General features: G+C 40.8%; 2 protein-coding genes and 1 long non-coding RNA gene across 10 annotated transcripts; 1 reads left to right on the top strand and 2 right to left on the bottom strand.

The window, feature by feature from the left end:
- Positions 1–30618: 30618 nt before the first annotated feature.
- Positions 30619–68883, bottom strand: HEMK1 (HemK methyltransferase 1, mitochondrial release factors N(5)-glutamine). Of its 7 annotated transcripts, none has more exons than XR_012484907.1 (12): positions 68741–68883; positions 67450–67698; positions 58807–58898; positions 58326–58419; positions 57655–57708; positions 42457–42615; positions 41500–41564; positions 35433–35482; positions 33676–33857; positions 33259–33354; positions 32328–32441; positions 30619–31789 (listed from the first exon to the last, which is right to left on the bottom strand). XR_012484907.1 is itself a non-coding variant. In XM_074283342.1 (12 exons), exons 2-12 carry the CDS (start codon positions 67648–67650, stop codon positions 31717–31719), a joined length of 1107 nt encoding a protein of 368 aa, XP_074139443.1. In that variant the 5' UTR covers positions 67651–67698; positions 68741–68881; the 3' UTR covers positions 30619–31716. The 7 variants fall into 7 exon arrangements, 6 of the variants coding, with proteins under 6 accessions (XP_074139443.1, XP_074139444.1, XP_074139445.1 ...); XM_074283342.1 differs by having other exon boundaries at positions 33676–33784; positions 68741–68881; XM_074283343.1 differs by having other exon boundaries at positions 33676–33784; positions 67450–67692; positions 68741–68880.
- A 1010-nt stretch (positions 68884–69893) lies between these two features.
- C1H3orf18 (chromosome 1 C3orf18 homolog) lies at positions 69894–101050 on the top strand. 2 transcript variants are annotated; one of them, XM_074283348.1, is made up of 6 exons: positions 69894–70446; positions 74651–76632; positions 84256–84694; positions 89365–89390; positions 92205–92334; positions 94575–101050. In XM_074283348.1, the coding sequence occupies exons 3-6, from the start codon at positions 84464–84466 to the stop codon at positions 94653–94655; spliced, it is 468 nt and encodes a 155-aa protein (XP_074139449.1). In that variant the 5' UTR covers positions 69894–70446; positions 74651–76632; positions 84256–84463; the 3' UTR covers positions 94656–101050. The 2 variants fall into 2 exon arrangements, with proteins under 2 accessions (XP_074139449.1, XP_074139450.1); XM_074283349.1 differs by lacking the exon at positions 69894–70446 and having other exon boundaries at positions 74180–76632.
- A 4463-nt stretch (positions 101051–105513) lies between these two features.
- On the bottom strand, positions 105514–113896 carry LOC141551584 (uncharacterized). The gene is made up of 5 exons (XR_012484908.1): positions 113818–113896; positions 112638–112895; positions 110953–111108; positions 109976–110023; positions 105514–105658 (listed from the first exon to the last, which is right to left on the bottom strand). It is a non-coding gene; the product is annotated as an uncharacterized LOC141551584 (long non-coding RNA).
- Between the last annotated feature and the right edge of the window lie 30283 nt (positions 113897–144179).

The raw sequence follows: 144179 nt of genomic DNA, 5'->3' as shown, positions 1-144179 counted from the left end.
GGCTAGGCATAGGAGTACCTCAGACCAGCGTCTATCTACACTCCAGAGCTGAGAGTTAAGAATCAGCTTTACCAAGAACTAGAGAAGTAGGTGACCTGTGTTGGATATGACACGCCTACCTCTAGCTGGTGGTGATGGAAATACCATGGCCAGCTCCTCTCTGGACCTCAAACTGGTCCATGCCCAGAAGTTTAAACCCCTATTGGAAAAACCAGGGTCTTGGTTCTTGACTCTCTCCATCCTCCTGGAGGGAACCATTATACATATTTTTGTACATTTGGGCCTTTTTTCTCTTTATTTAATCTCTGTAGTGACCTTACTAGGTCAGAGTGAATGTACAATTTAACAGTTATTTTTTTAAAGTACGTTGCTTGTTATGTATGTATCATGTGTCAGACATTATACAAGGTGCTGAAGATGCAAAGATAACAGTGAAATAGTCTCAGCTCTCAAGGAGCTTACAGAAATAGGAGTTACCATGACTCTCCTTGACTCTGACTTCTCTCAATTTTGTATCTCCTGCATGTCTGTACTTAGGATTAGCAATTTAATAAAGGCTTGTTGAATAGGTAAGCCTAGACAATGAGAGGCTTGGTGTAGATTATCTTTAAAGTCCCTGGCAGCTCTAAAGCAAGGATCTTATGTTTTGATTCTCCCTTTGTATCTTAGTTATTTTATGGCATCATACAATTTAAAACTAGGATAAATTTGAGATTCTTCGGTCCAACCTACACATATTACAATTGGGGAAACTGAGGCTCAGAAAGGGATAGTGATTTGCTCATATCACACAGTCAAGTATGGAGTCAAAATTATGATAGCCACTTCATCCCCAGGCTGTCAGTTTGAGAGTTACTGATGAGTCTCAAACTCATCAGTGAGTTAGGGGAATAGCTACCCCAGGCATGTGAAGTCTTCCCTTGGTGGAAGGACCAGATGAGAACCTGAAGCAGGTGCTATGGATACTTAGAGCTTGGTCAGTCATCCTGACTTTTGTCTTGCCACTGGACTTTGATGATTCAGGAAGAAAAGACTGATAACTTTTTGCGCAGCTCTCAGATCCCAAACTCAAATCCAAATCATGCTCAAGTCAAGGTATCATCCCATGGATGTCATTGATCTCTTTGAAAAATGAAGGATGAACAACAATTGAAATATATATGAATATGTATATATGAATGATGTATATGTATATGTGTATATGTGTATAAATAAATGTGTGTATATAGGAACTGTGTGTATGTATTATATATACATGAATATGCATGTGTGTTTGTCTATCTAATCTAAATTATTCATGTGATGTTTTTCTTTCTCCTCACACAGTAAGTGATCAACTCAGTAATTTGACTTTCTGTATCCCCTGAGCTCCTTTGAATGATCTATACCATAGTGCACATGCATCCCTGAATCAGATCCTCTCCTCTTCGCTTTAGAGCTCAGATACATTCTCCTCCCAACCCTTGGGTTGCCTGATAGTGGGGGTGGGGAAGGAAAGCAGGACAGAGAGAGACTTGGGATTGCAGAATACTAGTTTCTGCCTAATGATATGACTCAGCCTCCACCTTCTTTATCTTCTTCCTCATCCCCCACTGCCCACAGGTGGGAGGGGAAAGAGCTGTGTGAGTTACTTTGGGTACCTGCTCCCTTTTTTCTGTATTTCAGATATTTATACAATCATTTATACAGTGCCCAGAAGTGGAAATACCCTGAGGAGAAACCTCAAGGTTTTGCTTCCATGGAAGTACAGTTCCCACAACACCCTCTTCTACAAACTTTTGCCAGCCATCACGGGAGAAACCTAAGGATACGTTCCTGGCAGACCTAGCCATTGTCCCTTGGCTTTCCCCTTGACCTTACTGTCATGGAACAGATAGACCATGTCCATTTTCTCCTTAGCCAATGGGAGCAATCTTTTCCTGAATAATTTGCCTGGTTGGTGGGAACAAGGGGTCAGAGGAAAAATAAATCCAGCATCTTCCCTCAGGAAGCTGACAGAGTGTGGGATGAACATGTGTTTTGATTGCAGAATACTAGAGGGAAGGTGTACAAATTATATATATATATATATATATATATATATATATATATATATATATATATATATATATATATATATATATATATATATATATATATATATATATATATACATACAGATAGATATGTGCTACAGTGATTCAAATGTGCTGTAAGAGCTCAGTGAAGGGAGAGATCCCTGTGATCTAGAGCAGTCAAAGGCTTCTTGGAGGGTAGGTACATATGTAGTCCAAATTGTTTTTCTTGGCTTTCTGTTCTTCTGATCATCAAGAAATCAGGGAAATCATGTGAGTGGTGGCCAGAGCTGTGGAATTTGGAAGTAGAGGCAAGGATGCAAAGATACTGCTAGAATTGGAAAGAACTTTAGAAAATATTGTAAATGAAGGTGTATTTAAAATGTAGAATGTAGTAACAGGAAGGGACCATTGATCACCTAAACCATTCCCCTCATTTTAGAGCTGAGGAAATTAAAATCCAAGAGGAGGAAGGGATTTGTCCCAAGTCACATGGTAAAACGTGGCAGTCATAATGTGAATCCAGGATTTTAAACTCCAAATCCAGGGATCTTTGAATCTCAGCCTCAGTCCTTGCTGAAAAAGTCAAGGGAGCTGGGGCAGTCCCCAGCCTGCCTACTTTGGGGGCTCCGTCTCATTTTAAAAGACCCTTGCTCCTTAGCTGGTCTTTAAGACTTCTTTATCTTAGCGTGTCAGATACAACTTTTCCTTCCTCTACAGCCAGGTCTGGCTCAGTTCTGGATTCTCTAAAGGACCTTCTGCCCCATTACTCACTGTATGGGAGCTGACCACTTGGCCTGAGGGCTGGACTGAGACCTTACCTTCTTAATCTCTGTTTAATTCGCAATTTTTCCCTGAGTGGGAGTGAAATCTAGGTTAGAGGTTCAGTAAATCTGGATTTTTTTTTCTCAAAACAAGTATAGAGTCCAGAAGGACCCAGAAGATACTCAGTAAAACCAGTTTAACCAGAGAAGTATCAATGGCTGGGCCTGATATTATATATATCAAATTGCCCACATGGTCCAAAGAGATAATGACTTAGAAAGAAAGCCCAGGGTCCAGGATATAGCTTAGAAATGTCATTTCTTAATAGAATAGTTGTTATTTAAGGGAAGGCATTGTCTTGATTTTTTATTGATTTTCCTAGTGCCTGGCACATTGCATAATAGGTGCTTAATAAGTGCTTATGGTTTATTTGATTGAATCTCAGAGGAGGAACTCACTTTGGAGAAAGAGGATCTGGGTTCAATATCTGAATCATGCTGAGTCCCAGGGATATGACTGTCTCAGATTCAAGATATCCTGTCTTTTTGCCTTCTTGGCAGAATCCACGTGAGCCCCCAACACATGAGCTTTTTAATTGTCAGCCAGAGAGCACAATTAATTCACAGCAAAGTCATTATAATAATAATTTTAAAAAGAGTAGCAACAAAACATCTCCCCCATCAACCTTGGGTTCACTTTCACAAATAAATCTACCATCAATGTGTATCGTGGATAAATATAGAAGTCACAAGTACAGCATTGCTATATGAGAATTTATGTGATTAAGGGATACATAACAAAGGATAAAGCCTTCATAAGTCTTATGCTTCAGAGCTTCAGGGCCACTGATACCTTCAGATTGCTCTCATTGACCCTCATCTCACAATTTCTGCTGTTTCAATGAGCTTTAATAGACATTACTTGACTGTAGTCTTCATAAAATTCAATTTCTGGTTCAGTTGAAATCTTCAGTGGTTTTGTACTCCAAGTACAGAAACCATAGAGACTGCCTTCTTTCTTTTCCAAGGAGCAGGATGTGTTAGAAAGTCTTTCTATAGGGGATCCAAATGTCCAGAACTCTTCAACTCAGGAATTTTTGAACCAGTAATTTTAAAAACTAAAAACTGGGACTGTTTTAGTAATCTTTTTTCTTTCCTAGCTAGATTCTGGAATCCTAATTTCTGGGGAATTTATAATTCCCTCTTTTCTATATAGAAGTTTGGGGTCCACGAAGCAGTGTTCTTGAATTCCCTTTTTAGAACATTTCCAATGAGCATACGCTTCTGCTACAGAATACTATTGCACAGAAGGAGGAAGAGGAAAAGGGAGTGGAGTCTTCTTTCCCAGCTTCCTACACTCTACATGAGGCACAAGGAGAAGAAAAGTGAAAAGTAAATCTTCAAAATCTCAGACATTCCTCCAGAGCCAAAAACCTGGCTGATCATCCGTTGACCGATTATAAGAAATTTTTTGTATTTCATCTGTTGTCTTCAATAGTCAACACTTCATAATCCCATCTACGGGGGAACTTGTTCAATCTGATCAGCAATAAAAATGGACCACATATAGAAAACCCTTTTAGATTGTTTAGGAATACTCCATAAAATTATGGAGTATATCAAATGATCAGAAATTTCCCTCCTTCCATTCCCTTTATAGCTGCCTGAGCTTAGGAATCATATTTCCCTCAGCCTCCTCTGTTTCTGTTTTTCTTTTGGAGGGAGGGTTGGATTAGAGAGCCTTAAGACTTCTCTAAGTGCTATGATTTATCCTCTATAAATTCTGTTCCTTCTCTGGGCTTTCATTTGTTTGTATATCAAGCCTGGATATGATAGTAAGTGACCTAGAGGTATTCTTTCCAGATCAAAATCATATATACTTATAATCTTAGATGGCAGCATGGCCAGCCTTTCTTCCTGTATTTTAAGGGCTCATTTAGGCTCTGCCTGAATACCTCCATGAAAGTAGCTCTTTCCATTGGTGAACATCTTTAACATTTAGAAAACATTTTCCTTAAGTTGAGCTCCCTGCAAATTCTATACATTCATTCCCAGAAATTACAGTCTACCCTAAATATTCTACTGTAATAAAGGGGACCTATGGTCTGCAATTGGATCATCCCTTTTACAGCTGGTTCAGGGAATTGTACAATAATAGCAATTCATATTTATAAAGCACTTTAAGTTTTATAAATTGCATTCCTCACAACATCCATCTGAGATTCACAGTGCAAGTGTTCCTATTTTCATACATGAAAAAACCCCTGAAGCTCAGAGGGAAGGGAAAGGAAGAAGCATTTCTATAGTGCCTACTGAGAGAAATGATTATTTCTCTCTCATATTAATAGTCATTTTAAAAAATTGATACCTAGAGTTTTTCCCCCTGTCCTGCATTCTTGTCCTGAAGCCCAGTCTCTCAAGGATAGGAGATAAGGTTAACCTTCTTCTCTTTCTGGGCATGGTTACTCCACCCAGCTCTATCAAACTTTTAATCTAAAATGAATTACTGCCTACTCTGTTCCACTCTAGTAAATGAGGTAGCTGCTCAGTCTAGGTTGCCCAAGGCTTCTTTGGGTGATCTGGGTGTAAGGTAATCCTTTTGTTCCAGAGTGACAAAACATCACTCTCTCAGTCCTTCATTAGAATATTCTATCATTATGTAAAATATTAGCACTACTGTCTATCTACCCAAGTTACTTATACCTTCGGAATCCAATACTTATTGTGCAACAAGAAAATGGTATTTACACACATATATTGTATCTAGGTTATACTGTAACACATGTAAAATGTATGGGATTGCCTGTCATCTAGGGGAGGGAGTAGAGGGAGGGAGGGGAAAATTTGGAAAAATGAATACAAGGGATAATGTTATAAAAAAATTACTCATGCATATATACTGTCAAAAAATTAATAAATAAAAATAAATAAAAATAAAAATGTTAGCATATAAAAAAAAGAATATTCTATCATTAATTGTTAATCAATCAGAATTGATTGCCACCCTCTGGAACATCTGCTTTTTCAGCACATAGAGGGACTTGATTATAGCCCCCTCTCCCAAATGTCAAGCACTGGTCCCTGAAGAGGATATAAAGGATATAAACTCAGTCCTAATTGGGATCCCCAAGGAGACCAGATATTTCAGAGACATGGACTGGGAGGAAGAAGAGTAGGTTCTCATCTCTAACCAGTAGAAATTAATTTGACTATATATAAGTCCATTCTACTTTCTGAGACTCAGTTTTCCCATCTGTAAAATGAATTGGTGGGATTAGAGCCCTTCTGCAACTAGCATTATTCATTCATTCATTTCATAGACTCCCAACCTGCTCCTTTTATCTCTGTTTCCTTCCCCTTCTACCAGCTCAACCACTGCTCAGACTTTCAATGACTTCCTAGAATAGCAGTTAAACTTGGCTATCTTTCCCAGAATGAGTTATGGGGTGGCTTGTGGGGATAGAAGGAGGAACTGAACTGTTCTTGGAAAGCTAGGAGGGGGAAGGGGGAAAGAACAAGGAGGAAGGAAAAGAACCCCAGTGGAGGTAAAGGGAAGGATGTAGGAAGATTACATATTGTAGCTAGTGGAACCCTTATAAGGCTCTGCCTGTGATTTTGAGTCCCCTGGGGATTTTTCTGTTCATCTCAAAGTTCTCTTTGGGGTTTTTAAGAAAGAAGAGAAGGGGCATGTATTCCTAGGAGTGGAAGAAGAGGGGAAGAGACCTTTAGCCTTAGGGCTTTCTCTAGAAGATTCAGGACTCAATTCCAGGAGTAAAAAACTCTAACCAAATAGTTGGGTGTGAGGAAAAGAACATGGCAGGAAGATTGAGTTCATTTTTTAGCTAAACGTGAGACTTTGGCTGATTCCTTTCCCCATCTTTGGGTCTCAGGTTTCCAAGATGAAAAAGAAGAGAGTTGTAATCTCTGAAGTCTCTTCCTGCTCTAAATCTAGGATCCCACAAGTGTCTGAGTACATATCTCAGGTCCCTAACAACTATGATAACCTTCCCTGCCTCCCTCCCTCCCTTCCTTCCTTTCTTCTTTCTTTCCTTCCTTCCTTTCTTCATCTTTCTCTCCCTCCCTTCCTCCCTGCCTTCTTCCCTTCCTTTTTTCCTTCTTTTCTTCCTTCCTTCCTGCCTTTCTTCTTTCTTTCCTTCCTTCCTGCCTTCATTCCTACCTTTCTTTTCTCCTGGCCCTCCTGTCAAGTATGCAAAGAAGAGTAATATAAGTCTGGAAAAGTATGTTGGAGCCAAATACAAAGGGGCTTGAATACCAGACTTCAATACTGCAATATTCTAAGTGATCTGGGATCTCACCAATGATGCATATACTAATCCATCTAAGCCTGCCTAGCCTTTGTGACTAGTTCATATCCTCCTATGAATCTGTCACAATTTTCTAGATTTTCTTGAGCTTTTGATGTTGCATACCCCCTATATGTTGCCCATTGGTAATTCCTGGCATGGCAGAGGAGCCCTTTTTGCTCCCATTTCACTTTCTCACAGCTTAGACTAGTGAGGAAACGATGAGAATCAATCTTTTTTACCTCCTAATAGAATTTACAGACATGGAGTCCCAAGTTGGTTGGATACAAAAAAAGAAGCACATGGGAGCCACCTGATCATTGAGACTACAGGTCCCCCAATATACACATATAAATCCCATTCTTAGTGCTGCTTTGTTCCTGAAATAGAAAGGTCACTCAGAAGAAAAGATTTCTCTTGCTAAATAATCACTTCTTGAAAATGGGCCATTGCCCCACAGATCCAAAAATAATAGGATGGGGTAAAGGCCCCTTTACTTTCGTATGAAGAAAAGAGCAAAAACCTGATCACTCACAATATAGGGGCAAAGAACTTGATGAATAATGTCATTCTTTCAGTGACTAAGTAAAATACAGTTCTAGACACACAGCATTTATTCAATAAATAGGCAACTGGACACTCTGCCAAGTCTGGATTGACCACATCTGATGTGTTACGTCTAGTTCTGATAAGAATATATCTGGCTTGTTATTATCCAGTTTTAGGTGGGTCACGTCTGGAATTCTGGGTCTACTTTTGATTGGATTTCAGCTAGAATGCCGTGTCTAATCTTAACTGGAATATATTTGGAGAGTGCTGTATCCATTTCTACCATCTACAAAGCTAGAATTTATTTCACAAGTAGAGTGATGGACTATATTTACCTCTGAATAGACCTTTCTAAGGTATTGAATTCATTTCTTATTGAACCATATCTGGTGTGCATTATACGGTTTTGCTCAAACCACATTCAGAATACTCCCCCTCCCCATTCTGGTTGACTAAATCTAGAGTGTTACATCAGTTTTGGTCAAACCACAAATTCAGAAGGCAAGCAGATTCCAGTCACAGGGTCTAGGTTCGAGATCTGGATTTTAGGGGCTACATGACTCAGAAAAATTACTTCCTCTATCTGAGATTCTGTTTTATCATTCAGAAAATTAGGTTGATAATTCTGGTATTTCCAACCTCACAAAGTTGGTTTTGATGGGATGTCAACAGCATGAGATATGGTGTTGAGATATCGTAAGATGCTTTGGAAACTATCAAGTGCAATAGATATATGTGCTATTATCATTATTGCTGATATAATTGTTATCATTTGGTTCTTAGAGCTAAATTTTAGGAAGTACAATGACAGGGTGAAGCAAATTCAGATAACCTGACCAGCATGGGGAAGGGACGAGAAATCATGTCTCCTAAGGGACAGTTAAAACATCTTGGGTCGTTTAATCACTAGAAGAGATGGGGGGCAGCTAGGTGGCGCAATGGATAGAGCATCAGCCCTGAACTCAGGAGGACCCGAGTTCAAATCTGCTCTCAGACACTTAACACTTCCTAGCTGTGTGACCCTGGGCAAGTCACTTAACCCCAGCCTGGGGGGGGGGGGAGAAGAGGAGATAGACTTTGTTTTCAAATATTTGGGGGATTATCACAGAGAATTAGGACTGTTAGAATTATTCTGCTTGGTTCTAGAGGGCAGAACTAGGACAAATGAGTGGATGTTATGGAGTCAGGTTTTAGATCAGCATAAGGAAGATTTATTAATTAACGAAATGGGCTATTCCAAAAGTAGTAAGTCACCAGTCACCAGAGGTATTGAAGCAGAGGCTAATAGATTCTTGGGGCACATAGTGGGAATCCTTCTTGAATTAGATGGCTTAAGCTATCCAATCAAGCTCTAACATTCTACTATCCTCTGGTTCACTGACTGTGGGATGTCTTCAACTACTCAGAGCCATATAGTCTCTGGGAATTGAACCATCTGAAGAAAGGAACAATTCTTGGGGATAGGAGACCCAAGGATCTAGGAAAGCAGTTTCCAATTGTTTTATTCTTGGCCAGCCACAGTGATCCTGGGCCTCAGTGAGAAATTTGGAAACCAGGCTTGGGAGATATGGCCTCTGCCTGGGACTGATACAGAAACAGAGACTCAAGGGAGCCTTCAACCACATCTCCCCAATATCTAAGAGATTCCCAAGTGGACCTTGTGTGACAGCCCCATCTATGTAATTCATTAGCTATGTGACCAGAGACAAACTATATCTCACAAAACCTGTTTCCTTATCTGTAAAATAGTTAATTCTATCTATACCACAGGGGTGCTTGCTGAGAAGAAAGCACTTTGTAAATTCAAAAGTGTTCTAGAATTGGTAGCAATGATCACAATTAGCACTATTTTAAATATTTTATTGGTATCTGTTATTTTTGTATTTCATTTCCAAGCATGTCCCAGTTGAACTTTTCCTTGGGAAAAAAAAAAAAAAAAGAATAAGCAAAAAACACCCTGTGCAATGACTACTTCTGACAGTGTATATAATCTAGTAGTTCCCCTCAGCAGAGGAGAGGAGGAAGTGTGTTTCATTATCTTTCCTCCAGAAAGATAGTTTTAGTATTACTTAGAATTTGACTTCTTAGAGAGAGCATTTCATTTACATTGTTAAAGTCATAAGGTATATCGTTCCCCGAGTTCTGCTCATTTCCTTCCATATAAATTTACATAAATCTGTCTACATTTCTCTGAATTTTTTTGGTAGATATAATTTCTTTCTTTCTTTTGACAGATCTATGATATCACCGGCATAGGGAACTTCTTATGAGCAGGAAACTCCCTCTTGGAGTACAGTCACAGAATTGCAAGATTTCTAACCTATACAAGAAAAAAGAATCTTTTTATGATATCCCCAGCAAAAGGCATCCAGTTTTGACTGGAAGACTTCCAAGGATAGGTGAGGAGCCCATTATATCTCAAGACAGCCCATTCCACTTTTGGGTAGCTTAAATTGTTTTTTTCTTTGCTATTTTTACCTACTCTGTGGTTCTTCCCTCTGGGACCAAATAGAATAAATCTGATCCTTCTTCTACCCAAGAACCCCTCAAAAACTTGGAAAAGCTGTCAGGTATCTCCTCTAACTCCTAAATCTTCTTCTCTCGGCTAAAAATACTCAATTCCTTCAGCCTATCTTGCAATGACATGATCAAAGGCTTTTTAGTATCCTGGCTGCCATCTCCTGCACATTTATCAATACCCTTCTTAAATCATGGTGCTCAGAACCGAACACAATAATACCAGTTGAGGTCTTAAGAGGGCACAGTACAGCATACTGGTCACCTCCCTATTCCTGGAAGCTCTAACTCCCATAATGCAACCCAAGATTGCATTAGCTTTCTTGGCTGCTGCCATCACATTGCTGACTCACATTAAGTCTGCACTCCACTAAAATACATAGACATTTTTTCCAGAATAACTACTGTCTGACCATTCTTCCCCTGACTATATTTGTGGGTTTTTTTTATTATTTTATAATTATGACATTTTTTGACAGTACATATGCATAGATCATTTTTTTATTTACATTATCCCTTGTACTCCCTTCTGTTCCGAGTTTTTTCCCTCCTTCCCTCCACCCCCTCCCCTAGATGGCAGGCATTCCCATACATATTAAATATCTTATAGTATATCCTAGGTACAATATATATGTGCAGAACCGAATTTTGTTGTTGTTGTTGCAAAGGAAGAATTGTATTCGGAAGGTAAAAATAATCTGGGAAGAAAAACAAAAAAAAAAAATGCTCACAGTTTACACTCATTTCCCAGTGTTCCTTTTCTGGATGTAGCTGATTCTGTCCATCATTGATCAATTGGAATTGGATTAGCTCTTCTCTATGTTGAAGATATCCACTTCCATCAGAATATATCCTCGTACAGTATCATTGTTGAAGTGTATAATGATCTTCTGGTTCTATTCATTTCACTCAGCATCAGTTGATGTAAGTCTCTCCAAGCCTCTCTGTATTTCTCCTGTTGGTCATTTCTTATAGAACAATAATATTCCATAACATTCATATACCATAGTTTACCCAACCATTCTCCAATTGATGGACATCCATTCATTTTCCAGCTTCTAGCCACTATGAAAAGGGCTGCCACAAACATTTTGGCACATACAGGTCCCTTTCCCTTCTTTAGTAGTTCCTTGGGGTATAAGCCCAGTAGTAGCACTGCTGGGTCAAAGGGTATGCACAGTTTGATAACTTTTTGGGCATAATTCCAGATTACTCTCCAGAATGGCTGGATTCTTTCACAACTCCACCAACAATGTATCAGTGTCCCAGTTTTCCCACAGCCCCTCCAACATTCATCATTATTTGTTCCTGTCATCTTAGCCAATCTGACAGGTGTGTAGTGGTATCTCAGAGTGGTCTTAATTTGCATTTCTCTGATCAATAGTGATTTGGAACAGTCTTTCATATGAGTATAAATAGTTTCAATTTCATCATCTGAAAATTGTCTGTTCATATCCTTTGACCATTTTTCAATTGGAGGATGGCTTGATTTCTTATAAATTAAAGTCAATTCTCTGTATATTTTGGAGATGAGGCCTTTATCAGAACCTTTAACTGTAAAAATGTTTTCCCAATTTGTTACTTCCCTTCTAATCTTGTTTGCATTAGTTTTGTTTGTACAAAAGCTTTTTAATTTGATGTAATCAAAATTTTCTATTTTGTGATCAATAATGATCTCTAGTTCTCCTTTGGACACAAACTTCTTCCTCCTCCATAAGTCTGAGAGGTAAATTATCCTCTAATTTATTTATGATTTCGTTCTTTATGCCTAAATCTTGGACCCATTTTGATCTAATCTTAGTATGTGGTGTTAAATGTGGGTCCATACCTAGTTTCTGCCATACTAATTTCCAGTTTTCCAAGCAGTTTTTGTCAAATAATGAATTCTTATCCCAAAAGTTGGGATCTTTGGGTTTGTCAAACACTAGATTGCTATGTTTATTCACTATCTTGCCCTGTGAACCTAACCTATTCCACTGATCAACTAGTCTATTTCTTAGCCAATACCAAATGGTTTTGGTGACTGCTGCTTTATAATACAGTTCTAGATCAGGTACAGCTAGACCACCTTCATTAATTTTTTTTTCATTACTTCCCTTGAAATTCTCGACCTTTTGTTGTTCCATATGAATTCTGTTGTTATTTTTCCTAGGTCATTAAAATAGTTTCTTGGGAGTCTGATTGGTATAGCACTAAATAAATAGATTAGTTTAGGGAGCATTGTCATCTTAATTATATTCCCTCGGCCTATCCAAGGCACTTAATATTTTTCCAATTATTTAAATCTGACTTTATTTTTGTGGCAAGTGTTTCCCCCTCTCCCCCCAACTATATTTGTGATACTAATTCATTGTAACCACGACTTTATATGCATCTCCACTGAATTTTATCTTATTCAATTCTTCACAGAGCTGACTGAGTCTGATAAAATCTTGGAACCTGATTCTGTTGCCCAGGATGTTAGTTTCCTCCCTGTTTTGTGTCATCTGTAAATTTGACAAGCACAAAATCTATGTCTTTATTCAAGTCATTGATAAAAAACAAGACAAAACAAACAAAAAACACTTTTGTTGTTGTTCAGTCACACTAGATTAGTTTGCCACTTCTTTATCCAGTCATTTTACAGACAAGGAAACCCAGGCAAGCAGTGACTTGCTCAGGGTCACGTGGCTAGCGTCAGCATTTTGAATTTAGGTATTCCTGTCTCCAGGTCCAGTGTTCTATTTGCTGCACCCTAGCTGCTCAAAATGCCCAAAGACAAAGCAATTAGTAAGGGAAGGTACTTAATAGCTGAGAGGATCAGGAAATGCTTCCTGCAGAAACATTAATTTACAGTATTGCAAGTGTACATCAGAGAGATGCAAAGGATTAGGGAAGATCAGAGAGGAAACTCATCACCATTGGAGGATGGAGGAGGGATTGAAGAAAGACTTCCTGGTAGAGGAGATATTTGAGCTGGGCTTTAAAGGATGGATGCTGGGCCATGGCAAGTCATCCTGACTTTTGTCTTGCCCCTAAACTCTGATGACCCTGGAGGAGAGAATGAGGCTGATGACTTTGCACAGCCTTGCCTAACTCAAATCCAATTCACTTGCAAGTCATGGCATCCCTTCCCTGATGTCATAGTCCTCTTTGAGAATAAAGGGCAAACAACAATCTTTGTGAATACTGTCCCACTGGGGACCCAACTGGAACTTGCTAATTGGACAACTCTCCTCTCTCCTTTTCCCTCCTTTCCCCTCTCCTCCTCTTATCTCTTTTCTTCTCCTTCCCTTCCCTCCCTCTTCCCCTCCTCTTCCTTCCCTTCCCCTCTCTCCCCTCCTCTCGTCTCCTTTTCTCTTCTCATTCTCCTTTCCTCTTTCCCTTCCCTCTATCCACAGAGGGAATCACACCTTACCTACTGGGGCTCTGCCCAAAGTAATATACAGTTTGATCAGTGAAATCTCCCAAGATATCTTGGAGTTTACAGCCTAGGACCATGCCTTAAACCTAAATCAGCCTGGCTCTCATTGACTAATAATAGGTCCCAGGACAAGCCCTATTTGATCATTGTTTAAGTCCTGATTGACTTAGTGAATATAAATAGCAATTGTTTCTATTTTGGCCAGAAACCCTGAGAGTCTTCCCCTCTCAAGCTGATATGTGTACATATAACATGTACACACGTGTTACTTATGTATGCATATATGTACATACGTGTATGTATGTACACACTAGGTAGAGAAAGCCATTCTTTACCTCATTTCTTACCTAACCTTAATCACTGAATGGGAAGATCACCACCAACAACAAAGGACGGATAAGTAAAAACAAAAAGAGAAGCCGTTTTAAACATAAGAACAGTGAATAGTCAATAAACATTTTTTTCAGTACCTACTACGTGTCAGGCACTGTGTTAAGCAATGTGAGCAAGTTCACAGAAAGAGAAAAGCCCCGGATCAAGTTCAAGTGGAAGAATGTTGTACAATTTGCAAGTGGAGAAATATAAGCTAAAACTGGCACCAGGTTTTTGAGAGCCTTGAATGTCAGAGAGGAAGGTTTGAGCTAGAGTCAGGAAATAGAAAGAAGCCATTGATGCTGTTTGAATTGTGGAGGGATAAGAGAAGATCTAAGAGTAAAAAGATATTACTTTGGGTGTGTAAAGGATGAATGAAGAGATAAGAAGGGGAAGGAAGTCTGAAGACTTTTTATAATGCTCTGCTGGAGTGTACTAAGGGTCTGTCCATGGGGCCTGGCAGTGGCAACATGAGATGAAGGGCCAGTGCTGGCAGACACCGCAGAGATGTAATTAGTCATTCTCCAGTACTTCTAGAAATTTTCAGGACTCATTGTTCCCTCTCTCCACTCTGGGCCTTAAAGGAGCCTCCACTCCTGCCCCCCACCCCCCTAACATCTTTGCCTTTTGAAATCCTGCTCTTACCTCAGGACTCTGTTTAGGTACTACTTCTTCCCTGATTCCTTGTTTTAGGAATTTAATTATTTTTAATTCATTAAATAGATTTTATTTCACCTCCTTGTAGACAGAGACTGTGTCTTATTCTCCACTTTCGTTGACATATAATCCAAAGGCTCTGGGCTTAAAGTGATTGGATCTGCTCCTGGGGGCTGACACCATAGAAGGGCCTTTATTTTTTCCTTCTGCCTTTGGCTCATTGCCTCCACCTGGAATTACTCCAGGAAAATTTCTAAATATAGATTAGGTATATTCTCCATATGTGGGTAAAAGGGAACTCCAGCTCTCATACAAGCTCTCAAAGCACTATCCTAGTTTCATATGGAGTATGAGATGGCCTTTATTTCACCTTATAGAAAATGCACCTTATAAATGGATACTGAAACATATAAAGGGCTCTAATAAACTCATAGTTCCTTGCTCAATAAGGAAACTGAATTTGGGTTTTTCACCAGGTCACTACTTTGACATTTCAGTGACTGTCTCCTTCCCATGAATTTTACACAGTTCACTTTAGACTCATAATTGTACCACACCCTGAGAAATAAACATACTCTAGGGACAGCTGAACAAGCAATCTTCATATTGGATTTGAGTGTCAAGATTTCAAGTCCCTTGTTCCTCCAAGTCACAGCTCCCCTTTTCTGTTCCTCCAGTCTCCACAGATGTACATGTGATCTTCTTTCTCTTAGGGGTTAATCATTCTCTGAAATCCTCTTCCTTCTCTACATAGTCTAATGCTTAAATTCTCCAATTTATACTCTTAAACTAGGTCTTGGTCCAAGAGGCAACCCCCAAGAGTAGCAATGTCTAGAAAATCGATTTTGATTAGAAGGCAGAAATCTGGAATCACACTATGTTGGAACCCAAAACCTCCCCTCCTCTATATAGATTAGGGTCCCCTCTTGGGGAGTAGCTAGTTGCATACTTGTTTCTGCCACATATCTCTGTATCTATGGCAAGCTAGTAGTGCCCTGGCTACTGCCATTTCTTACCCAAGAAAGTCTCCTCTTAGCATCTCTCCTTTTGGACTGAAGACAAGTACATTCATCTCCCATATCTTTGCTCCAAGATTTTGGGGGAGAGGTAGTGTTCAGGCTCAGGCTTCCTTCCCTCAAGAATCAGGCCTGCCCTAACGTGCAATGATCTGTCTTTTCAAAAGGAGTAAGTCGAACAACATTAAAAGGAAAAGAAACCCTCTCCTTTATCGGAGGCTCCTCAGACAAGAGCCAGTTTATTGACAACCAATCAGGAATCCTCTATGTCTTCTCAGCGGGATGTCAGCCGGAGTGCTCACACTCTCCATGAGAAAGTGCTTCTTAGGTGCCCCTAAAATTGCCTCCTGCTTTATAAAATCAGTGGAGGAAGTCAGGAAGCTAATCAGGGACTTCACTGATTGTCCCCCCTCCATGCTAGTTGCTAGGAGTATCGTAGGTCATTCATTGCTCAGTGTTTGGGGGGAAGGGGAAGCAATGGAGGCAAATGATGTTACCGAGAAGGAAGTGGTGAGAGGACATTGCCAGTCTGCAGAGTCAGATGGAGCTGGCAGGCTGACAGGCCAGGGCTCAGAGGTCTTGGGAGCCGCAGCACCCGCTCGTGGGGTAGAGGAGACAGACTTTGGTCAGCTCCTCTCAGGACTAAAGGAAACCTACGTTTGCCTCCTTCAGCCTGCCAAGTACAGCTTGTCCTTTGCCTGCCTTCAAATTACATAGATCAGGTGCATTTATAGCTGCCCTCAGCTGAGCTTCTCAGAAACAGCTGCTGGGCCCCAGCCTTCAGGATACAGCCCTGAAGGGGGAAGGGGAAGGGTTTCAAGAGGAGCTCCCTTTGCCCAACTACTACAGAGAATCCTACCCCCAGATCTTAGGGCCTCAAAGTGCGTACTCTTGTGGGAGGATGGGACTTTGAAGGAGATATTATCTGAACCAGTCTGGGGAAGGTTCGAATTCTGGGCAGTCCACAAGCCAAAACAACCAGAGAAGATCTTTTTGTGTGGGGGCAAAATAAGCAGTGTCTAACAGCAGAGAAGGGTACCTGTAATACAGGGAGGCACTTGTGTCAGAAATAGCTGGAAGGTAGGGAGGATGGGGTAGGGCAAGATGAAGTTTCTTTATTGCCTGTTCCATGTTGGGTCTTGAAGGTTTAAGGGTGAATACATGCTAATCGTGTGTGTGTATGTGTGTGTGTGTGTGTGTGTGTGTGTGTGTGTGTGTGTGTTTTAGGAAAGAGGTTAGCCAGAAATGTAGTGCTAGAAAGTCGAGGTTCCTGGGGTTCTAGGCTTAGTTGGACCCTAGATGGATGTATCACCTTGAAAACTTGTTTTCTGTGCCTCAGTTTCCCATCTATACAATGAGGGGAGTGGACTAGATGGTCTTTAAGGTCCTTTTCATTTATGGTATTATTTTATATATTTTAAGGCATGAATTTTTAATATTATAAATAGCTAATGCAATGTGCACAAGCATACCAACACATAGAACACTCTACATGAGCCCTTAGAATTCTCTTAGAGCATTTCCATTGCCTTTAAGTTTAACGTAGTAATTACTAGCACTGGCGTTATTTTAAAGCACTTTTTTGGGCTCTGGCATTCTGTGTACTGTGCTAAGGACCCTGTCAGACAATCTGGTTCTGGACAGGGGCAAGGCCGGGCTGAGCTGAGCAGGGTGTTGAGGGGGTGGGAGTGGGAGTGAATGAACTGTTCCCTGGATTAAATTTTTCCTGGTGTGGACATGAGGAACAGCAATGACTGACCCAATACCAGACATTGTTGGGCAGCAGGCTTCCTGAGAACGGATCACTACAATTCAGGCTTAGGCAGCTTCTTGGACTCCAGAGTTTTTGAGCACCAGCAGAATTCTGCGATTTCTTCTGATCTATCCTGGTCTGTGTGGGGCGTGCCCAGCTGGCTGGATCTTTCAGCACCAGATGATTTGAGGGTCCCTCAATTCTCCCTCTGGCAATGAGCTCTGCCGTTTGATCTTGATCCCAGTTCAATGTGCAGATTAGCAGCAGGAGCTGTCCCTGGGAATCAAGGCTGTTCTCACCCTTATTCCTATTTCTATCTGTTGAAATATATTTAGTACAGGTGCCACCTACTCCAGGATACGTGCCCAACATATACTCTCCCTAGAGCTGATCTGAGAGGAGTCAACAAGCATTAATTGATCTCTATGTTCCAGGCCCTATGCGCTGGAAATACAAAGACAAAAGCAATTCCTTCTCTCAAGGACTTGACATTCTAATGGTCAAGATAGCCTACAAACAAACAAAAAATCAAATTAAATTCAAGAATACATATGAGAAATGTAGATAAGAAAGGGAAAAGCACTAGCAACTGTGAGGACCCAGAAAGATCTAAAGAATGTGAATTGAACTGAAAGAAGCCAGGAAAACCAGGAAGTGGAGAATGAGAGAGACTTATTTGTTAATGGTCTGGTCTATTCTGATCTAGAAAAGCTTAGAAGGTGAAGATATATTAAAAATAATTTGCAGAAAACACCAGGATTAGCCAAAAGTAGAGGACTAAAGATCCCTCCCATTCTAGATCTAGTTACATAACTATTCACCTTGAAAACGGTTCTTCAGGGCCTCAGTTTCCCCATCTGTAAAATGAAAAGATTGCATTAGATCAAGGGTTCTTAATTTTTTTTTTCATCATGGATTCCTTTGACAATTTACTGAAACCATCAAAATATTGTTTTAATTCTGCTTATTTAAAACAGAATATTGTTTTTAAATGTACAAAATAAAACATAGGATTACAAAGAAATTATATTGAAATATAATTTAAAAAAATTTAATCCATGAGAAAGAGGTTAAAAATTACTGTTTTTTATATAGTCTTTAAGGTCTCCCCTCAGCCTTTGACATTTCAGACCAGGGTGGTGGTGAAATAGGCATGGGAATGAAGTATTGAATGCAAAGGCAATCAGAAGACCATTGCCAGTCACTGGAGCATTATGGGTATAGTGGACAGTGTGCCAGATTTGTCATCTGAAAGACCCACATTCAAATCTTGCTTCTGATACTAAGTAGCTTTGTGGCCACATAACTGCTCTGTGTCTCAGTTTCCTAATTTGTAAAATGGGGACAGTGGAGTGTGCCTTGAAGGGTTGTTGTTACGTTACATTTGCAAAATACCTTCCAAAATTAAAAATGCTACAACAAATAGGGATTGGGATTGGGATTACATTGCTTTTTAGAGTTCTCCTTTTGTCAGTTCAGATTCACATCCTTTCTATAATTTAGAATTATAAAACAATTGTCCAGTCTTGCAGAGCTATTATGTACCAGAGCTGAGACTTAAATTCAAGTTTTCCTGGCTCTCAGGCCAGATCTATACCATGCTGCCTCTTGGTGAATATATGTATATGCATGTTTGTGTACAAGTATATTATATATGTATATGTATGTATATTAATCCATTATTATTATTTTCTCATTTGTAAAATTAAGTAATTGAATTATAACAAGGCTCCCTTTCAACTTCAAAATCCCCAAATTTTCTTTATGTACTTGATGAGAATCCTGGCTGAGTATTATGGAAGTAAATGATCCTGGGAAACAAGGTGCTACTGTTATAGGATGTGTAAAGTACATTAAATTCTTGTACAGTCGAAGGTATTTTGCTAATAATTATACTTTACAAAGACAAATGGCCCTGTCCCAGCTGAAGGTTCATCCTCAGGGCCAAAGCTCCTTCCTCTCCCTTCCCTCCCCCCCCCCCTTTCAGTGATATTCAGTCCTTTGGGATTTCATGATAAAATAGAAAGAGCCTTGAGTCACAATCAGAAGATCTCGGTTTAAATCCTAACTCTAATATTTTATGAGCAAGACTCTTCCTTTCCCTCTCAGTTTCCCATCTATAAAATAAGGAGTTGGGCTGTTTCAGGAGTTTCTGATCTGGAGTCCAAGGACCACTGCCTCCTAGCAACAAAGGTGTCTATGGATAGATTTCAAGGAATTCATGAACTTAAATGTGAAAAGAAAAAGGACATTTTTTCATTAACTATTGATTTCTTTGGTAATCCATGTGTTTTATTTTGTACCTTTAAAAAACCTGATTATTGAGAAGGGGTCCATAGGCTCCACCCTGACCGCTCCTGCTGTCTACAACACAAAAAAGATAAAGAACCCCTGGATGCACAGTCTCTAAGATTTGGTTCCGTCCTAGATCTATGACCCCATGATTATTCAGAGACCTCCCTGTGCCCTAACCCCCTCCTTCTCTGAAATTTTCCCTTGTTTTCATAGAAAAGTGATACTTCCTGTTGGTGCAGCTGCTAGAGAGAAACAGCACCACCCCAGTAGGCAGCTGCAGTTCAATCGGGGATATTCTGGTTCTGAAGCTCCTTTCCCCCAGGCTCTAGGAGAGAGTTCAGATCAGGTGAGTCCAGGAATGCAGCTCCTTTCCAGAAGGTGTTGGGACAGCCCACACAGAGGAATCTGCAAGTACTCATATTATGGGAATGAGACAGACATCCAAAGGCCTAGCTCTACTAGGGAGTCCTTGCAGGTGGGGGATTGGGGGAGTAGGGGGGATGGGAGGGAGCTCAGAGTGAGGGTGGATGAACTGCTGAAGGTGAGCAGCTCTTGAGGTATTGAATTTTATTTATTTTCTGGCTGATTGAATGAAAAAGTATTGAATGAGTGCTTGCTATGAACCAAGCACTAGTGATACAAATTAAAAAAAAAAAAAATCCAACCAAGGAAGATAACACATAAAGAAATGCAGTATCCAAGAAGGAGGATTTTGGTCAGTCATAGTTGTAGAAGAGATACTTGACGTGTCTTTTCCAGGAGTATCGGTAGGGTTGGTTTGATTACCAGTACCCTAGGAAGAGGTAGAATAGGGATAAGGTGTGCTAGTGTCCAGATGTTGCAGCTGCAGGGAAGATGGCAAGATGATGGCTAGGATGGAATGTGGACTGGAGAAGAATGAGAACACGGTGGATAAATGGGTCTGGCAGAGCCAGATTCAGTGGGTTCAAAGTCACCTTTGTGAGAGTACTGTCTGGACAAGTTTCTCAGCTCTCACTACTTCCAGGCAACTCTCAATCATAAATCACAGAGCACTTGTCGATTTGCTTAAGTAGGAGTTTCTTCACTTGGAGTTCCTTATACCTATGAGATTACAGATCTTGGCCAAAGGGGAAAAAAGGATTAAGAAAGGAAACTATATAGGACGGTGAAATGAAACCTGAACACCACAAGGGGAGACCTGGATTCAAACACCAGTTTTAGGCAAATTGACTTCTCTAGAACATGGTTTCCTCATCTGTTAAATGGAATAATCTTGATTAGTATGAGGAAAATCTTCAAAAATTTAAAAGCTGATTTGAACGGGTGTGAATTTTCATCAGACATCCTTTGTAGGGCTCCCCCAGACTCAGAGGAGAGGATGCAGGCCACATTCCACGCAAGCCATCATCTTGCCATCTACCCTGCAGCTGCACCATCCAGACATTAATACACCCTATCCCTATTCTACTTCTTCCTCTGGGTACTGGTAATCAAACCAACACGGCCAATATTATAGAAAGAACATACCAAATAACTCTAATATACATACATGTCTACACACACACACAAATCGGTGTATATGTATATATGTGTGCAAAAATGTGTGTGTATCCATATCTATCTCTGTCAATCTCACTCTGATAAAGGCACTAATCACCTCTCGGCCATACTATTGCAATTACCTTCCCCACTTTGTCTATCCAATTCATCCTCCATTTAACTTCACTCTCCCTCAATAATCTCCAGCGGCTTCCTATTTTCACTAAAATCAAATATAAAACGGCCACTGGTATTCAAAGTTCCTCATAACCTGGCCCCTTCCTAACTTTCCAGTCTTAGAACCATTTAAAAAAAATATTCTGAACTTCAGTATCTCCCAAAAAGAATATTTTCATGCACACAGCAGATATAAGAAAAAGGATTTTATATGAAATCATAAATGTTCATTTTATAACACTTCTTTTTAAGTATATAATACATTTTATCTATTACATTCAAAATTGTCCTATTTATCTGTATTTTTCTGAACTTTCTTCTGTTCTCTTTTATAAATTTAAAAAAATATTTACCTGGTCCTCTTTTTTGGTCATTACGAATACCTCCCTTTCTCATTTTTATTCCTCAATTAAAATCTGAAAGGGGAGAAAAGCCCTGTTCCTTGTTACCAATAATCATAGTCAAACAAAATGAATCTATTCAGTGGTCACATCCAAATCTGTCTCCTCATATGGTGTCCATCACCTCTCTGTTAGGATGTGCCTAACAGGCTTCAGGCTTCATCATAGGTCCTCAGGAGACATTGCTTTGAAAAGATGTCTTAAGTCTCTCAAAATTGGTTTTTTAAAAAAAATGTTTTGTTTATATTGTTCTCTTAGCTCTCCCTTCTCTATGCATTAGTTCATAGTATCCAGGATATTCTGAAGTTGTCTCTTTTGTCATTTCTTACAGCAAAATAATATTTGCTTACATTTTTATCCCATTCCTCAGTTAAGAGACTGTTGAGGGCATCTCCTTTATTTTTTCTTTTCTTTTGCATTTTTCATATGCTTTACTTCCCTTCATTCACTCTATACTCCAGTTATTCTGACCTACCTGTTGCTCCTCATGACCCATGACACTTCCAGCTGTATTTTTGCTCTGGTTATCCCCCAAGTTTAAAATACCTTGCTCACTCCTCTCTATAGGATAGATTTTTTTTTTCTTGACTTCCTTTAAGATTTAGCTTAAATTCCATGTCTTTGGCATCCTTTTCCTAGATCTTACAGCTACTAGTGCCTTCCCTATGAGACTACCTTCCATTTACTCTGTATGTATTTTGTATGTGCTTATTATTTCCCCATTAGGATATTAGCTCCTTAGGGGCAGGGACCATATTTTTGCCTTTCTTTGTGTCCCTTAACGTTAGCATGATTCCTGATGCTTAATGACCTACTGAATTATAGATGAACGAACAAAATGATCCCATGTGAAATTATCAAATAACAAAGGGTTTATCCAAATTCTAAGTTTGTGGTTATTAATGTCAATAATATAGCCAAGGAATGCTTCCTTCAAGAGACAGCAATTAAATTGGGTCTTGAAGAATAGTAGGATTGAAGAGCTGGGAAGTGCTTTCCAGCAATGAAAATGACCTGAATCTGGGTCTAGATCAGGGACTAGAAGTAGTCTGTTATATGTGAGAACAATAAACAACCTGGACTGAGAGAGACAAAAGAAACTTTGGAGGGGTAGTGTGGAAGACTACTAGGAAGATAGATTGAGAGAAGATAGTGGAAGGCCTTGAATATCAAGCTAGAGATTTTGGCTTTTATTTCTGTGGGTGGTGAGGAGCCACTCTATATCCCTGAGTGCCAGTGTAGCTTGTTAGATGTTGTTTTTAGGAAAATAGTGTGTGCACAATGGAAAAGGATCTAGCATTTGGAGTCAGAGGATATGGGTTCAAATTCCGTCTCTTTCAGTTAATTCCTACATGACTTTGAATAAGTCATATCTCTCAATACTCCAGTTTCCCCACGTGTTAAATAAGGGAATCGAATGAGAATCTGAGGTTCTTTCCAGCCTTCAAAACTGTGGTGCCTTCAAGTTTACCTTGCCTTAGCATGTTGATGGATCATAGAATTTAGAGCTGGAAGAATTTTTAGAAATTGTTGTAAAAAGGAGGAAACTGAGGCCCAGAGAGAACTGAGATTTACAGCATGGTTCTGGTTCCAAGGTGAATGTTCTCTTTCTACTATATCACCATAAGGGTAGAAACTGGAGGCAGTTAGGAAACAACAAGGAAGAAGGTAAAGGCAAAATGGTGAAGACATTAGGCTGGAGATGGGTTTGGTCCAGAAGCTTTCCATATATGAGGGGAAGGGCCATTGATTGGGACAAGAATTCTTTTCTAAATAAACATTAGTGGCCTAGTCAGAGTTGAGACTTGTTTTGATGTGCTTGTCTATTGGACTCTATTAAGATTCAGACTATATCTCTTCAGGCATGAGGTGATTTGTGATGATTCACAATCAAAAGGTACAAATCTTAGCAAATACTGGGACCCTTCCAAATGTGTCACAATTCAGAGAAGGGATCTCAATAGAAAATGCGAGTTTGAAAAATGCTTAGAGATCATCCAGCCCGACCTCCTTCCTCATGCGGGAATCCCTTCTTCAGCACCCCATACCAGGAGGTGGTTGGTTAGATATCTCGTGGCAGAGAAATCACCACCAAATTTTGCTTTGGGATAGTTCTAGTTGTTAGGGTGGGGAGGAGTTGGGGACAGACCAGTAATAGGAGGAACTGGTCAATGAGGGTTCAATCCCTAGGATAGATTAGGCATCCAGGGAGAGGCTCAGTGAGCCTGTTTGAGGAAATGACAGTTGGAGGTGACACTTTCCTGTAGGTTTATTACAAGGTGACAAAAGCTTCTTTGAATGGATGAATTCTCTCTTTCTCTTTTCTCTAGTGATTTGTGAGCCAAGAAGTATTTTATGACAAAATTTCTTAACTGTGGGTTGTGATCCCATAACTAATGTGGGGGGTCTTAAAAATTTAGTAACAGTAAAAGGCTTGATTTGAAAACAAAATGAAGCATTTGTAGGTTATCTCAGAGTTAACAAAAGGAGGCTAACTTAAGCATAGCACAGAAAGGACAATCAACAGTCAATAACAGAGGTTACCAAGAAACTTTAGCAAAGGAGGCCCAGAATGAACCTTAGCCAGATGGGAAAGTCAAGACTTGGGGACACCTTCATTCTCATTCAGGGAAAAACTAGCTTAATTTATGTGGGAGAAGGGTTTAGAATATTGCTTCTGCCACACCATAGTCCTTGGTGGTAAAATTCTTACCATCTTCTTGAAGACCTTCTATACTACTTAAGTAGCTTTAAAGTTGTTATTGAATAACGTTAATCTCAAGTATTCCAGGAATCTGGCACAGGTAGCACTAGGAAGAAAAAGGAAAAAAGAAAAAAAGAAAAAAAAAAAACAACCCAGAAAAGATTTTTTAAAAAATGCAAAATAAGATATACAACAAAAAAATAATTGACAGCTCTTTGAAGGAGTGGTCAAAAACTATGGACAAAAAGAACGAAAACCAGAAATCCTAAGATTTTCCCTCTCCTTTTGGAAGGACCTAATCTCATATCTCACTGATCTGGCGGATCTTTGAAGTACACAGTTGTTCTCCTAATTAAGGCAGTGGCAGTGAGTGGGAACAGCTCCAGGAATATCAGAACTACATCATAGGTGATGACACCTTTGTCACCATCACCTACTCTTCCCTGAACATAAAGGTCATCTGTATTAAAGTAGCTAAGATATCTTAAGCCTCTGGGATACAACTTGTTCCATGATTTAAGCTGATGATAAGACTCTGCCATGAACTCAGAATTCCCTGACTCACCCACCCAAGCCCCGCCTCTTCCCATAGGGGAACCATATCAAATCCCCTTAAAAATTTCTGCAGAGGGATTTCCCCTTCTTCCACAGAGACTAGAGAAGGATTCTCTCACCTTCATACAGGGACTCAGCATTACTATCAAGTCTACGAAGGAATTTTTTTCCCCAAGTAAATACATATTCACCATAGCAAGGCAATGATAATTTCCTCCCTCCATGCTTTTAGGAAGCAAGGTACCTCTTAACAATATTATCCTTTGGGCCTCTCAAGCCCTTTCTGTATATTGTCCAAACTATCTCAAAAAGAGAGGAAGCTTGTCAAATCCTGGTCTATAAAATCCTCTGAGGGAGACAAGGACTTTTAGGCACAGGTGATTCTGTGCTGGGAAAGGAATAAGAAAGACTAAAAGATCTCAGCTAGAACTATATTCAATCATTAGTCCATTTTTCTCAGGTGAGTCTTCTGAAGGTTCTATCTAAGAGATCACTGGATTGTAGAATGTGTCCGCTCCTGAAAGTACTGTTGATTCAGCATGGTTTCAGGGAGGTCAGATATCTGACCTGGGCTGTTAGGAGCATGAGGATATAGCTGTTGATTAATAAGGGCAAATTCTTACTATTTGCTCTTATTAATGGCAATTAATGAGGGCAAGAGAGTCATTTTGCCAATTAGGGAATGTCCAAGGACCATTTGAGTTAGGTAAACATTCTTATTGGCCCAAAGAATCTAGCTGGGCAGGAATAACTGCTTTTTCCTTAGGAGGATCACATGGTCCTGTACCCAGCACAATATGGCACCATGGTCTCTATTTCCAGTGAACTCTCTCCAAGCTTTAATGATCCAACCTTGCTGTTTAATTTAGTGGAGAGTATATTACAGGGAGGGAGGGAGGGAGGAAGGAAGGGAGGGAGGGAGGAAACATTTATTAAACACCTACTATGTAGTAGGCACTGAGTTAAGCACTTTACAAATATTATTTCCATTCTCACAACAACCTTGGAAGATAGGTGTTATTATTACACACATTTTGCACTTGAGAAAAAGGAGGTCAAAAGAGGTTAAATGACCTGCCCAGAGTGACATAAGTCAGGCAGTATCTGAGACCAGATTTGAACTCAGTTATTCCTGACTCCAGGTCTAGCACTCTATGCATTGCCCCACCTAGCTTTCCCATGGGTGCTAACATCCTCCACAAACAACTGCATGCAGAGGGAGGCATTGGTAAAATTTCTCCATTGATACTGACTCAAAGAGGAGTTTTTGATTGGACAAGCCAGTTCCTTCCACTTAGCCAGCCCCAGAGCTACCTTGCAGGACTCTCTGCTCCGTGCCTTCAGGCTACCTCACATACCAACTAGGCTCCCCGAGGCTCATCCTACCGGGAGCATTTGCCAGCTCCCCTATTCCCTAGGGAGTAGTGGCTGCCAAAGTACAGCTCCCTATGCCTCTCGAAGCAGATATAATCTCTGCTAAATTAGACAAAACAATGGTTTCCAGGAGCCAAGTCCTGATAGCCCAATGAGGAAGTCTGGACCAGAGGCTTCAACGTCTGGCATAGTCACAACTACTTTATGAAGAGTACTAATATCTAAGAGACCCAGGGAAGCAAGATTTAGATCTTCCAGATCACTGTGATCTCATTCAGCTCAATCAACATTATGTTATCAGTTAATGATTGATGTATATCTGTTTCCTCCAGGGGAGGAAGACACTTTCATTTCTTTGCCCACCAGGATGTAACAGAATGAGGGAAGAGTTCAAGTACCCTCAGGGAAAGACATTGGATATATATTTGCTTTTCTCTCAGGCAAAAGTGACTAATCTCAACTATGAGCAAAGAGGGGGAAAAAGTATTGATGTCTACAATCTCCTACCACTCACTCTGGGTCGTGGCTACCTAGTGTACAATATTATTGGGGAAAAGATGGTCAGGAACCGTTGGAGTAATATGATAATCATGTTTAACTCTCTATAAAGCTGCAAGGTGCCATTTATCTTCCTCATGAGCCACATAGGTTTGTTGTAATGAGAGTTGGTATAATGAACTACTCCAATTTCCATCATTTCTATCATTAGAAAAGGAATATTTTTCACCTTCAGGCAACTCAAAGGGTTTTCATTTGGTCCTACCTATAATGAGGCTGCCAAAAGACCCTCAAAGATCTTGACTCCCAGGAGCTCATGAACACCCTTTCTTCCCTTGACCTGCTTTCTGAAACTCCCAATGGGGGAAGGGTTTATTTAGGGGATAGGGATTCTTAGATGGGCTAGAGAATCCTTACTGCCTTGGTGTTGAATATCAGTACAATTTTACTAGCATCCACATAAGTTGGCCATTGATTGCTTTCTTATCAACCCATTTTTTGGGGAAGTCACATTTCAGAAAAGGGGGGTCATCTTGCTCTATCTACTATTGTAGGGAAGAGTTCAATATCTCTCCCCCTGTTCCCAGAGTGCCTATTGAACTGACAACAGTATTTGGGCAGGGTATAGATGCCTCAATCACCTGTATAGCTATGAGAGGGGTAATGGAAAGTAGAGAAAGTCATAGCATGAGTCTGAAGTCAGGAATATCTGAGTTCAAATCTGGCCTCAGACATTTGCTGGCTGTGTGACCTGTTTGCCTCGGTTTCCTACTGTGTTAAATGAGCTGGAGAAGGAAATGGCAACCCACTTCAGTTTTTGCCAAGAAAACCCCAGTGGGGTTACAAAGAGTCAGATGTGACTGAACAGCAAGAGGTTTAAAAAATGGAGTTGAGGAGGTGTTGAGGATGAAGGGATGTTCAACCTGACATGTAATGGCATCTCTTTGCCAGTCTCTTGTAGATCACTTCCCCTCACCTCTTGAGAAGCAATTAGTGCTTCAGGCTTAATCAGACAGAGCCCAAAGTGAAGGGCATCCGTACCTCTGGACCCTACCAGACTAATGAGAGTATCACACAAAGAGTGTTGCTTCTTAGTACTTGTGATCTCTGCCTTTCCTGGGGAAGGACAGGTAGCTGATAATACAACTTGCAGATGATCCTGGGCTCCTGGGTGGAGCAAAGGCCTTTGCCAAGTCCAGAAGTGGGGACTTTTTTTTAGAGATTCCTACTCCCCATTGTGGTCAGTACTCAGAGCTGCCTTCAGAATCCCAGCCTTCCAAGGCCTAGGATGAAGCTACAGCATCCTCTGCTGGTGGCTTGGCAGGGTTGGCTCAACAAATGCTTCCCAAGCTTGGAATTGTTGAATAAAAACCAAAGATTTTTAGATTTAATTATGTAGTCGAGGGAGTCAGAAAATATAGGTTCAAATCCTAACTGCAACTTCCAATTCTCTGACCCTCCCACTATCCAATGAGAAGGGGACGCTGCTGGGAAGGGAGATGTCCTTGGAAGATGTCATGGCCTGCCAGACTTACTGTTCCTTTCCCCATTTGCCCGGGGCCTTGGTCTTCCCAGAACAGAGAAAGCTTTTTATAGTGCAAAGTGACGAAGTCCCTAAATGTGAAGGAAAAATGGAGGCGCTCAGAAGGGGCCTGCTGGCTCAGAGTCTTGGTCACGCTGGGATCAATTTCAGCTTGGTATACAAGGAAACCCAACTCTCACAAAAGGGATTATCGTGGCATCTCTGGCTGACAAGAGCCCTGTCCATTCATCTCCCTTTTTGGGCCCTGCTTTTGGCCCATTTCTGAACCATACCCCTGTTAGCATCTATCCTCCCAAAACTATGTGAAGCAGACTGAAGCTCCCTCCGGTGGCTGTTGCCTAATGCCCTGTTTGGGCATTTCTGCTAAGGGTCCAGAATTCTTCCCTTCCTGTAATCCACCCAGACTGGATTCCGCTCCCTTCGCCAGTGTTATCCAGTCTTTTCCTATCTCTGTTCCTTCCTCATAAAAGAAGAAAGCAATGAATGAAAGAATGAATAAATAAAATGAACAAATGAATGAACACTAAAAATAGTTATTGTGTGTCAAACACTGTACTAGGAATAGAAATACAGTGCTTACTGTAGAGAAACTTACAGTCTAATAATGACTTACCCATATCCCTCTGTTGAATTTTTTCCTTTCCTTTGACGATCAGTTCAGGAGCTATTTCTTTCATGACCCAGCAGATGAAATAATAATAGTAATAGTTTTTAATACAGATTTGCAAAACATTTTACAAACATTATCTCATTTGAAGCTGACAGCAAGCCCTTCGAGTTAGATGTTATTTGCCCAGGGTTAAACAGCTCATAAGCATCTGAGGTAGGATCTGAATTCAGGTTTGTTTGCTTAGTACCAACATAAGGCCTTGAGCACAGTATGCTCCTGAATAAAATGTGTTTTCTGAATTGAATTGCAAAGGACCAATTTTTTTCATTGTGTGAAAAAAAAGTTCCCACAGATAGAACAAAAGAGACTAGCTCCTTGGTCCCTGGACCTTTGCAGGTTAAAGTTACCCAGTATACTCTGAGCTCACCAAGAGCTACCATTCTGCTATGAGCAAGCTCTCCAAAGTGCCACACCAAAAAACATGTCTGAGCTACTGAAAGTATCTGGGCCAAGGGTGAGAGCTCTGGCCTCCTGATAATCAAGCTCTGCACTGACTGTCCATGAAAGCAAGTCATTTGTTACTTCACCTGTAAAATGGAGATATTAATCACTAACCCCATTCCTCTCCCTAGACTGTTGTTCAGGAAAATGCTTTGTCAAATGGAAAGGCCTCCTTTTTCTTTTTTAAGGGGACTTTTTTCTTAGATCAAAAATGAGATATTTATAAAGTACTTTAAAAATCTCAAAATACCCTATAAATGTTTGCTGTTATTATGTCATATATCTCTCATTTCATCCATGTAGTAAACTCCCTCCAATACTACAAATGGTATCTTGTCCATAATTTAAGTCTCAGTGTGGTCTACAACACTAAGAGTACTTGTCTGAGACGGCATTTGAATTCAGGTTTTCCTGACTCCAGGCCCAGCACTCTATCCATTGGAATTCCCACTGAACACAGACAGCAGAACCAAAATTACTGCTCTACACACTCTCAAAATACAATTAGTAAGTGTTTGAGGCTGGATTTAAATTCAGATCTTTCTAAGTCTAGTGCTCTAACCACTGCATCACCTAGCTTCTGGAATGGAGGGAAGCTGCCAACTCAGTCTTTATGTGAGTTTTGCCCAAAACATGAAACGTCTGCCCCTTTAGAGAGGGAGAATCTACAGGATTATTCTGAGTCAACAAGGGTTTTGATGGCTAACAGCCTTCAAATTCAGATTCACTTCTAGTTTCTAACTTGACCAAAATCCCCAGTAGTAACAAATTAATGATAGGTAAAAAACAAGGTACAGTTAAGCCAAAACTTGCAAAAGCCAACAACTGGCTTTGGGGGAACAAGGGAATAAAGGCAGTCTGCCATTTGGCCCAGCCCACCTATTTAGTTAAATAAATACAAGTTTCAATTGAAAACAGAAACTTTGGAGAAGCTTGACTTATTAGTCACCGGTGCTTACTTAGCATAAAGTAAGGGCTTAGTAAATGCAAGACTGACTAATCCTCCCACACCATCCCTTCACCAGACATACTCACAAGGAATATATCAACTTTTCAAGAGACATAGAAATAATAACAGTTCACATTTATTTAACATTACTTAAATTCTTGATTTTATAAAGTATGCTATATACATTATTTTTATTTGATTCCAATAACCTTGTGAAAGGGATCAAATATCATTATTCCCATTTCAACAGGAAAGGAAGAGACTCCTTACTGCACAGCTAGTAGTGACAAAGTTGCTCACTATTCATGAATCTAGGCTCTCCCCCATGCCTCAGCTCCAAATCCAGTACTCTTTCCATAAGACAGAAAGAACCAATGGAGGTTATTTTTGTTTATCCATGTTTTTGGTCAGGACACCAGTTTTTCTCTACATTGACTGATGAGTAGTTGTTGATCAATGAGGTGATTCAGGGAAATTCCAATAGAATTGTGAAGGAGAAAGTCATCTGCATACAGAGAAAGAGCTATAGGGACCTAATGTAGATCACAACACAGTATTTTCCCCTTTTGTTGTTGTTGTTTGTTAGCTTGTTTTCTTCTTTCTTCTTTTTCCCCCTTTTGATCTGATTTTTCTTGTGTAGTATGATAAATGTGGAAATATATTTAGAAGAAGTGCACATGTTTAACCTAATTGGATTACTTGCTATCTAGAGATGGGGAAGGAGGGAGAAAAATATAGAACACAAGTTTTTTCAAGGGTGAATGTTGAAAACTATCTTTGTCTGTCTTTTGAAAATTAAAAAACTATTATTATAAAAGTAAAGGAATAGTTGTTGATGAAGAATTGTTGAAGGGAGCAAGAGAAGGTAGTTAGACTCCTTTGGGGCTATAAGGAATATTTCTGCACATAAGAATAAACATCACTACCACAACCAGTGAATGGGCTCAGGATGGGGGTTTTGGTTGCTTTCACAAAAGAGCCCCAAATCCATATCCAGATACTCCCTCCAGAGTCTACCCCATACCTGAGCATCTTGATAGCAAGAGATTGGATGGAAAAAAAAAGTCACCTCCCCCACCCTCACTCCTCCACCATGGAGTGTTCTTGGAGCCTGGGCCCCCAATCCTGGGAGAACAATCTTGCTTCTTGATGTGTTATCAATGTCCCAGAAAGGTAGATTTTCTGGATGCTCCCATAATCTAAGGGTTTGGCAAGTTCTGGGTACCCTTGCTGCCAGTATCTTTTGACTTGTGAATATGTAGAAACCGAGGCCTAAAAGAGATGAGAAGAAATAAGGAAGTCATCAGGAAAAGCAAAAAAACCTTGAAAGATCTCTGCCTGAGCTCACAGACACTGGGGCTCCCAGGAGAGGCGGATTGGCCAGACAGACAAAGGGGAAGCAAAGAGAGAATCAGAGTTCAGAGCAATCCTGGGTTGCCAAGAAAATCTAGGTTAACAGGAAGCAAACAGTTGGGGAATTGTTCCTCAGAGGGCTCAGTTACCTCTAAATAGGACCCAGAATGACCTCTGATTCTGGCTCCAGGACTGAGCCTCCATGATGGTCATTTTTAGACTCACAGATGTCTTTCTTTAGCTTCAAGATGGACTGGTTGAGAGGGGGAATAACTCACTGCAGTCCATCCCCATTGCTGGAGACATAGCTTAGAGTAAAAGGCCCAGTGGCAAGGTCAGAAGCATGGGGACCTTACAGGGACAATCAAGGTGATATTTACTGAGGATATTCATAGGTCCTGCCTAGGGAAGACCAAAAGGAATGGAGAGAAGGAGCCTTGGAGATGAAAAGCCTTACTTGCCACAGAAGTCAACATGTGTAGCCAATATGGAGAGATCCAGGTCCGGTTGGCTCTGTAACCAATTGCCAACAAGTTCTGGGTGACGAGGGTCAACCTCTAGGAAGATGCTTCTGTAGAGAGGGAAAGATACAAAAAGATGTCTGGTTGGAAGGTAATGGAATATATTGGCAGAGGCTCTGAGTCCCCAGAGCAGGTGAAAATCTGTGACCACACCCTCTGGGGTCTATCCCAAACTTGAGCATCTTGGTAGCAAGAGGCTGGATGGGAAAAACTACCTCCCCGACCTCTACTCTTCTACCATGGAGAGCTCCATGCTCCTGGAGTCTGGGCCTCCATTCTTGGGAAGACAATCTTGCCTCTTGCTGGATTATTAATGCCCTAGAAAGATGGAATTTGCTGAGCCAATATAGAAATGTTTTGCATGTATAATTGATATCATACTGCTTGCTTTCTCCATGAGTAGCAAGAAGGATGGAAGGGAGAGAATTTGGCACTCAAAGTTTTAAAAATATTGATGTTAATAAAAGTTTTTTTTTTTAGTTTTTTTTTTTTTAAGTCTTATAGATCATTTTATCTAATTCCCTCATTTCACAGACTGGAAAACTGAGACTTGAGGAAGTTCTCATGACTCTCCATGCTTTAAAATTCTATGCCCCTAAAGGAATTATGTTAATGAAGATCATATAGGGATGTCAGTGACAGAACTCAGGTCTCCTGACCACTCGCTCTGGCTTGTTCCCTTCTATGTTTTCTTACCTTGGATCATGTTTAGGGGATGCATTAGAGAAAAGCCATCATCACAGGTAGTCCTGATCAGCTTTAGGCTTGGATGGAAATCTCCCCAAACGGGAGATCATCCATGAGGTAAGGGATCAGTGGGGATCTTACACCAGAAAACTCCCACCCTGCTCCTCCCTCTCCTCATACCCAGAGTCTTTCAGCAGCTTGGGTGCCTGGGACAGGATCTCTTTTATCACCCTCATGCCATCCTCTCCTCCATCCAAACTGTCAGTATCTTCATAGCTGTAAAGAACAACGAAAAGGTGGCTTTCTGTGGCCTGAATTTGAAGGGCCAGAGCCAGGTCACACCCCTATCCACTCTCAGTTAGGCTTAATGACTATAATATGCTAAAGCAGATCTTAAATAATTATGTAGCCCCGGATTAAAGGATGGACTTAGAAGAATCTCCAAGAACATTAGTCTCCTCAAAGATCCCTCAGGTCCATCAAACAACACCCCTTACCCCCACAACTATGGAAAATTATCCCCACTGTCCCTACTTGTTTCTCATTCTGTCTCCTGTTATGCAAGCCCCTTCTTCAAGGATGGGAGGGTACAGGTACCTGAGGATCTCTGGGGCCAGCTGCTCCATGTCACGATGGAAGATGTAGGGGGGATTGCTGACCACAAAGTCCACTGGTCCCCACGGAAGCAGCTGCTCTCTGTTCACTCCTACAACAAGAAGATGACTTCTTTGTCCCAGTCTGGTCAGCGCCCAACCTCTGACCCTCAGGACCAGAAGGAGCTGCAGATGGGCAGACAAGACAGAGGAAAAAGATCACTGGACTTGGAATCTGAACAGGGGCATTCAAATCCTAGCTCAGCTACTCCCTTTCTATGTTTTTCTAAATGGTTTAGACTAAATGGTTGCTAAAGACTTCATTCTTTAAATCTACAATCCTGTAACAGCTGACATTGATAGGGTGTCTTCATGTTTACTTTCCATGTACAATCTCTCTTGGTCCTCACAACAAAGCTATTAGATGCAATTATCCCCATTTTTAAATAGGGAAACTGAGAATAAGAATGGGTACTTTAGCCAGAGTCACACAGCTAGTAAGTTTCTTAGAGAGGTTTCATACACAGATCAGGGTTCTTTTTATTATGGCACACTGCTCTAATCCTATAAATTTTGGAGGAGATGGCTCCACCCTGGATCATTAACTTCTTCCTACCCCCACTGGAAACCATACTGGTGTCTTGATCAGATTTTTATTGTTAGGTGCAAGACTCAGGAGGGCAGATCCCATCTCACAGCATACCTAAATAGTGTAGCATGGAGCATAAGACTGCAGTAACATAGGGCTGAGAATTAGAAGATCATTTAGTCCATCGCTGGAAGATGAGGTCCAGAGATCCCAAAGTCACACAAGTAGTTGGCTGTGGAACCAAAATTTGAATCCATGCTATGGGACTTCATAAGTCAGCCTTGCAAATAAGTAGCCAAGATTTACCAGCTCACATAATACTGTTTTCTCAGATTGCCAACTCCCAAGAACTATACAGAGATTAGAGACTTTTTTTCTAATGTCTTAAAGAGCTAGAATCAACTCTTGAGTTTTCATGCTAGTGAAGGGAAAGGTAGCATTGTGTATAATCCAAAAATTATGTGTAGGAAAGGGATTTCAGTATTAAGATTCAAAAAATTTTTGCATCTAACATTTACAATAATGAAATCATACTATGAACACTGAGCCAGGGAGAAGTTCCAGCAGTCATTACATTTATCCTTTCAATTCAACTCTTCTTTGCTTCTTTGTTTTACACTGGGCATTAGTAATATGACTCCTCTGGCAAAAGCAAAGGGGCCAAAACATAGCTGAGCTGGCTACAAGGTTCTAGTATGTGACATAGATGGTAGAAGTGGGAGGAAAACCACTTACTGGCTGATAAACAAAAATCTTATTTTAACAAATGTGCTAAACCCCTACTATGTGTACAAGCCTTGTGCTAGGTGCTGGGAGATACAAGAACACAAATAAAATGATGCCTACCCTCAAGGAGTTTACAACCTCCTGGAAGACTATAATCTGTACATGGAGAAGGATAAGACTGGATAATTTGAGGCTGGAGAGAGTGCTAGTAACTGGGGAGCAATGAAAGACCGGAAAGGCTTCACCTAAGCTGAGCTTTGAGGCTATGTGACCATAAATGAGTTGATTAAAAGAAGTCATCAATACAATTAAAAATCTGAAAGCCAAGAGTCCCAGTAGTTAGTTATAAACTGGGGAGAGGTCCCAGTGGAGAGAACCAAGAGTTGACAGATTGCTGAGGATAAAGAAAGGAAGGGAAGAAGGAGGAAAGGTCCAGAGGAACATACCAGAGGTGATATCATGTCGGACAATGTGGATCCTATTTTCCAAGTGGAGTCTGTGAGGAAGAGGGAAATGATAGGGTGAGGTACACTGCTTGTGCTTGTGGACTGAAAGCAGAGAACAAAACATCTCCAATACACAAAACATCCATAGACAATACATGTATGTACATATATGTATATGTACTGTGTATACATACACGTGCATGTAAGTAGGTGATGTGTCCATTTAGAGGTAAAAATGCTAGGTGACATTTGCAAAGTACTTTCACTGTTATCTCATTTGAATTTCAGTGACCCTGGCAAAGGGAGGTATTATTCCCCTAATTTTACAGATGAGAAAGCTGAGCCTAAGAGATTAAGTGATTTTTGTCTCATCAGCATTTGACACTAGATCTACCTGACCTTTGATATTCTATCCACTATACCACCTGCCCTAGTGCCCTAGTGCCTACAGCTTTCCGGAGCTTGTATGTCATATGACAGTTTTATTGACACCTGGATGGCAGTATCAACTTAAGACCAGCTTAATCCACCTCCAAAGTCTCCGGATGTATTAGAGAGGACAAGAAGAATGCACTTCCCATGCCTCAAGTCCATTGAGGCACACATTGTATGCCCAAACAATGCCTAAATCCTGGAATATAGATGAGAATCATAAAATATTAATTCTGGGAGGCATCTTGAAGATCATCGAGTCCAATTTCATTTTACAAAAAAAGAAACTGAGAAATTGAAGTCCAAGATCACACAATGAGCCAGTAGCAGAAACAGGGCAAGGATCCAGGTGTTTTGAATTCTAGGCCACGGATCTTCCCATGATACCAGGCCCTCCGAAGCACAGTTACCCTGCCCTATTTAATCAAGAGACCACATACCCTCTAAGAGGAAGGGAAAAAATGCTGGGCATGAGTAGACAGAGATAGGTTTTATCCACAGCACCAGTGGGCAGAGCCACAAGCCAAAACAGTCTGAAATCAATCAAAGTCAAGGGTCACACATCAGCAAACAAAGATGGAAGTGGCTTAGACTGAGTCAGTTAAGGTGATAAGTAACAGTTCAACAAAGAGGTACAAACCACAGAACTTTCAGGTCATCTTGTCCCTCTTGTACCTGAACAGGAACTGCTTCAATAACATATCTGACCAGTAGATTGTCAGATACTGCTTAAAGTCTTCCAGGGAGGGAGAATTTACTCCCTTAAGAGGAAGAGCATTCCACTAATGATAGCTGATTGTGGGGAAGTTTTTTCCTTATTGCTGATTATTAAGAAGTTTTTTTTCCTTCTGTCTTTGAGCTGAAACTTTGATCATCTAAAATTTTAATTCAAGGAATGTTTCACCATGATTCAAAATCATATAGTATCCCTAGAAAAATATAAGTCTTTAAAAATATGGATTTTGATAGCAGAGAAAAGCTTGAGAGTAGAAAGGTATGTACAACTTTCCAAATGCAATTCACAAATTTGCTTCTGGGTCTGAAATATTACACATTTAAAATGTTTTCCCAAATATATACATTGGCGGATTAATTCAATGGTCCATCCAGCTGCATGTCATGATCTTGACAAGGTTCATTCTTCATCCATTTGTTTTCTTTGCTGTGGACTGTTGGGCTAATGTCTATTTAGAGGTTGTAGATTTCACTGAGGAGACGCTGAAGTGCTCTGGGGCTTGATGCAACTTATTCTGTAAACAGCAAAAAGGGAATCAACAGAACATCTTCATCAATACAAAATCCATCCTCATTTTGGACTTTGTACAGAACATTCCCCCAAAGATCAGCTGACAACTCTGATGAGTTGTCATAAAATTTAGAAAAACACTGAACAAATTATTCTGGAATAGTATTTGTCAACCAAACAAGTAAATAGATACTTAAATAAGTTCTACTGCTGTTTTTTGTTGTTTTGCAATGCCAAGATTTCCCACTAGTATCTTTTCTCTTTCCTCTCTCAGCAAACAAGGCCATATAAAAAAATAATATGGGACAGACAAAAATGCAAAAAAAAAAAAAAAAAAAAAAAAAAAAAAAAAGGAAAAAAATCAGCATAACTTATTAATATATCAAAAAAGTCTGAAGACATGTGTAATGTACCACACTAGTGGACTTCTCTGTCAGAGGCTTAGGGTAAGGGTGTCTTTTCATATCTCTCTTTTGGAATAATGCTTGTTCTTTGTAAGTTTACAATAACCATTTCTGTTTGTTTTTGTTCGTTCTTTTCATTTACGTTGTTATAGTCATCATGCATATTGTTTTCTTCTCTGCTTACTTCATTTTTCTATCAGTTCATGTATTCATATTTGTCATTTCTTAGAGCACAACAATATTCTATTACATTCATGTTCCTCAATTTGTTTAGCCATTTTCCAATCAGTGGATATCTTTTTTGTTTTCAATTCTTTGCTTTCAGAAAAAGTAATGATTTTATATGCATATACATACATGCATACATACGTGTATATATGTATTTATCAATGATTTCCTTGGGGTATAAAGCTAGTAGTCAAATTTGCTTCCTTAGGGAATGCCCAATTCTTTCCTGTCTACTGGGTTAAAAGATACGGATATTTTAGTCACTTTATTTGCATAATTTCAAATTGCTTTCCATAATGGCTATCCAGATTTATAGTTCCCTCAACAGTACTCTAGCATGCCTATCAACTCCACAACCACTCTAATACTAATTATTCCCATCTTTTGTCATCTTTGTTAATGGTTCCAGAAGATAAGGTGAAAATTCAGGGTTATTTTGATTTGTATTTCTTTTATTAGTATTTTGAAATATTCTTTCCTATGAATGCTAATAGTTTGCAATACTTTTTTTTGAGAACTGTTCATATGCTTTGATTAATTATCAATTATAAAATGGCTTTTAGACTCTTATTTCTCTAGATATCTGCCTACCTACCCATTTGCTAATTACTTATATAGCTTGAATACCAAACTCTAATCAGGGAAATTTGATAGCGATTTTTTCCTCATTTAACCATTTCCTTTCTCATCCTGGTTGCATTAATTTTATTTGTTCAAAAGTTTTTCAATTTCCTAAGTCAACGCTATCCACTTTGTCTTTGTAAATATCTTTATACTTTGTTTGGTTAAGAAAATATCTCCTATCTATAGTTGTGAAAAGTATATGATCTACTTCTCTTCTAATTGTGCTTTTTTTTTTTTTTTTTTTTTTTAAATAACATGATTTCTTTTTCTTTTTTGTTTGCTGAGGCAGTTGGGGTTAAATGACTTGCCCAGGGTCACACAGCTAGGAAGTGTTGTGTCTGAGACCACATTTGAACTCAAGTCCTCCTGACTTCAGGGGTGATGTGCTTTCCACTGCACCATCTGGCTGCCCCAATAACTTGATCTTTAATATTAAGGTTACATATCCATTTGGAATGTATTGTGGAATATGGTGTAAAGTGTTGGACTAAAACTAATTTGATTGGTCTAGTATTAAAACTACAAAATAATTTTGATAGTACTGTGATTTTAATTACATTGACATGGCCCAGTCACAAACACTGAAAATGCCTCTAGTTAATTAAGTTGCTTTTTATTTCTTTAAGAAACATGTAACAGAATTTGTATAAGTCTTTTATATGTTCTGATGGCTATTTTTATCTTAAAATCTTTTCGAATTCCCTTTCTACTGTTCTGTCCTATATTTTGTTTAAAAATGCTGTTGATTTTTGAGAGTTTATTTTGTAGCTTGAAATTCTTCTGAAGCTGTTGTCTCAATTAGTATCTCTAACTAAACCATATTGTTGTCAACAATTAAAGATAGTTTTATATCTTCCTTAACTATTTTTATATTTTTTAAAAATTTCTTTCTATTGGGGCAGTTAGATGGTACAGAACACCAGCCCTGAAGTTAGGAGGACCTGAGTTCAAATCTGACCTCAGACATTTAATACTTCCTAGTTGTGTGACCCTGGGCAAGTCACTTAACCCCAATTGCCTCAGGGGCAAAATTTTTCTTTCTATTGTCTTATTAATATTGCTAATATTTCCAGAAATACATCAAATAAAAATGGAGAGACTGGCCATTCCCTAAGGAAGTAAATATTAAGCTCTTACTATGTACTAAGCACTATACTAAGTTCTGACAAAAGCAAAAAAAGAATTATGACTATTATGGAATTCTTCATGCCATAAGCGGGAAAGCGGGAAACTTTGTCTGGGAGCTTTGAAGATTGCCTTTTGCTCATTCAAATGATTTGTGATCTACAAACAGCAGGCACCATTGTGCTTCCATGTTCTCTACAAGTCTCAGCAGTGTGACTCTGCAAATAGTGGTTGGCAAAAGACTTCCTCCTTGACTCTTCTATTTTCATCAAGGGCACCTTCAATGTAAGTCTCGCAAAGATATTTTAAAGATGAAAAAGCAAAAGCTTGGTTTTGTATTTTTTTATTTTTTTCCCTCTCTCATTTGCCTCCTTGATCATGCTTTGTGACCTTTTCTGTTCTTTTGGCTTCTTTTCCATTTTGATATGTCTTTAAAATTATTCTCAGAAAACCTTCAAACTCATGGTACCTCCAACAGAAACTTTTTTATATATACATTTGCCCAGATCCAGTATTCCAAACTTCCTATTACCACTTTTACCACTACTTTTTTCTCCTAGTATTACTGGGTCACAAGGTGATAATTTCCAAATGCCAGAGCTTCATTATTGTAATTGAGGAGAAAAATGGCTACAGAAATAGAGGCAGAATTCATTTATAGTAAAGATTCTTACCTTTTTTTGTCATGAATTTTTTGAGCAGTCTGGTGATACTTCACAGAATGTTAGGCACATAAAATAAATACATAGCATTACAAAGAAAATCAATTTTTTTGAAGTATCAATTATTTGGAAATTATCAAAATTCATATATATATATATATATATATATATATATATATATATATATATATATATATATATATTTTTTTTTTTTTTTTTAAAGTTTATGGACCCCAACTTAAAATCATTAATTTTTAGGATTTAGCACTGGAACCACATCATAGGGAACCTTAAAGATCATCTCGTCTACCTTCCTTTTAAGGAAACTGAAACATAGAGGAGAAATAATTTGATTAAGATAAATGCAGTTAGCAAGCAGCCAAATCTAGATCTCCTGCTTTTAAGACCAGTGGCCCTTTTTGCTCCACCAACCTGTTCTACTTCACAGTCAGTCTGTTGACCTTTTTTCATTTACATCACAATGCCCTTGTGAAGATCTAGCTTTGCTGGGTCACATGCTAAGTTACTTGCAAACTTGTTTTCCTCCTCTCCCTTTTACCTGCTTTGTGACATGATAATGCTTATAATCTTGTGGCAACTTCCTTCCTGTTTTGCAAAGTCTATACTCTAAGCCAGACTTGCTCCTGACTGCTAGTCTTTCTGCCTGGCAAGCAGAGCAAACATTGCTGACCCAGGAAGTTTCTGGGTTCTTCTGGCCACATTATTATGGTTAACTATTTTGATTTGATCAAATTTCTCCAAGAAACAAATGCTTTGCTTATAACATAGTACTCAAGATTATTATCCAGAGCCCGATACAAATGTGAAAAATGTCTTTTCTTTTGTTCATTTCCTGTATATCAGAGTTGTTGACTTATTTACATTTGTAGAGATTTCTGTACTTTCTAAACTGAGGTGCCCCAAATTAGAAATAGTCAGGGTGAAGGACTGAAGGTTGAGGGTTATTACCAAGATTAGCAGGTAGTTTTCACAAAGATGACAACAATAAACACATGAGTATATAAAGGCATCTGTGATTTCATTAGGATGGGGGAACTTCTAAGTAGAAAAAGATCAGAGACATAGATTGCAACCCTTCAGTTTGGTTAAGTTGCCTGAGACTCAGGGAAATTAATTTGACCAGTTTATCCACTTAATAGTGGAGGCAAGATTTGAATCCAAAACTTCAGACTCCAAGCCCAGCACTTTGTCTTTTATGCTATGTTACTGCTACAATAATATAAATATCTCTTCACTATTTACAGATCCCTGAAAGCTTTCTCTAGTGTCTAATGTCTCTAGGCCTCTGCCCTTGGTCCCCAGCTCATGTATCTTGCCCCCAGCACCTCTGAGCATTCTCTCTGGTGAGCTTTACGGCCTCTTCCCCTTTGTCCACTGCAACCACTCGGCTCTGCAAACACAAGGACAGAAATAAGGAGATTAGACTTGTCCTGCTCAGTTCTAGAAGGCAGAGCTAGGAATGACAGGAGCAAGGAGTAAGGAGAATTACAGAGAGGCAGATTTCTGGCTCAACATATGCAAAAATGACCCAATAATTACATGGCTTAACAAAAGTTGCCAGTCCCACAGTAAAAAGCACTGCTCTGAAAGTAACGAGTAGGGACTGAACTAGGTGATCTCCAGTCTTTTGCAACTCTGAGGTTTTATTAGTTTTGTTTTTTAAGAATTATCTAGAGATCAATGAATAGTGACAACTTCAGTGGACTGATGTCAAAGCATCTACAGGTGCAGAATGGGGCATACACTTTTAGACTTGAACAAATCATTTGTGTTCATTTGTTTTGTATTGATTTGAATGTACTTATTTGTTGCAAGGGAGGGATTTGTTAGGGCAGGGGATAGAGATGGGTAGAAAATGACCACTTTCATTGGGAAGATAGTGATATAAACAAAGGAAAGAGCATCTATTTACATATGTAATGATATATAACCCATATAGCATATGGGTGCATATGTGTGTTTAGGTACTATATTAGACAACATGTATTTATATGTACACATGCATGTACACATATACATATTCTGGAAACATAGGCGTCTTGATCAGTTTGGCTAATTTTTTTGGGAGAAAAAGCTCATTTTTCCCTATTTCACAAATCAAAATCTTGAGATCTTGGGGCTTCTGAAGGAAGAGTCAGAATGAAGAAGGAAGTGACCTGATGAGAGATAGTAACAGCTACTTATAGAAAACCTCAGGCTGTCCTGGGGATGTTTCCTCCATGAGCTAAAGACAGACAAGGTAAAGTCTATGGATTAGGTGACTCTGGGTGAGAGAGGCTCACCTGAGTCAGTTTGCTCAGGAGACTGAGAGCAATAGCCCCAGACCCACAGCACAGGTCCAGGATGAGAGGACCAGAATGGAGCTGATTGCTTATAGTGCCCTTCGCTCTGGATTCTTGGCACCTCTGGGTTTCCTCATGAAGTACCAAGTTGACCAGTTCCTGCAAAGAGAACAGGAAAGGTAAATTAATTCCTCAAACAAAGACATTGGGCAAGGGGATAGGATACTGGATAAAACCCTTTCTAGAAGAGATCTGAATAGAGCAGTATATAACCGACCCAGATATCTTAATATGATTTAACAATCCATTAGCTTTCTTTTATGAAAATTTTAATCTAACTTTTAATTTAGGGATTAAAACAAGCATTTCCATAACAGAATAATTTAAAAATGATGATTGTACAGGAAACCACAAATCTATTATGTATAACTTGCTATTCCTTTTAAATACATAATATTAAACTAAATTATAATTGAGCACTTAACTAATTTAATTATAATACTTAAATATATAATAAAGTTATATATTTTTCCCTTTCCTTCCACATCCCACCCTAATGATGGCTACCATTAAACACAAATATATATAATTCTATATATCTATTAGTTCTTTCTCTGGATGCAGATAGGGTCTTTTTTCATACATCCTTTGTCAATTTTTTGGATACTTATAATAGTCAAAATAATATATTTGCTCAAAGTTGTTCTTAAAATAACATTGTTGTTGCCGAATAGAACATGCTTTTGGTTCTGTTCATTTTGCTCTTCACTATTTCATACGAGTTTACTAATGCTTTTTTAAGATCCTGGAGCTCATCATTTTTTCTAGCATAATAGTATTCTATCACAGTCATATACCACAACATTAGTTTTCTTGGCAGTCAGATCATACAAGATTCATATTGAGCTTGTAGTCTACTAAAACCACCAGATCTTTTTCAGATTCCCTACTGACTAGCCATGCTTCTTTCCCCAGTAATAACACTTCTTGACTTCTCGGTTTCTCTTTCATCAAGTGTCCAATCAGTAACTGAATCTCCTTATTTCTCCCCTATATTTGACTCTTTTTTTCTTTCTGCACTCACATAACTTCCCCTCACTTCAGGACTTACATCCTCTTCTGAAGGCCTTCCTGTTTCAAGCCTCTTCCCTTTCCATCTACCTTCCACAAAGCTGCTAAAGTGCTTTTCCTGAAGCACAGTCCTGAACATGTCACTTCCCACTTCACTGACTCTGGATAAAATAGAAACTCTTCTGTTTGCCATCTGAAGCCCTCCCAGCCTGGATCCTAATCTTGCCAGGCTTTCTATACACACCTCCCCTTCCTGCATTCTCCATGCTAGCTAAAGCCACTATTTGTTGCTCCTCCATCTCAGCTCAAGCACCATGAAGCCCTTCCCGCTGCATTCCAGCTCCTAGAGCCTGCCCCTTCCCAAATTACCTCTTGTCTTGTATGTAATATGTGTGTATATTACCTTCCCCCCAGAAAATGCTAGCCTCATGAAAGTAAGGACTTTACCCTGGCTTTGTATCCCTAGGATTTAGTATTATTTGTTTCATAGATAAAGAAACCGAGGCTCAAAGCAATCAGTGTCTATGATCAGAAAATAAAGCTTCTAAGATCCAGATTCAAATCCAGAACTCCTGATGCCAAGGGAAGCATTTTCTCCACTTTACTATACTAGTTCACATTTCTGTGGTACTCTGAAGTTTAGAACTCTGGGGAAGGATATATAAAGATTTCTGTCCCCATTTTCCAAGTGGGAAAACAGAAGTTCATAGACATTAAGCAACTTGCTTAAGATCAAACACCTTGCAAATATAGGAGCCAGGAAGTGAACCTAGGACCCTTTCCTTTCTATCATCCTGCTGCTCCCTAGATACCCACATGCCCACTCTCCACTCTCCTGCTCTCCACCTGCCCATCTTTATCTGTAGAGTTTTCTAGCTGATGAGAGGGAAAAAGGCACAGTAGTGACATCAGAGGGTGACATGGTACAGCACAGTAGTGACATCAGAGGGTGACATGGTACCAGTGTGCTGGGCAAAACCAGGATGCTCTGAGCAGGTGGTACAGTTGGAGTAAGGGCAACTGCCCCATGGGCAGTGGCACCCATCCAGTACTCTGTGCAATCACCTATAGCCGCCAAATTACTTTCATTTGGGATGCTGGAGTCAACCTTTGTGTCAACCAGGGACACAGCCTTAAACCACATTTCCTAGGGAGGCCCGCAGAGCCTATTAGGAATGGCACCAAAGCCAGGTCACAGTCTTCTGCCATGAGTGAGAGCCTAGAAAGGCTTAGATTGCCAGATGCTGATGACTAGGGACTAAATAGACCCTCCCACTATCTCCTAATCAGCCTCTACTGTCTCCTAAACCCCTGAAACTGCTTTGTTTCCTAACAGTTTGAAACCTTACTATCTTAGAGAATCACAAGACTTCAAAACCTGAACTTTGGGACAGAAAATGTCAGATCTTTTGGGCCACCCTTGTTATGTTATAGATAGAAATACGAAGGTCCATGGAGGTAAAAGGAATGTTTAGTGTTACACTGCTCATAACTGGCAGGGCCAAAGTTTGAACCTTAAGCTTTCTCTCTTGATATTTAATGCTATCCAAGGTCCAAGGTGAAGTACTCCCCAAAGTGCCCAGCAAAGAAATTTCTATTACGCTCAAGAAGGTAGGCGCAGAGGGGCCTTTACCCTGTACTTTTCCATGATACAGAAGATACAGTACCAGTCTTGGAATCAGCAGACCTGAGTTCAAATATGACCCTGAACACCTGCTAGCTGAGCTATCCTCGGCAAGTCACTTAACCCTGATTGCCCCTGCCTCAAAACAAAGATTTTAAGGAAAGAGAATAGACTATTGTTATTGATGGCCAACTGGGAGGACGGGAAATGTGGTGATGGAGAAAGCTCACAGGATTTACAGTTAGAAGATGGGGGTACAAGTCCTGGATTTGCTACTCATTAACTGGATGATGTTCAGTAAAATTCTTCCCTAATCTGGGACCTTGAATTAAGGGGGATGGATGATATGGCTTCTAAAGGCTTTAAAGCCTGTGGGAATATTATTAAAGCTAAGGGGTGAAGAAATAAAAAGGGGAAGGTACGCAGAGAGCAAAATCTGCTTTTCTGTCTCTATTCTCGAGGAAGTAGGGAGCTGGAGGAGGCAGGAGCTGGAGTGCACACTCAGAGGAGAAGTGGGAATTTGGTGAGCCAGCAGCATTGTGGTCTGAGCCCACTCACTTCTGAGAATTGTCACTTCCGGGGAAGCCCCCGGAATCCAGTGTGGTCGTGTACACAAATTTCTCCCTACCCCCAAAACACCTCCTCTTCCCTGACCTAGTCTGGATTTCAATCTTGCAGCTTCAGAAATGCAGAGAGACCACAGGTGAGGAAGTCAAGGGGGAAAGGGGAAAGGGTTACTGATGACAATGAAAATCTCATTTAGAAGAATGTTTACCAAGTCAGGGAAGGTGATTGTATTAGAAAGCCAGGCTGTTAAGAGAGAATATAAGCTATGAGAAGGTTACAGGACAGAAATAATAGCTCAGGTAACTCCTCAGCCTCCAAAGGCCTGGGCTTTCCTTCTTCAAGTTTCTATGGCCCAAGACTTTCTCTTTCCACTGTAGAACATACAAGAGTGCTGGACTTGGAATCAGGAAGACTTGAGCTCAAAGCTCTTCTCAATAACTAACTGGGTGAGAGCCTCAGTTTGCCCTAATGTGTGCATGTCCAGGAATGTTCACACATTTCTTTGTGCACTCCAACTCTTGTTTTGCTCCTGCTCCCATCTCCTGACCTCCTGCACAGATCTCATCACACTAATCTATTACTCAATGATTTTCAAAATTTTGCTATTAAGCTTTATGGAATGGAATTCAATTTTTTTTCTGGTTCTCCAAATCTGACCCCTTAATTTTCTGGCCTCATCTGGTATAACTCAATATCCCACACAAATTGGATTACTCTGTCATCTAACTTTACCCTGTACTTTTCCATCTCCATGTTCTCTTTGTTCAATTCCCTCTTTTCACTAATTCTTTTTTTAATGATACAAATAGAAATTTTAATATTTATCTGAAAGATTACAAATACCACATCATCTCTCCCTTACTACTAATGAGTTTTAGGATGAAAAATGTTGCTACTAATAATACTTCTTTTGAATCCAACAGGACCTTTTCTTCTTTTTTAATTACTACAGTTAGTCTTTTTAAAAAAAAATTTTTTTTATTGAAGTTTTTTATTTTCCAAACATATACAAAGAAAATTCTTCAACACTGACCCTTGAAAAACCTTGTATTCCAATTTCCCCCCTTTCCCCTCCCTCTCCCCTAGATGGCATGTAATCCAATTTATATTAAAGATAGTAAAAATATATGTTAATCCAATATAGGCATACACATACAATTATCTTTCTGCACAAGAAAAATCAGATCAAAAAGTAAAAAAAAAAAAAAAAAAAAAAAGAGAGAGAGAGAGAGAGAGAGAGAGAGAGAGAGAGAGAGAGAGAGAGAAAGAAAACAAAATTCAAGCAAACCACAACAAAAAGAGTGAAAATGCTATCTTGTGATTCACCCTCAATTCTCATAGTCTTCTGGGTGTATATGGCTCTTATCACAAGATCATTAAAACTGGCATCAATCATCTCATTGTTGAAAAGAGCCATGTCCATCAGAATTGATCATCTTATTGTTGCCATATACAGTGATCTCCTGGTCCTGCTCATTTCACTCAGCATCAGTCCATTTAAGTCTCTCCAGGTCTTTCTGAAATCATCCTGCTGGTCATTTCTAACAGAACAATAATATTCCATAACATTCACATGACTTATTCAGCCATTCTCCAGCTGAGAGGCATCCACTCAGTTTCCAGTTCCTTGCCACTACAAAAAGAGCTGCCACAAATAAATTTTTGCACTTGTGGGTTCCTTTTCCTCCTTTAAGCTCTTCCTGGGATATAAGCTTCATTAATTCCTTAAAGCCCAAATAATCAAACAGTATTTCCTCTAAGCTGGCTTCCATGTTCTCCCTTTAGACCTGATATGGAATCCTGTTTAGCACATCTATAGTGTACTTATCATAGGATGGTAAATTTACAGCCGGAAGGTACTTCAGAGACAATTAAGTCCAACCCTTTCATATTCTAGAGGAAATCAATGAAGTATTGAAGGATCATACAAGTATCTGGCAGGGACAGATTTGAACTCAGATCTTATTGACTCTTAAGCTTAGTGTTCTGAAAACTGAAATGTCTCCAAATCTGACACTTTAATTTTCTGCCTCATTTGGTGTAACTCAATATTCCAGACAAATTGGATTACTCTATCATCTAATGTCACCCTGAACTTTTTCATGTCCATGTCTTTGTTCAATTCCCTTCCTCATCCCTGAGACTCATGGGACACTGGAGAAGAAATCACCCATTACCTGAAAGAGACCCCAATTCAAGGTAGAAACTGGCTGTGCCCACCTAAGATTCTTCATTTTTGTTTTCCGCCACTCAGTGACCCAAGAGGTGTACCCCCTTCTGCTTGATCACCTTATTGGCAGTTTAAATCACAGATTTATGCCTGTTTTAGACAATCTTTGGTGTCCTAAGGAAAAACCTATCCTATTGGAGGTCCACCTTCTCTTCCTTTAGTTTGACATCACCAAGGACAAGCTCATTAGCTAGATCCTAATGCCAAGGGCACACGTCATAACCATAACACTTTATGGTAAACCTGGTTTTCCTTCAGGAAAACCATCTTGGGAACTTGGGAACATTTTTTTATGGAGGGAGATCTCTGAGACATGACAATAGTGCTCCAGGATTCCAACAGATTCAATTCATTTTCATCCAAGCTTCCATTCAACTAATTGTGAATGGAGAAAACCAATAACCTAAAGAAAAGGGGCCTAGAGTCCAGTGAGAGAGGCACATATACACTTTATGACACAGGAGATGATGATAAGAGCCTAGGAAAGTGCGACAGGCCTTTGAAGGAGAAAGAGATTAAGCATCTAGATGGAAGAGACTGAGCATCAGGGTAGAAGGCTTGGGAGAAAAGAGAAAAGATCATCAAGGTTGTTAAACAAGAGTCAAGAAATAGAGAAAGATCCTATCTGGCTCTAAACATGAAAAGACCTTGGACAGGACAGAGGAGAGGCTGTCTCCTCATTTTTGGAGAAAATAGAAGTGCTACATGTTAAGTGTCCAAGGTCCTATAGAGATTGAAAAGTGAGGCTGGCATTCAAGCACACATCTGTTGACAAATCCAGAACTTGGAGGCCAGTATTTAGAGCTAGGAGAAACTTTAAAATCCCAGTCCCCCACCCCTTCGTTTTATAGATTTTATAGATAGATTTAAGGATTGAGATTTTATAGATTATAGATTGAGGTCAAGGGAGATGAAGTGATTTGTGACTGTAATCACACAGACGTGGCAGATGGCATCTGAAACTTGACCTCTGACTTTAAATACTGTGTTCTCTATACTGCACCACCCTACCTTGATGGCAAACAGAGGAAAAAAGGGTGAGCAAAAGCATGGAGATGGAGGAAAGTATTTGTCACTTGGCTCCTCAAGGCCAAGGCCTGCATATTTTGATTTTATTGCATTTTCTCAGACTGTTTAGCACTGAGCTGACACCTCCACCCCCATCCCCAGAAGCAGTGGGGGGGTAAGAGACAGGACACTGTACTGAAACTCAGACACCATCTCCCACACTTGCTAACTGTATGACTCGGGGGGGAAATCCCTTTATAAAATTATAAATTAGAATTCTAAAGGACCTTGGAGGATTCTGAGTCCAAACTCCAGAGCTAAGTAAGTGACAGAGCCAGGATTCAAATTGAACTATTTTGCCACTACTTTACTTCCCCCCCCCCCCCACTACTTTATTTTTGAGACTATTTCATCATCTGTAGAATGGGTATAATAAATAACACTTGTCCATTATCTCTGTCTCAAGTTTGCCAATGGGGAAAGAACTTTACAAGCTTTAAAGGGATGGAGAAATGGGGACATTGTTATTATCTATTTTTAGAATATGATTATTCTATTACAATTCTGCTTGCAATATTACAAATCATATATTTATTATTATTATACACTGCAATTGTGAACCAGAGTGCTTTCAGGCCATGATATTTGCTGATTCTCCTCCTGCCTGGCAGACAGGGAAGCATGCACATCTCTGGAGGGGCGGCTGCAAAGAGCTGCCTATCTGTAATATCAGTACACGTGTGGTTAGGAGCTCCAGGGTGCAGGGGGAAGCATTGGTCTCCGTCCCAGGGTGGGGGGTGCGGCTTGAGTACAGACAGCTATCAAAGCCTGGGCTGCTGTACTTTCCCCCTTCTCAAGGGTCTGAAGGCAACCCACACTGTGGAAAACTTTCACCAACTTTCACTTCAGAAACAAGTGTGGCAGGATAGGGGGGCTGCACCCCATCCTTTATCTCTTTGTCAGGGGATGCAGCACAGAGCCCTGTATGCAAAAACAGGATATTTGCTCTTCTGGGGCAGCTGCCTCTTCTCCATCTGTCTGCCACACCGAGTTTCCATGGCAACCAGCTATTATAGTGAAAACAAAAGCCTGTGACCTTGGAGAGGGGAGAGGGAAGTTGTTGTGGAGGGAGCCATCATCTCCCCTTCCCCTTTGTCTCAATTTTCCCTCTGAGAACTCTGGGCTGAGCCCACCAGCCTATGGCTGGGGCAGGGGTGTCTCTGAACCAAGAATAGGAACCTTCTAGGTGGCAGCAGTCCCAGAGTGCCCAAAGCATGACTCTCAGATTCCCCCAAAGCCTACAAACCTGTTTCCCCCATGTAAACATTTCATCACTGCTCCTAAAACAAGTGACTTCTCCCCTCTGAATTTCAATTCCTTGAAACAAGATAACTTTTTTATAATTTCCCCCCATTTTTGGGATGAGCTAATAAGGGTTAAATGACTTGTCCAAGGTCATACAGCTCGTAAGTGTTAAGTATCTGAAGCTGGATTTGAACTCAGATCCTTCTAAGTTCACTCTCAGGGCTCTATTTCATTATCAATTGCTTCTAAGATGACCTTTAAGGTACCTTCCAGCTCTAAAGAGATGGCCTAGGTTGGATTCAGCTCTAAATCTATTAAGGTATAACTTTAGTTCTGTTATTATTAAGTCACTTCCTTTGGACCTTAAACACTAATATTATTTCTCTAGGAACATAAGGAAAGAAGAAAGAGTTTTGATAAGGACAAGATCTGACGAAAAAACCTTCTGTGGCACTCTACAGGGGGTGAGAGATGTCAAGCATTTGAAGGGGATATTGTGTAATAGATGGATACAACTCATTCTGCTTGGCTCTGGAGTTCAGAACGAGAAGTATGGGTGCAAGTTGTGGGGAAGCAGGTTTAAGCTTAATACAAAGGAACAACTTTCTAGCAATTATGTAATTGTTTTCTTTTTCTTTTTTTTTTTTTGTGAGCTAATTGGGGTCTTGCCCAGGGTCACACAGTAAGTGTTATATGGCTGAAGCCAAATTTGAACTCAGGACTTCAAACTTAGGGCTCTATCCACTTCACTATCAATTACTTCCAAGATGACCTTTAAGGTACCTTCCAGCTATAAACAATGAAGAGGTTGGATTCAGCTCCAAATCAGTGCCCAGAAAAGATACTGAGATCCCTATCACTAGGGTTTTCAGAGACTGGATGCCCGCTATTTTGGGGTACAGTCAGGAAAATTGAGCTCAGGTACAGATTCCCATCTCATTCTGATGTTGTGAGAGAACATTCATGAAGTTACTAGGTAAAGATAAAAATAAAAATAAAAATACTGCCTTATCTTCATTATTACTGGCTAGAATTGTCTGAGCTGAGGAGAATCACAGCCCCTTACAAACCTCAGGTGAGAGTTCCTGTGGTCAAAAAACTCACCCTCTGGTGGCTGACCCTCTGGGGATGAGATACTGAGGGCCACATCACGTGCAAGGCAGTAGGGGCACCAAGATTGAAACGAGCCAGTCCTGCAGTAACAAGCAGGACTTCAGGGAAGACCTGTATTAATCTGGTAGAATGGAAACTCTAGGAGGGCAGGCCCTAGTTACTTTTTGTCTGTAAATACCCAGTGTTTAACACCCAGGGGGAACGTAGCAAATGCTTACTGAATGAATGACGCCCAATATTAACATGAGCTATGATCATATCTTTTTTTGTTCAGTGGTTTCCAATACTTTGTGCCCCATTTAGTTTTCTTCACAATGATATCGGAGTGGCTCATCATTTCTTCTCCAGCTCATTTTACAGATTAGAAAACTGAGGTGGACAGAGGTAAGTGACTTGCCCAGGATCACATAGCAAATAAGTGTCTGGGGCTAAATTTGAACTCAGAAAAAGGAGTCTTCCTGACTCCAGGCCAGGGACTCTATCTGCTGTGTCACCAGTATTGTCATATCAATATTTTTAAAACTGGGAGTGCTCTTAGAGATCTATCCTAAGTACCTCACTTTACACATGGGGAAACTGAGGCCCAAAGAATGGAAGGGCTTGCCCTTCAGTGACAGACAGAGATGAGGCTCCCTATGAAGTGGAAAGAATCCCAGACTTGGGGTCAGAAGGGTCCAGTACAAACGCTGGCTCTGGGACTACCTGTCTGTGGGAGCTGAACTGGACGATCTGTGGGGTCCCTTCCAGTCCCAAATCTCCCAACTCTCATCCCATCTAGATTCTCAGTGACAGACAAATTGTTTCTCCAGTGAGAGCCTCCCACAAGAACCCCATCTGAGAACAGCTTGGTAGGGAAACAGCATGGCATAGGGTCATTCTTGAGAGTCTTCTTGCTTCCTTCTAGGTGGTTTGGCCAGAAAAATGCTCCAGCTAGGACACAAAGCAGACACACATTCATACTCACACATAGATACATCTTCACACTCCCACACACACTCACACTCATACACTCATCTACACACTCACAACTCACACACTCATACATTCATTTACACACTCACACAGACAAAGCCTTCTTTTTTTGCACTGTGCAAGATGAGCCTGAGTGCTGCTTTCCCCACCAGGGTAAAAGGGCCATGTGTACAAGCATCCGCCCCCCAAAGCTCTCCACCACAGCCCACGTCCTCCTGGGTTCTCGGTATCTGCTCTGGGCTCACCCCCTGCTGGGGCTCCGTTCTCCCTCCCCACCCCCAGCAGCTTCTCACGCCGGGTCTCTCCATTTCTCAGAACTGTGGTTGGGAGTGAAAGCCAGCACCCCGCCTCCCAGCACCCCAACCACAGCCTCCTCTGCCCCCACCCTAACCTGCTACTCCCCAGCCGCTGCGCGCACACATGGCTCTTTCTGGCCAGCCCAGAAATGGCTGGTGGGCAGCGGCCTTGGGCGTGGGAAAGCTCGTCCTGACCCAGCTCCCTTGCTTAGGAAAAAGAGACTCGGGAGTCACTGGTCTACCTCTGTCATTTTTACAGAGGAAGAAACTGAGATCTGCAGAGGGGAAGGGAGCTGGTTACAGTTTGACTGGGGCAGTAAGAGGCAGAGATGGGTTTTGAACCTAATTCCAAATCTATTGTTCTTTGCACCAGCCTTCTTGGGGCTAGGATCCAGGTCCCATGATCCAGAGAAATTCAGTTCCTCAGATCCCAATAAGGATGGGGGATAGGAGGAGCAACTGAGACAGGAAAAGTCCATCATGGTGTAGAGAAACATCCCTCCCTCTGCTCACTCATTATCAATCAATCCTTGAAGATCCCAAACCATCCCTGCTCTTACAAGCTGGCTCCTAGTCCCTTTTCTGTCACCACCTTGTTATCTTGTCACAGCATCTCTGAACAACTAAGGAAGCTTGGACAGGCTGCCTCCTTTCTCTGAGTCTCAGTTTCCCCATCTGTCAAATCTCCCCACTCCCCAACCCCATTTGGTTTTAGGTTTTTTCCCCCTTAGCCTTCATTTTCCTATTTGTAAAATAAGAAAGGCGAGATTAAATGACCTTTAAAGGCCCCTGCAGTTAATTTTCTATAATCCTTAAGGAGGAAGAAGTGGAGGTAAAGATTAGGAAAGGATGGGAGCAACCTGAATTTTGTCATTCTACACTTCTCCGTACCTCACCCAGCTCTTCCAGGGAATGTTTGTCCGAGAGGCTTTTCCCAGAAACACACATTCCTAGAAGCTAATGCTCTGGGGACTGCCCTGCCTGGCCCCAGTCCAGCCCTGCCCAGTCCTGGTCTCTTGTTCCTCTGCTATTTGCCAGTCAAGAAGAAAGGCTGAGATACCAAGGGACTTCAAAGGAGCTAGATTCTTCCCCAATTAGATTATGGAGTTCAAAGGATCACAGGTTTTTCAGATGAAGACATTGACGTTCAGGGGGAAAATGATCTGCTTGTGGTCTCACAAAGAGGCAAGACTCAAAACAGAACTCATTTTGCCATGCTGATATCTTTTGTCAATAGTCTTCTGGGCTTATCAATGGGGGCCCAGCCTAAGCTCAAGAGAGACGAGTGTCACAGAGTTCCACAGTGTCAGAAAACAAAGCAAAATAGTCTACGCACAATTCCCCAGGAGGCCTGAAAAGTAGGGAAGTATGTGAAGGGGGCATGACTCTTACGGTCATGAAACAGGGACCTCAAAAAGTCCAATGGCCTCATTTTATAGATGAGGAAATAAACTCATATTAGTCAGATGACCTGTTCAAGGTCACACAGGGAGCAAGCAGCCAACTTGGGACCCAAAGCCCAGCACTCTTTCCATGACATCATGTTCCCATCCCCAGAAGTTGTTTCTCAACACCCCTTCCTCTGCCATGGGGGCCTGGGGCCACGTCTATGCGTCAGACTTCCTGGCCAGGTTAGGATAACCAGGGTTGCCTCACCCCACTTGGTCAATCTGTGACTGGGGATGGCTTCAGTAGAAGGAGGGTGGCTTGGTGTCCTTATGTATAATCTACCCATAGGGAAAGTGGGACCTGAGAAGAGGAGCCTTAATTCAGCTCTGGTGCCTTCTTGGTTTGGGGGAAAGTCCCAGAGCATCAGCTTCCTCCTCTGAAAAATGAGGATCTGTTTCATCTTCCTAGAGTTATTATGGGATGCACTTATGAAACTTTCAATTGCTACATTCTTCAGAAGACTGTCCTGAAGATCACAGGGAAGTATTTTAATGAATTATGTCTATGTGGCTTGAAGTAAAATGACTACTATCGCTATCACAGTCCTTAAGGGTCATTTTTCCCCCTCTCACAATCTACACCTCTCCTGCTGTTCTTAGTTCCTCCCCTTTTATTAAGGGTTTAATAAGTAAACCAAAGAAAAATATTTCCTAGAAGTTGAAACATCCATCCCTCACAGAAAAATTGACGGCTGAATAGATAGGACCAGAGAGCCCTCTGCTGGTTGCACACTGTTATTATCAACCCAGATTTCCCAGATTATTTCAGGTCTCATAAAAATCACTTCACTGTCCACTGTAGATACTGAGAAAGCAGCCCTACATCACAGAATTTTAGAGCTCAGAGGTGTCTGTTAAGAACGTTGGCCCAGATGTTCAAAACCCTGTCATCATCTTCCTGCCCTTTCTTTCTCAAATCAGTCATCATTTCCACCTTAATTCTCCAATCCTTCCTCTTTTTTCAATTAGATCCCAACTTTGATACTTGCACCCTATGTAATTACTTAACTTTCTTAGGACTCAATTTTTCCAATTATAAAATGAAGAAGATGGTCTCTAAGGCAGCTGGTAGCTTATTTATAAAACTATGATCACTTCAACAACGATACTGTATGAAGATGTATTCTGATGGAAGTGGATATCTTCGACAAAGAGAAGATCTAATTCAGTTTAAATTGATCAATGATGGACAGAATCAGCTACACCCAGAGAAGGAACACTGGGAAATGAATGTGGACTGCTTGCATTTTTGTTTTTCTTCCCAGGTTATTTTTACCTTCTGAACATTCTTCTAGTGCAACAAGAGAACTGTTCGGTTCTGCACACATATATTGTATCTAGGATATACTAAAACGCATTTAACATGTATGGGACTGCCTGCCATCTAGGGGAGGGGGTGGAAGGAGGGAAGGGAAAAGTCAAACAGAAGTGAGTGAAAACAATAATGTTGTAAAAAATTACCCAGGCATATGTTCTGTCAATAAAAAGTTATAATAATAATAATAAAAAAAAAATCTTCCCTATTCACTCACTAAATTCCAACCCATTTTTAAAGCCCATCACTTCTAGGATTTAGGTTTACCACCACTCTTGGAATTCTTTGACTGATGACCTTTCTGTCCCTAACTGACTTCCCTTCCTCCAGTTTATCCCCTCTCCAATCTTTTTTCACACAGATCCCTAAGCTGATATTCCTATAACACAGACCTGACCAAGTCACTTCAGAATTTTCAGTGGCTTCCAATCACCAATAGGATAAACTACTTGACTTCTCTGACTGGTTTGTAAAGTCACAAGGTAGATCTCAGCTTAGTCTTATTTCCTATCATTTCTTTCAAGTACTCTCTGTTCCAGTCTAGTTACTACTGCTACTTCTTATTACCCTGCTAGTTACTACTCAAAATATTCCATCTCTGGCCTCCAGGTCTTTGTATGGATGATACAGCATGTCTGGCAAATTCCAGTTGACTCTCAACTTCTTGCTGGTTTGTTCACTGCTCTTAAAATTATTTTCTATGTAATTTTGTTTACATTGAATCATTGAACCCTTCTCCCATACCAGCAAATTACAGGGTCTTAGAGGGCAGGGTCTCTTTACCTTTTTTTGTTGCGTTCCTTATACACAGTAGGAAATTAATAAACATTTGTCGAACTGAATTAAATCATTGTGATCTTATCATCATTGTTCTTTTGGTCGACAAATATTTGCTGAGCACCTCCTATATGTAGGACTCTAAGCCAGGCACTGAGTACACAAAGAAGGAAGAGGAGGGGAAAGGAATAAGCATTTATTGAGCACCTATGTGCCAGGCACTTTTGATCCTCATAGTGACCCTTTGCAGTAGGTGCCATTATTAATCCCATTTTATAGCTAAGGAAACTAAGGCAGGTAGAAGTTAAGCAACTTGCCTGGGGTTACACAGATACTAAATATTTGAGGACAGAGCTGAACCCAGCTCCTGCCTTCTCCAGGGGCAGAATTCTGTAACTATGGCACCACCCACTTGCTTCTGGTATAAGACAAAAGCCTGTGCTGGCCTTAACAGGGAGACATGAATGAAGGAGGTAAAATCTCTGCCAGCAAGGAACTCAGAGTCCAGTAGACATGGACACTATATGGATATAACTATGAGCTATATAATATATAAGATACAACAAAGAGTACAGAACATGATGAGGATAAGCAGAAAAGTGCAAATGATGTAATAGGAATTCACAGGAAGGAAACACTTCTAGCTTGGGCGGGGGGAGAACTGACCTGGAAAATTAGGAAATATTTCTTAGAAGAGGTGGCTGGGTAGGATTTAATGAGCTGAGAATGGTATAAAAGACAGGAACAATGCTAAGTACCATGGGCTGGTGACAAGTGCTGGTTCTCTGCCAGGTATGGTCTATTAAAGGCTGTTGATCTAAAGGAACTAAAATTACCTTTGGGGCATTAAGTCAGTCATTCTAATTTTCTGAACTTCAGTTTCTTCATCCATAAAATGGACACAAGTCCTTCACACATACTTACATTACCTACCTCATAGGGTTATTATGAGGAAAATGCTTTATCAACCTGAAAGCCCCAAAGATACGGGAACTGCTACTTCTAGCTCCTGGCTCTTACCCAGGTATTTGCCACAAGTTGGTGGGTGGGAAAAATCACCACTGATTTCCTCTCTTCTTTGCAGAGGTAGGACACTATGGATGCCAAATACTGAATGTTCTGTGTTTTGTACACTTTCTCTTTCCTTATTTTTTTATAGGATATGATTCACTGGAGATAGGATACAGGAGGGTATTTGGGGAAATGAAAGTAATGTTTAAAACAAAACACAGAATTTAAAAAAAAAAAAAAAAAGAAAGAAAAGGAAAATCATTGCTGAGGAGAGTTAGTTTTATCAGGAAGTGGGGACAGAGCATGCTCCAAAAGGATATAGGCAAAGATGTTGTTCCAGAATCTGGGTCATATAAAGATTAGTTAAAGGAACTTGCTGAAGCTTGAGTGTACCATAGTAGTGCACAGAGCTTGAAGGAAGATTCATCCTCATGAGTTTAAAAACCACTTCGGATACTTACTAGTTGTGTGACCCTGGATAGGTCACTTGACTCTGTCTGCCTCAGTTTCCTTATCTGTAAAATGGAAATGGCAAACCGATATGGTATCTTTGCCAAGAAAACCCCAAAAGGGCTCATGAAGAATCAAACACAACTGAAAACAATTGAAGTCAAAAGACCTGGATTGGAATCCCAGCTTTGACTTCCTAGCTATGTGACTATGGGGGGAACTGCTTGACCTCTGTGCCTCAGTTTACTGGATAGTCCTTATAGACCTCATCTCACATGTCATTAGCATGTACTTAGTCAATTTTCTGGGTGTCCCATTGTACAACACTTAGCATAGTGTCTAGCATAAAGCAGGTGCTCAATAAATGCTTATTTCTCCCTCTAAATTGAAGCTATAACCTATCATTATTTGGCACAGATTCCTAGAGACTATACATTACATGGGCAGTTTGTCTCTCCTGCTGGGTTGTGGGCATCCTGAAGGCAAAAACCATGCCTTGTTCATCTTTATCTAACATCCTGTCCAACTCTTGCTTTTGCACATAGACAATGAATGCATATTCACCAAATGAGTACATGAATGAACAAGTGTATTCTCCAATGCAAACATTAATCTGGTCATTCACAACAACCCTTGCCCCACCAAGAAAAGCTGGTTTTAGGGCCATATATAGCTTTCCTACCTCAGTTTCAGGACGTGGGATAAAGACTGGAGATTCCATCTTGAGGGTGAGACCCTGGAAATCCCATTCACCAATGACATACTGAACCGGCATCCTGTACAAGAAAAACACCTATAAGATCTGGCCTGGCCCAACCCAACCCAAACTACAGATCTCTGGAAATCAATGACCTGGCAGTTATGGCTGAAACATACCAACTCCACAGGTGAGACAGTACCAGGGGAGTAATGTTCTGGTGGAGGTTAGAGGCAAATTTACAATTCCCTTCCAAAGCAGTTCCCCAGTTCAAACAAAGGACTTCCTCATGTCTCCAGTAACAGAGAGACTGCCCAGGGACTTGCTCTACCAACTCTCCTGGCTCTCTTAACCAAGCTAAGAGAGGAGAAGTACAGGTGGAGAAACTGGGAGAGATAAAGGGGGAAGGAAAGATCAGGAAGAAGGAAGGCAGGTGATGATGAGCCTGGCTCTGGCTGCAACCCACCTCTGAAGCCTCCGAGTGCACAGCTCTGCAATCTGCTCCCGTTGAAGGTCAGTGATGGAGGCGAATCTCTGGCTGACTGGCAGGCTCTGAAACTAACCACCAAACAACTCTGAGCTGAATTGAGTTTTAATTTCTATGCCTTTGACCCATATGTTCACCTACATTTAGGATCTATGTGATCCTCAGCAAGTCTTTTAATATTTACAGAATTAACAATTCTGTAAAATGAGGGGTTGGACTAGATGGCTTTTAGCTCCCAATCCATAATCCTAAATCAAACTCAACCCTCTCAGAGCCTTTCAGGATGGAGAAACACTTCTGAGCAGAGGAGGGACTGGCTCCTGAGAACAGGTTTTGTCAATGGGACAAAAATAGGGAAGAAAGAAGGGGAACAAAAGGCCACAGAGTAAGGCTGAGTGACTCTCAATTCTTATGGCTCCTAGTTTCCAGCTACTTAAGTGAAGAATTCAGACCCTCTTCTTTTTCTTCAGCAGCAAACTGAGCTGCAGAAAGACCAGATTGCTCCATTAACAACACTCCCCTTCTCCCTACTTCACACATACATCTAAGCCCTCCTAAGGGATGAAACCCATACTAGTTAGTACATGGGTATTCCTTTCCTTCAACGTGATCCAGCCCTAGTATTCCAAATACTCCAAAATAAGTTTCATCTGCACTGGGCAGAGAAGGATAGAGAAAAGATCACTAGATATTTGGGATCAAAGGTTATGATTTTCAAACTCTGAATGTGACATTGATTACAAAAGGTCTTTTTTGGGGGAGAAAAATGAGATAATCTTGAAGATACTTTCTGGCTCTAATTCTATGAGTCCCAGAGACTCATACTCAACAGAGAAGGGGTCTGTTCTAAGTTACACAGTCAATTAGTCACTAGCTCCTGAGCTCCTGGTATTGTGAGATATGTAAGTCAGAGTCCCTCATTTTAAAGAGCTTATAGTCTAGGACATACACATAGAGATGACTGTACTAAAAGGCAGGCTGTGGCTATTTCTGTAAGAAGTCACAAAGGAAATGCTTTTGGGGAAGAAGAGATTAACTCATGGGAAGAGGGAAGCAGAAAAAGCTTCCTGGAAGAAGCAGCAAATGATTTAGATCTGAAAAGGAAGACAATGCTGATAGGCAAAACTGAAAAAGCGAGAGGGAAAAGTATGCTTAACTTTATTAAGTTGTAATAAATATGGAAATATGTTTTGCATTTCACATGTGTAACTGATATCATATTGCTTTCTCAATGAATGAAGGAGAGGTGAGGAGAGAATTCAGAACTTAATGCTAAAACCAAATAAATAAATAATGAATTTCCTTTCTTTTTTAAAAGTTCTTATAAAACAGTCATCCATGAATTATCTAAACTCTAAACCCTTCTTGGACACATTTCAGATTTAACCTATTACCTCAACACTGCCCTAATGAAAAATCTGGAACTCATCTGGGTTCCATGAACTTGGAAAAAAAAAAAAAGAATAAATGTTTCAATAAAATTGGTTACCTTTGAAATTCTGTGTCTTTTAGGTTTTTAAATACATCATTCTCAGAAGGGATTCACAGGTTTCACCAGCCTGCCCAAGGGGGGGAGGGGAGCAATTTTTATATTTGCATTTCCAGTGCTTAGCATAATAATTGGTACCAAACAATAATGCATAATAAATTCTTGTTGACATTAAAAAAAAAAAAAAAGCCTCATGCCCCTGTTAGGACCCATCTCAGGTGTCTCTGGCCACTGTAATTAGTACCTGAGGATGACTTTTGAATGCAGAGGTTTGCCTGACAGTGGCTGGACTATGATTATCAAGCCTGGCACTGGTTGGGTGATCCTGCTTCTTATTGGGAGATCAAAATCCTTTGAGGGAGGGATGGAGGAAGTAAGGATCACTAGCCACCTTTTAAGGATGAAGGATTCAAGTCGCCCATCCAAGGTCACCCACCACAGTGATAGACCAGCTGCATCTCCCAAGCTCTGGGGACTTAGGAGAGTCAGCATGGCTTCAATAAAGAACAAGGAAGTCATTCCCAATTAACTTCATTTGCCTTTCTGACAAGATTACTAAACTGGTAGATAAGAGGAGAGCTCTAGACCCCAGTAAGTGAGATTTCAGCTCAGCATCTGGCAAAGTCTTTCATGCTTCCTTCAGCAACAGGATGGAAAGATGCAGACTAGATGTGAGTATGATTAGATGGATCTGGAAATGGTTGAATGGCCAACCATGAAGAGAAGCCATTAAAGTTTAGAAAGGGTCAAATCAACTTCACCTTGATAGGAGGACTTTAATGGAAATCCCAGAGATTTGTGCTTGGTTTTTTGTTGTTTTTTTTTTTTTTTCCAATGGTTAGGGGAAAAACATGTTTATCAGCCAGTTCTGAGGCTCTGTAATTCTTCAGTGTCTCAGACCCTACAGTGCCTTTCTGTGCCTAAGAATCTATAGCCAGCCATCAATCCAGCTCCTTGGGGCTGATATTTTGGGATTCTTTTCCTCCCCTCTCTTAGTCAATTAACAGTGAGGGGGAGGTAAGTGTCTGAGGATGGATTTGAATTCAGGAAGATGCATCTTTTTAACTCCAGGTCTAGAATTCTATCCACTGCCCCACCTAGCTGCTGCTGCTCCTACCCAATCTAGTTCCCCTGTTAGGGACTTACCAAATCCAGCCTTATTGGCTAAACTAATATAATGGCCTCCTAACTGCTTTCCCTACTTTGTGACCTCTGTCACATCTGTGTACACATGTGTACATTTATATCTGTAAAATGGGGGTAAGAACAGCACCTGCCTCCCAGGGGATGTGAGGATCAAATGAGATAATTGTAAAGCACTTAGCAGAGCAAAGTGTTGGGCACACAGTTATTGTTTTTATTACCTCTGGTTTTACCCCATCTTCAATCCAATCTTCACATAACTGACCAAGTTACCTTCATAACTTTGGCACAGAAGCTCAATCTCATCACTCCCTACCTCATATTCTACACTTAAGCCAAAACAGACCATTTGATATCCCTACATCTCTTCATTACCTTTCCCACTTCCACTCTCTTTATACCATAGTCCACATGAACTAGTTCCTCTCTTACACACACACACACACACACACATCCACCTATTGAGCTCTGTCTCTTCTATCAAGGAGCAGCTCTTCCAAAGCTTTCTCTTCTTCCCCCACCCCTGAAGCGCCCTTATTTCCATCTCCTCTAATATACAATAAATAAAAATAAATTTTAAAAAATATAATAAATAAAAACAGCTCAGGCTCATAGGGGGCTTTAAGGTTTGCAATGTACTTTACAGCTAATATTCACAATTACACTATGAAGTTGGTCCCTATCAGTATTATCATCCCCATTACAGAGATGAAGGAATTAAGGACTAGAGTTTGAGTGTATTTAAGTTGCATATGGTAGCAGGCTAAGTAACATGGACAGTGCAGTAACTCTGGGATTTGAAGTCCTGGGTTCAATGGTGTTTACTTCCAGTGTGACTTCAGGAAAGTGAAAGAAGTTAGACTGATATTATCTGAGGTCCCTTCTAGGTCTGGCTCTTTGATTCTATGACCTAAAATCATATTTCTCTTGATTCCAAGTCTATTATATCAAGTATTCTATTACATGAGGAGTTCTTAATCTGGAGTTTATAGGTTGCTATTAGGAGATCTGTGAATTTAGATGAAAAAAAAAATTACATCTTTATTTTCACTGATCTCTAAATGATTTATAGCTTTTTTTTTTTCAATTATGAATGTAGGCAACAAATATATTCCAGAAAGTGGTCCTTAAGCTTCCTCAGACTGCCAAAAGAATTTGGCACACATACAAAAAATTAGTTACAAACCCCTCTCTTGCACAAAGTATGCTCTATTATAATGCAGATTATAGTTATCTGGTACTAGATTCAAAGATCTGAGTTCAGATTTTACTTTTGCCACTTACTAACTTTTGGTAACTTTTTTAGTAACTTTTGGGTTTGGTTTTTTGTAAGCAATCAGGTTAAGTGACTTGTCCAGAATCACAAGACTAGTGTTTAAGGTCAATATGAACTCAAGTCCTCCTGGCTCTGGGACCAGTGCTCTGGCCACTGAACCATCTCACTGTTAGTAACCTTGAACAATAATCATAATAATAGCTAGCATTTATGTGGTGCTTTAAGATTTGCAAAGCATTTTATAAATATCTCATTTTATCCTCACAAAAGGGGAGGTATTGGGGGAAGCTAGGTGGCGCAGTGAATAGAACACCAGCCTTGAATTCAGGAGGACCCAAGTTCAAATCTGGTCAACACTTCCTAGCTGTGTGACCCTGGGCAAGTAACTTAACCCCAACCTCAGGAAAAAAAAATATAAAAAAAAGAGGAGGTATAAGATCCACATCATTATGTCCATATTATTATTATCCCCATTTAAAAGTTGAAGAAACTGAAGCAGAAAGAGTTAAGTGAATTGCCATTTAGTAAGTCTCTTAGACAGGATTCAGACTCAAGTGGAATTGAGTCTAGATTCTCCACTCTTATCACCAGTGTCCTCTAGTTCCATAAATCCCTTAATCTCTTTCCAGGTTCCAGTTTCTTCTCAGTAAAAGGGAGTGGTAGGATTGAGCTAAGTAGCCTTTGAGGTCCCTCCAAGGTTTAGATCCACTATCCTCTGAAAACTGGATTATCTGGATAATTGTCTTATTTCCCCAATGATGAATGACAAAGTGTTTGTTTAATGTCTATATGCCAATCAACAGAGGTGCAAATACAATTGGAAAAGTGAGACCCTTCTTACTCATTGTAATTGGGGAAGCAAGGGGAGGGAGGATAATAAAAGTGAGAGTGGATTAAGGGAAGCAATGGTCAGAAGCAAAACAGACTTTAGAGAAGGATAGCATAAAAAGAGAGAAGGATAAATAGACAATAGGATGAAGAAAAAAACACAATTAGCAATCATAAATGTGAATGTGAAGAGGATGAATTCACCTATAAAACAAAAGCAGATATGTTGTTTATAAGAAACATACTTGAAACACAAATACACACACAGAGTGAAGATAAAAGGCTAGAGCAGAAGTTAATGCTTCAGCTAATTAATTGAAGGAGTAAACAGAGAAGGGAAGTTTCAGCTCCAGAGCAGATGGCAAGACTCAGTGGTCTTTAGATGCACTGACAAGTCAGATAGAAGGCTTATGGGTCAGCTGAGCTAATAGTATAGTCCAATGGGCTCTCCATTTTATGGGAAGGAATGTGGCTAGTGATTCCTTGCTGATCCAAGTAGTATGAGAAGCTATGAGGCAAGAAAGAACTGGAAGTTAGGCTGTAAAGGCTCCAAGCTCTGGCTGGGCAGAGCCCACCCCAGCTCGGCTCTACCTGTAACTGCCTGAGGGAACTAATACAGGGCATTAGATTGTGTCTTTTCTCAGTATCCCCAGAAGACAGGCAAAGCATACTGAACAGATTAGGTGCTTAAATTCGATCTTTTTTAGAGTTACCAGGATGATTAGTTGCTAATGAACTGAGGGAACTATTTTAAACCAAATGATTTAAACACCTTCTAATAGGAGGGGTTTTGTCAGAAAGTATTGCATGGCTTAGAGAGGCAGCAGAGCTGGGGAAGGCTGAGAGAAGAGCAACAAAAGCTAACGAGGGGCAGTGGGGGGGAGGAAGAAAGCAACAGAGACAGACAGAAGAGAGAGACAGAGATAGAAACAAGAGAGAAATAGAGACACAGAGATAAAGAGACAGAAACAGAGACGGAGAGGCAGAGGTGTACCCTAGAAGAACACACTGAAAAGAAAGATATTTTGATTTAGACAGACAGGCCAAGAAGAGAGTTAAAGATCCATGCATCTTCCTAGGGATGAGAATGCAGGAGCAAGAGCTCCCCCTTTACTCAAGTAATGAAAAAGTGGTATAATGCCATAAAACTTCAAAAAGATCAATGAAAAACCAGAGAAGAGAAGGCTAATTTTATAATGTGGACTGTAAAGTTATGGACATCATTCAACTTATTTGGGAGAATCTAATTATGAAATTTCTACTTAGTGCAAAACATGGGGGATAAGAAGACCATATAAAAAAAGCCTCTGCCCCCAAAGGAACTCTCTATTGAGGGATGTGGTGTTTAAAGGAACTGCGATGGGGACTGTAGAGGACTTGGGCAGGCCGTGACCACTGCCTTTATCAAATACCTCTATAATATAGGGCCACTCTTCCTTTACGTCCTTATGTCCTAGCTCCAGCTTACTTCCTCTTACATAGCTTGTATTTTCCTGCTTCCTTATATTGCCCACGCTGTTCCCTAGCTTGAGCTATCACCTTTCTGCTCTATCCAATGTTTACCCTTCTGTTAAGGCTCAACTCCACCTACAGAAAGCCTGATCCCCCAGATGATCACTCCTCCTCCCCCCACGTCAGCCCATCACGCAGTTCCTGTCACGTTGTGTACTGCTATTATTTATATTGGTGTATCATCCCTGTGTAACACTGTGACACTGTCAGAGTAGGGATTGTCCTTTATCTAAACTTAGCTTCTCCTCTACCACCTAACACAGTGCTCTAAATACAGCATGTACCTAACAGGGATGGGAATTACGTCCCTAATCTAAACTTAGCATCTCCTCTGCTGCCTAACACAGTAAGTACTCTAAGTGCAATGTGTACCCAATGGGGGATGGGAATAAGCATTTATTCGGCACCCAGTGTGTGTCAGGCACAAATATCACCTCACTAGATCCTCACGACAACCCAAGAAGTAGAAGCGTTTATTATCCTCATTTTGGCTCTATTGTGCCATCAGCTGCCTAACCTAATAAATGTTGCTTGAATTTAACTGAATAGAAGAACAGATTTATTTTATGTGACCCTGCTAGACGCGGCTGGTAGCGCTCACAAGCAAACAGATGTCAGGGAAGGATAGGGAAGACTTTTTTACTAGGCAGAGGACGGGTGATACGGATAGAATTCCGGTTTGGGTAAGACTCAGACTAAATAACCACTGGAGTCTCCACCAGCTCGGAGGGGCTAAAACTTGAAGCAATAAACTATTAATAACATCAGGGAAAGAAAAAATAAAACATTTATTGAATTAAATTCCTGGCCAGTTCACAGCACTATGAGTAAGGAGATGGGGGAGTCTGAGACTTATTTCTAAACCACTGAGGAAATTGATCACAGCTTTTTCCAACTGAAGGTTTTTATCCTGGGATCTGTTAACTTTGATTACATTTGAACACAATTGGTTTTTTGGTCATCTTACGAATTTTATTTTATAAACATGATCCATCGGGTCCATTGGTTTCACTAGACTAGCTAAGGGGCCATGACTCCAGAAAGGTCAAGAACTGAACCATTCCTAGCGGAGCCAGAATTCTGGCTAGAGGGACGGTGGGGTTTACCCCGATTGGGGATTCATATACTTCGTTAGGGGTCACAATGTGAAGAACGCTGGAATCTCCTCTGCCGACTGCTGCTTTGGGGAGAATCAACAATTCTCTTTTCTCTCTGGGCCTCATTTTACTCTTCTGTAAAACTGGAGAGGGGGCTGGATAGGGATTAAAAGGCAGGACAGCCAAAGGAAAGGGGGGGGGGCCGGATAGCAAAGTGGACAGAGGGCTGGACTTGGAGTCAGGTGATCCGGCCTTAAATCTTGTCTCAGACACTAGTTGTGTAATCCTGGGCAAGTCCTTTCATTTCTCATTGCCTCAGTTTTCCCATCTTGCTATTGTTTCGTTAAGTATTACCATGTCCTTATACTGTAACACATGTAATATGTATGATTGCCTGTCATCTAGGGGAGGGAGTATTAGGAAGGGGGGGAAATTTGGAAAAATGAATACAAGGGATAATGTTATAGAAAAAATTACCCATGCATATGCACTATCAAAAAAGTTATAATTATAAAATTAAAAAAAAAGAATGATCAAAATAAAAGGAAAAGGAAAATATGAAAAAATAAAGTATTATCATGTCCAACCCTTTGTGTCTATTTTGGGGGATTTTCTTGGTAAAAATACTGGTCTAGCTTGTCATTTTACAGATGAGGAAACTGAGGCAATCGGGTTAAGCAGCCAGGAAGTGTCTGAAGCTGGGTGTGTACTCAAGAATGCCAGTCTTGCTGACTTTAGGCCAGGCCCGCTAACCACTGCACCGGCTGGCTGCCTTTCCCCATCTACAAAACCTAATGTAATCTTCGCGCACAAAATGAAATTCAGCCAGCCGGTCCCAGAGACTCGTGGGTCACAGAGCTGACGTCAGACACACAAGTTATCCCGAAGCTGTTTCGGCTTCAAATCCATGACTGTAAGACCCTGAAGGCCCTTCTTGCTCTAAGAGTCTGTGGCCCTCCCCATTAGCATTAGTAGTTTTCCTCAGAGTAAGCCCCTGCCGGAGCGAGCCCCGCGCACGCGTTTTATACGGTTCAGACTCGGGTCAGACCCCGGATTAACTGAGGGATCACTTTCCACTAAACTCCCGCTACTCTAGAAGCTCTTAGTGGTCAAGGACACGTCATCGGTTCTTCTCCCATCTCACCTCGGGGCGGGCGCCGCCACACTGTGGCCCCGGAGACAAGTCCTGCTCGGGCACAGCTCCCCCTCCTCCCTTCCGCTCTGTCTGGGGGCAGGGAATTATCTGACCACTGCCTGCTGCTCGCAAGCAAACTTACTGTTTTGGCTCCGAGCACGTGGGCCACGATGCACGCGCTGGACTCCCGGGCTTCGGGAACGCCTCTCTTCTCAAACAGCTGGGCCCAGTGGTTGACCAAGGCCGCGGCCGTCCCCAGTGGGGCCCCGCGGCCGCCGGGCCCGCCCTTCTGTCTCACCGGTGCAGGCCCCGGGCCCCGCAGCTTCATCCGCCGAAGGAGCATGTCTCGGCCGGAGTGCGGGCCCAGCCGGTGATTCTCTGCGGACTGGGGCTGGGAGAGAGAGAGACAGAGACCCCAGGAGTTTCTAGAACAGCGCCCCCCACCTCATCTCCACCTGGTCCAGGTCTCACCCGGACTGCGGACCCCTCCGCACAGCCGGAGGATTCTCTCTCCCCCGCCCGCGGGCCGCGGGCCTCTTCCGTAACAGAAGCTGCGCTGGAGGAGGGGCAGAGCCGGTGGGTGCCGGGGTGCGCTCTGAAATAAACCAGCTTTGTACCTCCCCCCCCTCAGGTGAACCCAGAGGCATCTGGTAAAGGTGAAAACCGGAATCATCCAAATATGAGTAAATGCTGAAAACTAATAATTTTTAAAAAGAAAAAACCTAAAGACTTAAAAAAAATACTTTGCCTGTAATAACCCCATAAGGTGGAGAAAATAAATTAGTCCCATTTTACAGAAAAGGAAAAATGAGACTTCCAGTGAGTGAATGGAGTCCGTTTTTCAAGAGGCCTCAATTAATGCGAATCATATTAAGCTTGTTTCCACATTAGTCACATTGTGAAAGAACCACAACAACAGAGAGAAAAGCAACAAACAAGTGGAAACGCCGCTTGGCGCGAGCTCCAGAGTTCGCAGGGCATTTTCCACTGGGAGTCTCAGAACTGTGAGAGTGGTGTTATTGAGAGGGGAGCCATGGAAGCTGCTGTGGGCTGGTGCACACTGCTGTGCACCTTGTTCTGGCTCCAGCAAAGTATCTTCTAAAACTTAGGAGACCTGCACAGGGGAAGTTGTTCTGATAGAAGATTCTGGAGTCAAGAGTCCTGGGTTCAAGTCTCCCTCTGAGCTTTCTACCTGATTGGGAGATCTCTTTATCTCCCTGGATGTCACGTGCTCCGCCATAACATGAAGCCTGGGGGATCCCTGTCCAGTCAGACGCGGGTTCTATGGATCAGCGTCCACAACGTGCGATCGAGGCGGACCTGGGGGCAGCCAGGCCTTGAAGGCCGGACACTGCCAGGGGCCGCCACGGAGAGGAGGGCACCCCAAAAATCTTGCTACCGACCCATCCCCCGGGGTCCCGGGCTGCCCTTACCTGGGCCTGGAGGCTGAAGTTACGGGGTTCCCAGCAAGCACCGCGCTATCCCAGGGCCAGCCCAAACCCAAGAGCGCATCGCTTTTTCCTTCCGGGAAGAGCAGCGGCCTCGGCGCGTGGCTCCACCCCCTGAAGCATCCGCTTCCCTCCGCTCTACGGCCCGCGCCGCTGGGAGCCCGGAGCCCCACCCTCTTTCCTTCTCCCCTCCAATCCCCTCCCTTACTTTCTCCTTAAGGAGGCGGGGTCTCCCGCCTGGCTCCGCCCTCTGATGTGAAAACCACGTGGTCTGTGCTAAAGCGGGAGCTTGACCCGCTGTGATTATGCCGGGAGCTCTGTGACCTGGGTTCTCCGAGTCCCACCGTGCCGCCGGAGGACGCAGACGCAGAGCGCGGCTCCGGGTGTATCTGGAATGGCTGCATCCCGTACGGACGCGCTGGAAACGCCCGCGGCAAGCCCCTGGGGTTCGCGCGTCCCCTGCGGACAAAGGGAAATGGGAACCCGGTGTAGCAGATTCCGAGGCTTCCCGGAAGGGCGACTGCGTTACTAAAGGCATTTATAGTAAGCGCCTAGCACGTGGCGGACGCTGTGCTAAGTGCTCCACAAATAGTATCGCATCTGGCCTTAGAACAACCTAGAAGGCTGTTACTAATTATTCTCTCCATTTTACAGTCGGAGAAACTGAGGCAGCTGTTAAATGACTTGCCCAGGGTCACTCAGCCAGTGTCTTTTTTTTTTTTAACCTTTTTTTTGTTTTCAATATTTATTTTTATAGGATTTAGGTTTCCATTCCCCCCCTTCATTCCATTCCCTCCTCTCCTCAAGACAGCAAACACTCTGACATGGGTGATACATGTATAATAATGCTGGATATATTTCCACATTAGTCTGGTACGCAGCTAATAGTGTAAGATTGAATTTGAACTCAGCTCTTCCAAACTCTCAGTGTTCTATTCACTGTACCACCTACTTTTTTTTTTTTTTTTTTTTTTTTTTTTTTCTGAGGCAGTTGGGGTCACGAAGATAGAAAGTGTTAAATGTCTGAGGTCAAATTTGAACTCGGGTCCTCCTGACTTCAGGGCTGCTGCTCTATCCACTGCGCCCCCTAGCGGCCCCCTTTAATGTTCTTTTAGGACTGTGGGACAGGTGGGCAAATAGGGTTAGGGTAATAACCCAGCTTCAAATAGGACAGTGGGAATGATCCCGCCTCCTCCTGGGCCCACATGGTCTGATGTTTTTTCATTTGGGTCCCTGGATTTTAAAAGCTTTTTGTTCCTTCATGCCTTGGAGAGGATGCCTTTTAAAATTTTTTCTTATATTGTATTTGTTGAAATCTTACTGAAGGGGAAGCAAGCAAGCGTTTATTTAGCACCTATTAATTTTTAAAAATTGTATTACTTTTTGACATTTATGATTTTTATGATTTATGATTTTTATTTCCATTTTTCCTCCCTCCCTCCCCTCACCCATTCCCAAAGAAAAAAAAACAAGAAACAAAAGCCGAACATAGTATGCTTTACTCTGCATTCAGACTCCGTGCTCCTTTCTCTGGATGTGGAGGGAGCATTTTCCATCACGAGCCTTTTGAAATTGTCTTAGATCATGCATTCCCCAAGAGCAAAGTATCAAAACTGCTCGTTGGCACAACGTTGCTGCTACTGTGCACAGCGTCTTCCTGGCTCTGCTCACTTCACTCAGCATCAGTTCATGTAAGTCTCTCCAGGTTTTTTCTGAAATTCACCTGCTCACCATTTCTTATCGAACAATAGTATTCCTTTACATTCATATACCACAATGTGTTCAGCCATTTCCCAATGGATGGCTACACCCCTGATTTCCAATTTTTTGCCACCACAAATAGAGTTAGCTCCTAGCACCTTTTGTTTGGTAGACACTGTGCAAATATTATCTCATGTAATCTTCACAACAGCCCTTAGAGGTAGATGCTATTCTTTTTTTTTTTTTTTTTCCTTCCATATGTGTGTGTGTGTGTGTGTGTGTGTGTGTGTTTTCTCGGGGCAATTGGGGTTAAGTGACTTGCCCAAGTCCTCCTGACTCCAGGGCAGTGCTCTATCCCTTGGGCCGTCCAGCTCCCCAGGTAGATGCTATTCTTGTTCTTGTTTTGCTCTTGGGAAAATTGAGGCAGACTCAGAGAGAAAGTGGCCTGGCCAAGGTCACACAGCCGGGCAGTGTCTAGGGCTGAATCTGAACTGGGATGTTCCTGACCAGCACTGTCTCCACTTTGACCCAGCCGCTGCTGGTCTTACTATCAGGAGATGGAGACTAGACTTGTGATTTCATTGGGACACGTGCCCCTAGCAGTGTGGGTCAGCGCCCTCTTTACAACCTAGAGCCTCAGAGAATGGAAGATCGCACGGCCCGCACAGGTTACACGCAGGGCTTGTGTAACGGGCTGTCGTCTCCAGAAGCTGCCGGATCACTCTCTGGGAAGAGATCTGCTGTGTCTACTCAAATCTCTCAGACAGATTCTTCTTCCTGTAACGAACCGTTGTCTCCAGGCAGTTGCTGTTAACTCTTGTCCTTAGAAGTGACTTCCCTTCCTGCAGAGAGCCCCGTCAAGCCTGATGCAATTCAGAGTCTTCCTCTTGAATCCTTGCTCTGAATCTCCTCCAGCTCTTATCCTTCTCCAGGCCGATCTGCTCTCTGCGCCCAGTGCTGTCTCTTTTTATCCTCCCAGAGAATGGGCGTGGGATAATGCAAGGGCTTCTGGGAAGAACCACCCCAGCCAATGAGCTTGCCCCCTCTATCAAGTCAACCTGAGTTCTCACCTTGTAATTGTCCAGAAAACCTGAATTCTCACCTTGTCACTGTCCAGACAACCTCAGTTCTCACTTAGTAATCCTAACATCTCCCCCTTTCTTTTGATTTAGAACATAGGACAGTCATGACCTTGAAACATAAATCCATCAATATGGGAAGTATTACAGATAATTACATAAATGACCTTGAAACATAAATCCATCAATATGGGAAGTATTACAGATAATTACATAAATTACATAAGCATATAGTAACATAGTAACATAACGCATGCTAGAAGTATATAACATAATCATAAATTGAAAATTTATAAATGTCCATAAGTCCATTGTCCATTAGTCTCATCTTGTGTGAGGAAGTCCAATGATTCCTGCTGGTTTTAAAGTTCTTTAACAGTCTTTTTATTAGCCATGCTCTTTCAGTGTCAGATGTTTCTTAGATCTTCTTCTTTATTTTGAGATCTTTCTCTTTTTCTGTCTCTCTCTGATGGACAAGGCGAATATGACTCGTTGGCACCCATCTGATTCCTTCTCCTGCTGAAGAAATACAAGCAAACCCTCTCTCCCAGGCAGTTAACCTATCTAATTACCTTCTATTTACCACTTTCTAAATCTCTTCTCATCATCTGGCAATTACATTGGAATTGTTTGCACTGGGCACAGCCCTGTTGGTTTAAAAGGCCTGTATTCTCCCCAAGTGTAATCCATTTTTGCAATCTGATTGCCTTTTGACTGACTTATCAGGTAATCCCTTTCTGCCATGCGATTGCTTCTCTGCTGATTGATTAAATCAGAGTCCTGGCCTTCTAAAGGCTCTTTAGGTGTAACATCAGCTGCCATCATGCCCCAAGTCTTTTTTGCCTGGGGCCCTGGACCTGGGCCCCTCATCCCATTTCCCTGAATTATTCTACACTCAGATGCCCAATGGAGTCCTCTGTTGCATTTTGGACATGGGGTTTTAGGTCTTCTTTCACCCTGTCTTCTCACTGTATCTCCATATCTACACTGAGCTCTTAGATGCCCAATTTTTCCACATTGAAAACATCTCCGAGTTTCTCTAGAAGTCCCTTGCCAGGAGGGACCCTGTCTTTCCACATTCATCATTGTCCAGGTGTAAAAAGCATTTGTTTCCACTGTAGCACAGCGTCTTATGATCTCCTCTAAAGGAGCATCTTTGTCTAATCCCCATATAATTCTTTTGCAAATCTCATTGGCATTTTCCTTAGCCAGATGTCTGGTCATTATTTCTGTAGCTGAATTTTCTCCAATAGTTCTTTTGACAGCAGTTTGCAAACGTCCCACAAAATCTGCAAAAGGTTCATTGGGACCTTGCTGTATTTTAGTGAAAGCCTCTCCCCGATCTTTCTGTCCAGGGAGGACACCCCAAGCTTTTATTGCAGCCTTAGCAATTTGTTCATATATTGTCATGGTATAATGAATCTGTTCTGAATTCTCTCCATACTGACCTTCACCAGCTAAGTGCTCAAAAGTGAATTGTGTGTTAACTCCTATTTCCAAATTGCATCTGACTTGAATTTTACATAATTCATGAAATTCCGCAAGCCATAATAAATTTTCTCCAGGCTCCAGACATGTCCTTGCTATGGATTTCCAATCATTCGGGGTTAGGACTTCATAAGACAAACCATCTAGTAACATTTTGACATAAGCTGATGTAGTCCCATAAAGGGTACAACCTTTTTTCAAATCCTTAATTTTATTCAAATCTAAAGGTGCATATCTTCTCATTTTATGACCTACAGAATCAATATTTTCAATCACAGGATATGCATGTATAAAATCACTTATATCCTGTCCTTCTTTCTTAGCTTTAACCAATGCTTTTTCTAATCTTGTCATAGGCTTAGGCTGCTTCACAGGCAATTCTGTTTGTGTTTCTGCCTCTTCCTCTCCTCCTCCTTGCTCCACCCATGAAGGGTTAATTGAGGGAGGAGATGGGAGGTGCTCCTGTTGCTGTTGCTCAGAATTGTACTTAACTTCATTGTTATCTGATTCATCCTTTTCACCTAGTTTAGTTGACACTTCCCCATTTTGCTCCTTCATCTCTTCCTTTAGAATAACATTTTTTAAAGCCATTTGGATTAAATTGTAGGTATGAATTGTGTCTTTGGAAACTGAGTTTGGTCTGGAACCAAAGGGCAAAATGTCACAAAGGCAATTGTAGTGTTCACCTAATTGCTCTCCTACTAATTTCCACTCATCTGGATCCAATTCTTTTTCCAGAGAAAAAGAAGGACATATGACCTTCACAGTTCTTAAAAGTTCAGTAATCTCCTCTAAAATTATAATCAATCCTTGGCTTTTCATAACCTTGATGATGCTCTCTAAACATTTTCCTTGAACAGAAGGTGTTTGCCCCATTTCACTATAAGAGATTGCTGGTTTAGCCGTTAACAAGTTAAGTTCCTTATTTATCTATTAGTACTCTCACTTAATCTTTAACAAAGTTTCCTTGTTACTCACGGTTCTGGGTCAGAGTGACTGAGATCTGGATGGGAGGCTTTTCCACTGGAATCAGGACCGTGTCTGTCCCTGTTCGGGTGCCAAATTGCGAAGGTCTGGTCTAGCTCCTCTTGTCAGAATAAGCAAAAGTCCTTGCCCCACGTTGGGCGCCAAATGTAACGAGCTGTCGTCTCCAGAAGCTGCCGGATCACTCTCTGGGAAGAGATCTGCTGTGTCTACTCAAATCTCTCAGACAGATTCTTCTTCCTGTAACGAACCGTTGTCTCCAGGCAGTTGCTGTTAACTCTTGTCCTTAGAAGTGACTTCCCTTCCTGCAGAGAGCCCCGTCAAGCCTGATGCAATTCAGAGTCTTCCTCTTGAATCCTTGCTCTGAATCTCCTCCAGCTCTTATCCTTCTCCAGGCCGATCTGCTCTCTGCGCCCAGTGCTGTCTCTTTTTATCCTCCCAGAGAATGGGCGTGGGATAATGCAAGGGCTTCTGGGAAGAACCACCCCAGCCAATGAGCTTGCCCCCTCTATCAAGTCAACCTGAGTTCTCACCTTGTAATTGTCCAGAAAACCTGAATTCTCACCTTGTCACTGTCCAGACAACCTCAGTTCTCACTTAGTAATCCTAACAGGCTTGAGTCTCCATCTTCTTTGCTTTGCAGGCCAGCTGACTACGCACTGTTAAGGACCAGGCCTAAGTGTGAAGGGGCTGGTCGGTTCTCCAAAAGCCCCCACAGCTATGAATCAGAATAACCATCAGCCTTTACTGACTTAAATGTTGCTTGTGAATTGGGAAGGAAATAAATGGGAGGCAAGAGAGAAGAGGAGATGCACCTGCCTCTCAGTGTCCTTGTATCTTTATCATCCTCTCGAAGGACGGGATCCATTCTGCTGGTCAGATCCCCAGCAGCCCCTTGCAGGTGGCCTCTGTAACAATGCACCGCTGTGACGGTGGTGACTGCAGTTGTTGGACAGGGCAACAGGAGAAGTAACTTTACAGATGCTGCATCCTTTTGAGGTTTGAATGCTCTCTACAGATATTTTTGTTCAGTCATTTTCAGTCATGTCCAACTCTTCATGACCCCATTTATTAGGGGTTTTTGGCGGAGATATTGGGATGATTCGTTATTTCCTTCTCCAGCTCATTTTTCAGATGAGGAAACTGAGGCAAACAGGGTGAAGTGGTTACACAACTAAGAAATGTTTGAGGCCGTTTTGAGCTCAGGAAGATGAGTTCTACTGAAGTCCTAGCTGGGACATCTCTCTAGATAATGAATTGTAAACTCCTTGAGGGTAGGGGCTGCTTTTGCTTTTGTTTTTCCTCCCTAGTTCTATTAAGTCCTGAACAAGCAGTGACTCAGTAAGACCAGATCAGCTGCTCACATTTCACTTTCCGAGAACTTAGACCTCGCCCTATCCCGGTAAGGCTGACCTGCCCTTCGGAGGAAGAAGGGGCGCTCGGGCTGTAAGAGCAGCGGCCCGTCAGAGGTTCCCAATGGCTGACTGAGCTTGGCCAGGCCCCTTCCCTTCTCAGAATTGCATTTTCCTTCTCTGTAAAACGAGGACTGAACCAGCGAGCCCTGCGAGACGGGCTTAGAATGCCAACTCCGGCATTGTGGTGTGGCGGGGACGCGTATTAGCGATTAGTGGGATTACTGTTCCTAAGGGCATAAAGGGATTTTGCCCGCCTCCTTTCTGGCGTCCCTTTTTACCCGGTGAAGTGTGTGGCGGCTGCAGGCTTAGATTAAAGAGGCACTGTCACTGAATCAGAGGTTTGCATCCCTGCTCTGTCTCGTTATTGGTACGGAAGCTGATCTGGGGTAGGGCCTCAGTCTCCCCATCTGTAAGACGAGGGGGCTGGATAAAATGATCTCCAGGGCCCCTCGGCCCTCACAAGCTAGGATTCTAAGATCAGCCCGACCCTCAGGCCTGGAGCCCTGGGGTTCGGTGGGTGCCAGCGTTCCCTGCCGGCTCCCCACCAGCATTTCACAAGGGAATGCCAGCTCCTCCTGCTACACAAATCCAGGGCTGATTCTGCCTGGCGTGCACGGCACCGGGCTGAAACAGAGGAAGAGTGCCAGGCCAAAGAGCCAATCGTGAGCCCTAGCCCGGTCCGGCCACCAATCCCCAGGCAGGGCAAGAGGAGAGGGGGAGGGCCCAGGTCTGCGAGCTGGGGAGGCGGGACCAGGTACTTCAGGCATTTCGGAAAATATAATGCAAACAAACGCGTTGACAGCTGCGCCTGCTCCCCGGGCCTCGCTAGAGCCTGCTCAGGCCCTGGCATCGGCGCTGCCAAGCCCATCAGGCCGGGGCATGATGCCAGGCTGCCCTCTGCAGAGCCAGCGCCTCCCGGACTGCTGAGGTCACTCGCCTCGCCGGTGCCCGCTGACAGCAAGGCAGCAGCCTTCACCCTCGCCTACCCTGCCGTCCCCTCGCTGCCCCTTGCCCTGAGGAGCCTCCGGCGGCAGCCAAGACTCCTCTGCACCTGGCAGCCAGGGAAGCCGGGCGGACAGGTGGGCAGGCAGACGGTCGGGGAAGGAGGCGGGAGGACGGGCGGGGGCTCTCACATCCCCCCATCTCTTGGACCAGTCCCGGGCTCTGCTGACCAAAGCCAACAGCTGGAACCCCGCAAGAGAGTGACCAAGTAAGTGCTGATCCCATCATTTTTATTCAAGCCCTTAAAACGGGAGAGGAGGTTGGGTGGGCAGGGGGCGGGAACACAGAGGAGAATAGCAGAGGCTGCGAGCTCTGAGGGGCGGACCCAGGGGAAGGGGACAAGCTGGGAAGTTGGCAGGGCTGTGGGTGGCACAGGAGGGGTGACAAGAAGGGAGGGTGGCAGGGCTGGTGATGGGTTCGGGGAGGAGGCAGGAAGGAAAAGGGACTAGCCCAGGGGAAGAAGATCGGAAAAACTAGGAGGATAGAGAGAGGCTTGAAAAAGGTCTGGGGTGAATGGGATGGATACAGGGGAGGGGAGCACAGTAATATCACGTATTGATATATATCATCTTAGATTGGCACAGGGATGTATATAACTTACAGACCACTTTCACATGCATTGTGGCAACTTGGACCTTCACAAGGCAAGGCAGATAATGTCACCCCCGCCCCCATTTTATGGATGAAATAGTCAGGTCAGATGACTTGATTTGCCCCTGATCCCACTGAGTTTATGTCCAACTCACCTGTTCTTAGTTTTTTTAATATAAGCTACTTGAAATGGAGAATTTGTTTTCTCTAAATTATGTATTTCCCCTTCATCTAATATAGTGCTCTAAATCTTGGGCACTAAACATTTGTTATAATGGATTGTACAGAAGCATCAGATTTTAGAATTAGGAAGGACCTTTGAGATTGCCTATCTGGGCCCACCCATTCACTTTGGAAGCCTCAGCTTCCCAAATGGGAAACCACAGCAATAACTCGCTATCATCATCATAACCCTTGAGAGGTAGGTAGACGCCTAATCATGTTTTACAGATGAGGGAAATGACTCCCAGAGAGGTAAAGCAATTTGGGTAAGTTTGCACAGCAGGCAAGAACCCAGACCTCCTGACACCCTAATCCTAGAACTATTTCTATTTTATTGTGAATATTAGAACAGAGTGAGTTTGGAGAGTTTGGAAGAAGAGGAAGTGAGACAACATGGGGGATAGAATGGCAAGAACCAGTCTGGAGGTGGAGTGAAGAGGTGGGACCAGAGAAGGAAGGAAAAGAATGGGATAGGAGAGAATAATGTAGTGTAATCAACAAGAACTGGATTAGGAATCGGAAATCTTGGGTTCATATCCCATCACTGCCACTTAGCTGGAGTAGTCACTGGGATTCATCATCTGAAAAATGAGTGGGCTGGGTAAGGTGATCCAAAATCCTCCAATCCCTTGTCCTAGTGAGTGCACCTATCAAAGCAGGTGTTCCCTGGCATCCCCACTTTCCCCTCACAACTCTTCCCCACTAGTCCCTGAGTTACAGTGGTATGGGGTTAGGGCAGCTAGTGGCACAGTGCGAGTACGGGGCCAGGAGGTGGGAAGATTCATCTTCCAGAGTTAAAATCTGGCCTCAGGCATTTACCAGCTGTGTGATTCTGGGCAAATTTATATCCTGGACAAATCACTTCACTCTGTTTGCCTCAGTTTCCTCATCTGGAAAATAAGCTGAAGAAGGAAATGGGAAACCACACCAATATCTTTGCCAAGAAAAACTCCATGGAGTCATCAAGAGTCAGATATAAGTGAATGGCAGAAAAGGTATAGAGGGAAGCAATTAAAGGCTCTGAAGAGTTGGCCTTGACCCAAGGCTGAATCAGTTTTCTGCCTAAAGGCAGGGCAAGTAAAAGGTGGAGGAAGAAGCTATAGAAAGACTGGAAGGGAATCCTACTGGGTTAGAGTTTGGGGAGAGGAAGCAGTGAGCTAGCTTTATGTGATTGATGGAGAAGATGGTAAAATAGAGGACTGGGGAGGGGAAAAAAGACGCTTCCATAAAATCGTAGAATATCAGACTTGAAAGGGGCTTCCTTGGAAGGAGAACATCTAGTTCACCTTCTAATTGGGCAGTTTGTGTTTGACAAGTGGTCATCCAGCCTCAGTTTGAAGACTTCCAGTGATCTGAATCTCCTGGGGCTACCCAATCATCCAAATTTTGGACAACTCTAATTGAGAAGATATTTTTCTTTCCATAGAACTGAAATTAGCTGGTGCGCAACAAGATCCTGTAGTCTCTAGTCCTGCCCTTCAGAGCCAAGAAGGGCCAGGAACACAGTGGGGAAGAGAATAATCCCCTAGTCTGAAATCTCAACCCATCACTAGTGAACTGGCTTGGCCATGGGAACCCTCAGGTCCCTGATTTAGAATGATTGGGGAAATCATGAAGTGAAGGAGTCAGCAACTACTGAAATATCTTCATCTATGCTAGGACTGAGGACCACAGATAACTGGGCATGACAGATGGCAGGTCAGAACCCATGCTGCAGGAAGGACTGTAAGGAACATTTTGTTCTGAGTGACCCAAAACCATGTTTGTGGAATCTCTCTCTCTCTCTCTTTCTCTCTCTCTCTCTCTCTCTCTCTCTCTCTCTCTCTCTCTCTCTCTCTCTCTCTCTCTCTCTCTCTCTCTCTCTCTCATACACACACACACACACACACACACACACACACACACACACACACACACTCCCTCCCTCCCTCACCTTTACATTGTTATTTATTACATCCTTACACTATGAAATTTCATTCACTGAATGGGTATATGTACACACATTCACAGCTTATATAATTGCAACCCTGAGTAGGAGTAATAAACTCTCATAAATCTATGAGCCCATAGATATTCAAAGAATATGCATTTAGAATCAGAGGAGTTGGCTTCAAGTCCTATCTCTGTGATTTACTATATTGTTATTTCTCTTCTAGAGTTAGTCAGTTTTCCCATCTATAAAAGAGGTATAGGACTATTATGATCTCTAGCACCTAAGAAGAGGCTATATGACATACAGAGTACATTCACACTTGGATCTCCCCTAGCCAAGGTGGGTGATATCATATCCAATTAACAGATAAATGGGGGCAGCTGGATGGTGCAGTGGATAGGGCACCACCCCTGAAGTCAGAACAACTTGAGTACAAATCCTGTTTCAGACACTTAACACTTCCTACCAGTGTGACTCTAGGCAAGTCCCTTAACCCCAGTTGCCTCAGAAAAACAAACAAAACAGATAAAAGACATTGAAAGTTAGTAAGGTGAGACTTGTGGGTACCTGGTGCCTTTTCATATACTTCACTCTCACATACTCCATAACTTGTCATTCTCACTCAAACTTTCACAAATACATACAGTTTTACTTTTCAGTCCAAAACCCAAACTAAATAAAAATCCAAAACCAAACCAACCAAACAGCAACAAAAAAAAAAAAAAAAAAAAAAAAAAAAAAAAAAAAAAACAGGAAAAAAAAGAACATTTACTAAGTACCTACTATCCACCAGTCATTACGCTAGGTGTTAGGGATACAAAAACCAAAACCAGCCTGTCCTCTAGATTATATTCTACCAGGAATATAAATAAATACAAAGCAATTTGAGAAGAAAGATAGTATTAAAACTAAGTGGGGAGGTGGAAGGGGGAAGATTCACCTAAGAAGTGATTGCTGAGTTTAGCCATGAAGGAAGCTGAAGATTGTAGGAGGCAGTGAGTAAAAGGGACAGCATTCTATAGTTGAGGAATAGCCCATTGGGCTAATAGCCCTTTGAAGATGGAAGACTACATCCAGAAAATAGGTAGGAAAGATAGCTAGAGCACAGGGGTGGGTAAAAAGGAGTAATAGACCCTAAGTCTGGAAAGATAGATTGGTTCCAGATTATGGAGACTAATAAATGCTTCCTACTCTATATCTTCCCAACTTTAGTCAAGTCCCTCCCTGTCTCTGAGTCTCAGTTTCTTCACCTGTAAAGTGGATATAATCATATTTACGTTTGCCAGCCTCACAAAGCTGTTGTGAACAAAATGACCTATAAAATGTAAAGGACACAAGAACCAGGATTCCAGTCACTTGATACTAGAAAATAGTTACTATTACTATTGTTATTCCTGTTTGGCCCAGATTGGGCCTGAGTAGGTAGATCAGTGTGAGCTATGTGGGTTCAAGGCAGAGTTTGCTTGGCCATCTTCACATGGTGGATACTTAGAGGATGGAACAAGGAGGTAAGAAAAATTGACAGGAAGAAGTCAGATCTCAGCCTCCTGAAACCATTGGTCAGAAGGTTTGTCAATCAGGACTCCAGAAAGGGACCTCTAAGTCATATTATCTCTGAGCTGGGAAGTGGTACCTCAACAACTATCTAATCCCACCCATGCCCATCTCTTCTACAAGATACCTCTTAAGGAATCAGACAAACATCCCCTTGGAGACCTCTAATGAAAGACAAGTCACCACCTCTGGAGACAACCCAGCCTATGGCTCTAAAGTGAGGAAACACTTTCCTAATATAGAATCTAAACGTGGTCTCTGCCATTTCTACGCCTTGCTTCTAGTTTAGACTCTAGGATCAAGGAGAGCAAATGTAATAGTCTTTAAATAGCTGAAGATAGCAAACAAGTCTCTTGTAATTCTACTCTTCTCCATATTTTGGGGTTGTCTTATTGACCCTGAATAAATAAGTTGATGGTTTTTCTCCCTTAGTCATTTAGTTCCTTTTTTACTTTGCAGACCTTTTCTGACATACTCATTTGATCAGATTTCATCCTCTGAATCCAAGATCTTCCTTCTTTATGGAATATGTCAATATTTCCCAATCTTTTGCAGTGTGATGACTCCATTTTTAGGGTAACAAAAATAGAGGCATGTTATAAGAATTGTATTCAATGAAAGAAGAAGGCTTTATTATATTCTTACTCTGTGTTAGGCAGTATATCAGGTGCTAGGGATACCAAAACAAAAATGGAAGTAATCCCACTCTCAAGGGATCACTGAAACTAATAGTCCTTCCAGTCTCACTTCTCTCTAATCCATTTCCTTTCCTCTGTAGCCATTTTAGACAATCTATAAATGCTGCAAAGACAGCCCAATATAGGGGGAAAGTCATTGCAGAGCAAGAGGTGAGGGTTTTGGTAAGAGTCTGGGAACTAGGAGACCTGGGTTTGACTGCACTTTTAACTCATTGCATAATCTTGGGCAGTGACTTCTCATCTTAATTACTTTTCTCTCTCTGGACTTAAAGTTTTCTAAATATAAAGTGAGGCGGCTGGACTAGTTGAGTGCTAAAGCTCAAAGCAACTGTGACTAATTCTGGTACTATGTGGCTCATCCTGGATGTATCTTAGGCCAGATTGTGAGGTATCTAGCACATCATTTCTTATGAGAAATCAAACAAAGAAATGAAGAAAGGAGATGGTTTTGTCCATAGACTTATATTGTACCCTAATGGGAGTGGGATGGTTAACTTCCACTAAAAGCAGTGGTTTGTCCACCTTCCCTCAATTCTTCCCATTAGTTTTCAACATGAAGAAATATCTTTTAATAAGTTTTTTGGTTATCTTTTGTTTTTACATTGCCTAGATTTCCCCTATGTCCACCCTTTCCTTCTTCTTTTCAGAGATCTGTCCCTTTAAAAAAATCAAAAATTTAATTTAAATAATTTAAATTTTAAAATTATTTTAAATTTAGTTTTTTAAAGAAATGAAAAAAGAAAAATCAGCAATTATGATTATTGTATCCAAAAAAAAAATCTGACATTATATGCAATGTTCCATATGTGTGGACCCCCATCTCTGCAAAGGAAGGAGAAAGTCTTCTTATATCTCTTCTTTGTAGCCAAGATTGTTATTTTTAATTTTGCAATATTCAGTTTCAATTGTTTTGTGATTATTGAGTGAAGGCATTTAAAACTTCCTCTCATCTGTAGCTAGTTAGACAGCAAAATCCACAGAATTTTGTCTGTTGAGCTAGAGGCAGAAAATTGGGCAGCTGAATCTAGGCAAGCAGTTTCTTGCCTGATATTATTTTTGAAAACACAGTTTATTATATTTTGATTATTCCCTTCAGTTTTGTCACCTTCATTTTTTATTATCCTTCCCCCTTTCCTATGCATTGAGTCATTCCTTGTAACAAAGCTTAAAAAAAAAAAAAAAAGAAAGAGGCCTTTGTTACAAGGAATGAATGGCTCTCTGCAGAAAGAGATATACTCAGAAATGAATATGATATAAAAACAAAAGACATCCATTAAAAATAAAACCCACATACTTATTATTCTTCATTAAATCAATTTCTCTCAAGCAAAAAAAAAAAAGAAAAAGCAATTCAGTAGAGTTAATCAACATAGTCTTTATAACAGTCTTGGAGGAAAAAACAGAGAGGGGAGGGAAATAATTTCTCTCCAAATTCTTCTGTTGTCTTTCAGTTGTGTCCAATGCTTTGTAATCATATTTAGGTTTTTCTTGGCAAAGATACTGGAGTAGTTTACCGTTTCTTTCCCCAGCTCATTTTCAGATGAGGAAACTTAGGTAAACAAGGTGAAGTGACTTGCCCAGGGTCACACAGCTCACACGTGTCTGAGGCCAGATTTGAACTCAGGGAGATAAGCCTTCCAGGCACATTGTCCAGTGTCACCTAGCTATCCCCAAATTCTTCAAAGTTCTAAAATTTCATTGGTATGGATAATTCCTTCACTGATGCATATTGCAGTTCAATTCATACCTTAAGAGATGATTTTCATGAGTTGCCTTTGGTCAAAAAACTTCCTCATTTGGTAGCCAGCCTTCTGGAGACAAATTCAATCCCTATTAGGTAGGTTGGTCCTAAGAAAAAATTGAGCAGTCTTTTTTTGAGCTTAACTTCCAACTACTTCAAATCAATAAACATTGATTTAGCCCCAATTATGTGTTAAGGGCCTGTGCTGGGCCCTGGGGATACAAGATACAGCCCAGTCCTACTCTTAAAGAATTTGTATTTTAAAGTGAGGTGGAGGAGGAGAAAAGGAAACAAATAACTATAATACAGGGGGGAAATAAAGGTAAGGGATATGTCCCTATTAGAATGCAAGCTCTACAGAGAAAGGATTGTCTTGTTTTGCTATCTGTATCCCTGGGACTTAGATTAGTGTTTAGCACAATGTAAGAATTTTTTTTTCCATTTATTCCATTCAGTATGCTCTGAGAAATTTGAGGAAGAAACGATTATTTTCATCAGGGAGAGTCTGAGGAAGGTTTCTTGAAAAAGGAGGCCCCCAAAACAGGAAGTCTTGTCCAAGAATAAGGCAATAGCTTGAGCAAAAAGAAGGCTTTGGGAGTGACTATAATGAGAAGAGTGGGCAGAGTCCACTTTAGCTACATTTTAAACTGTATGCAGGAAAGCTGGGAAAATAGACCAGATGCTTTTCAAAGGCTGGAAAGGTTATTTGGAGCAGGGGCTTGAATGCAAAAATCATTTGTACCTTGATTCAAATCGCCATAGCTTGTGTTTCTCTGACAGATATTTCTCTGAGAGATTTGAAAAGTCCCTGCCCTGCCCCGATGAAGATGACGGTTATATAGGATTTTTCCTCATATTGAGAAAAAAACAAAAGACAAAATAGGCTTTTACATTCTCAACTATACAAAATACAGTTCTTTTATTGCAAATTCAGTTCAATCTAGTTAATGTTATTAAATGAACAGAGTGATCTCAGATCCCGTAAAGAATGTTCTAAAAATAAGGATTTCATAGATTTTTTTCACTTGTCTTCAAATTTCAGCTTTCTCCATCCCCACCCCACCCCTATTTGTTTTTTTTCCATAACTTCAGCGTTTTTGGACATTTGGCACCTCTGGACCCAGAAGCCAAGGCTCCTTCTTCAGTGGGATACATAGTAGCAAGCCTGTGCATATGATGGTAGAGACAGACCCTCCCAGGGAAGCCCTGGGGAAATCCCAATCTGCTTAAAACCTTTGGAAGATTGTCCTGCTTGGGACAGTTGCTGGAGGACTGGACCTGGTGTGGCCAGACTCTTGGGATGACTTACAGCCCAGCTTCCCCTCGGGACTTGTATCGAAGCAGCCCCTCTAGCCCAGAGCCTGACCTGGGGACCACAGATGGGGCTGCTTCAGAGAGCGCTACTCTCAGTCCTGAAACTACCAGTTTTAACAGCACCAAGATTCCAGATGTGGCCAGCAGTGGAACCAACATGGGGACAATGTTACTATCCTTTGGAATCATCACTGTGATTGGCTTGGCCATGGCAATGGTAAGAGATCAAAGGATGAAAAAAGATTATAAAGAAACCCACAAATGGAGGCAAGGGAGGGAAGTAATAAATTTGTTTTTTGGTATCTGTCCTGGAAGATCTAAGATTTTAACCCAGATTTTTTAACTCCAAAGAGGCGCTTTTGCCAGAAGTGAGCCATGACAGGCAGTAGGTAGGAGCTTCTCATCTTCCAAATCACTGAATCAAAGACCTTAGCAATCAAATTGTGAGATCATAGAATATTCAAGCTGGAAGGGTCCTTTGTGATTACTAGTCTAACTTCTCCCCTTTTACAGGAGAGGGAACTGAGGCCCAGAGAGGGAAGGGACTGGCTCAGGGTCACCCATCCATTAGTGGCAGAGCTAGGACTCCTTCTCCCTTATTTAAATTTACATTTGATACACCATGGTGACTCTTTTACCTTGGGTAACACCTAATGGGCTTAAAACACTGAGATTGGTTGGACATATGTCTTTTCTGTGACCCTGAGGCAAACAGGGAGATACCCTGATTATACTCATCATTTATTTTTACAGCTCAGTGGGTACTTATGATAATTCTTTTAGGACCTTGATGGCCTATGATTCAATATTGAGGCAGAATGACAAGTATCTTTTTAGCTTTTTGAACTAATGCCAAAAAATACACCTAGTTTCTGGGAGGCAGCATAGAAACTCCAAGCCAGGAATCCCATGTTCTGATCTCTCTACCTTGCTGATTGATTTTGGGCAAATACTTTTATCTCTTCTGAGCCACAGTTTTCTTACCTGTAAAATGGGTGGGTTTGGACCAGAATCGAGGTTTCCTTCCAGCTTTGATTATCTGTAAATGTTCCCCATGCTACTGAGGCTCTCAGATCTATAGAGGGAGAGTAACTAGATTAATATCTCAGAAGCCTGGGGTCTCACCTTCTTTCCAGGAAGACTTAGTTCTTCCAAGTTCTCTTAGCCCTAACCCATAGGGTAGAATTCAAGTACTTTGTCCAGACTGGGCTCAAGACCAAGCTTGAGAAAGAAAAAGTTAGGGGGATAAACTCAGCTGGAATCAGTATAGCTAGCAGAGAAAGGTTGTTGCCTTTTCCAAATCAGAAGGAAGCAGAAACTGGTGGGATCAAGTGCTGGGGATAGATGAGGGATCCTACGAACAGGTTTCTAAATTTTTCTCTATTAAAGGGCCTGTAAGAGGAGGGAAGAGGCACTTCATTTATTCTGCTTCTGAGCCTTCTTTTCTCTGGACTTGATTTCCCTTCCAAAATCGGGGATGAATTCGTTAGTCTTGATTTCTAGGATTCCCCCTAGCCCTAAAAGTCTTGTCCCGCTCTGTCCCCATTCATATCCTAACCTATAGGTTTTCCAAATACATGCAAAGATAGTTTTCAATATTTATCTTTGTAAAACCCTTTGTAAAATCCAAATTCTCTCTCTCTCTCTCTCTCTCTCTCTCTCTCTCTCTCTCTCTCTCTCTCTCTCTCTCTCTCTCTCTCTCTCTCTCTCTCTCTCTCTCTCTCTCTCTCTCTCTCTCTCTCTCTCTCTCCTCTCTGCCCTTCTCCCAAGACAGCATCTTTAATCTATATAGATTAAACATGGCCTATAGATTTTCAGTGCAATTTGACAGACATTTTCAAGGTGCCTACTGTGTGCAAAGCCTTATGTCAAACACTAAAGAGATAATAAGTATTCTACAAGGAAAGGTTCCTGCCCTCCTACAGCTTCCAGTCTTGTAGAGAGATACTCCACAAATACATAAAATTATGTAATATTACATTAAAAATGCATGAAATACCCTGAGTTGGAAGGCTTACTGCAAGGAAAGTGAGCCAAGTATCTGCTTATTTCTGCAGGCAGCTAGATAACTCACTAGATAGACTGAAGACTCTGGAGCCGGTAAGACATGAGTTCAAATGTGACATCGGACACCTACTAGCCTTACTAACTGAATGATCCTGATTTGTCTGCCTCAATTTCTTCATCTATAAATGGGGATAATGATAGCACCTAATTCTAGGATTGCTGTGAGGATCAAATGAGAATGCTTGTGCTCTTATTTTCAGAGAAAGGGCCCTTAGGATCTCCCATCCCCACACATGGTTCCTGCCCTCATGAGTCTGGGAGATTCTCTTGCTTCATGGAGCTCTCCTTCTGGCTCTAGCTCCTCCCCTGTCACCTTGTGTGCCATCTTTTTCATGCAATCTTCTTGGCTCTCTCACCCTGTAAAAGAGTCTTCCTTTTCTTTACTTTTTTTTTTTTTTTTTTCCCCTGAGGCTGGGGTTTAGTGACTTGCCCAGGGTCACATAGCCAGGAAGTGTTAAGTGTCTGAGACTAGATTTGAACTCAGGTCCTCCTGAATTCAGGGCTGGTGCTCTATCCACTGCGCCACCTAGCTGCCCCTAGGAGTCTTCCTTTTCTAGTAAGTCTGCTGGAGGCATTCTTCTCACTTTCCTTTGCATCTGTTTCTGTGAGTCTCCCTTAGGTCACAATTTTCTTAGAAATTAGGCCCTGGGCAAAATGCCAGATCTCTCACCTAGAACATTTCTTTGAATCGAATGGAAGGGATTTCAGTTGCCTTGGGTTATTTGTGTCTTAAGGGGGAGATGCCTTGACAATCTATTTGTCAGTGTCATTTATAGCCTACAAACCTAGCAACAAGTTTTCTCCTATCTGCCCCCAAAAGCAAAATGGCCAATGTTGATAGAACCCAATTTTTAAAAAAATAGCCTTTTATTTTCAATATATATATAGTTTTCAACATTCACGCTTACAAAACTTTGTATTCCAATTTTTTCTTCCTCCCTTCTCCTCAGTCCTTCCCCTAGATAGCAAATAATCCAACATATGTCAAACATGTACATTCTTCTATACATATTTCCACATTTATCATGCTGCATCAGAAAAGTCCAAAAGGGAAAAGGGAATAAGATGAGAAAGAAAAAAAAAACCCACAAGCAAACAACAACAAAAAGGTGAAAATACTATGTTATGATCCATATTCAGTCCCCATAGTTCTTTCTCTGAATACAGATGGCTCTCTCCATCACAAGTCTATTGGAACTGGCCTGAATCACCTCATTGTTGAGAAGAGCCATGACCATCAGAATTGATCGTTACATAATCTTGTTTTTGCTATATACAATATTCTCTTAGTAGAACCTAAATTTTGACCAGAGAAACCCCCTTTCTCTTATTCTCATGATAGTGAGGACTTGCTTGACCACTACAGAGGAAGACAGAAATTAAGGGAACTTAATTGGCCCACTGGACTAAGGGAATTCCCTAGTTTTAATGGGCTACTCAATCCCTACCTTCTGGAAGCTCGTAATCCAAGGTGGCTGTGCTGCTCCTATCCTCAGGGATAGGAGTCTGATATCCACTCTTTATCCTCAAAGTGCCTCTGATCTGAAGGGCTTTCTCAACCCCTAATCTCAGGGAACCCTTGATATGAAGTAGGAAGAGCGCCTCAGAAGTAAGAAGAGAGCCTTTGTTTTCATGAAATAAGGGAGGGATCAGGCCCCATTCCTCAGGGAGTCCCCAGACTAAAGAGGACATAGAACCCATACCCTTAGAGCCCTTTAGTGGTCATGCCCTAATGGTCTGATGGGAATACAACCTTTGCCCTCAGAGACCGGCCTCCCCCTCAGTCTTGAGGAAGGGGCAGAGTAGAGTATAAAACTCTCACATGAAGAAGGGGATCTTGGCCAAGTTGCCCCCTCATTTAGGGGAGCATTTACAAATTTTAGATCATGGATATTCTACACTTCTCTGTATCTGTCCACAACCTCTAGTCTCTCTATCCCATCCCAAGATAATGTTTGGGGCAGGTATCAGGTAGACAAAAGCAGGGAAGTGGAAATTTGTGTGCTACAGGTGGGCAAAACTGGTGCCCCCTTCCTCAGCTTTTCTAAGAACCCTGAGAAGGCTTAGTCCCTGAAAGGGTCTAAGTGAGGTGTGTATAGGAGCTGATCTTGTCAGGAATGGGACTCCTATTAATTTAATTTCACCAACATTTATGAAGGTCTCACTGGATATATAAAAAGGTGAGGGGAAAAAAGGTTCTTCCCCTCAGGGAGCTTAAAATCTTTTATTTAGTCAAGATTGAGTCTTTATGACCCCATCTAGGTTTTTCTTGGTAGAGATATTGGAGGGGTTTGCCACTTCCTTCTCCAACTCATTATATAGATAAGAAAACTGAGGCAAAAAGGCTTAAGTGACTTGCCTGGGATCATACAGCTAAGTGTCTGATGGCACATTTGAATTCAGGACGACGAATCTTCCTAACTTCAGGCCTGATGGTCTATCCACTGTGCCACCTAGCTGTCCCCATAAAATCTACAAGGGATAATGAAACTTATATTGCCAGACTACTTTAATATTTGCAAAGAATGTTTCCCTACAACTCTGTGAGATCATTAATGAGAATATTATTATCCTCTTTTTACAGAAGGGAAAATTGAAGCTCACATTTATTTATAGGTGATCCCACAATAGTAAAACCTTATTCAGGTTTCCTAGTTCTATACATTGCTTTTTCTTTCCTGTCAAATAGTATCACCTGCCCTCCCCTAGACACCAAGATCATCAAATGCTTGACTTGTAGCCCATCTCCCCTTCTTGCCTCTTCTTTAGGAAAGGTTTGCCCACCTTGCAATAATAACTCTGTCTCTCCTTTTCTCCTAGGTTTTGTACATCAGGAAAAGGAAAAGGTAATTCCCTCATTCTCCCCCTGCCCCAGGCTTTTTGTACCGGGAGCAGAGCAAAGAAGGGGAAACATGGAGAAACAACCAAGGGAAGAGAAAGGAGAAACAGAAATACACACATATGCAATTATACATACACACTCATACAGATACACTTATATACACATGCACACACACTCATAATCATATACATACATACATATACACTTACACATACTCATACACACAAACAGGCCTTGGACAGAGCTGAGGTAGTAGTGGGGATCAGATCCCTGCTCCTAGGACAGGATGCCCATGGTTGTAGAACTGGGTGAGTGGGTGAACACTTCTTTCCAGGTCCCCAGTGACTCCTCTGGAGGACAATATTCGCTCTCATTTCTCTGTCCTCCCTCGGCCATCTTTTTTGATCCAAAACTGGAATTTCATTCTATCCTGAAGGCTGATAACTTCTTGGCAATTTATATTTATATATTTATAACCTTAGAGAACTATCTGGGGTACAGAGAGGTTGGGTAACTTGCTCAGGATCACATAACTGCTGTATTATCGTTCTGACTTGAACTCAAGCCTTCCTAACATAAAGTTTTCCCTCTATCAGGCCACATTGCCTCTCTTAGTCCTTTAAGTTTTAAACAATACTTTCCTCACAGGTATAGTTATTATTGCACTCATTTCATAGATAGGAAACTGAAACAAAAGAGATCTGTCCACTGTTCAACCTCTAATTGGGGGATCAAGGCAAAAAAAAATTAAAAAAAGATAGAAATGGATTTATTTCCTGTCCACAAGGAGTCTGCTAGGGGTAATGCGTAAGAGTCAGGAATTGAACTCAGATCTTTTTGACTGGGAGAACGATACTCATTCCATTCACTTTGACAAATCTCAGCTGTTTTTTAAACCATAGAGTTAGAACATGCCTGATGGAAGTGAAAAACACTAAAATTCAAATAGTGATTTTCACTTAGACATCTGTGGTCAAAGTAAATCACATTCGTGTGGCTCAGTGGAGAGAGTGCTAGGAATCAGAAAGATTTCAGATACAGCCTTAGACTGACCATGTGAGCTTGAGCAAATCACCTAACTGGTCTCAGTTTCTGCATCTGTAAAATGGAGATAATAATAGCATACCATCACTACCCCTGGGCTGTTGTAAGTCTCAAGATAATATTTGTAATGTGCTTTTCAAACCTTAAAGAGCTATGTAAATGTTATGTAAATGTGCTTATGGAAAGCAGGTGAACTTGGAGGCTTCTACCTTAAGCTACTCCTCCCCTCCTTCTATATCCATAGGATGGCATAACTCCATGCCATCTTTTTCCAGGCCCCCAGTCTCATTGCCACCCTGTCTTGGGTCTTTTGGCTTCAACTTAGGAAGGCTCTGCCTTGGAAATCAATAATTCTACTTTTGCTACCTCAAATCTCAACTAAGTTATCCTCTGAAAATAAGTTTTTGCAAAGTCAATTGTTTTTTCCCCTGTGTACATTAATGGAAGTCAAGCACCAAAGGTAGGTAGATAAATCTTATTATTTATTGTTGGAGAAAAGACAAACAAACATGAAAACTCATAATTGCTCAAGTGACCTTGACCTTAACATAGTTAGTTAGTAGATGTAGTAAAAGAGAATTCAGACTGGGATTCCAGACACTCGAATTCTAATTTGACTTTGTCATCAACTTTTTGTGTGATGTTGAACTCTTCTTATTGGATCTGTTTCCCTATTTGGAAAAAAAAAAGAGGGATGATATGTAAGATCCCTACCTTCAGAGAAATTTATGCCAGTATAGCCTCAAAATGGGAATCAGGAGACATAGCTGCGGAAATGCTGTCTATACCAAAGCTCCTTAAATTATAGGTCTCAACCTTACATGCAATAATTGAATGTGGTCGTGAAATTATATTATCCATAAATGTTTGGTTTGTATAGCTATTTTATATGCCTATATACCCAAGGTTATATAAAAAATTACTCAGGAAAAAAGAGTTTGCAAATGAAAAAAAATTTAAGAAGCCCTGCTCTATCCCATCTCTGACATTCTCTCTTCTATGTTCTAGCTTCTTTTTCTGTTATTGAGATTCTATATTCTAAGGCCCCTCCTAGACTGACATTATTTGTTCTGTGTTCTAAGATCTCTTTTTCTGGTGCTGACATTCTGACTATGAGATTAACAGTCTCATAGTCTATGAATTCCAAAGCAAGCACACACATTGTGATTAATAGCTGTTCCTTTGGTTCATATGCACTCCCTTCCACTCACAAGTAAGGCAGTGTGGGCTGTCCATAAGACTCCTTCATGTTTTGTAGCCAATCAGTATGGAAGCGCAATAGGCTGTGGGCTGATCCTGAGCCCCCATGGGAAGGCCTTAATGGTGGGAGCATGTCATAGGAGGTCCTACCCTCAAGAGGCCCTGCCAACTCTGAATAACTTGCCAAAAATGGGTAAGGGTGAGATGAAGGTATGGGTTTATGAATACAGAGGTCATAGGTCCCAGAGCTGGAAGGAACTTTAGAGGCCCAGAAAACCGAAGTGATTTGCCCAAAGTCCTGAGCTACTTAACAGAAGTGATTCTGAGCTAGATCTTTTAACTCTAAATCTAGGACCCAAAAAGGGGGCAGGGGAAGGGCAGTACTGAGAAAGGAAGGCCTGCGTTTGTCTCTCCCTATCAGCAGCCATTGCCTCCCCCATCATACCCATGGTTATGTCTTAGGCCACTTAATAGAGCATTCAGTCCCGACTGTGTGCAGAGTGAGGCCTTCCCTAGCACCAGATGGGGAGAGAGGGAAAGGGACCTCACAGCCCACCCTTCCCTCTGCTTTCAGGCTGGAGAAGCTGAGGCACCAGCTTATGCCCATGTACAACTTCGACCCCACAGAGGAGCAAGATGAGCTGGAGCAGGAGCTGCTGGAGCATGGGAGAGATGCGGCCTCCGCACAGGCCTCTCAGAACAAGGTACCGGATTCTCTTCTCTCTGTCTCTGTCTCTCTCTGTCTTCTCTCTCTCTTTCTCTCTCTCTTCCTCTCTTTCTGTCTCTGTCTCCCTCTCTTTCTCATCTTCTCTTTCTTTCTCTCTCATCCTTTGTTATTCTCACTCTCATTTGCTCTTTCTCATTCTCTCCTCTCTCACTGTCACTCTCATTCTTTCTCATTGTCACTCTTTTTTTTTCTTTGTCGATGTCATTCTCTCTCTCTTTCTCATCCTTCGTCATTCACACTCTCATTCTCTCTCATTCTCTCATTGTCACTCTTTTTTTCTCTCTCTCTGTCATTCTCTCTCTCTTTTTGTCAGGCTCATTCTTTCTCATTCTCACTCTCATTATCTCTCTCTCTCTCTCCTTATTTTCCTCTCTTATTGTCACTCTCTCTTTTTTTCTTTGTCTCTCTGTCATTTTCACTCTCTCTCTCATCTCTCTTACTCTCATTCTCTCTTTCTCTCCCACTACTTCTAAAGTCTAGTTAAACCTCAGGCTCTGCTTTAGTGAGGCTCACTATCTAGTCATCAGGGGATAAAATAGAACATTGACAACCATAATATGCTTAAGTCATCAGAAAGCTTCCAGGTGCTGAAAGGGATGAAAGGAAAGCAAGCCATTGTTGAAGGGAGACTAAAAAGAGCTTCCAGGAAGCTGCATTAAATTTGGGCATTAAAGAGGATAGGCTTGGAAAAGTAGATAGAATGAACAGGAAGGACTGGGTTTAAATTCTACCTCAGCTACTTACTAGCCCTATGACTCTGTTTGTCATTTAATCTCTCAATTCTCAGTTTGCTAATCTGTAAAATGGGGAGAATAATGACTTCTAGTTTAAAAGATAATTGTACCAATGAGATACTATTTACTAAGTGTTTTCTAAGATTTAAAGCACTATATAAATGTTATCTACCATTATCATTATTATTGTTATTTTTAAAGGGTAGGTAGGAATTCAGTCAAAAAGAAAAAGAGAATGTTACAGACATATAGGGAACAAGCAGAGTCCTAAGTACAAAATATGGAAAGCACAGGCCATGTGTCAGGGCAATGAATAATCCAGTTTGTCTGGAGTGGAGGTCATGCATGAGGGTAGTAGGAAATAACCTAGAAAAGATAATTGTGGGGGCTAAATGGCAACAATGGATGAATGCTGGCCCTGAAGTCAGGAGGACCTGGAGTCATTAAATACTTCCTAGCCGTGTGACCCTGAGCAAGTTACTTAACCCCAATTGCCTCAGGAAAACAAAAGATAATGTGCTATTCATTTATTATGCAGTTATGTACACCTTGTATGTGCCCATCTCTGGACCAGAGGTTGTAAGATGATGGGAGAGGAACTCAGTCTGGGGAAAAGAGCAAAACATAGATAAAACATAGATGACCAGGAGTCAAGAGACCTGAATTTCAGTCTTGGTTTTAAAAAGCAAAAGCAGCCATATGCATTTACACACACACACACACACACACACACACACACACACACACACACACACACATATTTGTATATATACATATATATATATATGATTATGGATATAAAAGATAATGTAGATATATTTATAATTTATACAGATTATATATAATAAATTGCATGTAAATGGAAAAGATTTTATATGTGCATATGTATGCACATGTGTCTATGTGCACACATGTATAATACATGCATACGTGTATGTAGATATTGTATGCATGTGTGTATATACATTTATTTTTCTTCATCTCCCAGGGAACTAGCCTTCTACACAAAGAATAATAAAAGGGGGTGGGGAGGAAGCAGTCAATAAAACTAGGCAAAATCCCTCACTTCTATCAAAAAAGAAAAGGGAGTAATTCTCTTGCTTCTTTGTGAGGGTTAAGCTTGGTCATTAGAATTTCACAACATTGAATGCCATTTGTTACTGTTGTTCTTTTCCTTCACTTTGTTATCTTCATGTCTATTGCCTTCATCTATTTATTTTACTTTGTATCAGTGTGTTGAAGCTTCTCATGCTTCTCTGTATCCCTCATATCCGTTATCTCGTAGCTACAGTAACATTCTCCTACATCCTCGGGGCACTTTTCCGCCCACTTTGCAGGCTGTATCTTGAACTCACTGTTTAGCCTTGGGAGCTTTCCTTCCCTGGTACCCAGGTTTCCCCTTCTGTGTTGGGTTTTGCCTGAGCAGTCTCTAAGGCTTTCCCCTTTGTTCTCTGATGGTCTTCAATCTGCTGTTTCCTTGCAGATCCTGCTGACTAACCAAGGCCCGATGCAGAGACCCAGCCGGCTGGTTTTCACTGACGTGGCCAATGCCATTAACGCTTGACTGGCGTCGGTCCTAGTTGTGGGATGCAGCTGGGGCAAGGAGGACAACGCCCTTCACCGGCCAGCACTAACTCTAATGATGGGAGCCCAGAGCTGGCTCTGTTGGGAAGGCCTCCCGGACATTTCTATTTCTAGCCCACACAGTGCTGCCTGACCTGCAATTTATAAAGCTCCAGCTGGACAAAAAATTGGCATCATAGCACAGCATGTGGAGAGATAGTGTGCCCATGATATAGGACAAAAATGGGACCTGAGGGGCCTGGTCCTCTCTTCCGGAGGCATCAACCTACTCCACAATTTGTGGGTTTTCTGTGCCTCACCCTGCCTCTCCCTTTCCCTTCCTCCCACCCTTCCTCCCTATGCTTCAAGCAAATCACACCGAGGTAATACCTGGCTTAAACTGATGAACAAAGAAGTTGGAATTTATAAGTACAACAGGCTAAAATTTAGGTCAAGCTCAGTGGTCAGCTTTTGTGTGTGCGTATGTGAAGCTGAAGCCATCATACCCACAAAGCCTTTCGATTATTTCCTCTCACCTTGTCCCCAAATGGTATATTACCTATTCAACAAAAGATAAAGGAAAAGGGGTGAAGGGAGAAAGGGAGGGATTAAAATAGAAAAGAAAAAGAAAGATCACAAAAAATAAAGGAGAAGGGATGAATGGGAGAGGGAGCGCTAAAAACAGGAAAGAGAAAGGGAGACATAGGGATAGAGAAGGAGAGATAGAGTGAGGGATAGAAGAGAAGAGAGAAAGGGAAGAAAGAGAAGGAGGGAGATAAAAGATAGAAATGGGAGAGAAAGATTTAGAGAAAGCAAGGGAAGGAGAGTCTGGGCAGGCTCTCATTATAGCCCTGATCTATGTCTGGAATCCTTACATGCTTGGAACAAGTACTTCCATTTTTTTATGGGAAAAGTCTCTGATGAGTTGAGTGGGTAGATCTAGAGTTAGTTGGAAAGGGAAACCAGTGACTCATGGAAAGGCTCCCCTCTGTACCCCCCCACCCCATCCCCCACTTAAGACTCCTGGGATTGCTTATGAGGCGAATATAGAGTCATATTTTTAGAGAGTAAACACTTGGGGACCTTTATTTGCACCCCTGAAGAGTCAAAGAAGGGCTGAGAGACATGTGGAACAATCAAAGGCATTCAGAACCATCCACTCTCCATTGAATAGATGGCACGTGAACACTTCTGGATTAGCATCTGGACTAGACTTGGCTTGGAGGAAAGACAATTTCTGTGAGAGTCTATGCTGACTACTCCAGATAATCTAGCTGCACCATTAATAAATGTCTGGAGTGTGTGTGTGTGTGTGTGTGTGTGTGTGTGTGTGTGTGTGTGCGCGCATATGTTTCTATGTGAAAGCATATATGCCTGCTTTTGTATGTGATCAAGCATACAAAACAACAACAGACATGTTTGTTGAACATGTACTTCTATGTCTGTGTGCCTGTAAAGACCCGAAGATTAGTTTTTGTTGCTTTTTTAATTCCCACAATAGACACTTAATCCATCTAAAATAACTTCCCCTTATGATTCTGGTGGTGCTATCAGAATAAGACTGTTTCTTGACTCTAGGTTGGGTGGGAATCAGGTAGTTGCTTCCTGTCATCCGAGCAGTCTTGGGAACTGGGCTAGGAGACAACTGGAGGAGGTAGAGGTTTGGGAAGCAGAAGCCAGCTCAGGTCTAATCACCAAAGGTCAATGTCAACATTTTTATGAACCTTTCCACTTTCCTCCTTTATGGAGCAAGAACACTCTTCAAAAGGCAAACATGTTTGCACCATGTTCTCTACTCACCTTTCAGTAAATACTGCAGTACTTGTAGCTGCAGACCCTTAAAATGGGGAGCCTTATACCCCACCAGGATTGGGATGGGGTGTTGTTGACAGCTCAGAGGAAAGGGACAAAAGGAGGTCTTTGGAAAACACCCGGCAAAGCATCTTGCTTGTTTGTTGGGCTGACTACATTAGAGCCAGACCTTCCACTCAGGGAGTGGATACCCAATTGAATTCAATTAATGCAATTCAAAAAATATCCATTAAACATCTGCTGCCCTGAAAAAGCTCTGCTAGGCCTTAGAAACCGTATACAGTTTATCTAAGACAAGATCCTTGCCCTTTATGGTGCTCAGGATTTAGGATGAGAAAAAGACACAAACATGAATAATTATAATGCACAATATTTCCTTTTAAAATAGTATTTTGGTTTTTCCCAATTACTTATAAAGACAATTTTAAAAATTCACTAAATTTTTTTTTGAGTTCCAAATTTTCTCTTTCCCTCCCTTACTTCTCCCCTTCCTAAGATGATAAGCAATTTGATATAGGTTATATATGTGCAATCTTATAAAACAGTTCCATATTAGTTGTGTTGATGTGGAATATTTGACAGGTTCATTAGAGAGGTTCAAAGTCTTGTATGAGATCCCAGTTCATTCTTAAAGTTAAAAAAAAATTCCCCTACTTCCCAGGTAGATTACAAGATCTTTGTGGGCAGGTCTGTCTCACTTTTGTTTTTGTGTCCTCTGCATCTAATATAATGTCTGGCACATAGTAGATGCATAATAAATGCTTGTTGATTAATTTTATATCTAAAATTCAATGCCCATCCAACCTCTGTCCTTTCCCCTACCTCCCATGATAACTGCACATTTATTTCAGCTAACAGGAGATAAAGTAGATTCTGTGTGTGTGTGTGTGTGTGTGTGTGTGTGTGTGTGTGTGTGTGTGTGTGTGTGTGTGTTGGGGGAAGAGAGCATGAATTTTGAGCTTTTTCTGTAGCATAAATACTACCTGTCAGGGCTTGGGAAGGCTTTACTAAGGGAACAGAATTTATAAATTCCTGCTTTAAGAAACTATAAATATATTGGCCCTTCAGTATGTTCCAAGGTCTTTGGATAATTTAGCATTCCCATTAAGGTGTAATTTAATGCTGAGGGTTTCCACGTGAAGGCATTAAAGATGCAATTAAGATGTTTATATGAACTGAAGTGAGAACCTGTTAAATCCTGTGTATTTGCAGGGTGGAGCATCCATCCTGGCACCCAGTGGGGAGCATGCTGGGATTAGGAATCAGAGCATCCACGACTGAATTTCCACTTTGCTGCTTATGTAGCCTTCAGTAAATTACTTGCCTACTATTGGAGTACTCTTAGAGGAGTATAGATAGACTAACAGCAGCAAGGGACCTTAAAGGTCATTGAATTCAAACACTATTTGAACAGAAAATTCCTCTCCAACCTCCCCCACAAATGGTCACTCAGTCTCTATTTGAATTCCTAGCAATGGAGCTCACTATCTTGTGAGGAAGTCCTTTTCATTTTAGGATAACTAATTGTTAGGCGGACAGCTAGGTGACATAGTGGATGGCATCAGGCCCATAGTAAAAAAAACCTGAATTCAAATTTGGCCTCAGATACATACTAGCTGCGTGTTCCTGGGCAAGTCACTTACCACTGCTTTGTCTCAGCTCCCTCATCTCTAAAATGAACTAGAGAAAGAAATGGTAAATCATTCTGGAATCTTTGGCAAGAAAATCCCAAATGGGGTCACAAATAGTTGACTATGACTGAGACAACTCAACAATTGTTCGGAAGTTCTACATGTTTTATTGAAGGCTGCTTCTCATGAAACTCATTGCTCTTTGACATAAAAAAAAAAAAAAGCCTAATCCCCTACTCAAGACTCCTGAGTCTTCCAAGGAACAGAGTGGCAAATACTTTGAGGAGCAATATGATAAACTCTCTTCTGCTCTCTTCCCCTTTTTCCACTATAACCAGACCAAAGTCTTCTAGATTAAACTTTTGTCAGTCCTTCAACCTATATCCAGACTTCTCACCATACCATTATTCTTCTTCAGGACGTGCTCAATTTGGACAATGTTGCTCCATTTTGACAATACACTTCCTAAAATATATCACTCACACGGGACTGAACTAGATTTGATCTGGGCAGAGGAAAGCCATAGGGCTGGAGTCTGATTCTTGACTCTATTACTTCTTAGTTGTGCAGAGTTTGGCAGTAATTGAACTTTTAGTCTTTAATCATCTTTTTGTACATATGTTATTTGGTGTCACACTTAGGAGCCAAAAGAGATAGAGAACATTTAGGTGCCATGCAGCTACCATTGAGCATTGGCTACTACCACTGCTGGTGCCCTAGTTGCCAGGTCTATGTTATGACAATTACTGATGACTTGGGGAGCTCATTCCCAGAATTGTATTGGCATATTATACAAGATCAGGTACATGAGTAGTACAGCAAGGACAGAGATAAAGAGGACCAGAGTTGTAGCTGCTGTGAAACTTCAGCAATTGTGTATATGAGATATTTCATTTCCTTGGAGTATATTCCTAGCAGTGATATTTTAGTCACTTTCTTGGCATCATTCCAAAACTGTTGGTATAAATTGGTCTAACCATTCTGGAAAGCAATTTGTCTTTAATTTGCTACTTATAATATATTTTGGGTTTTTTATATTGCTTTTATTTCTCAACCTATGCCTTTTCCCTTTTCCCACTTTGGGAGTCATCTCTTACAATAACAACAACAGAGAGAGGGGAAAAGCATATCAGCAAAACTAACAAGATATCAGTTTATTCCAACATAATATGCGATGTTCTATGCATGAAGTTTTCCAAGCCTAAAAAGGAAAGAAATTATATATTTTTTTATCTTCCTATCAGGACCAAGCTTGGTCATTATATTTATGTGGCAACCAGTCTCAATTGCTTTTGTTCCTTCCATTTCCATTTTTGTAGTCTCTCTTTATAGTATTTTCCTGGTTCTGCTTTCTTCTCTATGTATCAACTCACACATATACTCCTATCTTTTCCAGTGTTTCCTTTTATTCTTTAAAGTGAGGCAATCAGTAAAGCATGATGGATTAGATGCTGGACTGGAGTCAGTAAAACCTAAGCCCAAATCTTGTTTCAAACAATAATTGTGTGACCTTGAGCAGTCACAATATCTCTTGTCTCCATTTTCTCATCTGTAAAACAGGGATAATATCCACTCATAGAGTTGTGAAAATCAAACAACACTTATAAAGTGCTTTGCAAATCTTAAAGTGCCATCATTCAAGTGATTATCACTCAGCCTTTTGTTTCATTATATATGAAATATTACTGATTTCATTTTATGTCAAATATTCCAGAAACACACTTTGTTTCATGCCATTCTTTCATCTACTTTGTTTCTAGTTCTTTGGACATGTTATATTTGGTATACGTGGGACGTTCTTAGCATTGATTTTCTTGGAGTGCATGGTTAGCAGTGGGATTGCAAAATCAAAGGGTATGGAAGTTTTAGTAATTTTAATGATATTATTCTAAATTGTTTTCATTAAGATGTTTATATGAATTGAAATGAGAACTTAATCCAGAACTCCATCCCCAATAATCTATTAGTATGCCTGTCTTTGGAGATCTCCTCCAACATTGGTCATTAGCATCTTTTGTCAATTTTTCCAGTTTTCTGAGTCTGAGGTAAAACATTGGAATTATTTTGATCTGTTTTCTTATTAGCAATTTGAAGGAATTTTTCATATTCTTTTTTCCCCTGAGGCAATTGGGATTAAGTGATTTGCCCAGGGTCACACAGCTAGGAAGTGTTAAGTGTCTGAGACCAGATTTTTGAACTCAGGCCCTCCTGACTTCAGGGCTGGTGCTCTATTCACTGTGCCACCTAGCTGCCCCAGAATCTTTTATATTCTTAATAGTTTTCACATCTTTACCTGAGGACCTATCTTTCTCTCTATTCTTTGACACTTTATCCATTGGGGAAAAAGCTTTTGATCATAAGCATTTGTTAGTTTTCTATATGTAAGTTGAATATCAAGCCAAATATCTAAGATATTTGATGTAAAGATTCCCTTGAGGATTAATTGATCTATCTATCCTTTGACCCTTTATCTATTGGAGAAAAAGCTTTAGATCATAAGCATTTTTAGTTTTCTATATGGATCTTAAATATCAAGCCAAATATCTAAGATATTTGATGTAAAGCTTCTCCCTCCCCATTTGCTCACTTCCTTTTTTAACTTAGTCACATTGATTTTGTTGATGCCACAACAACAAATGTGTAGGAAGTAGCTATAATGTACTTAAGTATCACTTAATGTAGAAAACAAAATCAAAAACTGGTTCCTGCCTTCAAGTAGTTTACATTTTACTCTGGGACACTTCACCCAATCTCTTCTTTTTCTGTTGCAGTCTCAGAGAATGAGGTAGCTGACAATGCTAAGCCCTCTGCTTATGGTCTTTGATGCTTCCCTTTTCCTTTTTCTTCAGAAGCTACCACGGAAGAATGACTGGCCCTTCCACCTCCTTTTGCAGCTGGCGATGGATCCTTTCAGCTTGAAATTCTTTAATATACTCGTATGATTCCACAATTACTTCGGTGGCTCCTTTTGTGCTATTCCTCTTATTTCAAATCATTGTTCTACGACTGGACCCCTTGAAGAGTATGGCATGAAAGGAAGGGCAAACTGTTGCTAGATTTTAGAATTTGAGATTCTAGAATTCTCAGGGGAGGGACAGCCTTAACACAGGTCAATGTGTTTCTCATCAAGACAAAGGACTTATCTGAAGGGTTCAGGGTCACTATTAGTTTAGGAGCAGTCCCATTTTTGTGCTAAGGAATCAAGCTGACAGATCTTGGCTCACTCATCTTTGTTTCCTGATCAGAGGGTGGATCAGAGGTTAGCTGAACAGATTTGGGTCCTGGGGAAAGGAAAGCCTTTCCATTTACATGTTATTCCTCCCTGCTCCTGAAAACTAGTTACCAATTTCTCAGGGCACGAGCATATAGAAATAACACTTGGTATTTGTAACAAGTTAGTCCTGGGGAAAGGAAAGCCTTTCCATTTATATGTTATTCCTCCCTGCTCCTGAAAACTAGTTACCAATTTCTCAGGTCAAGAGCATATAGAAATAACACTTGGTATTTGTAACAAGTTAGTCCTGGGGAAAGGAAAGCCTTTCCATTTACATGTTATTCCTCCCTGCTCCTGAAAACTAGTTACCAATTTCTCAGGGCAAGAGCATATAGAAATAACACTTGGTATTTGTAACAAGCTAAGATTTGTAAAGAATTTACACAAACACACACATCATTTTATCTTCATATCAATCTTGTCTTATATAATCCAGATTGTCTTCATTTTATATATGAGGAAACTGAGGAATAGTGCGATTAAATTACTTGTCTGGGATCATACAACTCATACATATTTGAAGTCAAATTTGAACTCAGGTTTCCTGACTCAGTTATTTACTGTATCACTTAGCTATCACCCAGAATTTTGCAAACACAGGCCAAGACCAAGAGAGTTCCTGCAGAAGTATGTGGCAGAGAGCCATATGTGGATTTATGCTGCCCAAGAGGAGAGAGCATGACTTGGCAAGCCAAGAGAAGGTCCAACTTCTGCCATACTTCCTGCAGAAGTGCACAGCACAAATATGCTTTTCAACTTGGACCAAGGATTTGTGAGAAATGTTCCTGAATAGAATTCTTTTGGGAAAAAAGGTGGATTAGCTATGTAGCTCTGGAATAATATTTCCTTAAAGATGACCAACATGACATGACTGCTTTGGCTGGAGATTCACTGAGGACCACCTGTGAGTTAAGCAATGAACTTTGTCACTCTCCAGTATTAATGAATCAAAATCATTCTAGTTGGGCTTGATAGGAAAGAACTTTTCTTGCTTAGCAGCTTTTAAATTATACTTGTCTTCCTAGAGGGATGTTTATAGGCTGATTGTTTTTTTTCTTTGTTTTTAGGTATCTTCATGTAATGTTCAGGCTAGCTTTCTGGAGGTCCTTGAGATCAGCTCAAGTCCTTGATCTTAGTGGAGAAGTGATGAAGGCAGGAAAGCCACCACGAGGCTGATCAAAGATGGAATGTCTCATTTCCAATCTATCTAAGTCCTTAAATATCCTATTACAATTACATCATTACAGCATACTGATTATATGTGAACTGGAGAACCATTACATCACCATGCTAAGTACTAAGTATATATGTGAACTAGAGAACCATCATCTCATCAATTCCACTGAGTTAACATCTTGTTTCAAGGATACTTTCTCCAGAGTTCCGGCCCTCTACATCTTCATGTTTTTTTGTTTTGGTGGGGAGGTAATATTTCCATATGTGAAATCCTCATATTGTACATTGACTTTTTGTAAGGCAATTGGAGACTCAGTATTTAGAAAACCTAGATATAACTTATGTTGAAACTATAGTTGAGATTTACTATAGAATATTCTTGAGTAGACACACCATGAGCCAGAGAGATTCCTTTCTGGGGTCAGCCCCAGAGATTGGTCCCAATTCATGTGAGTCTCTTGAGGGCCACGGATCATGGGTTAAATCTAAATTCTGCATTTCTATAATCCCATATCAGCTTTGGTTGTTACCTTAACACCCACCTCCTGCTGCTGCTAGAGGAAGTCAAAAAATCTTGCTGAGCTCACTATAAACTCATGCTATCTAACCATCCAATCCTTTTTTCATTTCTGATTGACTTGCTAGCATACTCCTCTCACAGCCATCTGTTCTAAACCTCTTTTCTCCAACTTTCAAATTATTTTAGAGGAGTCAAACATGTGGCCCCTGATAATACTCTGGAGTAGGCTAAACCACATTAAAATACAATTGGGGAATATTTAATGAAATAAATGATAGAAGATAGGTGCTAATAGGTGGTTTTCTAAGCCACTATGCTGCTCAGTGACTCCAGTTTCTGGGTGAGTTTGATACCATAGGTGTGAATGACCTCACTTTATAATTTTGCTGAGGTCAAGAATATCTAACTTACACTCACTGTAAGCAGCTTCATCTCCCCTCTTCACTACCACAAATCTGTCTATGTCTTCCATTCCATGGGCTTCTCCATTGTTTCAGTACCAGAGGATGAGATGGCCCACTTCCTTGCCAAGACTAAGCCTTTCTCCATTGATCCCATTTTTCTTCTATTATAAGCTTTGTTTTTTTTCCTTTCCTTCTTTTTCTTCCTTCCTTTCTCCTTCCCCCTTACTGCTTTCTCTCCTCCTCTATCTTTCTGTCTCTTTCTTCCTCCCACTTTTCTTCCCTCCTTGTATACTTCCAAATAAGCAACAAGAATTTACCAATTATGGGGCAGCTAGATAGCACAGTGGATAGAACACCAACCCTGAAGTTAAGAGGACCCTAGTTCAAATCTGACCTCAGACACATAACTAGGAAGTGTTAACTTCCTAGCTGTGTGACCCTGGGCAAGTCATTTAACCCCATTTGCCTCAGCAATATATATATATATGTATATAGATATAGATATAGATATAGATATAGATATAGATATATATCACCTATGTGGCAAGCACCATTGGCTGGAGATATAAAGTTGACTTCCTCTTCAAAGTTGACCATTTCCTCTCTTATATTATCCCTAACACATACAACCAGGAGGAGGAATTGGCTTAGTTCATGCTCCCCTACTGCCACTTTTAAACCCCCATTTTCTGCCGTACTACTACCACGACCCAGCAACCTCTTTAACTTCTACTCCATCCTGTCCTTCCATGGACCTTCAGATCATCCTTCCTTCCCTTCCAATAAAGCTTAGTAACCTACCTCAATTTTTTTCCTTCACCCTTACCTTCATGAAGTGACCTCTGATTTTCTTCAGTTCTAGTCCCACTCTACCTTGGCCACTCACCAGTAATCACTCTCAGAAATCCCTTCGTTAGTTCTAAAGGGTGTGCTCTGGTACCAGGATTTTCAACTCAATCCACCTTAAATTGGAAGGGACTTACTTTCACAGTCACATAGGATGATCCAGGCTCTCAAGTAGGGACTGATTGTTACAACAAAGAATAACTGTCTTTTCTATGCAAATAACAACTGAGATACAGCTCCATCAACTGGGATAGGTAGTGTAGTGGATAAAAGTGCTGGATTTGAGAATCAAAAAGACTTGAGTTCAAGTCACCTCAGACACCTTCATTGTCTTTGTGGCCAAAGGGGCAAGTCATTTAACCCTCAAGTCTCTGTTTCTTCTTCTGTAAAATGAAACCATCTTTTAATCTCTCAGGATTTTTATGAGGTTCAAATGGGATGATATAGGTACAATAACATAGTTACAAACAAATATATATTTGCAAATTTTAAAGTGTTACACAAACAATAGCCATTATTATCCTCCTAAACTGGATTCAAGTACTAGAATTTCTAGTCACAATACTATAGCTATTAACCCTAATTAGGAGAAAGTCCAGCCCCAGAGTTTGGGTTCTAATCTCTGTTCTCCCTGCTTCCATGCATCTCCTCAAGACAATTCTCAATCCTGTCTATGTCTGTGACCAAAAAAAAAAAAAAAAAGGCTGCTTCAGGATGATCTTCTCCCCCTCCTTCTCCCCATCCCCACAGGTCTAATGTGGCTGATGGAATTCTGGCTGACAGAGTCTCTCAGAATCTCCTTTACTTATTGAGTTATTTTTCAGTTGTGTCCGACTCTTCATGATCCCATTTGGGGTTTTCTTGGTAAAGATTTTCCTTTTCTAATTCATTTTACAGATGACTAAACTGAGGCAAAAAGGTTGAAGTGACTTGTCCAGAGTCGAACAGCTAAGTTCTGTGTCTGAGACTGAATTTGAATTCAGTTATTCCTGCTCGAGGCTCGGTGCTCTATTCACTGTGCCACCTAGATGACTCAAATCTTTTTAGGATCCTTTGATTTAGGAGAGCGCCATATAAGACTCTGGAAGCAATACTACACCCTATACTTTTCAACAAGGAGGTGGTTCTGGCTTGGGGGAAACTCAAGGAATCTGTTAGAAGAAAATTTGGCACAGATTTAAAATAAAAGAAGGGGAAAGATTTAGGGTCTTTTTAATTATGTCAAAACAAACTTTCCCTCAGCCCCACAGTCTTTTTGTTCATTAGTGGGGAGGGAGGAGAGGTCAAGGGAATCAGGAGACCCTAAGAGGTGTATTTTCACGTGGCTCTTTTCCTCTGTTCCTGGAGGAAGAAAGAAGAGAGTGTTAGAAATACAAAGATCATAGACAGGGTAACCCAACTTGGATCATAATACCTTGGAGAGTTGGTCTTAGAGATCTAGTACTTCGCTCCTTTCCTTCCCCCCCACACATTCCTTCTCTCTCATCTTATAGGATAATTTTTTTTAAAAAATGTACTCTTTATTTAAGTCTTCCTCAGAATTCAAAATGTGTGTCTGATTCTGCCAGGGGTCTGGGGGCTTGGGAGCCTGAGAGATGTTTGTGCTGAGTATTTGTTGCATTGGATATTGTAATAGGAAATACAAGCATCCTTTCCTTTATTCCCTCTACACTACTCTACTCTACATCACACACACACACACACACACACACAGAATTATTTCTATATGGAATGACCTTCAGGTTGCTAAATGCAAAACTCATTCTTTCTTTAAGCTAAGTAGTAACATTTAGCCAGCCAACTTTTAGGACTCCATCAACCTGGATCATTGCTACAAAATGTTTCTCCCCCACCCCTTTTTGGCACACGATCAAAGTCAATTTTTACAATGTCCTGTTATATTTTATTTTATTTTTCTACATATAAGACCTTTCTCCTACTATCCCTGGCAATAGTAATCTTTTCCCTGTCTCTTCCCCTACTCTCAATAACCTGAGGGCTGGTCCGCAAATTCTTGCTTCTATTTCCCTCACAAATGGGATAGGAGGGAGATGAAGAATTGAGAAAAACTTGTTGAATTGAATTGGTCACTGCATCAAAGGTACTTGCCTAAAGTCACACAAACAGTGAGGGAAATAAGATTTGAATCCAGAGCCTCTGATTTCAAAGACTCGCCTAGACTCTGGCCTAGATTGTTGTTGGAATGTGGGAAGTAGAAAGATATTAGATGCTTTCTCTTCTAGACAATAGATTCCTATAACTAGCCAGTCCATAACACTGTAGCTTAACTTTGTTTGAGACCTCAGATTCACATATATCAAACAGAAAACTTCTCAATGCTTTATTTTAAGTGCAGGATGAAAGAATGCAAGAGCTTACATTCTCCAATTAATAAATGATCAAGGGTATATGAACAGGCAGTTTTCAGAAGAAGAAATCAAAGTTCTCTATATGTGTACAAAGAGATTTATAGCAGCTTTTTTGTGGTGGTCAAGAATTGGAAACTGAGGGGATACCCCTCAATCTGGAATACCATGGTGTGATATATGATTGTGATGTAATACTATTGTGCTATTAGAAATGATGAAGGGAGATGATTTCAGAAAAAGGAAGATTTATATGAACTGATGCAAGTTTAGAATCAGGAGAACAATGTATACTCTAACAGTATTATAATAAAAATCAATTGTGAAACAGTTGTTATAAAGTCATGACTAACTCTTTGTGATTTCATATAGGGTTTTCTTGATAAAGATACTGGAATGTTTGCCATTTCCTTCTCCAGCTCATTCTACAGATGAGGAAACTGAGGCAAATAGAGTTACTTGTCCAGGGTCACACAACTGGTAAATAAATGTCTGAATCCATATTTTGAATTCAGGTCTTCCGGATTTCTGACCAGACACTCTTACCTACTACCCAGATGCCCTGTGAAACACTTAGTAATTCTGATTCCAAGGATTCATAATATAAAATATTTTCCGCCTCAATTGAGAACTGATGGATTTACAATGCAAATTGAAGTATATATATTTTTTTCTTTTTCTTTCTTTTTTTCCCCAGAACATGGCTATAATAAAATGTTTTGCATGACTGTATGTATATAATGGGTATCATTATTTCTTGCCTTCTCAATGGGTGGTAGAAGGAGGTAGAGAATGTAAACTAAAAATAAAATTTAAATTAAAAAAAAAGAATGGAAGTTGCTCAGAAAAAGGAGAGGTAAATGAGCATGGTCCTGAGACATCAGGGAAGAGACTTCATTGAGGTCATGGCACTGGAGCCCCAAGGCCTTGAAGAAAGGGTAGAGGTAACAAGGCTAGTTTTCTGTTGAGGGGGGATACCAGCTAAGGCTAAAGTGGGAGTCCAAATTCTTTTTCCCATTTCCTCTAACCTCCTCCCCCAGCTCTGACCCTGTGAAAAGGGAGAAATTAAACATGGGGGGGGAGGAAGAGGAAGGAGAAGGAACATCAGTCTGAATCCAACAGGACAAGGATGCAAAGGAAACTTCACTCAAACCAAATAAATGACAATGATTTTTGACCTTGTCATATGGGGGAGGGCTATTGTCTATTGTTGCTTTGGAATTTTTCATGTTGAGTTGGGTGGATAATAATGAGAAGAAGAAAGGATCTTCTAAGGATTTAAAAATAGGAATGGATTGTAAAGGCCATATAGCTCAGTTTTCCCTCTCATTTTACAGATAAGGAAATTGAGGCTCAGGGAGACAAGAGAATGTTTCAAAGTCACAAAGATTACTATTCAAAGATTGCTGGTCATTTGACTCCAAATTCATGAGCTCTTTCCACTGTTGACATTTCTTCCTTAATTAGAAGTGGATAAGATGTGTAGATAGGTGATACCAGTCACTCTCTCTTCCTGCAGCCTCCTTTCCCATCACAGTGTGCCCTCCATTCCATCTCTAAATCACTATTGTTTTCTTTCCTTGCACACCTCCTGGACTCAGCCTTCCAAAGATAATACTTTGTTCTTAGGGTCAACCACCTCTTCTCCATAGCTACATCTGCCTTTTTCCTCAGGACACCAGCAAGAGATATTCTTCCATGATTCACTTTGTCTTTGAGACCTCTCTTGTCTCCCAGTGGCTGAGCTCCCTCCTTATTACTGGAGTTCCTCCTCTGCCCCCATACCACCTCCTTCAAACCTGTGCAACAAAGTCACAGCCTTAGAGAAACTTCTAAATGTGTGCGTGTGTGCATGTGTGTGTGTGTGTGTGTGTGTGTGTGTGTGTGTGTGTGTGTGTGAAACTGATGTCCAGTCACATCTGCAAAAAGGCTATCTCCAGAGCTGTCTCATTTCCAACCCTGAGAGTTTTGAGTCTTTTGTTGTTTGTCTTTCATTCTCAAAAAGGACCATGATATCAGCGAGGCGATGTCATGACGGGCAAGTGAATTGGATTTAAGTGAGGGAGGGCTGTGCAGAACCACTTGCCTCACTTTCCCCTTCAGAGCCATCTGGGTCCAGTGGCCAGATATAGATAGGATGATTGGAGATAACCCTGGATGCAGTGGGAGAACTTGGCCTTTTTAAGCTAAGGTTTTCAACAGTCTTTCCTCCTGAGGAAAGGAGGTTAAAGGCTCACCGTCATTCTCTTTATTAAACATCTCCCTCAGACTCCTTGATTGGTCACCTATAGGTCCCAGGCCAAGCTCCATTTGGCCATTGTTTGGGTCCTGATTGACTCAGATTGAATGTAAGTAGCAGTCATTTCTCTGAACAGAAACCCTGAAGGTGTTCCCTTCTCAGATTGGTTCATTTATTTATTTAGGGGTGGGTTAAAAGAAGAGATTCTTTTTCCTCCCCCTTTTAAAGAAAACTTTATTTTCAAAACATATGCATGGATAATTTTTCTTTCTTTTCTTTTCTTTTTGCTGAGGCAATTGGGGTTAAGTGGCTTGCCCGGGGGTCACATGGCTAGGAAGTATTAAGTGTCTGAGACCAGATTTGAGCTGAATTCAGGGTTAGCACTCTATCCATTGTGCCATCTCGCTGCCCTGCATGGATAATTCTTCAACACTGATCCTTGTAAAACCTTGAGTTCCAAATTTCCCCTTCCTCTCCCCTAAATGGCAAGTAATCCAATATGTGTTAAACATGTTAAAATATGTTACATCCAATATATGTATGTATATTATCTTGCTGCACAAGAAAAAGCAGATCAAAAAGGAAAAAAAAGAGAAAGCAAAATGCAAGAAACAACAAAAAGAATGAAAATGCTATGTATACAATGATCTTCTGGTACTGCTTGTTTAACTTAGCATCAGTTCCTAGAGGTTTCCTCTAGCCTCTCTGAAATCACCCTGCTGGTCATTTCTTACAGAACAATAGTATTCCATAGCATTCATATACCATAACTTATTCAGCCATTCCCCAACTGATGGACAACTGAGTTTCCAGTTTTTCATCACTACAAAAACGGCTGCCACAAACAGTTTTGCACATGTGGTGCAAAGAGGAGATTCTTTGCCTCAGTTGTATCCTACCTCAATCACTGAAAGCATGGTTGTTTCAGTCAAACTGAGACCTCTTGAACACTTAAGCTTAAAAGGCCAACTGCATCCAGGGGATGCACTGAGTGCTGCTGTTGTTGCTGTCTTCCCCCACTACTGCTTTTTGGATAGGAGCCCTTCTACTCACCTATTTTCGGCCTCTCCCTCTTGACCTTTTCTTGGAATTTCTCTTGTGCTAAAAGAAACAAAGACTTTATTCTACCAGATTTCCCGAAGTTGTGAACCTTAACACTTTAGGGACTTGCAAATTGTTTCCCCTTCACTTTCCCCTAACCATAAATCTGTCTCATCAGCCATCCTTCTAGTCTCTGCCTTGCCTTCTTACTTGGTTCTTTGGCCAAATAGAGCAGATCAGTCTAAGGGATAAGCATCTTACTGTGTTATTCATAGCTAGAGTGCGTGGTCATTTGCAGCTTATGGTTTCAGAGGGCTTGGGAAGGTCACTCTGCACCCCACCCTCACCCATGTTTCTTGGAATGCTATCAAGATATTTAATCCAATTCCCTCATTTTTCCAGGTGAGTAAATGGAGTTCCCTTGGAGAAGAAAAGTGATTTGCCAAAGAATCACAGTAATCAAAATGACAAGGCAGGATTCCAAATCAGGCCTTTCACTGTCTTTCCCATAAAGAGCTCAGGTTAATGATGACCCTGAGAAGGGGTGCCATGGGGACAAAATTCATTCACAATGAATGGATGGGTGGAGAGTAATTAGCCAGCTATTCTCTGATAAATCCTTTGGGGATTTTTAACCACAAGGGGGCTCACTGTGCTCAACTAGACTGTATATTATTTCATCCATCACCCTAGTGAGTGGAAATGCATAATGGGCATCTCTCCTCTCCCAACAGCCCCAAAACAGGGAGAACTCCAGAAAGCTCTGGTTCTCCAAGCACAGAGGAATGTTTTATAATACTGACACAATAAAAAGGGCCAGAATCTCAGTGGGGAGATAAGGCAAGTCATCCCTCCAGCTAATAGCTCCAAGAGCCTTGAATTGAGAGTTTGAACCTCCTCATGTTCCTGGACCTCACTTTCTACTTCTGTAAAATGGGGGGGCTAGCCAATATGTCCCCTGTGTTCTTCACTCTAGTTCCCATTCTTACCGAAGTTCTGCCCTTGTTTTTCCTTGATCCTGATCTTCGGGGATGATAATGTCGAGGTCTCTTGTCAGGTAACGGTCCTATTGCCTCCTGTTCAGATCGATTATGTTGGTTGTATTTAGCTTGGTCCCCTGATCTGGTGTTTATTGTCGGTCTCTCCTGTGACAAAAGCTAGTAAGCACATTCACAAAGAAAGCTAAAGGCTCCTTTGCAAAATTGGCCCTTTCAAGGCCCCTAGCTTTGGTATTAGAGGACTAGGATGCAAATCCCAATTCTACTAATTACTAGCTAGGTGACTTTGGTCAAACCACTTAAATCTGCCTGGATCTCAGTTTCTTCATCCATAAAATAAGAGAATTAAACTTGGAATTAAAACTCATGATCAAAAATGCCTTTGTTTCTCCCATGTCCAAGTATGAGTTATCAAGAGTTATTTTCAGTCATGTCTCACTCTTCATGATCCCATCTGGGGTTTTCTTGGCAAAAATACTTGAGTGTTCTGCCATTTTCCACTCCAGCTCATTTTCAGATGAGGAACCTGGGTTAAATGACTTGCCTAGGGTCACATAGTAGCAAGATCTGAGGTTAAATTGTAACTCAGGTTTTCCTGACTCCAGGCCTGATGCTCTATCCACTGTGCTATATTACTGCTTTCTACATAGTACATAGGTGCAGTTAAACAAAGAAAAATACTGTATTTGGAACCAGGAGTTCTGGGTTCAAATTCGGACTTTGCTATTAGACCTTAAGTCAAGATACTCAACCTCTTTAAGATTCAATTTTCTTATGTATGCTAAGGGTTAAACAAAGTTGTCTTCTTAGTTCTAAATTATTGCTATTGTTCAGTTGTGTTCAACTCTTTGTGACCTCTTGGGGATTTCCATGGCAAAGATAATGGAGTGATTTTTGAGTTAGGCCAAGAGAAGTTAAATGAGTCCAAGGTCACTTGGTTAGTGAATGTCTGAGGCAGAATTTGAATTCAGGTCTTTCTGAAAATGCCTTTCCCAGGGGTCACACAGTTAAGATAATTTGACTGTGTATGAGAATGAGGCTGATGATTTTGCACTGCTCTGCCTTGCTCTGAAATCCAATTCTCATGCCAATCAAGACATCAGCATCACCCCCACTCCCACCCCTCTGAGCTGCCATTGCTCCTTTTCAAAAATGATGAACAACAAAAACAAGAGCAGCAGCTAAGAAGTATCAGAAAACGGGATTAAACCAGCCTTCTGATTCATCACACTCATCCTTCTTTCTTTCTACTATGTTGCTGTCCAGGGACCAGAGAAGGACTGAATGGAGGCAGAATTAACTCCCAAGTGCAAATTAGGTGAAATTAAAAGGAAAGCCTCTTTGAGACACCCTCAGGACTTCACCGTCTCTCCTTTCTACCCCAATTTCTCTTTTTTAGATATTAGGGTTTAGGGCTGGAAGAGAATTTATGGAAAGCTCTTTTCTAGCTGAAGAACCTGAGGAAAAAATGATTTGTTTAAAGTCATAGAGGGAGTAGAAAGTAGCAAAGTAGAACTTGAACCAAATCTTCTGATTTCTAATCTAATAGATTCTCTCTCTATACACTGCACCGCATGTATTATTTCTCCCAACAATCGGGGCCTTTCCTGCCCCAGGGAAGGAGCATTGGGAACATGCTTCGGGGAGTGGAGTTGCAAGCCTGCCTCTGCACACACCTGAGTTTGTTTCTGGGAATACAGTGTTGGCCCCCGGCATTTCCTCTGGGTCTGATGCTGTTGGTTCGTTGAGTCGTGGCTGCTGTGTCTTCCACAGCAACTGAGGCTTCCTCTTCTCTCAGAGTGGTGACTCCTGAGCCTCTCAGAAGCCGAGGAACTCGATGGTTTTTCCATTGGTAATTGACACACTGCCCCCAGCTTTGGAATATTCTTGGTCACAGCCTCGCTCCTTGGTGTTGGCTCTAGGCTGAGGTTGACCTGCAAAGCGGGTGTGAGACGGACATTGGCTCAGACTTACACTGTCCCATGGCTGAGAGAGCGTTCCTGCTCCTGTCCCTGTCCATGAGCTCTGAGTGGGCAGCTTCATCTGGCCCCTTTGTAGCACTGGACTGCACAGACCCTAACCCTCCCCTCCAAGGTATCTAACGGTCCTCAGGATTCATTCACTGGCTAGTCACCTATGAAGCACTCACCATGTGGGGAGTACCATCTATCCATCATCACCTGGGCAGAGCCTAATGAGATACTTATATCTCACCAAAGATCATTTAGAAGTGGGGCTGGCCCCGGTGGAACTCACTCTAGCATCTCCAAGCACGCAATAACTGGGATGAGATCCCAGCAGAGAATATTGTGGGAGGTCAGAAGCAGTTAAGTCTGACTAGTGGAATCATGGAAACCTGACTAACAGCATGACTTTGTCCTAAAGTCAGGATTAGAATTCTCATAGAATGAGATATACTATGATAAGGGAGGGTCAATACTCAGTCTGGTTAGGGGAGGGCTTCCCAGCTGGAACCAAGGGGAAGGTTTAAGCAAGGTTAGTCAGGGTTTAATCTATGGCCAGGGTCAGGGTTCAGGGTTCATGGTAGATTAGAGAACAAGCTAAATGAGCCATGGGGGACAGACCTTACAAAACTTACAAAGACCTTACAAAGCTCTAACTCTGGAGCTACTCAAGTGCAGGGTCTCCAATGTCTACATTTATTGCAGGCCTCCCAGCTTAGTACTGAGGAGATGAACCCATGGAGGAAAGCATTGGTCTGGAGGTTGGACTAGCAGAAATATTTGCTACACTCAGTAGATTAGGGCAGAGGGCTGGAACAGTCTGATTCTGAATCCTAGAATGTTAGCATCGCTTTCTGCAGTTGTTCCATGGGGATCTGAAGGTTCTACCTACCTTTCCGTGGGGCAAGTGTCGGTGCCTCCTGTTGTCTGTGCCTGTGGTCCTGGGTGCCTCACTCTTGGAGGCTCTGCCTACAATCATTCCCTCTGTTAGGTCACCTTCCCCTCGCCTGATCTAGTCATTATGAGGGAGCTATTGACATCATCTTGTCTGGTTGAGGGTGGGTGTTACTGTTGGAGGAGACTGGAAAAGTCATTTGGGGCATTTGAGTTTCTCTTTCTACCTTTCCACTCTTTTTCTGTTGAAAAATCCTTTTCCTTTAAAGCTCAGATCAGGTGTCACTGAGTATAAAGTATGAAGTATGAAGGCCCTGATTCCTCAGTTAAAAGTCATTTATTTCTCTTCAAATTTTCCAAGAACACCTAGTCTAACCTGACCAATCCTCCCTTGAATCAAATTTATATGTGTATCTGTCATATTAGGCAGCTAGGTAGGCCAGGAGTGAAGAAGATTTTTTTACAACAATATTTAATTTTTCCAATTACATGTACTTGTTTTCAATTTTTATTTTTGTAAGATTTTGAGTTCCATTTTTCTCCTTCCCTATCCTCTCCCTTCCCCAAGATAGCAAACAATCTGATAGGTTATATATGTACAATCATTTTAAACATTTCCATGTTAAAAAGACTCCTCTTTCTGAACTCAAATCTGGCTTCAGACACTTACTAGTTGTATGACCCCAGGGCAAGTCACTTAACCCTACTTGCCTCAATTTACTTATCTGTAAAATAAGCTGAAGAAATAAATAGTAAATCACTCTAATATCTCTGCCAACAAAACTCCAAATAGGGTTTTGGAGGGTCAAACATGATTGAAAAATACTGAACAACAATATGTCATATTGATTAATAAACATTTATTAATAAATAATCAATCAACCTTCTTTAAATTATAAGCTCTTTGAGGTCATGAACTCTGTTGATACTTTTTGAGTCCTCAACAATGAGAGCAGTACTCAGGGATTTAATATTAGTTACCTTGGATTGAATTGTGAAGCTAGTAGATTAGGACACTCAAGGAGCTCCTCATAAATTAATTGTCATCTACTGAGATCATACAAGGTAGTGAACTAGGGAGGGTGGGAGATGGAACCAGGACTTATCTTTGAATCTCTGATTGGACATTTACTAGCTAGGTCACCTCAGGAAAGACTCTTTTCTTTAATTTTCAGGTCCCTCATCTGCAAATTGAGGGATTGGACTAGATTGGGGTTTCTTTTCTTTTTTTGCTGAGGCAATTGGGGTTAAATGACTTGCCCAGGGTCACACAGCTAGGAACTGTTAGGTATCTGAGGTCAAATTTGAACTCAGGTCTTCCTGACTTCAGGACTGGTGCTCTATCCTCTGTGCCATCTCGCTGTCCTTAGATTAGGGTTTCTTATAATTTCAAAGGCATCTGTTACCTTGAGATTTTGCTCTTTTTAATAACTGTATCTCAATAGAACTTGTGATCTTTGTAATCTTATGTATTTTATATTGTTTGTTAAAAAAATATTCCGAGGACAAGTCACCATAGTGACCACAAGATAGCGAGGCAGGAAAGTATTGCAATTTATAGAACGCTAAATCTTGAGTTAGGAAGACTTGAATTCAAATCTGTCCTCAGACACTTTCCTAGCTGTGTGACCCTGGGCAAGTCACTTAGCCTCTCTCTGCCTTTAGTTTTCTCAACTATAAAATGGGGATTAATAACAGCATCTACCTTGATGTGTTGTGAACATCAAAGGAAGAAATATTTAGAAAATGCTTAGCACAGTCAATGTCTGGCATGTAGTAGCCACGATGTAAATATCTTTTCCCTTTTCTACCCACCTTCAGTGATGAAGATGACTAGGTAATCCCTTAGTTCCAAATCCTTGAGCTTATGATCATTATGATGAAAAAAGAGTACTTTCCCCTCCCACTTTTCACTGAAATAAACCAATTAGATCTTCTTCAGATTTATAGCCTAGGACTTAGTCATATATTTTAAGGCTGCCTCCTCCTCAGGGTTCTTGACTTCCTAGACTTCCACGACAAATATGCTGCACTCAATTACTACACACACTTCCAGACCTGGACTATGTATCATGGAGATTTTCAGTAGAGCACCTGGGGTACTCTCCTCTCATAGTGCCTCCAGAAAAGCTACCCAAGCTTCAAAATAACTGCAGGTTCATATCCATTCCAAACCAAAGCTCATGAACCCCGATTCACTTTTACTAATCATCCAAAATAGGCAGCTATTTAGTGGATAGAGTTCCTGCCTCAAGTCAGGAAGAGTTATCTTCAGGAATTCAAAATTCAGACTCAGGCGCACTTGCTAGCTATGTGATCCTGGGCAAGCCACTTAACCTTATTTGCCTCAGTTTCCTCATTTGTAAAATGAGCTGATGAAGGAAATGGCAGACTACTCCAGTATTTAGGCCAAGAAAACTCTAAATGAGATTACAAAACGTTGGACATGATCAAACAAAAAAGTCATCCAAAAGACAAAATTTGTTCAGAGCAAAGGCTCTCAATGAAATAACATGGTAAATATATAGTAAATAAATTATCAGTGAAACGACTTAGGAAGAAAGGTAGCAATGGAATATGTCTCTGTAAACCCGGAAAGTATAAAATCAGTAAGAAGAGTAGGAATATTCATGAAACAAGGCCGGAGAGATACATCTGTAGGGATTCCATGTAGCTTGGGTATATATATGGAAAGACCCATACAAGGAACATATAACCCTCTGACACTGAAAGGGAGTCATAGCCAATGACCTTGGGCTTGCTTTCCACTGATCTCATCTATTGAATAATCTTTGCTGAGACTCAAATCTTCAGAGATCCACACCCACACACCCAAAAGTACTTTGAAAAAAGACAGACTGGGAAAATATTGATAATGCCAGGCCAGTAGGCTCAGGTTTCCATGTTCATTTTCCTCCTTTGTTTTTTTTTTTAGGTATGGGATAGCCCCCAGGGGAGCACTATACTGGCTCCTGAGAATGTCTCACGTGGGTCTTTGTAGGCTGTCCCTTTACCCTCTCTTCCATTTTCTCCTCTAAAATGAAAGGAGATGTATCAAATTTTTGTTGTTTTTCCACACATGGGGGAAGTGATGCCATGACATACAAATGAATTGAGCAATTTGGGTCCAGTGGCCAGATATAGAGCAGGACAACTGGAGATGGTCTTGGATGCAATGAGCTCAGGTCTTCAAGAGATCTCAGTTTGATTGAGACTGTATCCATTTAATGATTAAGGCAACTGAGGCAGAGAATCCATGGCTGAACAACTTGTGATATATGATTGTGATGGAATATACTGTTATAAGAGATGAGGAGTATGATGATCTTAGAGAAACATGGAAATAATGAAGAGTGAATGGGCAGAACCATGAAAATATTGTATTCAGTAATAATGATATTGTTTTAAAAAACTGAGCAAATAAGTCATCTTAATTATTATAAGTATACAAATTACAAAGGATGTATGAAGATTATCTGCTTGCAGAGAAAGAACTGAAAAATAGAAATGTGTAAAGAATGATATTTTATACACACACACACACACACACATACACACACACACACTTGTGTCTAATGTTAGCCATCTCCAGGATAGGAAAAGGAGAGAAGAAAAAAGGAAAAAAAGAAATTGACATAATAATTTTACTATATATTTAAATGGAATAGCAAGTTGAACATAAAGGATTTTCAGTTTCATATGCAATCTTTCTTTATGATATTATATTATGAAAATACTTGTTTTACTCCATAAATTAAAACAAATTAAAAAAAAAAAGAAATCAGATAAAGCTACCTTCTCTTCTCTTTGATGATTATTCTTCTATCATTTGTTCTGTACCAGATATTTTTAATAATGCTATTTTATGCATTTTGAAGTCATTTGGTAATCATTTATTGTGTGTCAGACACTGATACAAAGGCAAAATGATACTATCCCTGACCTCAAGGAACTTACCTACTTTTTAGGGAGAAATAATGCATATACATATAACCATTTACTAAATATATAAAATGGAAGTACAAAGTATTTTAGAAAGAAGGCTAGAGAGACCTCCAAAGGTCCACATTAGAAATAACTTTTGAGTTGAGCATGGAAGGAGAGTAGAGATTCTAAGGGAGTGGGGGAAGCAGAGGGGACAGTTAATGAAAAGGCATGGAGATGGAAGCTGGGATGTCATTTATGAGGTACAGTAAGAAATCACTTTGGCTAATTTGTAGAATATGAAAAAGAAAACATTATAAGGCTGGAAAGGTAAGTTTGGAACAGGATTTAAAGAGGTTTTAAATACCAGACAGAGTAATTTGTATAATATTTGATCCAAGTGTTAATAGGGAACCACTAGAAGTTATGTTTTAGAAATGTCTTTTGTCAGCTTTATGGAAGACATTGGAAAGGAAAGAAACAAGATCTAGACAGACCAAATTAGGACGCTATTTACAATAGTGAGAAGAGATGAGGACAGGTTTCACAGACAGGTTGATATGACAAGACTTGGAGGATGATTCACGATGTAGGTGAAAGAGTGTGAGGGGTCAAGGATGGCATCAAGGTTGAAAAATCTGGATGGCAGGAAGGATGTTAATGTCTATGGAAATAGGAAAGTTTGGAAGAAGGTTGGAATTAAGGGGAAAGACCTCCCCTTGACCAATTATTTTCCTCTTGGGGATGAGTGAAAGCTGTCCCTTAATTTTATAAATGAAGACATCAAAATCCAGAGATCTTAAATGGTTTGCCCAGGGTCACACATTGAGTGTGACCATCAAAGCTGAGAGTCAAACTCAAGTCTATCCTCCCTCCAAGTTCAATGTTTTTTCCACTATGCCATCATTTCTCTCATGTTCTTGCCTACTTTCTTGTCCATATAAAAAACAATCTTTATGGCTTTCAAAATAATTCTATGGAATAATCCACTGGCATTTTGATTGGTATTACATTAAATCTACAAATTACGGTGGGAAGTACTGATAGTTTTACTATATGAGGTATATCCAACTGCATATAGGAGATAGCTCCTTAATTGTTTAGTTTATTTTTTAAAAGTCATTTAAATTATCTTTGCATAGGCCCTGTGTATCTGTGGCCAGGTTCAAAAATGCATTTTACTTGATGCATTTCATTATTGTTATAAATGATCTGCCTTTCTGTTGTTGCTGCTGATTTTTGTTTGTAATATATAGACATGCAGATAATATGGTGTTTAATCTTGTACTCAGCTACCTTGCTAAAGATATATTATTACCTCAATTTTTGTGGTTGCTGTTCTTGAGTTTTCTAGATAACCAATTGTGTCATCTTCAAAAATGTATTCTAACTTTATCATCGCCAATACCTCGGATATGTATTTTATGGTCATTGCCAAAGGTGAGTGAGACTGAGGAGACTGCCTTTGCTTCTCTTCATTTCTCTGCATTCCGTTCCTAGCTCATTTATTCCCATGGCCCAAACTATGACCTCTATTCTTAGGATGCTCTGCAGCCCTGAGCCATATCTACACTTCCAACTGTCTACTCAAACATCATCATCTGCTGGTGCTTCAAACTCCACAAGCCCTAATCAAGATTATTATTTTTCACCCTAAACTTCCTCCTTGTTTTGATTTCTTTACTTTGCTCTGTGGTTCTGCCAGTCATTGCTAGGTGGCACAATAGATAGAATACTAAGTCTGGAGTAATTTCCTGAGTTCAAATCTGACCTCAATCACTAGCTATAGAAAGTCACTTAATCTTGTTTGCCTTGATTTCCTCATCTGTAAAATAAGCTTGAGAAGGAACTAACAAGCCTTCCAATATCTTTGCCAAAGAACAAATAAACCAAAATGGAGTCATGGAGAGTCAGACAACTAAAAAATGATTCAACAGTAACATCTGCCAATCTTCTAGTCTTCCACATTTGAAATCTCTTTTTCTCTCACCTTCCCTCCTTCCTTCCTTTCATCCCTCCCTTCCTCCCTCTCTCCTTCTCTCTTCCTTCTTCCCTTCAGTCTTCCTTCCCTTCTTCCCTCCTTCCCTCCCTCCATCCTTCCTTTCCTTCATCTTTCCCTTCTTCTCTCCTTTCCTCCTTCCCTCTTTTTGTCCCTCTCTTCTTCTCTCCTTCTTTTCCTCCCTCCCTCTCTCCTTTCCTCTTTTTCTCTCTCCCTCACTCTCTCTTTCTTTCTCCCCTTCCATCCTCCTTCCCTCTCTATATCTCTCTGTCTCTCTCTTCCTCCTTTCTTCTCTCCCTTTCTCACTCCCTTCTCTCTTACCTCCTTTCCTCCCTCCTTTCTTCTCTCCCTCCCTTCTTTTCTCCTTCCCTCCCTCCCTCCTTTTCTCCTTCCCACCCTCTCTCTCTTCCCTTTCCCTCCTCTTCCCTTTCCCCTTCTTCTCCTTCCCTCCCTCTTTGTCTCTTCTCTTTCTCCCCCTTCCCTCTTTCTCTCCTCTCTCTTCCCTCTTCCTCCCTCTTTGTCTGTCTCCTCCTTCCTCCCTTCCTCTCTGTATCTCTCTCCCTCCTTTTTTCCCTTCCTCCTTCACTTCCTTTCTATTTTTCTCTCTTCCTTTTCCTCTTTTTCTAATCTCTCTCACACTCCTTATGTCCAATCTTTTATTATTATTATCATTATTATTATAGCTTTTTATTGGCAAAACATATGCATGGGTAATTTTTCAACATTGACCCTTGCAAAACCTTCTGTTCTAACTTTTCCCCTCTTTCCTCCACCCCCTTGTGAGTCCCATTCTCACATGGCAGGTAGTCCCATACATGTTAAATATGTTAAATACAATATATGTAATAAATATGTATACATATTTATACAGTTGTCTTGCTACACGAGAAAAATCAGATTTAGAAAGAAGGTAAAAATAATCTGAGAAGAAAAACAAAAATGCAAGGAAACAATAGCAGAAAGAGTGAGAATGCTATGTTGTGGTCCACGCTCATTTCCCAGTGTTCTTTCTCTGGGTGTAGCTGGTTCTGTTCATTACAGATAAATTGGAACTGATTTGGATCCTCTCATTGTTGAAGAGAGCCACATCCATCACAATTGATCATCATATAGCATTGTTGTTGAAGTATATAATGATCTCCTGGTCCTGCTCATTTCACTCAGCATCAGTTCATGTAAGTCTCTTCAAGCCTCTCTGTATTCATCCTGCTTATCCAATCTTTTTAAAAGCCTTGCCATTTCCACCTCTATAACATCTCTTGGATTTATATTGCCTTCTACTAAAATGGAAGCTTCCTGAAAGCAGAAACTTATTTTCATTTGTATATCTAGTGCTTAGTAAACTGTTTCAAACATAAGAAATTCTTAATAAATGCTTCATTCACTCATTCATATAGTCTCTATTTTCTTCATGAACTTCACTCTACTGTGAACCTTGCTACTACATTCTTGACTATGGCAAAAATCTCCTTTCATTTTTTCTTTTTTGATTTCCACTCTCTCATCATTCCAATCTATCCCTCAAAACTATTGCTAGACTCATGATGTTACTCCACTACTCAAAATCTTCAGTTGCTCCCCATTGCCTCCCAAGCAAATGTCAAAGGATTCTCCCTGGCCTTCAGGATTCCCCTATTTCTCCCTCCTCCAAACCTTTCCAGCTTTATATGCATTGCTGCTTTCCATGTACCCTGCACACAAGTAAAACTACCACTTTCCAGCTCCCATCCACACTTTTACTCTCCTGCCCCAGTGTTTCTTTACTAGTGCTGTTTCCTGTAGTTGAAATGTCTCCTCTCACTCTCTTTACTGGTTGGCTTCCTATCCATTTTCAAAAGTTCAGCTCAGATGTCAGCTCCTCTCAGGAAACTTTCCTGATCCCTCCTGATAACAACCTTCTCCACAAAACACCGTGATGTTCTTTTCTTATAATAATCTGTGTTCTCCCGGGTTCTGTTGATGTTCCATCCCCAACCTTGAGCACAGTGCGTTGAGAATTCACTGTAGATATTTAATCAATATTTGTGTAGTGAACAAAGGAAAAAAATCAATAAGTTTATCCCCTCTAGAATTGAATCTAAGATGGAGTTCTTAGTTGACTTTGACTCGCAGCTACTGGGAGGAAAGACCAGGACCCAGAAAAGCCATTGGCCAGCAAAAGGCAGAGTTTATCTCTATTCCTTTAGACTGAGGGCTTCCTCAGAATGAGTGATTTGCTTCAGTTTTCCTCTTTCTCTCCCATCTTCACAGAGCTCTTCCTCAGGGAACTATTGTAACTCCCTTCCCATTCATGAGAGATGGCAATTTAGAGAATTACTACTGAATTTTCCTTATTCTACTAGTAAGTATTGGAACTAGGACTGAAACTGCTGCGGCTGCTGCTGCTACTACTACCATTATTGTCACTACTGCTATTACTGTTACTACTGCTTCTGCCATTACTGTTACTGTCATTGTTACAATAGTACAGTAGTAATAACTGCTGCTGTTGCTATTACTATTACTACTGCTGCTGCTACGAGTGTTGCTGTTGCTGCTACTATTACTGTCGTTGTTCCTACTACTACTATTACTGTTACTACTACTGTTATTGTTACTACTATTACTATTAGTGTTACTACTGCTGCTGGTGCTACTATTTTACTATTGCTGTTGCTTCTACTACTATTACTACTGCTGCTGCTACTACTACTACTACTATCACTGTTACTACCACTATTGATGTTACTTCTACTATTATTACTATTACTACTACTGTTGTTGCTGTTGCTACTACTACTACTACCACCTAATATTTATATAGCACCTTGAGGTTTGCAAAGAGCTTTATATGTTTTCTCATTTAGTCCTTAAAACAACCTTGGGAGGTAGGTGCCCATTTTATAGATAAGGAAACTGAGGACAATAGAAGTTAAATGACTTGCCAAAGATCATATAACAAGGAAGTATCTGAGACAGGATTTGAGCTCAGGCTTTTTTGACTCCAAGTTTAGCATTCTGCCTAATATACCACCTACCTGGTCTCTTAATTCCAATTTTTTCAGTTGCTTTGGACTCTTCTTCATGACCTTTTTTAGATTTTTCTTAGCAAAGATACTGGAGTGGTTTACCATTTCCTTCTCCAGATCATTTTCCAGATGAGGAAACTGAGGCAAACCAGGAGGGCTAAGTGACTTGTCTAGGGTCACATAGATAGTAAGTATCCGAGGGCAGGTTTGAATTCAAAAAGAGGAGGAATCTTCCTGACTCTAGACCCAGCACTCTATCCACTGTCCATCTAGCTGGTCCTGTTTATTTTGGGTATTGTAGATCAATCCTCCTTGTCCAGTAAGGTTCTGACTCAGAACAATCCTTTCTAAATGTCCCCCGCTTATCCCTGTCCCCAGCCTTCCAGTAATATTTTAAAGCAAGTCTCCAACTTTATCATAACTTGTTCTAGTTTTTTACTTTGTCTCACTTCTGAGTTCTCTTTCAAAACTACCTGTGCAAATTTTTTTTAAATTTTATTTTATAATTATAACATTTTTTGACAGTACATATGCATGGGTAATTTTTTTACAACATTATCCCTTGCACTTACTTCTATTCAGATTTTTTCCCTTCCTCCCCCAACCCCCTCCCCCAGATGGCAAGCAGTCTTATATATGTTAAATATATTACAGTATATTCTAGATACAATATATGTGTGTAGAACCGAATTTTTTTGTTGCACAGGAAGAATTGGATTCAGAAGGTAAAAATAACAGTTTACATTCATTTCCCAGTGTTCCTTTTCTGGATGTAGCTGGTTCTGTCCATCATTAATCAATTGGAATTGGATTAGCTCTTCTCTATGTTGAAGAAATCCACTTCCATCAGAATACATCCTCGTACAGTATCATTTTTGAAGTGTATAATGATCTTCTGGTTCTGCTCGTTTCACTCAGCATCAGTTGATGTAAGTCTCTCCAAGGCTCTCTGTATTTCTCCTGTTGGTCATTTCTTATAGAACAATAATATTCCATAACATTCATATACCATAGTTTACCCAACCATTCTCCAATTGATGGACATCCATTCATCTTCCAGCTTCTAGCCACTATGAAAAGGGCTGCCACAAACATTTTGGCACATACAGGTCCCTTTCCCTTCTCTAGTAGTTCCTTGGGGTATAAGCCCAGTAGTAGTATGGCTGGGTCAAAGGGTATGCACATTTTGATAATTTTTTGGGCATAATTCCAGATTGCTCTCCAGAATGGTTGGATTCTTTCACAACTCCACCAACAATGTATCAGTGTCCCAGTTTTCCCACAGCCCCTCCAACATTCATCGTTATTTGTTCCTGTCATCTTAGCCAATCTGACACTACCTGTGCAAATTTAAGGCCATCTCCTCTTGGTTCCTACTCATGGTTCTTTTATTTCCTAAACTCTCCTGGGGATTTAAAATGAAGGTCTGGCCATACACCCCAACGAAGTTGAATATATTGGCCCTTGATTCATGCAGAGCCAGGGAGGGGCGTGCTTTTAGTCTACACTGGGAGGAAGAAAGAGTATGCTATAGAAGACCAGTGGAACAGGTGCCATTTTCTTCTTATAATATACTCTTACTTCCTCCCAATATATCTTGCAGGCCTGCTCTTCTGTTACTTCCCCATTCTGAGGCTAGCTGGCTGCAAACACTTGATCCAGATTAGGAAGGGGATCAGTATGAGGTAAATAGATGGAGGCAAAATAGAATAAAGTCTTAAGGATGCTCACAATCTAAACTCTCCTCTTCAAGGCAATGAGAATAGAATGGACAGAGAATTGGACTTGTGGTCAGGAAGACTGTGTAAATCTTGCCTCAATCAGTCAATAAGTATTATTATTATGTGTGAAGCACTGTATTGAATACCAGGTATACAAGTGAAAACAATTCCTTCCCTAACAGAATTTGCATTCTAATGGAACAGCTAGGTCCTTTGGAATCTGGAAGAGTCATCTTTATGAATTTAAATCTGGACTCAGACACTTATTAGCTGTGTGATCCTGGCCCAGTCACTTTACTCTGCCTCAGTTTCCTCACCTGCAAAATAAGCTGGAGAAGGAAATGGTAAACCCCTTTAGTATCTTTGTCAAGAAAACTCCAAACGGAGTAAAGAAGCATTGAATATGACTGAAATGGCTGAGTAACAACAAGAAGAAGTCTGAATGGGATTGGGGTAGGAGTGGGAGTGGGGGCTGCTTGGAAATTGTGTTTGTTGTTTTCCCTTTGTTCTTGAAGAGGATTTAGGACATCTGGAGTGTGTGGTCTTGACTTGCAAGTAAAGTTGATTTAAGTGATTTAGAGTTGTGTAAGTCATCAGCCTCATTCTCTCCTCCAGAGTCATTGTAGTCTAGAAGCAAGACACAGGTCAAGATAACTGGTAATGGCCCTGGATGCAGTGTAAGGCCTTGGTCCTTTTAAATCAAGGTCTTTCCCAGATCTCAGTTTGTCTGAAGCTGGAGTAAATTAGATTGTAAGGGGAACAGAAGAACTATGGCCTATGGACATTTATCCCTCATCTCAGACAACTAAATACACTAGCTTTAAGTTCATTTCCCCTTCAGCTTGTTACATGTATGTAGTGTGATGTGATGTTGATGTAGTTAATATAGCAAATGATCTGGTACCAGATGATGTGCTTTAGGAGAAGCACAAAATGTTGCAGTTGTGTCATGTGAAGAATCCATATTGGTCATTCTCTTTGGTAAAAATTAGGTTTATTTAGGAGAAGAGGTTACAAATAAAATGAAGAGATATAATAGACCCCATGAATGGTAAATATGAAATAGAGTGGGAGAGCAAATAGTTAGCAAGAAAGTTTTTTTTTTAACAATTAATGATGGAAAGGGCAAGTTCCCTAGTGGAACCTATAATTACCGAGGAGAAAGGGAACATCCCATGAGGTTGGGGCATGTCCTTAACTGTCAGCTAAATCCTAGAAAGGATTTAGCATCCTAAAAGAGTTAGCTAGAAGGAGAAATTCACCATAAGGCATAGTGGAGATTGAGAGGAGAGCATAGTGGGAGGATGAGACAGAGAGACCATGTGGCATGGGAGGAAGGGTAAAGGGAAAGACAACATGAGGTAAGGCGACATGGTTCAGCAAATACAGCATGGACAGATTTTATAGGGGAAATCTCAGGGACATGATTGGGATTTCTTGGCTGAAAACAGTAAGGTGGGGCCACCCATAGGGTGTGGGGGGACCTTCACAGAGGGTGGACTTCAGGGGTTTGACATAACTTATATTTCTTTTTGGGACACTGAAAGGTATAAGGTTAAACTGGTCTCTATCAATGCCCTTTCCTGTTTTCCCCAGGATAATACTTCAGTCTTTCTCTGCTAATTGTATCCAGCCATCAGAGACCTCATTGATGTAACATAATGTGAATGTATGTATATGTTGGGGGTTAATTGTGAAGGTTTCCAGAGGATTTACTGATGCAGGAAAGGAAGGGGTAGGGGTCAAGGTCAAGAGAATAATGAAGATAAGAAGATCCTATAGTGATTTTTCTCTTTTTAAGGAGGAGCAACCAAAACAACCCCCAGCTTTCTTCTTCTCAGACCTCATCTCCATTTCAGAAACATAGCTCTGAATTTAGATAACAAGACAAGGTGTACAGTGTGGAAAAGCACAGAACTAGGTTCAAACCACTGACTGACTTATTTTGTGACTTTGGACCCATGACTTCCCCGTTCTCTGGTTCAGTTGCCTCACATATAAAATTGGGACAGCAATCTTGTCTTTCCTACTTCATAGGTGGTAACAAGCTAATAAAAGATGAGTGAGACAGTGCTTTAGAGAAGGACAAAATGCTAACTACTGATAGGGAATTCTCTATCTGTTAATTTGTCATCAAAAGAACACTTTGCTCAAAAAGGGAGGACTGGTAGGTGTGCAAAAATGTTTACAATTCTTGGTGAAATGGCACTTTATCATCAGTTTGCATCTGTAAGTCATTGTTAGAAAATATTACCTGAATTTTCTGAGTTACATCCAACTTTGAAGCTTATTGCTGTGGATTTGCAGCTGAAATTTATGTTGCTGATTATTATCTTCATGAAGAAAGGACAGCACTTTTCAAAGAGGCAACAACTTCTAGAAAATCCATTACTCAGGCTACTATTTGTAATTCTGATGTGAATAAATATTTATTACCCTAAATCTAGATGGCCTTAGAGGCCCCTCTTAGTTCAAAATCTGTGAAGCCAAACCACGTGTTTAACTAAGAATTCAAAGTCAAATTCAACAACTATTTATTCAGTGACTATATACAAGATTCTGTCGTTAGGTTCTGGAGGTACAATGAGAACAGGAAATAGCTTTCAAGTAGCTTATCATTTATGGAGATGATATATGTAATAACAAAAGAGATAACATATATAAAATATATATAAATATTAGCTTTTATGGTAAGGAAGGAGAGGGGGAGGAGAAGGATGAATGTAACATATATGCAAAGATAGTTAAATACCAAGTAATGTCAGCAGGGAGAGAAATTATTCAATTTGATTCAATATTTATAAAATACCTATTATGTGCCATGTGCATGTGCTATGCATCGTGCTAGGTGCTAGGGATGCAGAGGCAGAAATGCCCCTGTTCTCAAAGAGCTTATATTCTTTTGGGGAAAGCTTTAAGAAAGACAGTGTTCTGGTGAAAGGGAAGGGGATGTAATTTACATAACCTGTTGAGCTCCAAACAACATGTTCCCTAGCATAAGAAGAGCCTAATTTAAGGAAAAAGAAAGCAAGAAGGAAATAATAAAATAAAACAAATGTGAGAGAAATAGGATAAGAAAAATAGAATGAAATAGGATAAAAACTATTAGGAGAACAGAAAGTATGAAAAGGGAGAGAGAACAATGGGCAGAAAGTGAAAGAGATCTTAGGAGATAGTAATAGGAAAAAAAAACTATCTTAAATGATATCATGAAGAATTGGATTTCACTGAAAAACAACAGAATGACAATAAAAATGGCAATTGAATAAAGATGAAGGACAGGATGATAGAGACAGAATGATAAAAAGCAATAGGATGATAAAAGATGACAGAAAGAAAAAAGTTTCCTAATTATCATATCTTCCCAGAAATGGAATTGGCCGTCTTTTTGATCATTAACGTTCTTCAAGTCGGGGCTAGATGACCAACCATTTTTCAGAGATGTTGTAAAATGGAATTTCTTTGCAAGTATTGGTAAGGCTGTTATGAAGTTCATTTAAACTCTGAGGTTCTGTGATGATGATGATGATAATGATGATGATAATGGTGGTGATGATAACATTTAAATTCTCTTTAAAGTTTGCAATATACTTGGCACATAACTCTTTCAAGAAACAGTGTCCATGAGGAAGAGAGCATTAGAAGAAAATAGAACAAGAGTTAGAACATTGGGATGAGAGAAAGTGATAGCATCAGACAGAATGAGAGCTATAGAGCAAAACTGAATGAGTGAGAGACAGAATGAGGGAGCTAAGTGATAAAATTAGCAATAGAATGAGATAGACTAAGAGTGAGCAACAAAATGAGACAGAATGAGAAAAAAGGCAGGACCATGACCAATTGATGGAAATTACTGGGAGTCCAGTTTAGGTGCAATAGAAGGAACAATCTTCTGATCATCAGAGCTGTTCAAACTTGAAGTCTCAAAATGGAGGATGGATGACAACTTTTCAAAGTTATTGACAAGACATATCTGGCATAGGGGTTGGGATAAATGGTTGGAATCCCTTTCTACTCTAAAATTCTATAAACCTATGAGAGAGGAAAGGGAGAGACAGACAGACACAGAGACAGAAACAAAGAGACTGACAGACCCAGAGACAAAAAAAAAGACAGCAGAGAGATGAGAAAGAATAAAAGAAATGGAGATAAGACCAAGAGTGAGAAGAGATAAAATGTCATTAAAAGGGTTCTGGATCTTGTACTAGAAGATCTGGATTTGAATTGTGATTTGGTTATTTGCTACCCCCATTATCCCTGACTATTTCTTCATCTGTAAAATGAAGGGGTTGGATCAGATGGTTCCAAAGAACACTTTTAGCTCTAAATCGATAGTCATATAATAATAGTCAGAATGAAAGAAAGAAATAGTAACAGGTAACTTTGGATTGTCTCAGGTCTGACCTCTTTAATGACATTAGCAGAGTTCTGAGTCTACCCCACCAGAATCCACTAGAGAGAAATGTTCAGTGACTAGAGAAAATAGATTAGAAACTGGTTACTCAATGTGAGAGCCTTTTTTTAAATCAACTGTCATTGTGTAATCAGACTACTGACTTGTTAGAGCTAAGATAAAAATCAACACCAAATTAGAATAAAAAGGAAGACGAGAAGAAGACATAGCATGCAATTATAATAGGTCTAGACTTACTTATTCATACAAGCTGAAGGTACATCAGAGGTTATTTAGTTCAAATCACTTTATAGATAAAAAATCAAAACATTTTACAGATGACAAAACTGAAACCAAGGAAAAATTGTACAAAGCACAGATCAAGTAAACAACTTCTTATCTCTGCCCAAGTAGTTTTAATTGTGGGTCACAAGATCATGTATGTACTGGACACATGAACATTTTATCTATCAAATTGGTGAGAATTTTGATGTTTAACAGACTGGACACTTTTAAGAATTAAATGATATGTTTAGTCTTAGTACATCTCAATTCTCTATTTCAGCTTCCATCACAGATGGGAATTCAACTCAGTTCTGGTTTTAGATGTTTTATGAGATAAAATGTACTTTCATAGACAGAAACATTGCCAAAAATTGGGACATAAGATTAAAAAAAATCCAGGTAGTTTACTGGCTTACTAGTTAATTTGTACTTTACAATTAGGGAAAGACATCTTTTTTTGACAAAAATGTCAAAGTCACATTTTGAAGTCTGAGGGAATCTAATAACCAGTCTCCAGAGAAAAGAATGTGAAGAATTAAAGGGGGGGAGGTGCTGTAAAATTTCAAAAAAATATAAAACAAAGCCTTTCTTTCATATTTCTCCAATCAATATTGACCTACTTCCTCCATCTGCCCACCTCCCCTCAAATTTTCTATCTTTGATTGCTGGGTGGATCACACATTAGTTTTTCACTATAGACTTGGGAGTGGTTACATAGATATACTTTTTTTCATAGATATACTTTGGGATAGATATATTTTCATAGAAGTACCTCAAATGAATTCTCCTTGAAAGGAAGAAGTTTGCAGGAGACTTCAGTATGATATTTAATCTAGAAATGAATTGAAAAATACTACTCTTCCCTTCTTTTTTAGCCTCTATCACTCTCCTTCTATTTCTCCATTGTGTTGCTCTCTTTGTCTGTATTGCTCTTTCTGTCTCTTTCCCTCCCTCATCTTTATTTTCTCTAAATACTTTTGTTCCCCTCAATTCAATTCTATAAACATCTATTATGTTCAGGTTCCTGTCCTTGGTGCTGATTATCTAGACACCTCTCTCTCTCTCTCTCTCTCTCTCTCTCTCTCTCTCTCTCCACACAAGAAAACCCCAAATGGGGTCATGAAGAGTTGGATATGACTAAACTGAATGAACAAAACAGATATACCTATAGAAAAAGTCCCTGTCTTCAGGAATTTAATTGGAATGTTTGTGAAAAAGATGATATACCACACACACACACACACACACACACACACACACACACACACACACACACACACACCTTACAGTCATCTCTGACTTCAGCTTATATGTCTCTACCCATTTTTCAAACTTCTGTCAGTCAAATTCCAGATCATTATTGAGAAGTAGAAGACAGGTAGTATTCTATAATAGAAAGACACTTGGCTTTAAAATCACAAGAACTGAACTGTACCATTTCTTCATTACAGATAAGACACTTAATCTGAGACTCAGTTTTCTCATCTATAAAATCAGAGTAGTAATACTGAAGCTATCTCACAGGGTAATCTTAAGAGAAAGTTGCATTTAAATAAATCTCAGAGCACTATATAAATTAGAATAATTATAGGGGAGAAGTGGAGTGGTATAGGGATAGTATTAGACTGGGAATCAAGAAGACCTGCATTCAAATTCTGCATCTGACATTGACTAGCTATGTGAATTTGCCCAAACCTTTCAGAATTTCCCAAGATAATTCAAAGGCATATTTACTAAGTTACCATAGATTGTGTTATGTGGGCATTGATCTCACCTACTAGGTCATAAATCTTTGCTGCACGGAAGTATTTTTGTATTCATATTTCAAAATCCACAATTTCTAAGGTACTCACATATTCAAGGCCATGAACTGGGTACTGATAAGAAGACAGAGACGTCAAGAGACTTTCTCCCTATCTTTGGAGAGCTCATAATATATTATGGGGTAAGACTTACATATTTGAGCTATTTCTTAACCCTAGCAGAACAAGATTACATGAGATGTAGATCCATTTAAGGAAGGTGGGTTAGTCTTAACAAATGATAGTGATGATAATGATGATAATGACAGTGATGATGTGTTCTTACAAGTTAACAAGTATTTTTTTTTTTGGGGGGGCAGACTTTGATTTCATTGGTACAGGAAATTTCCACTGAGAAAGCATACCCTCTGAATGCAGCTCAGTATCTGCTACTCAATTCGCAATATTAGCAAGTTGTTTAGAGCCATTGATTTGCCCAAGATCATACAGCTTATCTTTGGCAGAGGTGGGATTGAATCCATGTGTTCCTCAGCCTAGTACTAGACCTTTATCCATGATGCTGTGTTCATACCATGCCGCCTATGAGCTCATTTTAAACCCTCCCCAATACTCTTATGAGGCAGTCAAAGGAGGGACAATTAGTTCTATTTTTGAAATGGAATTAAAAAGCCTAGAGAAGGAAAAAGATTTATATTTAGAATTCAAAAATGTTAGAGTTGAAAAACTTTAGAAATCATATAGTCCAACCTCATTATACAAATAAAGCAATTGAGGCCCAAGGAAATAAAATGTTTAAAGACTCTAGTCTATGTAATGGCAAACCAGAACTTCTGGTTCAATGTTCTTTCCCCAAGATGAAATATCTAATGTCAAAAGGTTAGAGTATTGATGGCTGAAAATGAGGACAGGTATGACATGAAGGGGAAGATTTCCCTCTACCTGATGCAGGAATATATTGATTGTACCAGTGTTTTCACCAGGATTTTTTTTTTAAGAATCTTGGGTAGTAGGGAATAGAACTTTGGTGTGAGTGATTTAATATCTTTGGAAAGTGATCATTATTTAGTGTTGTAGGAAATAGCCAATGGAAAATGATGCATTAGAAGAGGCAATGGTGTAATTATAGGGGAAAGAGCAGTAAAGCTGAGGGATACTGCTTTGGGGCTTCTCCCCTCACATTGTCATTGTGGTATGTGTGGCTTTTGCTGGGTATTTGTAGTGCTTTAGTTGTATTTTGTGTTACTGTTACATATCACATACATAGCATACTCAGAATTGGAATTTAACATCCTTGAGGGTAGGAGGCTGCTTTTGTTTGTTCTTTCTGTCCCCAAGAACATAAGTCTTTTTTTTCCTGAGGCAATTGGGGTTAAGTGACTTGCCCAGGGTCACAAACAGTTAGGAAATGTTAAATGTCTGAGATTAGATTTGAACTCAGATGCTCCTGACTTCAGGGCTGATGCTCTATCCACTGCACCACCTAGCTGCTCAAGAACATAAGTCTTAATAAATGCTTATTAATGTATTAGTTATTGATCGAATTGAGAAAATGTGGAAATTTAATGAAGCCCTAGTTATCTTAATTGTACCAACTGAGTTTGTTCCTACTTTCCTTTTCCTAGAGAAATATACTCAGGTTTATGAGACTGACATAAATCTCCTCAACAAATGCTTTCAAATTCAGCTTTTCACCAAGCTATATGTCACCCCATAATCTTCACCTCTGCCCATGTGAGGATGACTAGTGGCTCAGAACTCTTTTTTAAAAAACCCTTTTTATTTTCAAAACATATGCATAGACAGTTTTCAATATATACCCTTGCAAAACTTTGTGTTTCAATTTTTTCTCCCTCCTTTCCCCCCACTCTCTCCTAGGCAGCAAGTAATCCAATATATGTTAAACATGTGCAATTCTTCTATACATATTTCCACATTTACCATGCTGCACAAGATAAATCAGATCAAAAAGGGGAAAATGAGAAAGAAAACAAAACAAGCAAGTAACAACAAAAAGAGTGAAAATGCTATATTGTGATCTACATTCAGTCCCCATAGTTCTCTCTCTGGGTGCAGATGGCTCTCTCCATCACAAGATCAACAGAACTGGCCTGAATCATCTCATTGTTGAAAAGAGCCACGTCCATCAGAATTGATCATCATATAATCTTGTTGCCGTGTACAATGTTTACTTGGTTCTATTTACTTCACTTAGCATCAGTTCATGTTAGTCTCTCCAGGCCTTTCAGAACTCTTTATTATTTCTTCTGCCTCTTCCAGGGCTCTGACATCATAGCAGCCCAAATCTTAGAATTTTCCAGGACTGGCATGAGGACTCAGTTTCAATAAATGAGAGCATCTGTGTCCACAAGCCACCTTAATTCTCTTAATGACTTTCACAACATTTAAATAGAGATTCATTCAGAAGGGTTCACTGAGCTGTCTGAAGGTCACACTGGAAAGTCCTAAGCACACCCTCAAATCATCCTGGATTTGCACTCAACCACACACACACACACACACACACACACACACACACACATACACACATTTGTGTACTGACTCCCATCCCACAGCCTGCATATAATTGAGTCACCAATCAATCACCTTAAATATATATATATATATACATATATATATGTAAATATATATACATATACATATATATATATATGTAAATAAATAAATATATATATATATATATATATACATATATATATTTCTTTGTTGAGTCAGTTGGGGTTAAGTGACTAGCCCAGGATCACACAGCTAGGAAGTGTTAAGTGTCTGAGGTCAGATTTAAACTCAGATCCTCCTGGCTTCAGGCCTGGTGTTCTATCCATTGCTGTGGACCTAGATGCCCCAAATACCTTTTCTTCTTTAATAATTTTGTAATTTGTTGCTATCCTGGACTTGACAAAGCTTCCACAAACATTAGCATTTCCATATAAAAGGGAGAGCAGAAAGGATTGTCCACAGAATCACAAATCTCTGTGTTGTACAGCGGTTTGTTTTTTTTTTAAATCATGTATGGTTTTTTAAAAGCATATTAGTTCTAAAGCTGACCTGGTTGGTTTCTATGTTTCCCTCTGTTCAGTTCTGTGCACAGCTATTGCCTTTTCAAAGCTATTCTATCACAGAGCCAACTGACAATGGAGCTCCCCTGTCATTTTTAAAAATTGGAATCCTTTTCTCCCTTCAGGGCTCTCAGTTCAAGGAACACCTCCTCTGTGAAGCCTTCCTTGAACTTCTTAGCTGAAATTGTACTCTCCCTCCCTCCTCCAAATTACCTAGAGCAATTTGTTCAGTTCTGTACTCTGCTTAGATCACATTCTACTTTGTTTCGTGCTTATGTGTGTTCATCTTGCATCCTCCTAGTGAATTAGAAATCACCTGAGGATATTTTTCATCTTTGTAGTCTCAGGCTCCAGCACAGGGCTGGCCATGTCTTGCTGAGGGTGAGGCTACGAAGGAGCCCGGAAAAATATGGCCTGCCTTAATTCAAAGGCCACTTGGGAAAGTTCTGCTCACTTTCTATCTCCCTGGGAGGTGCCTGAGCCTCTCCATAAGACAGGTTTGGACAAGTGACTCCTGGGACCTTGCTGCTCTGCTGGGGACTCACCACCCAGAATCCCCAGGATGTCCCTGAGTTGAGACAATCATTTCTCTGAGAGAAGAATCCCTTTTAAAACCTCACGGCAGATGCTCAGTTGAGTGAGTGAATGGATGAATGGCAAGTAGAAGGACAAGGAGCACAAGCATCCTGACTCTCAGTATTCTAGTGTTCCTCTCATAGTGCCTCAGTTTACCTTTCATTTTTATGGCTCCAGGTAAGTGGAAGATAGCAAAGAGGGAATAATCACAAGGATGAAAAAGGAGTAAATGGTGCCAAAAGCAAACTTAGATTGAAAGAAAATTGTCCTTATCTATAGTATCTATCTGTCAGTAGCATGTCCTCCATCCATTCTCCACTTCAGCCAAACACCTCCCCCCCCCCCCCCGAATGTGACATTTCATTTCATCCTCCAAGACTTTGCAAGGCTCCCATGTCTGGATCATTTTTCTCATTTCCACCTCACATCATCCTCAGCTTCATCAAAGCTCATCCCAAGTATCTGATCCTATCAAAAGTCCATTCTGAGTCCCTAATTCTAGTCCCAGGATATTACTTGGGTTTACTTTGTTAATATTTGCTGCTTACTTTTCTGGATTCATGTTGTTTTCCCCCACTGTAATGTGAACTCCTTGAGGGCAGGGACTATTTCAATTTTGTTTTTGACTCTCCAGTGCCCAGCCCAGCCCAGCCCAGCACAGCAAATACTAGGTGTTCAATTAATGCTCGGTGAATGAGCTCAGTGAATATGGGAAGAAACAATACCAATGCCTATGTGTAACTGGGACAGCTTCAGAGAAGGGCAGGGAGGGGAGAAGGGATGCCCCGGTGCAACTCTCATTTCATAGTGGTTTGCCTGGTTGTCCGTGCCAGTGTTGGCAGTCAGATTGAGATGCCTGCTGGGGATAATGCTAAGGAAGCCATGCATGGGCAACTGAGTGTCAGTGCAAGAAACAGCAGCCTCTCTGAGTCTGGTTCAGTTCTGTTCAGACATCAGGGCCTGGCAAGAAGAGATGAAAATGGCAGCTTCCTGAGTCAGTCATGTGAAGGGGTAAGGAGAAAATACCCAAAGCCTCACATATGAAATAAACTATCAGTGTAAAAACATTTGGAGGATTTTAAAAGAACATGAATTCAAGATGGAAAAGGGGAAATGGTTCTGGAGGGTAATATTGCTTCTGTTGATCCATTACCTTTATTTGAAATGTTCTTTCCCCATCTTTACCTGATTTTTAGCCACTTTATAGTCCAACTAAAATGCCAACTTCTTTCCTTTATCTTATCCTGTCTCCCCTTGGCCCTTCCACTAAACTAGCAGTGATCTTTCTATTGTCCCGATACATTTAGCATTTTTTTTTGTTTTTAGATAGGGATCATCCATATACCTTATAAAATATTTTCCCTCAAATAGTGAGCATTTGTTTTTTATCACTATCATCTCCCTCCATTCCCTCTGCAGGAAAAAATCCTCATAAGAAATATGTATAGGCAAGAAAAATAAATTTTAACATTGGCCATGTTTGGAAAAGCACATTTCATTCTCTATCTTGAATCCATCTATCACTTCTCTTTCAGGAAGTAGGCGTTATACTTCATCACTGGTATCCTGGAATCATGGATTGTCATTGTGTTGATCAGAGTTCTTAGGTCTTTCAAAGGTTTTTATTTTTACAATGTTGTCCTTATATAAATTGCTCTGATCCGAACCATTTCTACAAGACTTTTTTTGTAGTTACCGTAGGTTTTTAGATGGGGCTTAGAGATAGAAATGATCTTAGACATATCTAATTCCACCTTTCATTTTGTCTAGGTGAAGAATTCCTGAAAAGAGGAAGTGATTCACATAAGGTCACACAAGTAGTAAGTGGTAAAGCTGTCATTCTCACATAGATCCTGACTCCAAATTCAGTTCTCTTACATAGGGATATCCTGATTTGTTTATTTTATTTATTTATTTATTCATTCATTTATTTATTTTATTATAGTTAGGTGCAGAATCATAGATTAACAGAATTCTAGAGTTGGAGAGGATCTCAATGGTGACTGAGTTTTACTTGTCCCTGTACATCATTCCCTTTACAAGATCTCTGACTTTGTGTTTAATGGTCTCTAGTGAAAAGACACTTAGTCCCCTGCCCAGCAGCCCATTTCATTTCTAGATTGCTCTGAGTATTGAGAATTTTCTCCTCATATCCTCAAAAAATTTGAAGCTTTTTGTAATTTCTACTCATGACTTAGGTATACCTTCTGGGATCATCACAACATATCTAATCTGAATTAAGTGTCTTATTTCTCTATCAGAGGGGCAGGGAACTTCATCTTATCTTTGTCTTTTCTAATGTGTCTTGCCCATAGTAGATATTCAATAAGTGTTTGTTGAGTGCAAACTAATTTTTGACTGAATGAATCTCTCTGTCTCTCTCTCTCTCTGTCTCTCTCTGTCTCTCTCTCTCTCTGTCTCTCTCTGTCTCTCTCTCTCTGTGTCTCTCTCTCTGTCTCTCTGTGTGTCTCTGTCTCTCTCTCTGTCTCTGTCTCTCTCTCTCTCTCTCTTTCTCTCTCTCTCTCTCACACACACACACACACACAATCTCTCTCTCTCACACACACACACACATTCTCTCTTTCTCTCTCTCTCTCTCTCTCACACACAAAATCTCTCTCTCTCTCACACACACACACAATCTCTCTCTCTCTCTCTTTCTCTCTGTCTCTCTCTCTCTCTCACACACACACACACACATTCTCTCTTTCTCTATCTCTCTGTCTCTCACACACACATTCTCTCTCTCTCTCTCTCTCTCTCTCTCTCTCTCTCTCTCTCTCTCTGTCTCTCTCTCTGTGTCTCTCTCTCTCTGTCTCTCTGTGTGTCTCTGTCTCTCTCTCTGTCTCTGTCTCTTTCTCTCTCTCTTTCTCCCTTTCTCTCTCTCTCTCACACACACACACACAATCTCTCTCTCTCTTTCTCACACACACACATTCTCTCTTTCTCTATCTCTCTGTCTCTCTCTCACACACACATTCTCTCTTTCTCTCTCTCTCTCTCACACACACACAAAATCTCTCTCTCTCTCACACACACACAATCTCTCTCTCTCTCTCTTTCTCTCTGTCTCTCTCTCACACACACACACATTCTCTCTTTCTCTATCTCTCTGTCTCTCACACACACATTCTCTCTCTCTCTCTCTCTCTCTCTCTCTCTCTCTCACACACACACACACAAAATCTCTCTCTCTCTCTCACACACACACACACACACAAAATCTCTCTCTCACACACACACAATCTCTCTCTCTCTCTCTCTCTCTCTCTCTCTCTCTCTCTCTCTCTCTCTCTCTCTCTCTCTCTTTTTGCTGAGGCAATTGGGGTTGTGACCTGCCCAGGGTCACACAGCTAGGAAGTGTTAAATGTCTGGGGCCAGATTTGAATTTAGGTCCTCCTGACTTCAGGGCTGTTGCAGTTGTGAAGTTAGTAGGACCTGAGTTCAAATCTGATCTTAGACACTTAACACTTCTTAGCTGCATGACCCTAGACAAATTACTTAGCCATAATTGCCTCAGGAAACAAACAAACAAAAAAACCCTGGGGTATTAGTTTGCAGAAGGCTGTAAGTAGAAGATGCATTATATTTGTTCTGTTTGGCTCACAAAAGCATAAAGAGGAGCAAAAGATGGAAGTTACAGAGACAAATTTAATAGTTATAGCTAGCATTTATAGGGTGCCTTAAAGTTTGCAAAATGACTTATAAATATTATCTTATTTTATCTTCACAACAACCTTGGGAGGAAGATATTATTTGTTATCCCTGATTTACAAATAAAGAAACTGAGGCAGATAGAGATTGAGGGACTCGCCCCGGGTTACCTTGCTAGCAAGTGTCTGAGACTGGATTTGAACAAAGGTTTTTTGGACTGCAAGTCTGTCCTCTATCCACTGCCTTCTATTAAGAAAAGCTTTCTAATAATTAGAGCAATCCAGAAGTGAGATGGGCTGCTTCCAGAAATAGTGAGCCAGCCCCTGACCAACTCTTTGTTTTTAAATAAAAAAGCATAATCAAGCAAAAAGAATCCATACGGTGGCCATGCCTACACAATGTGTACGCATCTTGTGTTTATCATCTCTCTGACAGTCCCCCAGATTCTTTGTACAAAGACCACTTGGCTTGGGTGCTGAAGTTGGGACTCTTTATCAAACTGCTATTGAACTGAAATTTTGTGATTCAGTTTAGCCCCAGGGGCAGGTAAGGAGGTTTGGTGGAAGTTATAACAAATAAGCATGAGGAAAAAAACTGCCAGGTTCATCTCAAATTTCCACTTGATCTCTTGAACTGACACCAGACAGGGAATATCTGCACATACTTCAAGGATGGCGCTCTCTATCCCTGGACAGTATGTCCCCATTATGCTAACCATTAAAACTTTCCAAAAATGGAATGGGCTACTTTAGGAGGTAGTGAGCTCCCCATCAGCAGGGAGCTCATCATCATCAAAGGAATATTTGAAGACTTAGCAATGAGGTTGAAGGTTCTTGTTCCATCTAAGTGGATGATACTGATGCTGCCTCTTTCTTCAAGCTTTCCTTCACCATCCCATACTTTGGTTGAAAACTCCTTCAAAGTTCTCCTATTACTTCGCCTAGATCTCCTCTTTGAATTTATCACATTCTTTTTTGGATCATGCTTATTGTTGCATTTGATCATTCCCTTTTAAACTGTAAGCTCCTTGAGGGCAGACTATGCCAAATTTCCATTTTATGCTCAAGGTTTGTTTGTTTCTTTGTTTTTTTAGATTATGCTTACTATTTATTGAATGAAATGTGCCACTGGGACTGAGGGAAGAGGAATAATTTCTGATTTAGCCACCAGAGGACAGTGTTGGCCCAGAAAAATGCTCCAGCTATTCTAAATTGTCTAAATTTGCAAAGGGACCTTAGTACCAAGAGCTAACACTTCTATGTAGTGCTTCCTGTGTACCAAGTACTGGACTGAGTGTTTTGCACTTATTATCTCATTTGATCTTCACAATAGCCCTGGGAGGTAGGTGCTATTATTAGCTTCATTTTATAGTTGGAGAAACTGAGGTTGAGGTTAAATGGCTTGTCCAGAGTCACATAGCTGGAAAGTGTCTGAGTTCAAATTTAAATTCACACCCTCATCCACTGTGCTCCCTTAAATAGACTCTCTCAGTAAACATTTGAGAATCACTCATTCTAGACATCAGAGAAAGCAGAGCAAGACCTGAAGCTTCTTTGCTAGTGCTTCTTTGTGAGTTGGGAAAATTTCGGCCTGAGCCTAGCTGTTTAAAGATGATGGTTTTTTGGCAGTAGAGAGAGTGCTGGTTTTGGAGTTTAAAGACCAGTACATGACCATCAAAGTCTTATTTCTCACCTTTGAGTCTCAGCTTCTTCTTACATAAAATGAAAAGGCTAGACTAGATCAGCTAAGTGCATTCTGGGGTTCCCTAAGACTCTTTCAAGGAGTCCCTGAGGTAAAAAATATTTCCATAACAATACTAAAATGTTTTAATTTGTAGAATAGTAAACACTGAAGGATATAACCCATATCACAACAGCCTCTTTGGAGAGTCCTCAATAATTTTTAAAATTATGAAGAAGCCCTAAGATCAAAAAGTTTGAGAACCATTGTACCCCATGACCTCTGAGATCTCTTTTTGGCTCTAAATCTTTGAACCAGGCTCTTGGCTAAGTATCCAGAAATCTTCCTCTCCTCCTGAAACGATCCAGAGGGAAACGCGATCCTTGAATGTCCCAGTTTTTCCAAGGGACGAACTGAGATGTCCAAGTCTCCCACTTACATTAGGCAGACATTACTGAATTAACTACTTACCTCTGTCAAATAGATAATCATCTACTTTGAAGGGAGTTATAGTTCCTGGATTTTGTCACAGAGGGTGTTTTGTCTCCTCACCCAGCCTCATTCCTGAGGCAAGTAAGATAACTCAATTAAAATTTTGAAGGGGGAAACTGAGGCCCAGGAACAGTTTATTATTTTTTGCTGTCATCTCATTCCTCAGAGGTGGGACTTGGGAAAGAGTAGTAAACTAATAGTGTTCAACCTTTGTTTCTAGGGCTGAGGGAAAGTCCTCAGGAGGTGGGGGCAGACCCCTGAATGCCAAGATTCTCAACCTTGCAGTTCTGCAGGGCCAAAACATCTCTTTGCCTAGCTCTTGGGAGAACCCAGCCCCCAGGAGTAAGCAGGGAGATTGCTAAGAAATTCTCCCCTAACTGGTCTTTATTATAGGGTTGGGAGGAACTCTAATCACCCCCCATGTAATCAGAGCTGGAGACGGGTAATTATATTATTAACAAAACAGAAACTCTTCAAAAGCATGTTCCAATGAGCCCAGAATTAGTCTGAGTTGATGAATCCTACCAAGAATGTTCTTGATGCATGGAGGGGTCTGAAGAGCAAGGGGACTAAGGTGGAGAGGGCTGGGGAAGGGAAGTGGCAGAGTAGATGAATAATATCTGCCTCGTTCCTATTTCAACAGGGTGATCTCTGCAGTTCAGAACATCTGAGCCAAAGCTCCCTGGGACAGTGCCCTAGTCATGGTTCGTGGACTGGACTTTTTTGTAAACTAAGAGACATTTGGGGGGTGATGTCTATTGATCCTTGATATTGTATTCCCATTTCTTCTCCTTAGTTGGAAAAGGCAAAGGGCAGTGACTTGGTTATGAACAGATTTTAGTTTGAAACATGGAAAATCTCTTTAATATTGTCACGTGGCAGTGAAAGCAGTCTTGGGCTGAGTCATAACTTCCAGAAATAATGAAGGCATTATCGTGCTGTCCTCTGCCCTTTTCAGAATACATCTGGAGTAACATGTTCTCTTCTGAGCCCCAGGGATGAGTTCAAGAGTGACAAGAGCAGACTGATCTCTAGTTTATCCATGAAGAGCAGTTGAAAGAATTGTAGATGTTTAGACTGGAGAATAGAAGGTATGGGTGAGACATGATAGTTGTAGTTGAGTATTTTAAAGGGCAACATAAAAGCGTTGTCGTATTTGACTTCCAGATGGAAGTTACAGAGGTCAGTTTAGAAAAACTTCCCAACAATGAGAGTTGCCCAGGAGGAAATGGTCTGGCCTCTACCTTGAAGGGCTTCAAGTAGAGGCTGGACAGCCACGTGTTAGGTTATTGTAAATAACTGGACTAGCTGATCAGTGAGGGTCCTTCCTCTTGGTCCACCGCTGGAGGCTTCTGACTTTTCCATGTAGTCTGTGACTTGGGATGTTCAAAACCTCCCACACTCTTGTCCTTGTGTGTCTCTACTGCCTCAACTCCAATTGGCACATTCCCAATAAAGTGGAAAACCAAAGTCAATTGGAGATGAGTGGTGCAAAGAAAAAGATGAGATGAAAAGCCCAGCCTGGGAGGAGGTTGAAGGGATTTTCCATGATGTCGGAGACTCTCCTTGAGATATTGTAGTCATTGTTCAAAGCATGGAGTCCAATTTGTCAAGGACAGAGTCAAGATGAGATGTCAGAAACTGGAGGATCTGGATTCAAATATTGGCTCTCTTATTATTTATGTGACATGGACCCAGAGACAGGCTGAGATGGTCTCAGAAACAGGAAGATGGGTTCAAATCCTGGTACACAGCTGGTAGTATGATCCTATTTAATCTCTCAGCATCCGAGAAGAGTGGAGACATAGTCAAGTGGAAAGAATACTGATTCTGGAAGTCCTTAATTTCTCTCCTTTGTCCTGTTTCTCCATCCATAACAGGGCAGAGCAGGGCCATTTGGATATTTATCACTTCAGTCCCGGGCCATACAAAATTATCGACTTATAGAATTTAAGCAGTGGGAGATTGTTGTACCTCCATTGACTTGCTAGAACAGAAGGAAGCCAGTTTTTATTTAAAAAGGATATCTTTTCCCAAAGATGCCAGCCTTTATTAAAAAGGGATCTCTCTTTTCTCCATGAACTTTAGCTCTTTGTTGAGAGAAAACAGAGAACTACTATGGCTGAACCCCAGTCCTAAGGTTGTCTGCCTTTTGATACTATATGACTTCCTGTTCCCATCCCTTCCTACCTCTATTTCATCCCATTCCTCCCCTCCCCCACTTCTTCCCTTTCCTCCCTTCCCCCTTCTTTTCTTTCATCTCTTCTCCAACCTCACTTTCTCTCATTCTTACCCTCCCCCACATCTTCTCTTTTCTCCCTTCCCCCTTCTTCTCTTCCATCTTTTTCCCACCCTTATTTCTTCTCATTCCTCTCCTCCCTTCCCCTTTCTTTTCTTCCATCCCTCCCCCTCCCTCACATCTTCCCATTCCTCCCCCTTCTTTCCTTCCCTCTTCTCCCCATGTTGACTGCTTTTTCATTGCTCCCCTTCCCCACTTCTTCCCTTCCATCCCCTCTCCTATTTCTCTCTCCTCCCCTCCCCCAAGTTCTATCTCTCCCTTTGCTCCCTGGGCTTCCAGGTGTTTACTCAGAATTGCTGGAGCATTCAGTGTGTGTTTATTTCCATCACCTTTTCATTAAGTTTCCTTCAGCTCAGAGAGAACAAGAAAGGTTTTTCTTGGAGGGAGACAGGCTCTTGAGGATCCCCAGCTCCCATTCCAAGGGAGGAGGCTGTGCTTTATCTCTCCCCTCTAGAGGAAGAGGGGCATTGCATCTCCTCAGCCATGGGGTGCCCTCCTTTTTTGAGCTCTCTGAGAATGTGCAAGCATTTCTCCTTCCCCCCTTGGGGATCTAGTCAATGCCAGCTTCAGTCGTATTCCCCAGAGGGGAGTTTAAGGATGAGCACAGCCCGGCTTCTAACTAGAGTGGAGCTCTGAGTCTGCCTCTTGAGTTATTGGTTAGATCAGAGAGCTAATGAGGACAAGGTCATAGAACCATTGTTACAAGACAGGACCTTAGAGACCATCTAGTCCAACCACCTCATTTTGTAGGTGAGGAAATGGAGAGAGGAAGGAGGACTTTGTCCAAGGTCACACAGGTATTAAGTAGCAGCATCAGGATCTGGACCACAACAGAGAGAATTATGAGATAGTTGGATCATAGATTTCCTCCTAGAAGGGACCTTAGAAACCATCTAGTCAAATCCCGTATTTTACAGATAAGAAAACAGAGGCATGATTTCTAATTTCAATGTCCTGCCTCCCAAGTGTGTATTAAATACTTCCAATTAACCCAATGAACTTCAGGATATTTTTCTCAGATCCAAACTGAGACCTGACCTGGGTCACATCCTGAATCCTGTTCCCAGCCTTTTTCAGAAACCCAGACCAAAGTTCTGGGCTGAATTCACAACACAACCCAGACTGAGAGTTGCCTTTGCCTGGCCCCATACTTAGTATAACCCTGGTCATAGACTGAACTCTTAGGCTGATCACAGCTTTGCCCCCGGGAGCCTGTAGGAGGGTATACATGACATAGTCCTGTCTAATTCCAGGACTGGATTTTGATCCTAATACAGTCATAGCCTTTCGGATCATCTCAGTAAACAGTGATTCTCTACTTTGCTTTAGGGAAAATATAAAATTTCAAGGCTGTGATTTAAAACCTTGCACAATCGGACTCCCATGGGCCTGTCCAGTCTTATTTTATATCATTTCTCTTCACCCATTCTGTTGCAGCCAAACTGGTCTGCCATCTGTCTCAAGCTTAGAACAAACTTCCTCCTCCTCTCTG

The sequence above is a fragment of the Sminthopsis crassicaudata genome, chromosome 1 (genome assembly GCF_048593235.1).
Source record: "Sminthopsis crassicaudata isolate SCR6 chromosome 1, ASM4859323v1, whole genome shotgun sequence".
NCBI lineage: Eukaryota > Metazoa > Chordata > Mammalia > Dasyuromorphia > Dasyuridae > Sminthopsis > Sminthopsis crassicaudata.
This window is presented reverse-complemented; position numbering and strand designations above follow the sequence as displayed.

What these genes read in the sequence shown, in the direction of transcription:
- HEMK1 (XM_074283342.1), bottom strand. Translation starts at nt 67,650, where the DNA reads ATGCTCCTTCGGCGGATGAAGCTGCGGGGCCCGGGGCCTGCACCGGTG. An exon ending in CCGACATGATATCACCTCTG is followed by an intron (nt 33,785 to 35,432) that starts GTATGTTCCTCT and finishes TTCTTGTTGTAG; the next exon opens with GAGTGAACAGAGAGCAGCTG. An exon ending in CTGGCCCCAGAGATCCTCAG is followed by an intron (nt 33,355 to 33,675) that starts GTACCTGTACCC and finishes TGTTCTTTACAG; the next exon opens with CTATGAAGATACTGACAGTT.
- C1H3orf18 (XM_074283348.1), top strand. Translation starts at nt 84,464, where the DNA reads ATGACTTACAGCCCAGCTTCCCCTCGGGACTTGTATCGAAGCAGCCCC. An exon ending in TTGGCTTGGCCATGGCAATG is followed by an intron (nt 84,695 to 89,364) that starts GTAAGAGATCAA and finishes CTTTTCTCCTAG; the next exon opens with GTTTTGTACATCAGGAAAAG. An exon ending in CACAGGCCTCTCAGAACAAG is followed by an intron (nt 92,335 to 94,574) that starts GTACCGGATTCT and finishes GTTTCCTTGCAG; the next exon opens with ATCCTGCTGACTAACCAAGG.